A 144,179-nucleotide genomic window follows, 5' to 3' on the forward strand; every position below is an offset into this window, starting at 1 on the left:
TTCCTGCTCAGGTGACAAGAAACAGAGCATTAAGAAAATGCGTTGGTAGAGAAAACTGGAGAAAACATAAACATAAACTTTGGTTCTGGATATTCAAGAGGTATACAATGCTTATTCCTCAAATCTCTCTCTTTTAGTAACTATTTATACAGTAATAAAAAATTAGATCCTGAGACAAGGGCATGGTTAGAAAATAAAAGTTAATGAATACATGTTGTTCTTCTACGACAGATTGGAAGTTTGGAGGTCATAAAAGGAGAGTTAACACTAGATGGAACAACAAGAGTGACAAGGATAAAGAAAGAAGACAATTCTTGCCCGTCATTTGCTTATCCGTATAATCTAAGAAACAGAGGTGATCCAAGTTCTGGTGAATATAGAAGAAAGAAAATACTCAGACGTTTTGGTATGTTGATGCACATTAATGTTTTTTTGTTTTGTCAACTTGCATAGTAATTGAGTAGAAGAGAACAGGAAACTTGAAAGTATATATAGTAGTTAAGTAGGAGGGAATGCAAAATATGCAAGTGTATCAAAAGGTCATCTTTGCGGTTAACACAAAAGCAAGAATCCGTGATAGGTGTAACTATGTTTAAAAAAAATGTTAGTTTATATTTTACCAATTTTTTTTGGGAAAATTGCTAAAAGATAACAAAAAAACAAGATTGTTGTCTCCTTGATATAAAACCAACATGAAGTTGTCTCAATAGTATAATTTTTTTAAAAACTTAATGGAAAAAAGGAAAAAAAAAACATTTGAAATGCAATCGAAAAAAAAAAAGAAAAAGGATATAGATATGCATCATAGAGAACAAGAATTTGTAAGAAGAATCAAAAGAAACACTATAGAAAAGCCATAGATTGATGAAGAAGAGAAGGGAGAATCGTTTTTTTTAAAAAAAAATCAAGTAAAATCGACCATAACACATTTTAGGAAGTTAGAATATTTTTCGGAGATTTTTAGAATATTTTCTTAACTGAAAATTCATTAATTTTTGCAAAAATCATGTATTCTTTTCCGTAGAAGGTGACTTCTAAAAGTTTAGAAGAATGATAAAAATTCTGAATACACTTTCTACTTTGAGTAGACGTAAGAGTACATTGTAGAAAACACATTCCCCGAAATTTAGAATACTTTATAAAAGTAGAAGATGCATTCGGAAAGAAAGTGGATACCTTTACGATTAGTAGAATGCACATTCCTCTTTTTTAGAAATTTAGTAAATAGTAAAATGAGTGTTCTAAAAGAAGTAGATGAACGTGTTTATTTTAGAAATCGTTTTCTACTATACAATTTTTCGTAGAAGACGCATTCTACTTTTAGTAGAACGTATTTTAAAAATCTTATTTACCATGTTTTTGAACAAAAGAAAATTATCAGCTTGTGTATATGGATGTTTTATTAATTGTTTATATTTTTAATAATTTTTTTGATTCACAAAATTATTTATTTCATTAGCTTTCAGAAATACAAAGGGTAAAAAGAAGAAAAATGGACAGAATTAGTTTTATACCAAAAGGACAACAACCTGTTTTTTTTTTCTTTTTTGGCAATTTTTCCATAAAAAAATTTAGTTTATATCGGTGTGTACAAAAAATGTTGACTGCATGTCAATTTGTGTTGAAATAAATAAAGTGGATCAAATCTGTTACCATTAAAAATATGTCATAATGCAATGTTAACATAAATAGTTTTAAAAAGAAGAGATAATTACACTTAAAATGAAACTTAAACTAAGTTAATACAGCAAAATAAATTGGATATGAACAAATTGAAATTATATCCAATCTATTCACACGGTATTTTATTATGAATTATTTTATAGATTTACATCTAAGCAAACAAACATTAGAATGAAAATTGTAATGTAAAAAAGTTAGAGCAAACAAAACAGGGAAGTTTTTGTAAATATTCTGACAAAATTTGTAAACAATATATATACAGAAGATTTTAAGAATTTAATATCCGGGGGAGATTATTTTGATGGTTTGTTTAGTTCAACTAACCCGGGGGAGTTTGATAGTTTTTTGGAGGAGATAGGACCATCAATTTCCCCACAGATGAATCTTATGCTACTGCGAGTAGCAACGGAGGAAGAAGTCCGTCAAGCTTTATTCATGATGCATCCAGAGAAGGCGCCAGGCCCAGATGGAATGACGGCTCTCTTCTTTCAGCACTCCTGGAATGTCATTAAAAAGGATGTGGTTGAGTTGGTAAATAATTTCTTGGTTACAGGAAATATGGATTCACGGTTGAACATAACTAATATCTGCATGATACCAAAAATAGAAAGACCTACAAGGATGACGGAATTGAGACCGATAAGTCTATGTAACGTTGGTTATAAGATTATCTCGAAAGTGTTGTGCCAAAGGTTGAAGAATTGTCTTCCCCATCTAATTTCAGAAACACAATCGGCTTTTGTGGCAGGAAGGTTAATATCGGATAATATTCTTATTGCACAGGAAATGTTCCATGGTTTACGAACCAACAAATCCTGTCAAAATAAGTTTATGGCAATTAAAACGGATATGAGTAAGGCATATGATCGGGTAGAGTGGGATTTTATCGAGGCTCTTCTTCAAAAAATGGGATTTGATTCTCATTGGGTTAAATTAATGCGAGGGTGTATATCTTCAGTTCAATATAGAGTTCTTCTTAATGGGCAACCGAGAGGCCTTATAATACCTCAGCGGGGATTACGTCAAGGAGATCCATTATCTCCTTATTTATTTATTATGTGTACTGAGGCTTTAATCACGAATATAAAAAAGCGGAGCGGGAGAAACATTTAACTGGTATGAAGGTAGCAAGAGCGTGTCCACCAGTTTCTCATTTGCTATTTGCAGATGATAGTTTGTTCTTCTGTAAGGCAAACAAAGAAGAGTGTCAGACTATTCTTAGGATACTAAAGGAGTATGAGACTGTATCAGGACAACAAATCAACTTTCAGAAATCCTCAATTCAATTTGGACATAAAATTGAGGAATCCAATAGGCAAGAGTTGAGAGATATTTTGGGGATTCAGAACCTAGGAGGTATGGGTTCTTATTTAGGTTTGCCAGAAAGTTTAGGGGGATCTAAGGTTCAAGTGTTTGGTTTTGTACAAGATCGTCTGAATAATAGGGTGAATGGCTGGACTCTTCGATTTTTTACAAAAGGGGGAAAAGAGGTGATTATTAAGTCGGTTATCACGGCTCTGCCAAATCATGTGATGTCGGTGTATCGACTACCGAAAGCTATAGTGAAGAAGTTAACGAGTGCAGTAGCTCAGTTTTGGTGGAGCCCAGGAGGAAGTACAAGGGGTATGCATTGGAAATCATGGGATAAATTATGTGCCCATAAGGATCATGGTGGGCTAGGTTTCAAGGATTTGACGGATTTTAATACAGCAATGTTGGGAAAGCAGCTGTGGAGGCTGATTGAGAAGCCAAATTCTCTTTTCTCGCGAATCTTCAAAGGACGGTACTACAGGAATGCTTCACCCCTGGAACCGATTCGCTCATATTCCCCGTCGTATGGCTGGAGGAGTATTATCTCTGCTAGATCTCTGGTTTGTAAAGGACTAATTAAAAGGGTTGGAACAGGGTCATCTATCTCAGTATGGAATGATCCCTGGCTCCCATCCACTCGCCCGAGACCAGCAAACAAAAATTTTCACGATAGCTACCCGGACCTCACAGTGGATTCCCTCATTCATCAGGAATCCCGAACATGGAATTTACAGGCAATTAGGACTTTGGTGGAACCCAATGATGCAAAAATGATTGAAAGTCTTCCTCTGAGTAGAAATCTGTTGGATGATAGAAATGGATGGCATTTCACTGAAAATGGAAGATACACGGTACAATCAGGGTATCAAATTGAAAGGATATATCCTGATAAGGAGAAACAACCAGAATTTTATGGACCCAACGTGGATATTCTTAAGGCATTCTGCTGGAAAGTGAAGTGTCCTCTAAAGTTAAGGCATTTTCTATGGCAGTTGTTGACAGGTTGTATAGCAGTGACCAAAAATTTAAAATCACGTGGAATACAAGGAGATACAAGATGTGCAAGGTGTGGTGATCCGGAAGAATCAATAAATCATGTGTTTTTTGAATGTCCTCCGGCACGACAAGTGTGGGCACTATCTAAGATTCCATCGAACCCAAATATTTTCCCTTTGGGCTCGATATTTGCTAATATGGATCATCTGTTTTGGAGAGTTAATCCAAAAATGGAGGATCATCAGTTTGCATGGATTCTATGGTACATTTGGAAGGGTCGGAATAATAAAGTTTTTAGTAATATTGATGTTGACCCGAGAGAAACGCTAAACTTAGCTGAATTGGAATCAACACTTTGGGCGGAGGCACAAATTGTTAATGATTCCAGGATGGCCCCTGAAGCGCAGTTCAGAGTTAACTCACAGACTACAGGAAGATGGTGTTTCATTGACGGTTCTTGGAAAGACAAGGATTATTTCTCAGGACAAGGCTGGTTCAGCACGCTTCCGGAGTTTGAGGGTTTGTTAGGGGCAAGAAATGTAAGGGCAAGTCTTTCACCTCTTCATGCGGAGTTGGAGGCTCTAATTTGGGCAATGGAGTGTATGAAGAACTTACGACAGTACCGGGTCACGTTTGCAACGGATTGTTCTCAATTGGTGAAGATGGTTTCTGAACCAGAAGAATGGCCGGCATTTGAAAGCTACCTGGATGACATTAAGTTTTTGAGAAGAAGCTTTACCAACTCAGAGATTGTTCATGTTCCAAGGACGGAAAACATAAAGGCGGATCGCTTGGCACGTAGTGCTCGGACACAACCGTCTTTCGTCGTACACATGGATGCGGAGTTACCACATTGGTTTACAGAGTCTATATGAGTCTGTAAATTTTCTTGCTGTCAAAAAAAAAAAAAAAAAAAAAAAAAGAATTTAATAAAAAATGAAAAACACATTAGAAAAGAATATCCAAATATAGTGAGCAATTGCTTAAAATACCATAATTTAGATACATTTTAATATTACTTTCAAGGAAAAATATTATAGTATTTGAGATTCAGTTTAGTAATTATTATTTATTATTTAGTTTTTATTATTCATATGATGAGTTTATAAATTTGGGGGGGGGGGGGGGGGGGGGGGGGGTCAATTGGAGAATTCATGTATCAGCATACATAAATATACAACCAACGCTTAGTATCTAATATCTATAATGTCTTCTATCTTTGTTCTTGGAAAATCGATGATGAAAAACAGGAACCTCATGAAAACTAATAATATTTTAAAAATTATATCTAGCAGAGAACAATATTTAGTAGAGATATTTAGTCTTAGTAACATAAGAACCTCATGAAGCCTTTGATTGGTAGACGCCTTAAAATTTAATTATTTCGCTTTAGAATATAAGTTGCAAGTTTCTATGTTGTAGCTATAGAATCTATTGATGCAGATTTCAAAGTACTAAATATACAATTTTAAAAAATTTGATTTTCATAGCCAATCTATTTTTTTCAATTTAATTGTACCTTTAAATTGTTTTCTTAGAGCATGACTGGTAAATTAAAGTAGTTGTGGAAAAAAGTTTGGAAAGCATTTAGAGTACTTAATTACCAATCACCTTCGAAAACTATTGTATTTTTCTCAACATTTGTGAAATTTCAGAAAACAATACTCAATAAGCAATTAACTATTTACCTTTGATTAATATATTTACAAAAAAAACAATTTATAGTATCCAAAATTTTTGAAATTGGAAGAAAAGTTTTCAGCAACCCCGTTTTAGATTTCATGTATACTTCTAGAAAGATTAGTTTTCTTGGTAAGAACTTACCCTATTAGCCACTAATTATACAATATGAATCAGAAAGATAGAATGAACATAAGAATTAAAGGAAATCAAAATTTTAAATGACTTAAATTTTAACCTGTTTTTCTTTTGCTGTGATAATATTTTAAATAACTCTTTCTATCATTATTTACGTTTTGCATTCTAATAATCAAACTTTATAATTTACATCTATCATAGTTTCCAATACTATATATTTTTTATATAATAACATAACATTTTAAAATAAATTATAATTTATGAAAAAAAACCCGGACGTAGCCCAGAAAAAGCTCTAGTAAAACATAAAAGTTAGTCAATAAGCCCAATGAACAAAACACTACACGCAGAATCTTATACATAAAAGCCAAACACAATTTTTTTATTGGGTCCCATAATATGCCTACGTAGACATGCTTAGGAGAGAGCACAAACTTTTCTATTATTCTCTCCGTTTTTTAATATAACTCGTTTTAAAATTATGCACATAGATTAAGAAAATCATTAATTTTTTATATTTTCTAAACAAAAACATCATGAATTATTTACCTAACCACAAATAAACCAATAATAAAATAGAAGGTTATTATCATTGGTCATATAACATTAAGTGTTAATAAATTTTACATAGAAAACTGAAAACGTCATATAATTTGCAACACAAAAATTTCTCTAAAAGAACTGTATATTAAAAAATGGAGGGAGTATAATATACACTAGGTGTTTGTCCGCATTTCGCGGGTAGTTATATTATATAAAGAAATATATATTATCCTTACACTGTTATAATTTTTGAATAATAAATATAAATTTAAAATTTTAATTTTTAATTTCAAATATTTGGATAATCATATTTTTAGAAGATCATAAACCTTAGTCATTAAAAATCTTTTGTTAAAAAAAATATTATAATTAATTCAGATAATTGGTTGTAGAATTACTTTATATTTAGTTTAACACATAAAAAACCAAAAATACCCTAGCTCTCAAGATAAAAAAAAAGAGAGTGTGTGTTTTTTGTGTAACTCCAATGACCAATACAATGATCCGAAGCTTTTATCATGAAATATCTTTTGTAAACGGTTTTGTGTGGGCTTTAAAAATATAAAACTTATAATAATTCCTTACCTAAAAATATAATTATTTTATATAATAATATATAACCATTAAATTTATTTCTGTAAATAATGCAAAAGTATTTTATTTAATTATATATAACAAATTGATAAAAATAAAGAAATTGATAAAACATATATATTCTTTCTGTAATTCTACAATCCCTTATATATATTAAAATAGGAACATTATTAAGAATAAACCTTGTCTTCATGTGTGCTTTACAAGAGTAACATTTACACGTGGCAGTTCTACAATCACTCTCAGCCCTTTTATCTAATAAGGATTAGTTTACTAGATTAATTACATGAATTGCCATTGATCATATTAATTAGTTTCGAATATATTGTATACTATTGTATGTTACGAATCATTTATGGTATATTCATATATTTGCTAATAAATTACGTTTCACAATATAACAATTGTTTTCTTCAAATTTTAAATATATTTGCATTATAAATTCCAAATATACTAAGTTATGTATATACAATTTTCTTATTAAGAATAATATATGTCATCAAAAAGATAGTCAAACAACTTTTAAATGTTCGCAAAGTATACATTTTTATTAAGTCCATATATTTACGATTTTGATTATAGTTTTAATTTTATCAATACCCATGATGTATATAATCAACATTTCAAATAGTTTTTAAATTACAATAGTTTTATATGGGTACATGTTAGATAATATTTTATATGAATATATGAATAAGAAATCAATAATGAACGGAAACTAATATTAAAAAAACATTTTTAAACATTTTTAATAATCAATATTTCAAATATTCCATTAAAAAAAATCACTTTCAACATGGATGATTGGAAAGTGAATATTTGAAATTGTAATCACTAATTCTAATCACACATTTAACAAAGGCAATGCGCCAATCATAATATTAGGTAATCTTTGTTTTGTTTTTTTTTAATGGTTTTGGCAATGTTTTTTTCTATATGTTTTTAAAAATTGTTTATCTTTTCTATTATGAGTAACAGAAGACAAACTGATCTAAATTTGCTTTATTCATTACTCAAACAGTTATACTATTTAGTAAGTGTATAGCTAAAGATTGTGTGTGCAAGTATTGTTTGCTCTCTATTATAAAGTCCATTGATGTAAAATCGAGACTGATCTCCAATTTCATTCAAAAAAGAAATCCATATAGATGCTCAGTCAATCTCTTAATTTAAGCACCTTGACTTTGTAATTAGGAAATCATCATAAATGGTGATAGATAAATTAGAAGTCAATTTAAAATTTTGAAATGATTAAGTTTATGGTCAAATATCATGATTAATATATTGTTTCATATTTGTTTTCCTTGCATATAATACTTTCCAAAAATTGAAATTTGGAAAGGAGAAATCAAGGATTTTATGATTGAATTATGCTGAAAATATAATCATTTCACCAAAATAAAATGCGTTTAAACATCATATTTTGTGACTATATATATCATACTAAGCTAAGAGCTTAGGCATCACATGAACAATGTGTGTTAAACCACTTAGTTAAAGAGCTCGATATATTACCATTAGTTTAATTATTTACTTTTAACATGGATAGCTCACTTCATTTGAAAGTCAATATTCAATTTTTTAATCCATTTACTCTATGCAAAGGGTTTCAAATTGTCATTTCATAATTTATTTCATAATTTATTTTATATTAATATTTGCTTATTCTTATTGATTTACTTGCATGATAAAATATTTCAATTAAACAAAACAAATATACAAGTTAAAAAAAAACCAGAATTTATATTGACATACTAAATTTTGTTTAAACCCATATTTTATAACATGTAATATTTCGTTCTATAACTTTGATATCGACATATTCAAAGTGATTATATTTTTAAATCTATTCACCCTGCGCAAGGCGCAGGTTATCACCTAGTTAGTTATCATAAATCATTATTTATAATATCATTTGTGTTATTTGGTAATTTGTATTAATTAGTACTAGAATTACATTTATTTTTAGATCTGATTAAAATAAGAGTCATTTAGGTGAATAACCATAAAAGGAGTGGTAATTAAGTATTTGACCATGTTGTTTTGGAAAATTATAAGAAAGGTGAATATTCCATTTATACCCCTACACTTAGGTCGATAGTATTAGCTGACATTCTCTGTGCTAAACCTATGCTCCCCTATTGGCTACTAGAGAGTGACCTACTACACGCAAGTAATGATGTCTGAGATATTGTTATATTCTATACGGTTCTTCATCGGGAACTCAAAACGTTTCAATTGGTTATCGACATACTAAAAAAAAATTATAGCTGGGGTGGTCATCTTTAAACGAAAATGGCGTCGTCTCCCATAGTTGACATCGGAGATAACGTAATTCAAAATAATATGGGGTCGTTACCGGAAATGATGTTTGCTGCCGGAGAAGAGCCCGTCGGAGTCAGGGTTCTGACCTACCAATCATCTCGAGCGATAAAAAAAAATAATCAAAGGGCTTGATGAAGAAGAAATACTCTCTATACGGGCATCGTCTTTTGGGAAGATAATCGACATTGGAGATAAGCCATCGTTTTCGGGAAGATTCGCGAGGTACATGATGTCAAGGCAGCTGAAGGTAAAGAAGAAGCACGAGGTGTGGTTTAGGTTTGCCGGACAGCCGATTAGGTTCTCGCTGCGAGAGTTTGCAATAGTAACTGGGCTTCCATGTGGTACATTTCCACCTAAATCGAAGATGAAGATTAAAGAGACTATTACTGAGAAGCCATACTGGCCTTCGTTGTTTGGGAAAGTGGAGGTTGTGACTGTAGCTTCCGTAATCAAGATGCTCCACCGGAGAACAGTAAGGGATAGAGAAACCCGGATTAAGTTTGCATGTCTGGCTATTCTCTCTTCTGTCCTGCTGCCTACAAGCCTGAATATGAAGATCTCCAGAGAGCATGCTGAGGCCATTGAGGATCTGGATGACTTCTATTCATTCCCGTGGGGGAGATTGGCGTACGAGATGCTGATGAATAGTATAAAAGAAAGAGATGAGATCTCACTGTCGCAAAATACTATTGCCGTGAAGGGCTTCGCTCTAGCTCTTCAGCTAGTACTGGTAGAAGCTGTACCCTCTTTAACAGAAGTAGTCCAAGAAACATGTTCTTCTTCAGAATCAGAAAGCGCGGACGATGTTGAGGAAGGGTCTGAAAGGTCATCAAAAAAGCAAACGCTAAGCCCTGCTCACGCACGTAACCTCGACAAGAAAACTGAGGTTGTGTAATAAACAATTCTTATCGAAGAACAACCGAAAATATATATAAAGTGTTATTATTATGTTTCTCAGGTGGTGGTTTATGTTGCATTGCAGGTGTATGTGAAGAGCATAATTGATGAAGATCCAAGCCGACCATTGGATGAGAGTACGCTCGGGTGGTCTGATGATGTGGAAGATGTTGGGGTTGACAATCTAGTGAAGCTTATAAATGAAGGCTATAAGTTTAGTGCCTCTATGTTTAAAGGTGGAGCCACAAAGGCTGATGTGGAGAGGATGAGAGAGGATGCAAAAGTACGAGGTAAAGAGAAGAAAAGTAGAAAAGCACCAGTGAAACCAACCGGTGTAGATGGAGGAAATTGTGAAGTTGCTGCTGTTTTGATGGATATGATAAAGCCGGATCTGGATAGGATTGATGGGAATGTGTCATCTACAATGAGAGCCGTTGATGATATGATCACAAAGATAGGAGTGTGGCATGGGGCCATAAAAACAGAGGTGGGAGAATGGATGGGAAAAATAAAAGAGGATATTCAGGGGCAGATTAGCTTGGCTCTTAAAGAAGCAGTTGGACCATCAACACATCCTCCAGGAGTTCCTATAGTCACACCAACTGCCCCGATAAATCCAGTAGGTGGAGGAAGTGTAGAGGAAGCGTTTTATCGGGATACCATCCGAAACATTATGGGGAGCATCGAACAGTACAGGACGCCTCCGCGCCAGAACATCCAGGTTCAGGTGAGTATGAAACTAACTAATTTACTAATAATGTAGTTCCCGGGTAATGAGTTAATAGATTATTTGAAACACATAATTAGGAGGTCGGCGTTGTTGATGGACGTCAAGACGTTGGAGCCGAGGCCAGCGTCCCTATTGTTCCAGATAACGACGGGACTGCTCTATTAGCATCGAGCCACACTCATATGAGGAAGGATGTTGTCGATGAGATAAAGGTCAGTTTGTAAACTCATGGTGTCTTGCTACATATAGGAGATGGTGATTGAGAATGAATTTGTAAATAGAAGATGACATAATTATGGTTACTAGGTAACCGACAATGCGACAAAGGAACAAGCACCTGCCACTCCTAGTTTTTCACTCGGTCTCACTCAGCAGGAGATAAGTCCTTGTAATGAGCAGTTTGGGACAGTAAGGCTAGCTGCAGATCTAAATGTTGCGCATGACGAAGGGAAGGAGGATGTGGAGGCAAATAACGTGTGTAGGAAAAGCAAGAGACAAAAAATATTTCCCACCAATTTGATGGCCGATTACGAATGCGGACATAACATAGTGGGTCCTGGTCGTCAAGCCCCTGTGTTGCTGTTTGTGTCGTCAAACAGTGAAGATACTCTAACAAAGTACCAGCAATTAGGGGAGAAGCTTCTGACCTCATTGTAAGTAAATAACCGGATCAGACATTAATTATGTGTATCCAGCTTCTGTTGTATACAACCGGATTTAAAGGGCGGTTTTAACGCAATGCTTGGTTTTGTAGTGTTATCAATGTGGCCGGACTATCCGTATCGGATAAGGACATTAAGGACATTGCTGAAAGATCCCGTCCTCTCACCGCAAAGATTGTCGATCTACTCACCCGTATACTCCGTACAGTTCAAGACAAACATCTAATCAGTGAAAGGAGTACAAGAGATGAGTTCTTTGATACCAAATTTGCTGGATCTCTGGCAAGAAATTACTCCAAGTTCGCCAAGTGCAAGAACAAAGAAGGTCACGTGTTCCCAAAAGGTACATTGGATTTTCTATACAATACAAAGGATTCAATATGTATGATACGTCGGTTTTACCTGCCATTCAACTTTGACAAAAAACACTGGGTGGGAGTTTGTATTGACTGCGAGAAGTGGAAAATCTATGTCCTCGATTGCAACACGTCGATTAAGAGTGACAAGGATATTGTGAAAGACCTTACACCCATAGCGGAGGCTTTTCCGTATCTGCTCAAACAGGCGTGTGGGTCGGCCTACGAGGAGAATTTAGATCCAATGGTTATTGAGAGGGTAAAAGGAGTAGGACAAAACAAGGAAGAAAGCGTCTCCGGCATTACTGCAATGTTGCTAATATGGAATCATTCAATTGGAGGGTTGGAGGGTTGCCGATCAGTCAATGCTGATCATGTAATCTTAGAAGCAAAGGGGGCAGCTGTGATGGCATATGAGCTCCATGAGGAGCTGAAGTGATAAGATCAGTTAATGTGTAAACTTGTTTAATTGCCTCGTATTTTGAATTATGTTTGGATTTTCAGTGTGTTTTCGGTTAATGTGTATCTCTGACTTGATGAATACTTGGTTTATGTATGAAAATTGATGCATGTTATCGTGGTTTATGTATGCCTATTTAGTGTGTTGTGTTCAATAATGAATTTTAGAGATTGTGTATCAGAATGTGATCCGGATTTCCTAGGTTATATTCCGATTAATAATACATTAAATCCTTTAAGAAATTACAAGGACTGGATTTAGTGGGCATGTATGATCTCTATGATCCGGATTAAGTTTCTAAATGACTCTTTTCAGAATAGGAATGGTTCAAGCTTTAGGTGATATTAGTTGATCGAAGTGTGAAGGATATTGATCAAACATGGTGATATTTATAGTTGATATGCGTGATTGTATGAAAAGTAGAACCGTATTTGGTGGGTTGAGTTCTGATTAAAAATGAATTAAATGCTAAATGAGTCTACCTTCTAAAAATTATGAAAATGACTGTGTCATTTGTTAACCATGAATTGAAATCTGTGAATAGCAAACTAATACTTGTCGAAATTAATTAGATTTAAGTGAATTGAACCATGAATTGAACTCTGGATATAAAGGTTATACACCTAAATTACTCTTTCCCACGTATTGAGTGTTTTTTGTCATAACCAACTAAAAATGTATTCGACCAACTATACTCATTGAATAACTGGATTGCAATAAAATAACCGGAGTACCATCAAGGATATGTTTTGGTAGAACCAGATATGATACGTAAATATATGTACAATATCCGGACTTGTGACCTTGAGATTTAAAAAATTTGGATTTCGATAGTTTGTGTGGGTGTAATATGAGTGTTATAACATTCATCGAAGAAGAAGCTATGGGAAAATGGATGGATCTTTATTTATAATATAGTCTCGGGTAATAATACAATCCTGCCACTACCATAACTGGTTATTATATTTCACATAAATGATTAGGAATCATAATCCTAATGCTGCCCAGCAACAGCTACCACCGATCTTGCCTTACACCTTCATCATCCGAGTCGACCATCTTTCCCATAAACATACTCCGAAATAACTTATATTGGCATCTTGCAAGTAGCCTTGTTGTGACCACTTGCCTTACAGCGGCTGCATATGTGTTTCTTCCTCTGTGGCTTCATCTGCAATAAACAGTTATAGTTATGTAAGAGTTGTACAAGTTATTTAGAAGGGAATGATAATTGGAAGTCTTACCCTGATTTCTCCACGAGAGAGGATTCTGGATTTCCTTGGACGACAAGGAGGGCGTCTAGTAGTTGGCGGAATTAACTCGACATTAGCATCAGTAACAACATCATCAGTATGGATCTCAAGAGGCACTGGAGTGGGAGCTGAGTCCGTAACCGGTAGTATGTCCATATCATAAGCAACCAGTAGATTCTCTAGAGTATATATATATATAATACAGAAACTTTTGTCAATGCAAGGATTACTAATATTGAAACAGGATATTACGACATGAAAGATAAATGAGATCACGAACCTTCGCTATTGCGTAATAAATCGAAGAGTGGCGATCCGAGACAAATACCAAATCCTCAGACTGTGGTACGACCTCCAATAAGTTTTCAAGGAACCACTCTCATGCCTTGTCGTTCTCGCCATCGACGATCGCAATAGCTAATGGATAAACTTGGTAGTTTCCATCTTGAGCGCACGCGGACAAAAGGCATCCAGCGTATTTTCCCCGGAGATGTGATCCGTCAACGATTACAACTTTCCTTAGATACCTATACCCTTCAATGCATGCTCCAATCGAAATGAACAAGTACTTGAATCTTTGGCCAACTCCATCCTCAAATTCCGTATGTAAAGCTGTCTTCGTCCCTGGATTTGCTTGAACCAACTGCTTCAGGTAGTCTGGAATCAGGTTGAAAGAAGCGCCAGAATATCCTTTAGCAAAGTCCAGAGCAATTTGTCTAGATCTCCAAGCTTTCCAATATGAAATACGGACATTGTGGTCACCTTGCATGACCTGTCTTATTTCTTCAGGACGAGATCCAGCGCCACTACTGCCAAACATGGCTTTCATCATCTCCCCAATGACCGAATGTGTAGCTTGGCTTTGATACCCTACACGTATCACGTGTTTAGACAGTTTGTAATTTACTGTTTTTTGGATAATATGGAATTGTAGTAGTAAGGATAAGCAGTTGTGTAATACCAGCACGTGAATCAACAGAACACGTGTGTTGCAAGTCAACTCTTCGAATTTCGTAGGAAGTTACGTTTTTCATCCTTTTGGCGTATACACGCCAGTTACAAGTGCTACTAAAGCATCGTAAGACCATCCCATCTGGAGAAGACCTTGAGTTACGAAACCAGAATTTATTTTTGATCGCATACTTGGCCATGTGGTGTTTGAACTCTTCCCTGCTTTTGAAAATCATGCCGACTTATACAATGTCGTCTATTGGTTCCTTTGATCCTACAAATTTTCCATAACTGATGTTGATTAGAAATCAGTAGATGTTTGTAAATAAATCTAATTGACACTCATGTGGTTTGACTATGGTTTAATGATTTAGTAACATAGATTGCATTACGTAAACTGAAGACATGAAAAAGGTACAACATTGCTATCCAGTTTAAAAGACATCAATCCGGCTATGAAAGGACACATATTGAAACAAAATCCGGATTTACTCCGCCGCAAATATTAAAAGTAAACAAGCAAACATAGATATAAGACCCTAGCTTCATCATAGTAAAACATGCAATTAGCTCCAAATCTATTGAGTCGGACCAAACCCACCATCATTCTCGTCGGTGTTATAGGATGAGTCCCCCAAGTTGACGTAACTACTCCCCGATCCATTTTTGTTATCAGTATCGAGACCCAAACGCAGATCAAGTGAAGGACCACTGCCACTCCCACTTCCTTGCATGAAAGACTGAAGCAGGTTTCTGTTTGGTAGAGCGGGCGCATTGGACGTGCCACCTGTGGAAAAAATATTGAATGAGAAGGAACATTAATGCGTAATTATATATTGGAAAAATAGGATTTATTGGAAATGTGCAAACTACCTTGTTCAAATGTTCCTCCACCAACAGGTCGATGAGGTGAGTGAACCGGAATCCCTAACAGCAGGGGCGTCCTGATATGAGTGATATCAGCAATGAGTCCATCAGACGAGCCAGTTTGTGAACCGGAGCTGTCTCCGTCGCTAAGAAGCGTAACGGTTGCTCTAGCTGTCATCTGACATGGCTTTGCGGGCTGGGATAGTGATAAAAGACCTTGTGTTGGTCTCGGCTGGGGGGGAGGAGGAATTGGGTCATCATGCATACCATCCCAGAAATCGTCGTCGTCATCACTCGTTTCACCCCACGCATTTGGTAGACGTGGGAGACCCCTTCCTCTCTCGATGTCTAGACTGGCACCTCTAAATATATCAGAGGAATGGTCTGGAGAGATTGGGTTTAATGGCTGAGAATCAAAACCCGGAGGTTGAGTTGCGGTCACTACGTTACAAAGTATAAGGAAAAAAAGAATCGTTAGTTACATTGAATGTGATAATCTGGATATTGTATAATAATTTGATTACATAAGACCAAATGTGGATATTTGTTAAAATATTCAGATGTGGAGTGAAAATCCGGATTAGACAAAAAAGGGTTATGTGATATTAACAAAACGTACCGTTATTGAATGGATGAAGTGGCAATACTCGATGCGCATGATTGTTGGGGCCCTGAAGTGGTAACGTTTGGTACGGTAGTTGGGGAGGAGAATGTTGAATATCGTCATCACACGCGAGTGCGGCGTCTATCTCCATTGCCATACAATAAACAATTATCAGTTGCTGTTCATCGAATAGTAGCTCCAAGACACTCTTAGCGCATCTTATGGGATCGCCTCCGGCTAGATCTTAATCAAATAACACTGGCATGTTAGTATGTTTGCTATTTTTAAAAAGTCAATGAATTAATTGAATAAATAATCGCCACGGTTTAAAGAAGGAACGTTACCCCTAATAGCATGACGGTGTTGAACTTCCGTTGTCCCGTCGCCGAGGAAGGTCATAGAGCCAACTGTAAATGGAGATCTACAGTGGAACTGGTGTTTGGCAACATTCTGTGGACCGAATGTGACATTAAGTGTAGGGTCCGGGTCGTAAACCCTAACACTCGTCATCACCTCAACATCGTTGTTGGTACGAATGGTGAAGGGGGGGGGGGGGGGGGTTCTGTTGCCCTCAGGTACGAGCATCCATTAAGGGAGCTGATATGTTAGAACGAGAGGTGTGGTTTGATTCAACATAAGCCTCGCCCTAACCATGTTGGTCAGATCTTCACAGGTTTTGTTCTCTCTGACTAAGAGAGTTTCACCAAGGTAAACTGATGATGATTCAAAACGCCAGTCTCCGATTGCTGTTTTGGTCCACACACCTTGAAGGAGACGCAAAAGCATCACCATCTGAGACAAACATTTTTGAAATAACATAATCAGAAGTGAGACGTTGTCGCTATATAGAGGGAAGAGATAAGAAGTAAATCATGCAGAAGAGAAGAGAATATATTTGCGACCCCACAAACTATAAACGGACCGACATCATAATAAATGATAGAAGTAAAGATTCAATAAGACAAACCTCATCTTTAACTTCAAGTTCTCTACAATATTCGGAGGAAACAGAAGAAAACGGGTTTAAGGTTTCTTAATGGAAACAGTTGAAAACGGATTTAAGGTTTCTTAATGGAACTGGAGTAGATGCAGTGTGCATTTATAGCGAGATGCAGTGCCTATATCCAGACACAATAGCAGAGATAGAGATATGGACACTGACATAATCAAGCTCATGCATTGGGTTAATGCTTGCCGCCTACCAAAACATAGGTGTAATCATTATCTCTAGGAATAGCTTGCACTCTGACACGCCATCTTAATAACGTTTTGATTTCCATTTTTTTTTGAGTTGTAGTTTCCAAGCAAACCAGATTCGAAATTGAATCGACAACCAATTTTAAACCAAAACCCGGTTATTTTAACGGTATCAAGCAATTGAGCTGGATAGATTAGACGTGTATGGTTTCTACTAGAAGATAGTGGTGTAGTGCACGTGTCAATATTAGCAAACCCTGTGGCTTTCACGCGCCAACTCTCCTACTAGATATGTCCAAAACTCTGTCTTCACTTGTACTCTTCATTTCTCACTTTTACCTTTACTGAATCAAAATGGCAAACTGTAACTCATCTTCGTCAACTTCTGCTGTTTCGGTGCGTCAGTCTCATGGTCCGCCGTGTCATTGCGGAAGAGTTACTAATATGCTGATGTCATGGACTGATGCAAATCCTGGAAGACGATTTTACAAGTGTGAAGAACATGGATTTGTAATCTGGGCAGACGATGAGAAGCCAGGAGGTTGGCAGAAAGAAACTTGTTGGAGGCGCGAGATCAGATCCGACGATACCGATCGGACATCAACCGCCTCAACGTGTCTGTACGAGAAGCAAGAGAGCAACTGGTTCGTGAGCGTGCTCTTCGCGTGGCAGCTGAAACTGTATCTGATGTTGTTGATCACGAGATCTTCCAAGAAGAGCTTCTAAAGCGTGAAAAAATGGTTAGACAAATGTTCGCAATGTCCTGGGGTGGTTTTATTCTGATGACTGCTACAATAGTCTACATGCTCAAGAACTAGATCTACGCTTCTTGTTTAAGTCACGATAATAATGTTTTATCTTTCTCCCTATGTCATATCTTTCTCGATCCTTGTTTAAAGTATGTTAATCCTGTGTTTCCGGAATGGTAAGTGGAATATTATGTTTCTTGATCTAAACTATGGAGTTATGAACTTTGATTGTAATATTGCGATCTAATTATAAGAAACTTTTGTTATTCATTTCTATTCGAGTCTAAATTCTAATTTGTACACATATCGTCTATTAAAATTGTTAGTATACAATGTAGTCAGATAGTGTAAAGATACAAATTACATAACTGAATCACGATAATTAACATCAACGTACAGAATCTTGATCATGTCGACTTTACAATCGAATTATATCAGCTTTACAGTACAGTTATAACTAAAAAGGTGGACAGACCAATTTTCGAAAAGGTTTTGGGTTAATCATCATTGTTTAGCCGTTGTTCGTAAGCTACGCTCAGTTAATTAATATAATACTCAGATTTGTCGATAATGAAAAAACAGTGTTAAGCATGCGCTCCTTATGGCCACATATTAAAAATGTATACGCAAATCGAATCCACTTGAACACTACAAAAATCTGACACACTTTCTAGTTAGCAGACAAACCTAGATAGCTACAATACGACTTACGATGACGACTACGTATTAAGCTAAGCTTCGTCTAGGGTATTACGGTAATGTCATGTAGTCAATGTGACCATTGAGCTAATTATATAAAAACATTACATGGTCAGCTAATATATATCTCGTTCGTTACTACATAGTGCAAATACTCTTAAAATAATAACTAATAAATGTTAACAACCAATCAAATTATAACTATTTAAAAAAAAACTTAACCTATTAAAGACACATAATCAAAAGTCAATTAAGTGGCTTCTCAATTCATATATATTAGGATTTATCTCTTTATAACTAAGCATAAATTTAGTTAAGGTAAACAAACATAAAAACATGTATTAGGAAAATGGTAGTTTAAGCAATTTTTCTCATAATTTGTTCTAAATCACACTTTTTCACTCATTTTTTTTTAATTTATTGTTTAACATAAAACTCAAATGGGTTAAGGAAACAAATTCTTCCTTAAATTATCTCTGATCATCAAACTATTTTATCAAACACTAACTCATTCAACCAAATGTTTTTAATTAAAACAAATCATAATTTACAGATCTTTTAAAATTATTGTTTAATTTTTAAATTAAATTAAAACATACCTATATTAATTAAATCTGATTAACTAATAAGTAAAAATAACATTTCAATTTCTAAATAACTAAATGTCGTTATTTTAGGCATATATAATTAATATTAATGTGAGATCCAATATTATATGAAATAAAATGTGTTTTTGTATAAATTTGGGCTTTTTTTCAAATATGGCCTAAAATTTCAAGTCAAACACAAAAATAACCTATGCTGTTTTGAATTTTTTTCATATTCACCCTATAAATTTGAGTTATTCACAAAAATGCCATTACATTTTTTTTCTTTTTTTTCGGAGATGATTCTTTTACCATATCATCCTCATCTTTACCAAGTATTTACAATATTGTTATTGCCATCAATACACTAACCACCATGAATAATCAATTTGAAGCTCTTAATGCACCAACGTTTCGATATTTACTCTTCGTATCTCATTACTTATGTACACCAATCACATCTCTTTCACTCTCTTTTCAAATTCATCCAAAAAACTAAGATTTTGATTCCAAGCTTTGTTAGGTTCATAAAGACATTGAAGCTCCTGATACATGGTCATCAACGACTTGGTAGCTTTTGTTGTGAAGTTGTGGGTACTTGGAGAAACAAAACAAGTAATCTCAGAGGCTCAAGATATGAAATCATTTTTTTTCTCAGATCTGTTCGCGAAGACTTTCAGAATATTTTGATAAGACTTTCAGAAGACTTTGCTAGATGTGTTCTCCATCGCAAAGACTTCCCTAGAAGTCTTCTAACTTTCCTTTATTAAGAAAAAAAAACAAAATTCCAGAGAAGACTTCTCGGATAAATAGGCTAGTTTTGCAACTGGCCGAAGTTTGTTAGAAATTTGACTTTTTATAGAAGACTTCTAGAGAAGTCTTCTCTGGAAAAATCAGATATAGCCAATGCAAAAGTATTCCAGGTAGACTTCTTGCGACATTGAAAGACTTCTATAGAAGTCTTCTATAAAAAGTCAAGTTTCTGACAAACTTCAGTAAATTGCAAAACTAACATGTTTATCCGAGAAGACTTCTTCTCTGCATTTTCGAGAATTTTTCAAATTAAAAATTAAACCAATATTTACAAAGGAGAAATTCTCAAGATGTTTTCTGTAGAGTAGACTTCTTAAGATGTCTTCCTTCGTAAATTTGCAATTGCAAAAATGATCTAAATAGAAGACTTCTTAAGAAGTCTTCTCGGAGAAGACTTATAACGTCAATGTTTAATAAAATTTTATTTTCTCTACAATTAAAATGACTTTTTAATATTTTCTTATTAATTCATGTGTATTTGTCAATATTGGAGCTCTTGGATGAAATTCATAACTTATTTATTGATAATTATGAGATTTCAAATATTTATGTTTACTAATGTTTCTAGCTAATCCGAGAAGACTTCTGGAGAAGTCTTCTCTAGATGACTTATGGAGAAGTATTCTATGTAAGATTTTCAAGAGTGTTAAGTAACTTCAAGGTATGCTTTTAACTTTCGAAAGTGTTAAGTAACTTCAATAATATCAAATCATGTGGTTTAATCTGTCTCTTTAGATTATAAGATATAATTTTTAACTTACATGAGATTTAAAGTTTCAACTTTTACTTAAAATTCAAGTTTGATCTTTTGTGAATTTGATTAAGTTTTCTTGTGAAGTATTCTCTCTTAGTTTTAGTAAATTTGACTAAGTTTTTTTTGTTATTATGTTTTGTTATGAGTGGGTAAAATGGTTTAAAAAAAATTTGGTATGTTGTATCAATAACTTCAATAATGTCAAGTACTTTGGGCAAAACATGAAAATATATACTAAATTCTTTTGATTAACATCTTTTCAAGTTTATAAAATAATTCACAACTAAAATAATACACATACAAATCATAAAATAGACCACAAACAAAACCATTACACATGGAGCTAGATATAATTCCTCCACATAGATAAGCTTGGACTCCACTTGACATCATTCTTTTGTACCACCTTGGACAGAAGACTTCGGAAGACTTCCCGAATACTTCGCGGGAAGTCGTCTAGCACAAAATACATTAGAAGAGTTCCCAAGAAGTTTTCCAAGAGTCTTCTGAGAAGTTTTCCAAACTCTGACTCAGATATGAAAAATATGCATATTCAAAAACATTCAAATGGCTTCAAAACAGAGAAAGCTTCAAAAATAATTTTTTTATTTTTAATTAATAAACAAAAAAATTAAATTAGGTTGAATCTATAACTTTTTAGAATCTAGTATATAAACACACACAAAATACATATCCAAAATTTGTACCACTTTGGGCAGAAGACTTCGGAAGACTTCCTGAAGATTTTGTGGAAAGTCTCCTAGCATAAAATGCATTAGAAGACTTGCCTAATGTATTCTGAAAAGTCTTCCGAGAGTCTTCTGAGAAGTCTTTCAAAGTCTCTCTTAGATCTGAAAACCCTACAAATTCAAAAACTTTCAAATAGCTTCAAAACAGAGAAAAACTTCAAAAATATAGTTTTATGCTTAAATAATAAACGAAACAGTCACATTAAGTAGAATCTATAGCATTTTAGAATCTAATATATAAAACACACAATAATACATATCCAAAATTTATAGATCTACCTTTGAATAAGTGAAAGATGAGAACCATATAATGAAAAATCTGCAAAAAGAAGATAAATTAGTGAGAAGACATAAGAAAAAAATGAGAAATAGATTTAAAGTTTGGTGTTTTGATGTTCAAAGAGATTAGAAAGAGGTTAGAGAGTTTTAGAGTGAGAAACATTACATTTTTGTTGCAGCTATTTGAGAGCAAGAAAGAGAATGTGTAAATTTTCTTTATATATAGAGACAAAAGTTCCAATTAGGTTAAATATTTTCGATACAGAAGACTTCTTGGGAAGTCTTCTAAGAGAATTTACATGATAAGATTCTGGAAGACTTCGCTTCAGGCGGAAAACCTAAATTCTACTAAAATTTAGGCGGGAATATGTCAGAGGACTTTTTGGAAGTCTTCTAGAAGTTTTTCAGACCATAACCTAATAAAATAACTAACTAGATAGGAAAAACAATTCATTAAACTTAAAATCAACTTATAAAGCGTTTAATATACACAAAACTAAACACTTATATATCAATTTTTCTTAAAAAGAAATTAAGATTCTAAAATTAAACCCTAAATACAAACAATATTATAACATATGTTACTAAACCCTAAACCAAAGTCTAGGAGTCTTCCAAACTCTATAATCAAATAACTAAGCAAAAACACTTACTTAAACTTAAAAGAAACTAAGAAAGTGTTTAAATAAAGTACTTAGATAGTCACTGAATACATATATGTCAAACTAAAAAAAAATTAAAAAGATAATATTTCAAAATCTAACCCTAAAAATACCAACAATACTATAACATATGTTACCAAACCCTAAACCAAATGCTATCATGACTTAATCTACATCCATTCATCTATGTTAAAAATAATTTAATTTTAGTAAAACTAAATTTCCATCATTTAAAAATGTTTATTAATACATGATTTTGATTATTTTTTTTCTCTTTCAAAATATTTTTTTATAAAATTTATTAATTAGTTTTAAGATCTAATACAAGAGAAGACTTCTCCAAGAAGACTTCTGGAAGACTTTGATATAGGTGGGAAACCTAAATTCTTCTAAAATTTAGGCGGGAACCCAAAATTCTACTAAAATTTAGGTGGGATGTGTCAGAAGACTTCTTGGGAAGTCTTCTGTGAGTATTCCAGACTTTATAATCAAATAACTAAACAAAAAAGCATTTCCTTAAAGTTTTAAGATACTTAGAAAATGTTTAAGTCAAGTTATTAGATAATCACTAAACACATATAGGTCAAAACAAATTTAAAAATAAAAGATAAGATTTTAAAATATAACCCTAAATATACCAACAATATTATAACATATGTTACTAAACCCTAAACCAATGACTATCATGAGTTAATCTACTTTCACTCATCTATGTTGAAAATAATTCAATTTTAGTACAAATAAATTTACATCATTTAGAAATGTTTATTATTACTAGATTTTAATTTTTTTCCCATCAAAATATTTTTTATAAAAATTTTAAATTATTTTTAAAATCTACTGAAAGAGAAGACTTACAAAGAAGTCTTCTCTAAGAAGAATTATTTGTTAGTATTCTCATGTGAAGGGTTATAATGTTAAAACTCAATACATGTTTTTTGTTTAGTCATGAGGAGGTTGTTGTAATTTCACTAGCCTTTTGGGTTACGTTTGCATTTGATTAAATTTGGGGTATACTTTTGTATTCAAAATCAAGTTTTGAGTCATTTTTGGCAATTTCCCCTATAAATTTTGTTAATCTTTTATTATCGTACATTTTAAAAGTTTATTATAGCGTAAAAAATATATCTCATTAATTTTTAAATATTTTTTTCTTACTTTCAATATATATAATATTTTTCATCTTTGACTTTATGAATTGTAGAGATGGACATTTTTATTGAACTTTCTTACTAAATTTATCTTAACATTTTAAAAACACATAAAACAAATTAGTTCACATTTATAGTAACACAAAAAAGTGTATGTACCTCGACAAATAAATAAAAATTAAATACATAAGAATATAAAAATACCAAGAACACGACAAACATATTTTATTATTTTTCCCTCTTGTTCTTTTATTTATGTCTGTTTTTTTCCCATTAAAAATATGCATGTTAATTTTATTATAATTCAATGTATATGAATTATATTAATAGAGTATTAACTATAGAAAAATCTTGTGAAAAAATTCTTTGATTAATATAATTAAATTTCTTACTATATAATTAATTAAATGAATTACCAAATAATATAATTTTAAATTACTTACCATATAATAATGTTAATTCATCTGTTTATATTAATAGATGAATTAAACAAACTTTTTCTTGATTAATATACGTTTAAATAACTTACCACAAAATTTTTATTTTTTAAAATATAAAAATATTTTAATCATTTCTAAAGTGATAACGCATATATAATATCACATTGTCATTGGAAAATGATTAGGATTTTTAGAATTATATATTTGACTGTTTTGCATTCATTTGACACATTTTTATACTATATATAGTGAATGAGTGAATTTAATTAATATTATTAAGTTTAGTTAATTATTTTTCTTAAATATATGATTTATTTTATTCTCTACTAATATAAACATAATAAAAACCGTTTTTATAATTGATACTATACTATCATATGTATTTATATGTATCTTATCAATTTATATAATGTAATCTAGATATTTAATTATTTCTATAAACAAATTATGTTAATTCATCTATATTTAAGATGTTTAATTGTATGTTTGGAAACATATGTTAGATTAGATAATTCTATGAATTATTTCTTTTTAAAAACTTTAATTAAATAAATAAAAAATGAAAAACAATCAACAAATCAAATTATAATAATTAATTTGAGAGTTTTTTTTATGAGCGAAACATTAACATAAATCACAAAATAACTTTTCAATTAATATATAGGAGGATTTATAAGAAGTATAATAGAAATTATGTATGTTTGAAGACTTTTAAAAACAAAAAAAAATAACTTGGACTTTCAATTTATCAAAAATGTTAAAAGATATTACCAAAAATCTTGATTTATCAATCAATAAATTAACTAATATGTAAAATAAAATTTTCTAAATGAGGCAAGTAATTAATAATTGGGATATTTAGTTTCTAAACATTTATTTGTAAATACGTTATCAAACAAGATAAATGTATACATGATACTATTATAGTAGAACATCTATAAATTAATAAGCGATAAATTAATAATCTATATAAATTAATAAATTTCTATGATTCCGATTTGTGCGAGTTCAAAATTTGACAAAAATCGATAAAATAATAAGATAATATTTTTTAAAAAAATTCTATGTAAATATATGACCCCAGTAAAATTATAAATTAATAAATTATATGTATACATATTTTATATAAGTAAGAACCTATTATCATATTGTTTATTTATATTCACAATGGAATTATCTTTATATTTTCTTAACACTTAATATTTTTTGATGAGATTTAGTAAACCCACTTTTAAGTTCTATGCAATATATATTGTATACACCAAATAATATAATAAAATTAATATAAATTTTAAATTTTAAAAAATAACAATTAATGTCTATACACTAAAATCAAATATTTTTCTTAGAATAAATATATCTTAAAATAAAAACTCTAAACAAGGAAATTTTGCAAATTAATATCTCTACAAATTAATAAAATTTCAAAATCTCATTATTATTAATTTATAGAGATTCTACTGTATGTTATAACTGATATATGATTCTCAAGTTCTTTATACCTAAACAGAACGCCTTGTAATAAATAATAAAATATTATTTAATCTATAAATACTACTTTAATACTCTCCAACAAATATAATAGCACAAGAAAGAAAGAAAAGACCATGGCTTCGTCAAGAAATCAAAATTTTATTTTTATGCTAATTTCATTTCTGATCATTCTCGCAACTACGTCATTTGCCTCTGCGCTCTTCTCAGCAAAACATGTTGTGATTGTCAACAAACTTGTAACGCGTGCGACATTGATTGTGCATTGCATGAACAAAGAAGAAGATAAGGGAGTGATTTCACTTGGACCTGGAGATAGTTTTGATTTCAGATTTCGTGTTAACCTTCGTAAAACAACAGTATACACATGTAGCTTTGCTTGGCCTGGCAATACAGCAACATTCGATATTTTTAGAGCTGATAGAGATGATAATCCAGAAAGCAAAGTTGGTGTTTGCAGCGAATGTATTTGGAGCATCTACGAGCCAGCACCATGTAGGGATAGACGTGATGGAGGCCAACCTAATTGTTTTCCATGGGCTTCTTAAATTAGTTATTATTATTTTGAGGTTATTTGTACGACAATTTTAAATGAATAAATAAAAATATAGTGTTTTTGATATTATTTTGCATATTTTATCACTCTTTCTTGTGCATTTACCCCAACTAGAAATTATTATATTTTACTACCATGTCATTCTAGGTAGAACATGAATCATTCAAATCGCAAAGACCCTCTCAGAAAATGCAAAGTATCCATCCCGATATTAAAAATTAGATTTGAAAATAGGATATATAATCAGTTAGATGCAAAAATATGATTTAATGTTTGTATATTCAATATTGACAGTGCAAGCAAATTAATTGTTAGCAATGTAGCGTTCACCTCTATAAATCACTTGAGCATGGTCGTTTGGCTCCACATGTTTTTTTTTTTAAATTTTGAGGAGAGGCGTAACAGAAGTTGCAGTGAAAATAATGAAATTTGAGGAGCAGATTGTAAACATAGAGAAGGACTGTTTGGGTTACGAAAGCAAACGATAGGTGAGGTAACATTTAATAATGACGGAGGCCCTTTACGTCCCATTTTGAGCTTCTTATTTTGCGTAAACAAACAAAAATCTTCTTTTGGAGAGGTGACGTGGTAGAATATATATTTTATAACCGCAGAATTCCCAAAAACTAACTATTCGATCAATATGGCACGGTTAGGTGGCCAAAGAAAATTGAATTCAGGGCGGAAACTCAAAGAGGAGCCTCTTTACCAATTGACCAGTACCACTTGGTTATGTCTTAGCATTTGCTCTATCTTAAAATGATGTGGCAAATGATGTGGCAGCAGATTGAAAGAGCATTGTCTTATATATGTTAGGCTAATGTCTATTTTTAATGTAGGATTGTGGGATAATTTCAAATAAAGACAGAGATATGGATGCTGTGCCTGAGATTCAAATTCCTTAGTGTCGAGTTGCTAGTGAGCTGACATCAACCTTATCTCATCTTTTAGATTTGCAATCTATTCTTAGTTTACCCTCAATAGCATGTTCATTCTCTCAAAGTTATTTGGTGAAACGTCTTTAAGAATTTTTTTTTCTCTTTAAGAAGTTTCTGGAATTCGCATTCTGTCTTTCCCAAGCTTTCCAACAGCTGCGTTTATCCCTAGATTCTCATAACTTTGTCGCTCAGCTGCTTATGAGAACACTATCTTGTCCTTATATAATTCTGAAGACTATTAAGGTGGTGGCCAAAATGAGGTGCATAGTTTTCGTGCTCTTTTCGAAACAGAGCCGGGCTTGACCCCATGCTTGTGAAACATTTGAATAGAACCCCAATTTTGTGGAGTCCTTTAAAAAAAGTAATTTTCTTTTATATGCTAAATATATAAATGTTTAATGTAAAATAGAAAAAAATAATTAAAACAGATTTTAAAAATTATAATTATATACAAATTTTTTTTATAATAGACGAAAAATGTTCTTTTAAATTTTCAAGTAAAGAAAAAATATTTTATCTTAAAAAAATAATTTTAAATACTTTTTTTTCTCAAAAAATGTTATTAAAAATAAAAATTAAATATTTTTTTTCGTTTTGGATAGGATCCCCAAAATTTCAGGTCAGACTCTGCTTCGAAAACATGTTTCATCCAAGGGTGAAGCTAGTGTGAGGAGAGAGGGGGTTCCACATGCACCCATTTATGCTGTGTGTGCACCCAGTCAGAATTCATTTTGGATTCAGCATTCGTTTCATCATCAAGTTTGTCTACAAGCATTTTAAATTGAATATGTGCAGATTGAGCAGGAGCAGAGGAGCATATATGAAGTATGTCTTCCTTTTTTTTCATCAAAGTATGTCTTCCATCAAACTTACTTTTCATAACCCAGAAAATTTCCATAATTAACAAAAAAAAGTTTAAATCATTTTCTAATTAAACTGCTCGTACGAGCTTCTTTGGTGGTGAAAATGTTATGGTCAAAGTAAGGTGAAGACTGAAGAAATATGGTCAACGTAGGGTGTACAGTGAAGAGATAATTTTGAAATTTATTCTCAAATAAAAAATGATGTATGCACTAAGAGATTAGTGTTTTTCAGTTGACATGAAATTATTCTAGAGACTTAAAGATTTTAACGCTTTGCAATTTCATACACCCACTATATAAAATATCAAAACAAATAAATTAGCATGAAATTAACACATAAAACTGTCATATTTTGTTCACATATATGCAAAGCTTCTTGTTTGAATTTTGTCCCAAATCTATATGGCCTTACAATGTTTCAAAAAGTCAAATACTATATAATAAAATAATGCAAACAATAATTTATTAGATTTTAGTTTCTATCAAATTAAAATGCATATTATGATATTTATATCATTTTCAAATTATCTAATTTAAAATGAAAAGATCAGATTGAAGCGAATAAAAAATTTCAACACAGTTTTATTAAAACCAAATATTACAAAAACTTGTCAATTTAATCTAGTTGTCGCACCAGCTAAATATTTTAATATTTCAGCCAACTAAACATAATCATCAAAATTTTGAAAATCCACCATTATCCAATGCTAAAAATATCTATAAATCATATTTTGAAGTTTACCAATCTAACACATTTACATCTTCTTTTCTTACCAAAATTAAAACTTTATTGATAATATATACATATACATTATTTATGTTTTTGATAAAATTATTTGAAGAATATCACTGAAATATTCTAATTTTTGTTGTAACTAAAAAATTCAGACTTAAAAACTAAAAATAATTATATTTGTAGTTCTAGTAAAATCGAATGACAAAATTAACTTAGGCTTCTCCTGTTGATCAAGCAGGCTTCATTATTTCAGGTTTGATCTACTCTATTCGCGGAGCTTCTCCTTGTTTGTTAGCCGACTGATAACTTTTATGCATGCACCTCCGTATAAGTGCTGCGTACAAGATAGGACCAGTATAAGAAGAGAACTAAAACTTTTCAGAACATGAGGTTGGTATCCTCAGTAAATCAGTTTCTTCCCCAGGAAGCTGGGCCAACATATATAAAAATGAAGAGAAATAAAAATGCATTACCACTTCTGATTCTTTCTAATTTATTTTCTAAACAATGTTGACAGTTATTATTCGCCTCAACACTGGAACATTATTTTACTTCGACCTCAGAAAATATATGTTATAACTAGCTTCAAAGGGACACAATGAACCAAATTAAGCAGTTTTTTTTTTAACTTCAACCAAATTAAGCAGTTTATAAGTATACCAAAAACATTAAAATAACATCAAATTCAACAAGATAACAATATAAACAACAAATAATATCTATCTTCATCTGCTTTAATGTTTTAGACAATTTTGGTTTAGAAGCTCCAAAATATGTTGAACTCTTAAAATATATAGTGATCAAATAATTGAAGAAAAATTATAATATATAATCTGCACATAGCATGGACCAAAAAAACTAGTATAGTAAAATAAAAAGCTATGTGTGTTCTTTTATAAACGATTAATAAATTTTCATTCATATATTTTTCTTTGTTTTAATAATGTCAAATGAGTTAGGCTAAGAAAGAGTAAGGGCATCTCCAATGGTTTACATCATTTTTTCTCTCAAAATGAGTTTGCATTTTGCTCCAATGGTTTTTCTCATATTTTTTCTTCAGAAAACACAATTTATTATTAATTCTAAAATAATTATAAAACAATTTTATATATTATTTACTAAAGTATTAATAATTTCTCTAATGAATAAAACATAAATGTTGAATCTTTTAAATATAAAACAGAATTATATAAAATTTTAAGAACAAATTTATAAATAAAAGGCTTATTCATTTTGAAGGACATCATAAAAAATGACGGAAAACCTTTTCCAATGGTGCATCATTTTTAGGGGGAAAATGAGTTTGTAAACAGTAATGTATGTTCATATTTCCAATAAATATTTGATTATCTTGAATGTTTAAAAAGTTTTAAATTTCTACAATCATATAAAATAAAATAAATACTTAGAGACAACAGTATATTTAAATGATCATATCAAAAATAATATTAAAAAATTGTCATACGAAATAAACAAATATATTGGACATTAATTAAATAGACCATAATTACATAAATTTTTCGCTATAAATAAAAGAATTTGTGGAATATCTGTGGAAATGTAATTAAAACTGTACAAAATCAGGTAAAGTTTGGCCATAAATAAATTAAATATAGCAACAAATTTGTTTACTAATTCATGTAACGTTGAAAAAGTAAGTCTCATTAATGGCCAATTTGCAAAAAAAAAAAAAAATTTGGCTCAGTTGAAAACAATTTTTTTTCTTAACTAAGATTTTCGATAACAAATGACTTAATGGTATAATAGGCATAAAAATCAATAGTTAAAAAAAAATTAAAAAGAGATACTATATTAGTCAAATAATAAATTGATGGCACATATTGTTTGTTTCTAAAAATATTTGTATACTGCTTTAATATATCATTAGCAAGTACACAATTATGTAATATATTCTTAAGAAGTATAAAAGAAATTATATATGTTTTAATATTTTTAGAAACTATCAAATAACTTGGGCTTTAAATTTATCAAAAACGTCAAAATATATTCCAAAAATCTTTGTATAGAAATAAATTAACTAATATGTAAAATAAAATCTTCTTAATGAGGCAAGTAATTAATAATTGAGATATTTCTTTTCTACACATTTATTTGTAAATAAGTTACCAAACAAGATAATTGTATACACAATATATGTTATAACCGATATGATTTTCAAGTCTTTTCTCTCTAATCAAAACGCCTTGCAATAAATATCATTTATTCTATAAATACTATTTTACTCTCCAACAAATATAATAGCACAAGAAAGAAAAAAAAAATACAATGGCTTCCCCAAGGAATCAAAATTTTATTTCTATGCTAATTTCATTTATGATCATTCTCGCAACTACGTAATTTGCCTCTGCATTCTTCTCAGCAAAACATGTTGTGATTGTCAACAAACTTGTAACGCGTGCGACATTGATTGTGCATTGCATGAACAAAGAAGAAGATAAGGGAGTGATTTCACTTGGACCTGGAGATAGTTTTGATTTCCGATTTCGTGTTAACCTTCGCAAAACAACAGTATACACATGTAGCTTTGCTTGGCCTGGAAATACAGCAACATTCGATATTTTTAGAGCTGATAGAGATGATAATCCACAAAGCAAAGTTGGAGTCTGCAGTGAATGTATTTGGAGCATCTACGAGCCAGCACCATGCAGGGATAGACGGGATGGAGGCCAGCCTAACTGTTTTCCATGGGCTTCTTAAATTATGGTGTTCTTATCTTGAACTTTTTTGTACGACAATTTTAAATGAATAAATTAAAATATGTAGTGTTTTTATATCATTTTTCCATATTTAATCACTTTTTATTTTGTATTGACATATATAAAAACTTTTTGCCAAAAATAAATAAATATAAATATATATATATGATATACTCCAACTAGAAATTATAATCTTTTAGTTCCATGTCATTCTAGGTATAACATGAATCATTCAAATAGCGGTGAGACACTCAGAAAATGCCAAGTATTCGTCCATATTTAAAATTATATTTGAAAATAAGATATATTATCCTATATTAATTGAGAAGTTTAGAATTAATTCTCTTTAATTTGATTGGTTGTTGGTATTTGAATTTCCATTTATTTAATTTAATTTTTAAAAAGGAAACTAATCCTAGAACTACCTAATCTAATCTATATTACGAAAAAAACAATTAAATATTTAAAAGATAGATGAATTAACATAATTTGTTTATAGAAACAATTAAATATCATATATTACATTATATTAATATAGAATAGATACATATAAATACATATGATATTACTGAAATAATTTTATGAACGATTTAAAACATATTTCTATTAATAGTTGCCTATATATGAATTGAGAAGTCACTTAATTGGATTTTGCTTATGTGTCATTATTAATAGGTGAAGTTTAGAATTAATTCTCTTAATTTGATTGGTTGTTGGTATTTGAATTTTCATTTCTTTAATTTAAGTTTTAAAAAGGAAACTAATCCTAAAATTACCTAATATAATCTATATTACCAAACAAACAATTAAACATTTAAAAGATAGATGAATTAACCAAAAAAATGCTTTTTCTCTCTCTCGATAAGCGATGGAAAAGGCGATCGAGGTTTTTATGGCTTCGCGGTGGTGGGATCCCGGTGATCTCGGTGTTTGCGGAGAGTTTTCGTCTACGGAGGGGTTTGGCTTGGCGGGTTGGAAAGTCGTTTGGATTCTCCGATGGCTTAGATTGAGAAGGGATAAGGGAATAAGGAAGAGGTTAAGGAATCACGGGATCTTAGGAGATCTACTCGTGATTTTGATTCTAATCAAGACGGTATCGCAGAGAAGGGAAGGTAATATGTCTGGAGATTGTCAATCTACAGATCTTGGCTTTGTTATGGAGATCGGAGGAATCAATTACAGATTGGTTTCAATTAAAGTTTCTGGAATATTCGTTTGGGTTTTTGGGTTTTACCAATCTCTTCCCGGGATTGTGATGGTCAAATCTTTTCACAGATGCTACGCTCTTCCTTGGAACTACTATATACGGGTTATTGGGGTCTCTTATTACCTGTAAGTCTTCTATAGCCAGACTACTTACGGGTAAGTCTTCTACGCGAACACATCTGGAAAAAAATACAATTTCATACCTTAAACTAGTGAGATGACTTCCTTAGCATACAAAGTCTTCTCCAACCACCCAGAATCTCAAACGAAAGTAACCCACCAAGAATAGTATGCTTGAATGGCTCTATCAACCATAAAAAAAATTTTGAATCAAAAGCTTAAGTTTTTTGGATGAATATGGAGACAAAGTGAAAGAGATGTTGTTTTTAGTTCATAACAAGTGAGAAAGAGAGAGTGTAAATCGATTTTAGGTGCATTAAGAGCTTCAAATTGGTTGTTCATTGTGGTTGGGGTATTGATGGCAATGACAATCATGTAAATACTTGAAGATGATGAGATTAAGAGAGTAAAAAAATTATTTTCAAAAAAAAAGAAGAAATTTAATGGTATTTTTGTAAATATTGCGAACATGTGGGGTGAATAAAGCCAAAAAAAAAAAAAAAAGATGTTGGTTTTGTGCAGGGCCGGCTCAAACGTTTTACAGGCCCCGAGGCAAAACTAAAAAAATGACCCTTAACATGTGAAACTGTAATGTTGATATTGTAGCTACTAAGTAATATAAAACAATTTTTTTTTGGAAATATAAACATAACCATAAAGTAAAACAGTCTTGATTCTTTTATAGATTTTCTTGAGAATGAGATGATTTGCTTTCACAAAAATCTTCACAATATAACATGTTCTCCCGAATCTGAAAAAGAAAAAAAAGCAGCAGTCATCCTAAAAAGAAATGCAATCATAAGAAACGTTTTTTTCGAGCTTTACTCGATGCAAAGTCATGGATAACAGTTTCAAAATCAATGCTTTCTAGAATATTTTTTTCAATGCATAAAATAGCTAAACCATTCAATCTTTCTTGAGACATTGAAGATCTTAAGTAATTTTTCAACAACTTTAATTTTGAAAAACTCCTCTCAGCTGAGGCTACAGTCACTGGTATAGTCAAAAGAATTCTATAAGCAATTGAATTTCAAGTAGTGGTGGTTAGCATTAAGTAGTGGTTAGCCGTTAATGGTGAGTTTTTTTAGGCATAATTGTATTTATCAAATTTTTTCTTTCTCTTCTAAAAACTGTTCATATACCATTGACGATACAGTTTCAAAAGATCTCAAAATCGTTGATTCTTCAAGGATTCTTGCATCTTCGATTATTTTCTGTAAGTGATCCTTATGATTTTGTTTACTATCCTGTTTTTTGCTTTTCTCTACACTTGATCTTGTAGAAAAATTGTTGATTCTTTTTTTGTTTGCTTCTTTGATTCTTGCATAAGCAAGACGATTTTACATGTATAAACTATAAGAAAAGACATGTGCATAAAGAATTACGGACGAATCACTGATTTTGTTTTATTGTTTCAGGTATCCAGCTTTCACTTTTAGCTTCAGTCTTCAGCAATTTGATTCCTAAATCCAGGTGTACTCTTCCTCTTACTAAACTCTTAGCTTGCATCATGACTGGACAAAATTCTGGATGTAAAAAAAGGCAGAAAAAAAGAACCCGTGACTTGTTTATTCAGTCACAAAGAGGGTCTTTAGATAAATTTGTCATAAAAAAGAATGCTGCAGAAAATTTGAAATATGATTGTGTGGATAATATTCCTGAATCAAATGATCATTTTGGTGATACTATTGGTCAATTGAGTGAGCATGATAATGTGGTAAATGCATCTAATGTTGATAGTCAAAATTTTTTTGAACAACCAAGTTCTTGTGTTAACATATATGATCCTAGGTATTGGGAAAATCTTGACAACAAAATGAGAGATGTGTTAATTGAAAAAGGGCCCAAAAGAGAAATGAATCTTGTGTTTCCTTTAGATAAGTATTCTAGACATTTCTCATATACTTATTATATGAGAAAGATGAGCAATGGAGAAACTAGTGATAGAAATTGGTTGGTTTACTCAAAACATGTGGATAAAGTCTATTGCTTTTGTTGCAAATTGTTTAAATCTAAGAATTGCTCAAATATGTTTGCAAATGATGGATTTAATGATTGGAAACATCTTAGTGAGAGGCTTAAAGATCATGAGAGAAGTATAGAACACATGACTAATATGGAAACTTGGAATGAGCTGAAAGTAAGGTTTGAAAAGAATCTGACAATTGATAAAGAATTGCAAAAAGAAATTGCTAAGGAAAAAGAACGTTGGAGGCAGGTCTTAATTAGAATCATTGCTATTGTAAAATTTCTTTCTAAACGGTGCTTAGCTTTTAGAGGAAAAAAATGAGAAACTTTACCAAGATAGCAATGGTAATTTTTTAGGAGCTATTGAAATGGTTGCAGAATTTGATTTGATAATCCAAGATCATATTAGGCGCATTCAAAATCATGAAATTCATCATCATTATCTTGGTCATAATATTCAGAATGAGTTTATTTCGCTTTTGACTCATAATGTTCAGCATTCTATTATTGCAATTATCAAAGAGGCAAAATACTTTTCAGTGATTCTTGATTGTACACCAGATGTGAGTCACCAAGAACAAATGACTCTAATAATACGATGTGTGAACATGTCTGATAAAAAAGTTAAAGTAGAAGAGTATTTTTTGGAGTTTCTAAAGGTAGATGACACATCTGGTCTAGGGCTCTTTGAAAAATTATTAGATGTTCTAAAGTCTCTTACTCTTGATGTTGATAATGTGAGGGGTCAAAGTTACGACAATGGTTCTAATATGAAAGGAAAACATCAAGGTGTTCAAAGACGATTGCTTGACATAAATTCAAAAGCTTTGTATATGCCATGTGCTTGTCATAGTCTTAATCTTGTGGTTAGTGATATGGCTCATTCATGTTTGAAAGCTATTTCTTTCTTTGGAGTCGTGCAACGCATATATACCCTGTTTTCTGGTTCTACAAAGAGATGGAATATTTTGCTTGACCATGTTCCTTTTTTTACAGTGAAATCATTATCCAATACTCGCTGGGAAAGCCGAATTAACAGCGTGAAAGCTATCAGATTTCAAACTTTGCAAGTAAGGTCAGCTTTAATAGAATTGTATGAATCATGTGATGATGCTATGACAAAAAGTGATGCTGAAAGTTTAATTATGGCATTTGATAATTTTGAATTTTTACTTGGCATGGTCATTTGGTATGAAATTCTGTTTGCTATTAACTCGGTTAGTAAGAACTTACAGTCTAAATCTATGTGCATTGACAATGCTTTAAAACAACTCCAAGGTGTAATTCTGTTTTTTGAGAAGTATAGAGATGAAGGGTTCAATTCTAGTTTGAATGTAGCTAAAAATATTGCTCATGAGATGGATGTTGATCCTGTTTTCCCAAATAAGCGTAGTGTCTTTAGAAAAAAACAGTTTGATGAAACTGATTCAGGTGAACAAGTACTATCAGGTGAAGATGCTTTTAGAGTTGATTACTTTTTAGTTGTTGTGGACATGGCATTAACTTCAGTGAAGAGTAGGTTTGATCAAATGATGAAGTTTAAAAGTGTTTTTGGGTTTTTATTTGATTCTTTGAAATTAAAAATATTAGATGAAAGTGAGCTTCGAACTCATTGCACTAACTTTTACAATACTTTTTCTAATGGCGATTCTTCTGATGTTGATTTGAATGATCTTTATTCTGAACTGAGAATGCTGCAAACGACTCTACCTGATGTATCTATAGAACCTAGTGAAGATCTTGAGTTTGTTGAAAGTGTGGGTTGTTATCAGAACGTTTCAATTGCTTATAGAATTCTTTTGACTATACCAGTGACTGTAGCCTCAGCTGAGAGGAGTTTTTCAAAATTAAAGTTGTTGAAAAATTACTTAAGATCTTCAATGTCTCAAGAAAGATTGAATGGTTTAGCTATTTTATGCATTGAAAAAAATATTCTAGAAAGCATTGATTTTGAAACTGTTATCCATGACTTTGCATCGAGTAAAGCTCGAAAAAAACGTTTCTTATGATTGCATTTCTTTTTAGGATGACTGCTGCTTTTTTTTTTTTTCAGATTCGGGAGAACATGTTATATTGTGAAGATTTTTGTGAAAGCAAATCATCTCATTCTCAAGAAAATCTATAAAAGAATCAAGACTGTTTTACTTTATGGTTATGTTTATATTTCCAAAAAAAAATTGTTTTATATTACTTAGTAGCTACAATATCAACATTACAGTTTCACATGTTAAGGGTCATTTTTTTAGTTTTGCCCCGGGGCCTGTAAAACGTTTGAGCCGGCCCTGAATACAAAAGATAGGTTTTATTGTCCACCAAAATTGTCGCTTGTAAATATTTTCACATAAGAAAACCAAGGTCGTTCAGTCAAAAAAACAAAATAAAAACAAAGCCGTCACCAAAAATACAATATACACGAAATAAAGTAAGAAAGAGAAGAAAAGTGGAACATCATAAAGCAAATGATTGATGGCATATTATTCAACAACAAGGTAAATGATACGATTATAATTATCAAATCATCACTTTTTCTTATTCAAAGTTATTTTTTCTAGAACACTGTGCTTTGATAAGACAAAAAAGATATGTAGGAACCGATTCCTGTCTATAATTTTGCTTCTTCCCCTCTATAGTCTCTTGTCGTTCAACCCAACGAACGAAAAAGCTGATTCACATGTTTCTGATATAATTTATTTTATAGTGACAATTTCATATAAAGATAATTGGTCTTGTCACCCCTGTCTCGAATCGTATAGTCGGTTAGATGTGTAAAACTATTTGGTGATAACTGGAATGACCTATTTATCTTATATATTTAAGGATCCGTTCCAATATCCGATGTGAGACACTTTGTGTCTAATATGCTCATTCGAGATGATGATTCTTTGAACGTCAATCGCGGAATGCTCGGACAAGGATCGATGGGCCAACTTTTGACCATATCGATGTGGATCGGGTTGGACTGCGTGGATCAGGCTCAAATACCATGTTAAACTAGATGGACTTCTATTCTAAAATCAATTGGTGATAAGAGAAGTGGCTCATCTATCTTATATATTGCTAAAGATCCTTTCCAACATCCGATGCGGGACACTTTGTATCTAATATAGCCTACGGTTGGATATGAATACCTGATCAGGGTCTATAGTAACTTAAAGTATTTTCATATTTTCCACTAATGATTATTATTAAATTTTTCCCTGTAGTGAAGAAAATCGCTTTAGATAATTGATATCAGATATATTTTTAAAAAAATTTGATATCGGATATAGCTGATTTTCATAATATTTTCAGAATGATATTTAGAAAAGAGACCGTTTTGTATGGAGGAAAGTGAAGAAAAAAAAGAAAGAGATCTAACAATTATTTGGGAAATGCCTCGAGATATTCATTGTCATGCACTATTTACCAAATAGCTAGGGTCTTTCTGTTAATGCTCCAAGCTTTATAATAATTAAACTATTATTAAATATTAAATAAACCTAATGATCAAGGATCTATATGCTCCTACTAGTATGTGAAGGAAAAACATGTAGGATTGAAAATCACGAAACCGAAATTGATATAAACACTAAGATGAAGATAGAAAACGTTTTAAGAAAAGGAAATATACGAATTCACAGAGTCGAGATTTGATCTCTTTCCTTAACTCAATAAATCGCCCGTATTGGGTGACGGTTTGAATGTGATATATGAATCCCAGGATACAACCGTGACGAGGCTGTTTCGCAACACCTGAAACATAATCTAACGAACTGTAACTACTACGAATACTCTCGAGACACTTACTTTAACACTATAAAATTAAGAGAGATCATTTGCCGGAAGCTTTGGTGTTTTGCTTTTTCTGTGTATTCAGAATGAATAGACTAGATGTTTATTGATATGGTTATGAGTTACTTGATCACCAATAAATAATCTTGCGAAAAAGTAAAAAATATTCTTGAATAGAAGTATTCCATAATTATTATAAAAACATAACATAATTAATTGAGAAGTATTACATTATTATTTAGACGCAAAACATTATAGGAAGTATTCTACAAATAATTATGGTAGGTTTTCAACTCTTAAATAATATTGAAAACCTACCATAATTATTTCAGAGTAATTTTGTAAGATTTATCCTTTTTCCATAATTCAAACACCCATATCACTTCATCATAAACAGATTTTTACACATCCCTTTAAGCTTATAAAAATTCTATTCACACTTATCCAATTTCTTACTCAGCTCAAAAGCTTATAAAAATTGGGTTCCAACAAAAACATAGGTGGCTACATACACATGTAAACGATTAACGAATAATAGTATCTCTTCTTTACAACTCTAATCAAAACTTAAAACATGGCACCAAAGCAATATAATGGACAAAAGATTTAAGAAGGAAATGACGGTACCAAAATGATCCATAGATATATTCTAAATTCATAACAGTTAAGTTCTTCTCCAATCTCCATCGATGAGAAGCTTCACCCATATGTTTATATAGATCTATAACACTTATCCTTCAAACTCACTGTAAAACCAGATACTCCAACTCACCTAGTTAGAAATAGGGTTTGGACCACTAGGAACTTTATGAGCATCATTTGCAAACTCTCTCCTTCTAGAAGTATGGCTGCGACGTGTGCGAGCCTTTGGATGCAGATCCATTGTTGATGAAGCTGGAACAGAAGGTTCGAGAAGAACCCTCTTGAAGGGAGCAACCATAGATGTGGACCGATGATGAGTCACGGGGATTGCAAGGTTGATGAAGAGAATGAAAGATAAGAATATGATTAAAAGAAGAAGAGTATGAGAATGTGATGATATAGTTTTGGTTTGGTCATTTGATGTTGCCATGCAATTTAGAAAAATAAATAACCCACCCCCCAAGATCCCAAGAGGGTTCAATATCCATTAACCAGAAACGAACAACTCGGGAGCTGGTCAGAGACGCGAGATAGCAGAAAACACAGAATAAAATAAAGAAGATGAAGAAGAAGAAGAATGAGATGTTAAACAAAAGAGAGATCTACTAGTTAATAAGAAGAATGAGCCTGAGAAAAGGAAAAACAGGAAAATCAGAGTGAGATTTTCAAATTCACACACTCTTGCATTTCATTAATAAAGTAAAACCCAAAGTTGTATGCAGAACGGTCACGAGGTATGAGATTACCAAATCACCCTTTGTGCAAGCAGCGCAGGAAAGAATGGACATATAAGGTGAATTCAAACTAGGGTTTGAATAACGCGAGACAAGAGTTGTTCTGATTTCTCTCCCGCATATATATTACTATTAAGCCCCTGAAAAGACTTAAAATTGTCGGCAGGCATGCCACTGCAGAACGAGAAATCACATGAAAGAGGACAAAGCGTGTAATGGTAATTGAGTCATTAAGCGATTAGCAACGAATCTTAAAAGCTTAGGCAAAAGGGAAAGGTGATAACATATATGAAAGGAGAAGAGGTGGAAGGAAGCAAGGTTCTTGCTTACTTTTCTTCTAGTTTTTCCATTTCTTTCTACTGTCTATTTTTTAAGAAAATATTTTTCGACTAACTTGACCAAACACCAATTCTATTCCAACGTGTATCAGTACTAGTCAACGAGAAAATGCATATTTATGATTAAATTAAGCATTTTTCATAAATTATGCATTAATCATTTCCCCATTTTGTGTGGAAGTCAAATTATATATATAACCTAATATGATATCTATTTTCAAACTACGAATATGTCTTCTGTACAATAATATAATGTCAATGAAATCAACATACTGAAGTGAGGAAAGCGATATAGGAAAAATTGAACTTTTGGCTTAAATTTTTAAGAAAATTATGAAAATTTGAACGTAATCCCCGATATTACTTTGGTACAGCAGCATCACGATATAGATAATACAATTGTGTATAGACTAATAGACAGGTATGATCTAACGAACTGACACAATTAGAAGAAAACGAGAAAACAAATTTTGGAGAAAAACCTCCAAAATCTGGATTCAAATTATTATTGGTTTAAATGGCAAATTTGTAATATAGAAGTAACACCTAATATAATTTGGTACATCATGTAGTGAAAGATTATTGTTAGACGACAACAATTATCATGGAAGATAAAAAGCAGATCTAGCTAGAAGAGTATTTCTATTATGTAGGACATCTCTCACACACACACACACTATATATATATACTAGAGTCTATCCCGCACATCGTGCGGGTATATTTTCATTTTATAAATATTTAATTTTGATATTATAATATAAATTTAAATATACAATTTATATCTTAGTGTTATGTATTTTATAACTCTTTAATTTTATTGTTTATGTTTCTTATTACTTTATTAATATAGGGGTTTGTTTTATACATATTACCTTTTTTATTACGTTTTCGAGTTTTCATAATTTGAAATAATCAAATAAAAAATATTCTTCAACATATGATTTTGAAAATATATAGCTGCAGAAATAAATTTTTAACATATGTTAATAACTTCATTTGTATAAAAAAATCTGACATGATTAACAAATTTGAACTCGTTTTAGTGGAAGATGATAATTTATTTAAATGAAAGCATTATATTACTTAATTACGAAATTAATTAATTTAATATTTAATTAAAATTATTTAAAAATTTAGTTGGATTTTGTTAGATTTTTCTCAACAGATTTTGTTATAACTGAAAATAAAATTCAAATTTATAATTAAAATAAATTTATTATTAATATTCATATTAATTATTATGTCATATTATGTGATTAATGAAATGGTCTTAGTAAACTTCTAAATAGTAGATAAAAATGGTACTTCTTTTTTAATAGAGAAGATATATGTCAAAATTAAAGAAAGACACAAAAAAAATATTTTTTACTGAATGAAATTTTAAATGAGACCCACTTAAATATGTTAACTAAAATACTTTTAAATGAGCTTTCTAATAATTAAATGAGATACAGTATAACCTCTTTAAATTAATATTCTTTAAATTAATATACACTAAAAATTTCTATAAAATAATATAATTTTATAATTCTAAATTGAGTTTTTGGTTCAATTAGTATATCGATAAATTAATAATATCTCTAAATTAGTAAAAAAATTATAGTTTTGGTGTAATCTCAAAATTATTAATTTATAGGGGTTTCACTGTACATATTTGATAAAGTATTCCTTAGTTTTTTCATGAGAATCTCCCATGTACAGATTACCAATTAGCCAACGACTTCTTGCATGATCAATTTTTATGCCATTCAAATTTGACAAGATCTATACACCGCAGGTTTGTTAATTTTCAAAATGAAAAATAACAGTATTTGTAGAAATAGAAAACTAAAAGAAAATATATATTGAAGATAACAAAAGTCAAATTTTCAGGAAAGAATACATCACCTTCCCTAGATCAAAGCATTCCCTAATACTCGATCAATTTTTAGGTGATAATAGTTTTTACATGCAAAAATAACATTGATTTTGTTCACCATTTTTTTATTTAATCCAAAATATATGGCGATAGTTGCCATACTGTATAGTGAAATATTCAAAAATTAATAGATCTACTTTCACATTTGTTTTCTGTTTATATTTGGAATTGTTAAGAGTGGTTTGGATTTGATTCGGAACTTGGAAAAGACTCGGAACTCTTTTAACTGTAAAAACTAATTTTTATATTAAAAAGTCAAATGGTTTTATTGTATGTAGGAAACGCGAACACCAAAAGGTGAAATACGTTCACTGTACACAGATTTCGATCACATCGAGCAAAAAACACAGATTTTGATAAAAAATCAAGAGAGATAGAGAAAAACTTTTCTCTCTAGTGTCTCTCCTTCCCCCGGACCTTCCGAACCCTAGTTTCACAGCCGCCTTGCTCTCGATTCTGGTGACTGGAAGCTCTCCAGCTCCGGTCGCCACCCCTGTCCCTTCTGTTCTCTAGCCTTTCCCTTAACCCTCGTCTTACCCTCCTCTTCTTTGTGTGGTGTCTCTGGATTTTCACGGGAATACACTGAATCTAATCGAGGGCTGCATGAGTGTGTGGTCTTTCTGGGGCACCTGCGTGAGTAGAGTTCATCAAGGAGCTTAAGGAGCCTTCGATTTTCTGTCTCTGCTTTTCAATCGGAGCAGATCTGGGTCAGATCTGATCTCGCCTTTGCCAGAATGGATGGTGAAGCTTTGCTGCCTCCTCCTCCTCCTCTCAACGGCACCGGCTTGTACCTGTGCGTCTAGCTGGACTCGTTCTCAAGGTCTCGTCAGAGGTTCTCTTCTCCAGTTGGAGTAAAGGCGGTGCCAAGGCTCACTGTTCCGAGGACCTCTGTTTCTTAGTTCATGAGACGTCAACCACAGCATGCTTTCGGTGATTGATTGGCTTCAGCTTGCTGCTCTCGATGTCGACTCCTTGGGTTTTGAAGACAACCCATCTGACGATATCTCCTGCTCTCAAGGTGAAGCCTTCTCTTGTCGGTAATGCGCTTGTTTTCAAAGAGCTTCACTCTCCTTCCGTGCTTTATTTTCCATCTTCCAAGCTCCAGCAGATAACTTCCTTGTCTCCTTGATGTTTCTGCTGCATCCTTTGTGTCGCGTAGCTAGATGGGGAGCTGCATTGACCGTATGCGCTTGACCGTAACTTGTGCCTTTCATTTCCAGCGGCGTTTACTCAGGTTTTCAGTTTGGTCATCTGCTGTGTAAGCTTGGGCTCGTTTGTTAACTTCTTCCTCCTCATGTGGAGCTCCGGAGCGGAGCCAGCCGCCTCCGTCGATTCCTGCTTGAGCCAGAGTGCTTGACTGAACCTGCTTCTAGAAGTGCTTCGTATGGGAGTTAAATTTTGATGTCCCTTGTCTTATAATGTTTATTAACTTCATTGTTGGCAAGCTTGGAGTTTATTCCTTAGTGTCTTTAGGTTCTTTTTTATACTTTTTGCGGCTCCATAGATTTAAAATGGCTGTAAAGCAGAATCTGGTTGCATTTCAGTTGTAACCAAAATTTCATTATGATTAATGACATTTAAAATTTAGCAAAAAAAAAAAAAGTTCAGTGTACACAGACTTGGAAAAAAGGATGATCCTTTTGATGAGGGGCTCGAGTTTCGTGTTTTCAAATGGTTTTATTGTATCTTTTGGGGCTTGGTGTGTACCCACATCAGTCATGGGTTCGATTCCTCCTGGGAACTAGATAATCATTACTTGGCCAGTCTGGACTTGGACTTTGGTCCAAAGTGGTTTACATGGTTGATCGTAAAAGATGATGATCGGTTGACCCCCTGGTATTAGTCGGAAGGTATTACAAAATCGGATCATGCAGTGTGGTAACCAGTCCGCTTTGTAGCACTAAGTGTGTTCCTCCCGGGATCGACCGAATCAGCCGATAGGGTTTATCAAAAAAAAAGAGGTTAAGCTCTGAGAAAAGAACCCGGTGGTTGTTGACGCATGAGCCAGTTTCTGGTGAGAAAGTCCAAATCTTCATACTTTGGCTTCGAATGGTAAAATCACTTCAAGCGGGACAGATCAAGCAGGACAAGTGCAAATTAAGCGGATCATGCAGGAGAGAAGCAAATCAAACCGATCAAATAATTTATTATAACTTATGAATAACAAAATCAGTTCAAAACTATAAATCATATATTAAAACAATAAAAATTACATCTAGATATCTAAACAAATATCTTAGATGTTATAAGATCGGCCGAAATACCTGTAAATATTTTATAAGATACTTATACTTCTTTTATTTTCTTTTTAGGTGATCAAGATTTTCTTGAGAGAACCGGTAGGTTATACAAATATTGAACTTTAGGTTAAATTTACCACCGGGAAACTCTGTACCAGTGGGTGTAAGATATTTGAAACGGTAATTACTCATGAAAATTATTTGACCGTACAACTCAATAAATATACGTTCTCGGTTAAGATTTCATTTAAAATTGTCTTCTCTCAATAGATTTACAAAATTTCAATCATTTACCTATATATTAACTATTTTAAAACATAAGAAAAAATATTAACTACTTACTCATGTTGATATTTATGTAGGAAGATTTATATCTTCTTCCTTTGAAAATGTGTTTTGTCGGTGATTGAACGTCATGCTTATAATTTTAAAACAATACAAACATTATTAGTGTAAACTATATAGTTTGAGCTAATCATTGTACATTATTTAGAAAATCAGATAAATATATTTTAAAGTTAAGTGTTTGTAACAAAATTATTTATTATCAAAAAAAAAAAGCAGATCAACACCACCAAATGTTAGCGGATGAGATCTGCATGAAGATCTCTTGCTTTTTCCAAAAAAACAAAAATATTGAACTACATGTAGATCTCCCGCTTAAACTGTTTTTGCAAACAGAAAAATGTGAATGGTGAATGTAATGCAGGAGAAATGCACTTATCCTGCCCTTCCAATCATAACCTTTATTGAGAGTCAAAAGGAAGTATTTATAGACTAAAATAATCTAAATTCGTAGTTTAAGTAAATAATATACTAATACTATAACAATATACATAAAAGAAAAACACTATAATGGAGGAGGATAGCTGGATAGGTTCTTTTTTATTAGCACTGGTGTCCGGTCATACCCGAGTTTGTCCTTTGACAGGAGTTTTCTGCAAACCTATAGAACACTCAGGCCGAAGCCTAAAAGTGGAAAAAGCGATACGCACTTTGACTTTGTGCTGAGTAAAATCGAACACGAAATCGCACATTACCAACCGGCAACCACCCGTGTGTTGGTAACAAAAGATTTATCATTTACTAATTGTAAAGGATTGAACATAAGTATACGTTATAAAGTTAAACATTGCAGATTAGCAAGCGTGCGTGTAATGTATATATGTAAAGGTTGTTTTTATGGACACCACCATATGGGTGATATCGATATGTCATATTTTGCTTCAACATTTTGCGAAAAGCATGAGGAGCTGAAAGATTGGTCCCATATCGCCATTTCCCATTTTTAGACAAGCTTTTTTATCTTTACTTTATCATCTATTTTTATTTATTTTTTACTTTTACATTTTTATTTTCACAATGTAGCGTATCTTCCATTTATTGTAAAAGTTTTCCACTTTTCATGTACATCCATTCTTTTATTAAAACGGAAACATTTTTCATGGACCTAACTATTTTTTGTAGGATTTTAAACTAAATACATCTACTGTTATGACTTTATCCTCTTTAGCTAAATATATAAAAAATATTATTTGCATAGAAACTATTGACTTCATTACCTTATATGTACGTCTACAATGTAGTCCTAAGACTACAACTTCTCAAAACTTGTATCCTTTAAAAATTATTTTACTTGCTATTTGAATGGCTTACATACGAGGTGTAATTAAATGTATTAAAGATAAAAGTATATAACATAAGAATAAAAGTGTACATAACACAAATGTGTACACAAATACTAACACAAAAATGTTAGTACAGTTAAACCTCTATAAATTAATAATGTTGGGACTTTGAAATTTTATTAATTTATAGAGATATTAATTTATGAAGTTTCTTTATTTAGATTTCTTATTTAAGATATATTTATTCTAAGATAAGAAAAATATTTGATTTTAGTGTATATATATTAATTATTATTTTTTGAAATTTATATTATTTGGTGTGTATAAAATATAGTGTATAGAATTTAAATATGGTTTAAGATATAATATTACTAGATCTCATCAAAAAATATATTAAGTGTTAAGAAAATATAAAAATAATTCTATTGTGAATATAAAACAAACAATATAATGATAGGTTCTTACTTATATAAAATATGTATACATATAAATTATTAATTTATAATTTTAATGAGACCATATCTTTAGATAGAATTTTATAAAAAAATATTATCTTATTATTTTATCGATTTGTTTCAAATTTTGAACCAGCCCAAGTTGAGATAGGAGAAATTATTAATTTATAGAAATTATTAAATTATCAAATATGAATTTATAGATGTTCTACTGTATATTATATCTATAAGAACAATTCTCCTAAATAGACCATCTTCAAGTTTTGATCACAAAAATAGATCACAAGGAGGAAAATGACAAAAATGTTTCATTTAATAGGCAAAGTACCCTAATATCCCAAATATCTAAAAAATTAAAAAGAATTAAAAAAATTACAAAATATGTATTTTTTATAGTTTTAGATTATATGTTTTTAAATTCAAACTTTTTACATTTTTTTATTTTTATTTTTGTTTTTCAAATTTTCTTTTTGTAATTTGAAAATACTTTTTGAAACTATTTTTAAAATTTTTATTTTCAAATTTTTAATATTTATTTTTTATTTTATAAAATTTTAAATCTCAATCTCAAATCCTCACCCCTTAACTCTAAACCCTAAAGTTTGGATTAGTTAACCCTAAGGGTATAAATGTATATTTACCTCTTTAATGAAACATTTTGGTCATTTTGATCTTTGGAGTCTATATTTGTGACAAAAACTTTTTTAGTGCTATCTTAGGGTATTTCTCTATGTATAATCTCAAATAGTAAACATCATATCAAATAAGTTCTAAATTTTTAGAAATAGATTAATGAAAGACATCTGTGGGAACTCTTTTTTAGTTTTTTTTTTTATTAGTGATCTACTACCACGTATCCGATTCTAATTTTCATTATAATCATTAACAGAACCGTGAAGAATTAATAGTAAGGGGAATTTCCTTAATTATTTGAGCTATCAAGGAGGAGAAATAGGAGTTACACGAGAAAATATATATATTTATCTCTACAAAAGGATTATTTTCGTCGATAAAACGACAGATTTAATATGCTTTGTGGTGTAGCTTTCAGTTTTCACTAGTCAAATTGAAAAGAAAAAAATGTTAGGGAAATTATCGTAGGCCTCCACTAGATTCCAACCACAATAAACAAAAAAGATTTCATGACAATTATTTTACAATGATGGCATGTGATGCGAGACAGAAAGTAAAATAGTCGTGAAAATTATATAGAAGAGTTTACAGTGTGTTAAAGAAATAATTATAAAAAATGATTATCCAAAAAACACTTGTCCTCTCCTTCCCAAGTGGTCCTTGCATCATCACCACTAATATCTATTTATAATTTTGTCTTGTTGCTCATAGTCGGTTTATACACCGACTGTGTTTCACTATAAATACGTATACTCTCTCTTTTTAACAGGTATAGATCTGAGTACAAAAGTGATTCTCTCTCTCTTGAGTCGACATCACTCTCAACTTATCTCTCTCTTTCTCACGTGATTTCACCCAAAACACAATATAATATAATATTGTAATTATTAATACATATATAAGTCTCACCTCTTATTATACAACATTTTATCAGCACGAAGCACTAACCAACCGAAACTTATCAATCCGAAAGTTCTTACCGAAGCTTATCAATCCGAAAGTTCTTAAACCAGTCGAGGTAATGTTTAAACTTATGTATTTCAATATACTTAATTTATTTAAATTTTAATAATGTTATGGAGTGAGAGGCACTAGGCCTTCTCCGTTTGTTTTTCGGGATGATAGGCGCTGTCTTTCCCGACTGATCGTTATGGTAGTTATGCCTTCACGATCCGAGAAACACGTGGTAGGCTTTGCTTCCGTGAATAAAAAAAGAAAAAGTCAAAAATGGTACACTAAGTCTCCTCGGGCCTTGAAAAAAGAAAAAGTCAAAATGGTAGACCATGTCTCCTCGGACTTTGAAAATAATCAATATGGCAGTCTATGACTCCTCGGATCATGTGGTAGGCTGAGCCTCCTGATTTTATTTATGCTATTTAAATTCCTGCAATTTAAATTTCTGCAATTTAATTTTTGCTTTTATTTTAAGCCTTTAATTTCTGCATTTAAATTACACATTTAAATTCTCGTAATTATTATATTTATATAATTATTCTATGAATACAGTTATGATGTCGAATTTGACAAAGCTCGAAATTAATGCCCTGGATATAACGGAAAATAATTATATGACCTTGGCAGTGGGTGCAAAAATGCATCTGAGAGGAAACAGGCTTTTGGAAACCATCGATAGTTCAAAAATGGTGTCGGATGAGAAAAAGGCAAAAGCCATGATATTTTTACGACACCACATCCACGATGGTTTAAAGGATGAATATATTACAAAAGAGGATCCTTGTGACCTCTGGAAATCTTTAAAAGAGAGGTTCGATCATCAGAAATATGTGATCTTACCGGAAGCTAAACACGAGTGGATCCATCTCCGGTTCCAGGATTACAAAAGTGTTAGTGAGTTTAATTCCGCGATGTTAGGAATTACTTCGAGGATAATGTTATGTGCAGAGAAAATAATTGATTATGATATGATCGAAAAAATTCTCTCTACGTTCCATCCTGAAAATGTAATCATGCAGCAACAGTACCAGGTGAATGGATATACCCGTTACTCGGAGTTGATGCAAGTCCTCCTTGTTGCGGAGAAGAATAATCAACTCGTGACTTTAAACCATCAAGCTCGTTCCACTGGACGAGGTCATGGACGTGGTGAAAACCGTTATCATGGTCGTAGAAGAGGACGAGGAAGAAAATTTCGTCCCTATGATGAAAGAGATAACAAGAACTTCCACGAAAATGAAAAGAATGAAAAGGGCCAGGATGATAAAAGGCAAACGGGAAAGGTTTGCTACAGATGCGGCATGAAAGGTCATTGGGCACGTAATTGTCGTACACCAAAACATTTAGCCGATCTGTATAGAGAATCCCAAAAGGGAAAAGAGAAAGGAAGAGGTGAAACTAACTTCATCTCTGATGAACCTGGGCCATCCTTTCATGGTTTAAACGATGATACTCATCTCGACGTATCAGACTTTCTGGTTGAGCCAGAGAGTATCAATGAGTGATATAAATCGATGTGATATAAGTAGACTGTATTATAGTATTTATATCTTTTGTTGTAAGATATATGTTATATTTCTTTGATGTTTAATAATATATGTTTTATGAATATTTTATATTCAGAAAATGCCAAACTTTGAGACTATGGATGTAGATTTGTGTTTAGCAGATAGGGCGCAACGCACACGATAATTAAAGATAAGAAATATTTCTCCAGTCTCAAAATAAGAAATTACGCTGGAAGCGTAAGTACAATATCTGGTAATGCAAAGATTATTATGGGTTTTGGAAGAGCAAAATTTCAATGCCAGGGGGGACAATATTTGAAATAAGTAATGCATTGTAGTCCCTCAAGTCTCATAGAAACTTGTTAAGTTTTAAGGATATCCGAAGAAATGGATATCATATTGAGACTATGAGTAAAGATGGCATTGAATTTCTTTGCATTAAGTCCGAGAGGAAACATATATTGGAAGAGTTAAGAATGTTATCCTCAGGACTATATTGTACGAAAATAACCATGAATGAGTCCTATGCGGTGGTAAATATGAAGTTTAGTGATACATTTAAGATATGGCATGAAAAGTTAGGACATCCTGGTTCAGTCATGATGAGAAAGATAGTGCAAAACTCGAATGGCCCCGTTGAAAGACGGAAATTTTTTCAAACAGGCGAGTTTACATGTAATGCATGTTCTCAAGAAAAGCTTATAACTCGGCCATCACTAGCAAAAGTAGGCAATGAATCACCAATGTTTTTAGAAAGAATACATAGTGATATATGTGGGCCGATCCACCCACCGTGCGGGCGTTTAATTATTTCATGGTATTGATTGATGCATCTAGTAGATGGTCAAGTGTGTCTCTTTTGACGACACACAATACGGCTTTCGCAAAGTTCATTGCCCAGATAATAAAGTTGAGAACGCAGTTCTCAGAGTATGCTATTAAGAAAGCAAGGCTTGATAATGCTGGGGAGTTTACATCGCAAGCCTTTGATCATTATTGTATGTCAATGGAGATTGATATAGAGCATCCAGTTCTCCATGTGCATACACAAAATGGCATGGCCGAGTCATTGATAAAACGGTTGTAGTTGATTGAAAGACCGTTAGTCTTGAGAACAAAGCTCCCAATTTCTGTATGGGGACATGCTATATTGCATGCGGCTGCACTGGTTCGGTTAAGACGTAGTGCATATCATAAGTACTACCCATTACAATTGGCATCTGGGCAATAGCCAGATGTATCCCATCTCCGTGTCTTTGGGTGTGCAGTCTATGTTCCGATAGCCCCGCCACAAAGAACAAAAATGAACCCACAAAGGAGATTGGAAATATATGTGGGTTATACGTCACTAAGTATAATAAGATATCTGGAACCAGTAACTGGTGATATGTTTACGGCACGATTTGTCGATTGCCATTTTAATGAGGATGAATTTCCAGCGTTAGGGAGAGGAATTAGGAAAATTCCTCAAGAGATTACATGGTGTACACCGTCGTTGTTACACCTTGATCCTCCTATGAATCAAAGAGAACTGGAAGTTCACGAAAATTATGCATTTGCATAATTTGGCAAACCAGTTACCAGATGCGTTCACAGATACAAGAAGGGTGACAAAGTCATGTATACCCGCTGAAAATATTCCTTCAAGAGTTGATGTTCCTAAAGAACAAACTGATGGAAACATAATGAATGAACCTCGGGTTCAATTAAAGAGGGGGAGGCCAGCGGGTTCTAAAGATAAAAATTTCTGAAAGAAAAAAAAATTGGATGAGCAAAATAGTAAGGTTCGAGAAGAACCTGATACTGAAAAATGTCTGAAGGAAGGCATAGATAAAGATGGTCTAGATGACGGGAAGGAAACAAAAAGGTATGAGATTTCCATCAACTACGCCCGTGATGAAAAGATATAGATCAGAAATAAGATAAAAGATGTTGATGGAATGTTCTCCTTTTCTATGTCCAAAGAGATCGATCATGAAAATGATGATCCCGATCCAAGGTCCATTTTAGAATGTCAAAAAAAGACATGATTGGGAGGAGTGGAAGAAGGCAATTCAAATTGAATTACTCTCCCCGAATAAAAGAAATGTATTTGGACCTATAGTCATATCGCCTGAGGGTCCGAATGGTAACCTCGGTTTAGATAAATAAGCGGTGCGGAATTAAAGTGCGGTACGGTCCAACTGCAGTACAAGCGGTTTGCGGGACAAGTGCGGATTTGATAAAAAAAGGTAGTGCGGTTTTGGTAGAAAAGTAATGCAGTTTTCTTTTTTTTTTTTTTTTTAACGGCAAACGGCTATTCTATTACAGTAATGCAGTTTTCATAGAAAAGTAATGTAAAATAAATATGTTTAAGTCAATCTTATATATTAAAACAGAAGTCATTACTTCTTTTCATGTGTGATTTTTTTAGTTTGGACCATTCCTAGAAAATATCATATTTTACATAAGTTCATTATTATATCTTTTAATATATTTATCTTTTTATTTGAAATATAAATGAATATATTTAAAATGTTCTAACAAAATATTTTTAAAATCTTCTTAGAATCTTTTTAAATTTACTTTCAAAAATTAGTTAGTTTTAATTTAAGTTATCATAAAATATAATTAGAAATTAAAATTGAATATAGTTTTGGTTTATAAACGAAAATTTAAATAAAATGAAATTAATTAATTTTGCAAATACATTTACTAATAATTTTTAAAGATTTTGTTAGAAATAAATATTTATTTTTATTTTAATTTCTTTCAAATTTGTTTTCTAATAAAGTAAAAAACATGATTTTTTGATGAGTGATATTTTTATTTGGACCATCATTTAAATTTTATATTAAATGTATATCACTAATTCTAATATATATAATATTTTTAACTACTTTAATCATAATATCTTTTAAGTTTTTTTTAAAAAAAAAAAAAAAAATTCTAACAAATCTCTTGAAAAAGATTATAATAAGATCTTAATTGTCATAAATTGAATACAAATATTTTCAACTAATTTTGTAATTAGTAATGAAATGTTACTAAAAGAATAAAATTATACCTATTTTATCAATTTTATAATAATATCTATCATTTTAAAATAAAAATGTTATATTGAATAAAATATGATAAAATTATTTTAAATTGATAAGTTAACATATTTTATTTTCATAAATATAAAATATTTATGCTAAAAATATAATACGTTGGTAGAACGGGTTAATATTAGTAAACTATATAATACATGTATAAAAATTTAATTTATCTTAAACTTTTTAATATACAGTAATTTATTATATAAAATTAATAAACATTAAAAAATTACTAAAAAAATCTAGCGATTTGAATTACGGATCATGATTATAATAAATTAAATACAAAATTGTTTTCATATATGTTGTTTTATGCATTAAAAAATTTAGTTTAGTAATCTAACGCAAATTCAATAAGACAAATATATAATAAGAAACATATATATGTGATGATTTTAATTTACAGCATGAAAACTATAAAATTATTATATTTGGCATAATTATTCAAACATTTAAATATGTGAGTAACATTAAAAATATATAATAATTATATAAAACAAATATATATATATATAAATGTGAAAATATATACCCGCACGGTTGTGCGGGTGGAAATCTAGTTACAATTAAATTTGTTTGCTTAGGATAACTACAAAATTCTAAAAATAATTTTAATAAAAAAACTGACTGTGATGTATATATTTTATATAAACTATTTATAAAATAGTACTGTAATAAATTCTTTTTACTAATTATAAAAAGAAATTTTTATTTTATTTTATATGATGCATAATCATACTAAACAATAAGGAAGATTTCAATTTTACTAAAACTTTGATACTACCTTTCAAATTTATTTTTAAAAGATAACTATTTTCATAAATACCTTAATTTAAAAAAAAACTAAAAGAACATTCCTAAATCATTTATAAAACTAAATACCTTATTTTTTTGTTTAAAATATACTTACAATATACTTTTGCATTTACAATATACTCATGATTTTTGCATTTACAATTTACTTATTTGTTAAAATGTATGTTGGTTATTAAGTTTTCTTTTTAATATAATTAAAATAATGAAGCATTAAACAGTAACAATGGAATTGTGGGGAAATATATTTAATAAACACATTGTTACTGTTTAATTGTTACTGTTATATAAACATCGCATGAAACTCCATTATTTTACATATAGCTATTTCTTATTATTTTATTATTTTAAAATGTATATAAAACCTCAAATATCAAACGTCCCACATGCAAAACCATGCAGAATTACTGTAGCAAGAAAATATACACTTTTCTTCACCAAACTAATACTGCACTTGCATCGTTTTCCGTAAAAAAAAGAATTCCCAATAGCGCACCACTTTGGTTAATTGTTGTTGATTGGTGACGATGCATCAAAATTTACAATAACGCTTCCGTCACAGTGAAAACCACGGCTCCCAATCATAACCTGAGAATATAAATCATGTTGGGTTTAAGTGGGTATTCGTGAGAAAAGTAAATGAGAAAAATAAAGTAACACGATATAAAGCCCGATTATTGCCCAAGGTTTTTTTCAGAGACCGAGAATTGTTTTTGAGGAAACGTATTTTCCCGGTAATTGATGCAATTATGTTTAGATTTTTGATGAGCCTAGCGGCGTCTAAAAATCTTGAAATGCATCTCATGGACGTTGTGACTGCATATTTGTATGGATCGTTGGATAACGATATATATATGAAGCTCCTCGAGGGAATAAAAAAGCCTGAAGCATTGAAAGAAAAATCCAAGGAGATTTGTTCGGTCAAGTTACAGCAATCACTTTACGGATTAAAGCAATCTGGACGCATGTGGTACAATCGCTTAAGTGAATATCTTTTGAAAGGATATGTGAATAATGCGATATTTCCATGCGTTTTTATAAAGAAATCGTCATCTGGCTCTGTGATCATTGATGTATATGTAGATGACCTGAACATAATTGGAACTCAAAAGGAGGTTGATGATGCTCGAACTCATATGAAAGAGGAGTTTGAAATGAAAGATCTCGGCAAGAAAAAGTTTTGTCTTGGGCTCCTGATATAGCATCTCCGAGAATGAATATTTGTGCATCAATCAAACTATACGAAAATGTTATTGAAACGCTTTCGTATGGACAAAGCGACTCCTTTGAGTACTCCAATGATTGGTAGAACTCTCAATGTTGAGAGTGATCCTTTTAGGCCTTGCGAAGATAGCGGGAAGATATTAGGTCCAGAAATACCTTATATGAGTGCTATCGGTGGGTTGTTATATCTTGCAAATTGTACCAGACCAGATATAGCTTTTGCTACTAATATACTGGCGAGATATAGTTCTGCTCCTACTCGCAGGCATTGAGAAGGAATAAAACACTTATTTCGTTACCTCCAAGGTACAGTTGATTTAGAGTTAATGTTTTTTAGAAAACCCGAGTTTCGTATGGTTGGTTTTGCAGATGCAGGATATTTATCAGATCCTCATAAGGCTCGATCGCAAACCGGCTATATTTTTACAATTGGTGGAACCGCAATCTCTTGGCGTTGGCGGTCTCAGAAACAAATTCCGGTTGCGACATCTTCGAATCAAGCAGAAACTATCGCGCTTCACGAAGCATGTCGAGAATGTGTGTGGCTTTGGTCAATGAGTCACCACATTCAAGAATCAAGCGGAATAGTCAACGAGAAAGAGCCGACGAAAATATTTGAAGACAATTCGGCTTGTGTTGCTCAACTTAAAGAAGGCTATATCAAGAGTGACAGAACAAAGCACATCCCTCCAAGATTTTTCTCGTACATAAGGGAGCTCGAGAAAAATAAAGAAGTGGACATCAAGTATGTACGGTCATGCGAAAATCCGGCTGACTTGTTCACCAAAGCTCTTCCGACAACAACATTCCGAAAACACGTCTACGGTATCGGAATGCGGCATTTGCGTGATTTGTGAAGAGGAAGTTATGTCCAATATTTTTTCAGAGGGTGATTACGGCAGTGTACTCTTTTTTCCTTGTCATGGTTTTTGTCCAAATGAGATTTTCCATGACCATGTTTTTAACGAGGCACTACGTAATACAAATTTGGATAATCAAGGGAGAGTGTTAAAGAAATAATTATAAAAAGATGATTATCCAAAAAGACACTTGTCCTCTTCTCTCCAAGTGGTCCTTGCATCATCATCACTACAGATGTCCATTTGTAATTTTGTCTTGTTGCTCATAGTCGGTTTATACACCGACTTTGTTTCATTATAAATACATGTACTCTCCCTTTGTAACAGATATAGATCTCAGTACAAAATTGATTCTCTCTCTCTTGAGTCAACATCACTCTCAACTCATCTCTCTCTTTCTCACGTGATTCCACCCAAAACACAATAGAATATAATATTGTAATTATTAATACATATATAAGTCTCACCTCTTATAATACAACATAGCCATATTTCTTTAGATTATTGTCTTGACCTTATTCTTGAAAATGATGCTTTATCAAACTTGCAAGGGAGTTTTATAAGAGACCGTTATATACGGGGTCGCGTGAAGTTTTTAATTGTCGGAATGGGTCGGTCCAAGTTTTTATTGGGCATTTGCATACCTAGTGGAGAAATAAATAATTGATGACGCTTTTAGCCTTTTGACCCAAAAACGTAACGCGAGCAACCCACATAAATTAACCCACACGACTCATCAAATTCGACCCAAAGACTTTCTCACACGTGCGAAACTCGGTCCGACCCGGTAGTACAATTTGGATAGTTTACCGAGGTAAATTTGGATAGTTTTACCTCTTATTTTTTTTGCGCCGCAAATAGTAGCCGTACAATCCTTGGTGATAAATTTAATAAAATAATTAGTGGATGTGGTTAATTGATAATGGTGAGACATAATATGGTCTGGTGGATAATATAAAGAAACCCTCGTAGAAGAAGAGATGTTCGGCGAAATGCATCCACCAGATCTGAAAATGTTGGAAACCAATAGCGGTGTGCGTGGCTCCGGTGGAAGTTTTGGTGGTAAAGCTCAGGCGAGCAGTAGCAACACCACTGAATGTACACTGTTATGTCCCTTCGACATTGCCAAATCTTTATGTTTTTGTTAGTATAAATTTAATTGTAATTGTTCGTTGGAGGTATAGGAAACTCACGGTCACACGTTGTTGTTATGGCTGGTCGGTGGAAAATGTATGATAATGGTGGTTGGGATTTCAAGATAGATAATGAGATAATGGGTAGAGCAGTCGACTTCTCGCAAATCAAAGGCGTTAACGGTTTCAAAGATAGTATTCTTGCTGCTTATGGTTTGTTGGGAAGAGACATAGAGGTTGAAATGTGTTATTGGCTAATTGATGGAGAGAGTGAAATGGTTGGTAAAGGAGCCGCACCAGTGGAGATAGCAACCGACACTGGATATAAAATATTCAAGGTTCTTCATAGGACAGACAAGTCTTCTAATGTTTTCATGACATTTAAAGAGATTGTTGGAAAAAAAATGATCTTTTTAAGGTCCGACCGAGATATCTTGTCGCAAATGAATGCATCACTCGAAATGGATGATGATGAGTATTTAATTAGACAAGTAGAAGCAGTTGAAGCATCTTTTGGATTGAACTCACAGACAGCTGAACGGGTGCAAGGTTCCAAGGATAAAGATAGTGGAGCGGATGTAGATGCCGTATGCAGGGTTAATCCGGCTTCGGCTGAGAAGAAAAAGATCTGTGCACTAGGAACAGTAGTGGAGAATGGATGTAAAAAGTGGGCTCACGTTGAAGCAGCTGAAGATGTCGTTTGTCGGGTTAATCCGGATAATATGCATCAACAAAACTGTACGCTACAAGAGAAGGAAAAGAGCTGTGGAGAAGGAATAGTAGTGGAGAATGGAAGTAAATAGCGGGCTAACGTTGAAGCAGCGTCTGGAGAAAACAAAAGAGGTGACGTTGAAGATGAAGATGAAGATGAAGATGAAGATGATGAGGACTATGATTATAATGAAGATGAAGATGATGATGAAGATGAAGATGAAGATGACGGTGGAAATGAAGATAAAGATGACGTTGGAAATGAAGACACAAAAGAAGATGACGAAGACTATGATTATGATTATAATGGCTGGCATGAGTTTGTTGGAAATGGTTGTGAGAGAGACGAAGATGATGATTTTGATGGATGTCCACCAAAAGGAGGGCGTGGTGTACGGTCTAGTCGTAACGATTATGAGCGTTCTGGGGTCACCAAAGTTAGAAGTCAAGGGTCTGGAAGAGGCCAACTGTCAAGGGCTACAGGTAGATTTTCGTCAAGCAAACAGCATTGCAATATGAGACATTACGAAGACAACACAGATCAAGTAAGGGATTTCGTATGTACCTCACGAATGGTTGACTTTCCGTACACCAAAGATTCTGATATCGGCGGAAGTGTCGATGTTGTCCATGTAACTCCACCAAAAGATAGAAACTAACAAAACCACGACGATGATTCTGTTGATCGTCGTTTCACCAAATCGTCCTCTGAAACAGTAAGATGTGCACTGACCTTTGCAACCGGGAACTCTGATGTTGGCAATGTTGTTCTGGTTACACCACCACAACAAAACAAGAAACACAGACGCGTGACCGACGCTACACTTGTTCATGGTGGAGGAGCACCAAAGACAAGAACCCTTTCATGTGCTCACAATGATGAAACACCTACCGGCGAAAGTGATCATATTGTTCTTGTTACACCACATAAACAATACAACAAACTGAACCGAGTAATCGAAGCTGATGATGAGTTTGTTATTCCTCCTCTCACCCAAACTACACAATTTGATTATGGCGGAATGCATCCCACGAAAACAATTTCCATCTACCTCTGTAACCGTTAGTTGTACACAGGCGGATGAAACAGATACATGTGCAAGTGTTGATCTTGGTCAGGCTACCCCACCAAAAAAGCACAACACACACATCCATGTGATCGAAAATAAGGACCTGTTTATTGATCCTCCTGTAACCGAGAGTACACAAGTTCAGGGTGGAGAGGCTTTCATGAAAGGGATACAAGTTTGGGAAATGTATGGATATAATGATGTAGTTCATGTGTTTAATGATATGGAAGGAAACGGGTTCCATCCGCAGGAAATCGACTTCAGCAAGGAGGACTCGGATATTTTTGTTGGAAGGATGTTTGAGGACAAAGCGCAGTTCAAGTTAACGATGTTAATCTATGCACTCGCGGAGGTGTGCAGGTTCAAGTTCACGCATTACAAACGCTTCGTCACAGCTACATGCGTTGATAAACAGTGTACTTGGAGGGTGTGTGCTAAGCAACTGGGTGATTCTCCTACGTATGTTGTGAAGAAGGCAATTTTGGGACATCAATGCACATCTGATGTGCGAGGGCAGTAGAAAAAATATGGAACATCTAGAGTTCTTGCTGCTCTTCTGCGCTCAAAATACGAAAGACTCCACTGTGGACCTCGTGCTATGGAACTGCCGGAAGTACTTCGAACGGAATTCAACTATACATGCACATACTAGAAATCTTGGAAAGCTAAGGAAATAGCAATTGCGTCTGCCCAAGGAACAGATGAAATGTCTTACAAGATGTTACCACAGTACTTGCACGTACTGAAATTAGCAAATCCTGGAACAATCACGGATATTAAAACCGAACTTGATAAAGAAGGAAAATCGAGGTTCCTGTATGCATTCATGTCACTGAAGGCTTGTATCGATGGGTGGCAACATTTGCGTAAGGTCCTTGTGGTGGACGGAACCCACATGTTTGCGAAATACAAACGGGTATTGCTTAGTGGTAGCGGGCAAGACGCAGACCGCCGCATATTCCTTATTGCTTTCGCAGTAGTGGATAGCAAGAACTCAGATTCTTGGAAGTGGTTCTTCGAAAGGTTGTCAACAATCGTAGAAGATAGTTGTGAATTAACAATGATTTCTGACAGATGCGCTGCTATATTTGCAGCTAAAGATAAATGGTATCAATTTGCACACCATGGTATTTGTCTTGTACACCTTAAGCGTAACGTGGGCGATAAGTACAAAGGACTGCAGCAGAAGCAGATGGTGGGCAGAGCAGCAGATGGTGGGCAGAGCAGCATAAGCTTTCAAAGTTTTGGAATTTTAAAATATCTATGACCTTATAAAGCTTACGGATTGGAGATGTTGGGATTACTTGGAGAAAATCGATAAAAAGTTATGGACACGTTCACATTTCGAAGAAAATAGGTATAACTTGATGAGTTCAAATATAGCTGAATCGTTGAATAAAGCACTACTGCCAGCGCGTGATAGCCGTATCATGGCACTGCTGGAGTTTATAACGCGGATGTTGAGCAGATGATTCGAGTGCAGGTGCTGCGTATTAGTAAAATGCAGGGAATCGTTCCAAAGCTGATTAATCAAATAATGGTCGAACAGTTAGTGTTGTCAACTGGCCTTCTTGTTTTGCCCTGTTCCACTTGGGTATTTGAAGTTACACACAAGCCAACTAACTGGATACGGCTTTGCTTTTGATTTAGAAAAACGAACTTGCTCCTGCCTGGAATTCCAGATGCTTGGCTTGCCATGCCGACACGCTATTGCCTCTGCTTCTATTCGGAAACTGGAGTACTTTTTGTTTGTTTCACAATACCATGTCAAAGATACTTGGTCTGAAATAGTTAAGGGTATCATACTATCGGTTCCAGATCCAGCGTAAAAACCCTTCATTTATGCTTTTATGTATGACCCGGGTTTACACTTCATTTATGCTACATTAGGATGAAGATTTTATTAAAAACATGACAGATTGGTAACATTATCGGCGAGCCCTATATCATACTACAAACTGCATGTCCTATCCAGAATACATTGCACTCGTTGCAAAAACGATCAAATAATGGATCGTGATCGTAAGCGCAGTCTAGCTCCTTAATGACTTCACCATTTCGATATTTGAAACTGTTGGCGTAGGTGTCCATTTGTGTTGGATGGGACGATGATAGTTTCCACTCCAATGAATTACATATTTGTCTGACTCTCTCCGAATGAAGTTGGTCGTGATGCTGAATAAACTGTTGAAAAGCTTCTTTTACTACTTGGATTTAAATTTACCCCTTCGATATTTCTTTTACTTTTGAACAAGTTCATACGTTTTATTAAATGAATCAAACTTTTTGGTTGCCTTCTTGGGAAACTAAATCTCTTAAACTGTAGTGTGGGTTTAGTGGTTATGTCATGCCTATAGGATGCCATTAACTTTCATGTACAGGGGTTAGGTTTAAAATATTGGTTGCACAATTACTTTTGTATTAAAGTCACACAACTGCTAATAAAAATTCATCTATTTAAGTTATTCTTATAAATCTGCAATAACATATCTACTCCATCAATGAAATAGTATGCCTAAGTCACAAATTCCAAATCTTCCTAACGAACTGCTGTCTAATATTATTGAGCATCTTGGAGAGGAATCAGCATTGTACCTTGGATCCTTAATGCGGACCGGGAAACATGGATACGAACTTGTCCATAAACCATACATCTTAAAGAGGTGCAACGTGAGTCCTATTGTTGATGAAACGTCCTCTGGAATCCGAAATTTTGGTAATTTTCACAACTTCTTCCTAAAGTGCGTTGAGGTTGGCAACATAGAGGCCATATACCTTGAAGGTCTTCACCTATCAACAACTTTAGGGGTTGAGGAGGCAATTAAAGTATTGAAGTCAAATCTTCCTACGCAAAAATTATCAACCCTAGCTGTTGGCATATTCTACGTATGCCTTGGTAAAGAAATGGAAGCCACGTATACCCTTGAGCAGTTCGCAGCAGACCATTGTTCTGCCTTTAAACCAGACCCCATATTTGAGATGGGAGATGAGTTACAGTGGAGATTGTTGACGTTCCATGCCCCATATTCCAACACATACGACAAAACCTTCAAATTTCCAGAATATGACTTCCTCGCCTCTCCTTCATGTCTATTTCGCCATGCACACACCTTGGCGTTAGAAGGAACCTGCAAAAACTGCATGCTATTTAGGGTATGTCTAAAAATTGCGAGAATGTTGTAAAAGGAGCTATTCACAAGGATTCAGCACAACCGTTTCATGTTTATAAATGCTTCGGCTGGTTTTATGTTTTTTTGTTTACATTAAGTACTTGATATTTTTTGAAATGAATAAGTGTACACGAACTTCGATTTAAGGTAACTTTTACTCTTTAAGTAAGGGTGTTAGGTTTAAAATGAATTAATAACTTTGGAATTAAACTTAAATACAAAGAGTTTAGGTGGAACAATAACTTTGGAATTAAACTCCCACAATTTTTAAAAAGGGGTGTATGACCGTATACCGTGTACACCGTATATTCCGGAATATAGTTGTACACTATGTTAGAAATTAAGTTTAACCAGTTTTAAATTCCTGACTACTAATTCTTACAGGTCAAACGACAAGATATGATAGAGGTGTAAGGCCATATACGGTGTATACCGTATACTTGTACATATATAATCAATACGATAATATTGTAGCTAAAATAATATTAAACAGAAAATCAACAAAATACAGATGCATATAATTAAAACTGATCAGTTATTGCCGAGGTAGTACTTCAAACATAATAATCTAGAAGTTATGTTAAACACGTTTCATGTAAACTGCCTGTCCTATCCGAGACGGGCACAGCCTCTTCTTCTACCCCTTCGAATGTGAGTGTCTACTTCGGCTCCATTAATACACAGTGGATTTCCAATAAGGGGTTCATCACCCGGAAGAGCAGTAATGTTCCTCTGAAGAATGAGAGTTTGGTAGATGAGATTAGGGAGAGTAATTTTGGTGTCAGCATCAAAATATAGTTGCCTCCGAGAGATCATCACTCTTCCAAACGTGAGAGTGTTCGACATTTGGAGTCATAAATAGTTGATTTATCACGACAGGGTCGAATCAAACATGCAGCCCCTAATATAGACTCCGTCATTGGCACTGTATAGGTTCGAAATGCATTCCCTGACTACTCTTGGACAGAAAAGGGCGAACATGCAAAACAATGTAAATCCACCCAACAGTTTCTAATATTCGACGAGCTTCACAAACAGCGGGGTCATCTAACAGTAAGATTCCTTAGACTAAAAAACCCTATATGCATAGTTCTTGATACTTACTAAAGCTATCTTCACTTACATGACGAAGAGACCACGGGTTTGGTACTGGTGCGTTTGAGACCAAGAAGACCCGTGTTGCTTCGAGGCGAGATTCAAAACTCATATAAGGAGTTGCTTCGAGGCGATGAGGACTACCGCTGCGAGATTCACAGTTCCGGCAAAGGTTGGATCCAGATGATTCAGAGCTCATCTTTTGATTAGGGAATGAGATATTCGTAGATAAAATTAGGGAGAGTAATTTTGGATCTAAAAGATGATGGAGTGGTGAAAAGAAAATTCTTTGGTATTAACCATAGCAAGTCGATAAGAGGAAACTGAGAGACTTTGAAAATGGACAGTGATAATACCTAATAGCTCATAATATTAGCTCCAGCGTGACCTTGCATGACTCTCCTCCAGTGATCACCCAAATCTAATCCATGGTCTTTAGGTACAGAGCCAGTGACAGTGGGATAAAACAGTTAACCATCTCGAAGAATCATACCTCGAGTTTCCTCGGTAACCATTGATCCCAACGTATAGCTGAATAAGATAGTGCACCAATAATTCAGTTATGATTTTATCAACTTAAAAATCATTCTTTTCAAAAAAGAAAAATCATACGGAAAGGTACACAAGAAAATCTAAAGTAACTTACCTACTTGACTCCGGAGTGTGGATAGAGCATCATGTCAATACTTAAGGCAAGTGCTGACAATCTAAATCGAAACACTATACCAGATACAGAAAAAAATCTGAGAAACATTTAAAAGCAAGAAATGACCTGAATAAGAATTATCTTTGCTTCTCTGGCCAGAAACCAAAACCAAGAAACAAAATCTCCTCCTAATTCTCTCCATCGCTCGCACCAAGTAAGTCCTGGAGTGAGCTGCCGTAAATGTACACAAATAAATAGCTACGGAAATAAAGTAAGAAGCAATGTTTTAGAAAAAGGGAAAAACTTACCTGAGAAACGTATAACACTAAGCATCTTTGTGCTGTAAACTGACGCCGATTGATGTAGATGCTTCGTTTGCCATGGACTGCAGAGGATTACTTCGGCTACATAATTTCATGTGAGTAACCATTGATTTGTAAATTAATTAGAAGCTCTGGCTTAATCAAGCTACGTTAAAAGAAATGAATTAGTGTTATAGCTTCGACCATAATATAATTTGGTGAATGGGGTTACCCTTGAGATGTTTGACTTGCTGGCAATTATCTATGAAATACCATACAATAATAATTTTATAATGTTTACCTTGTCCTGGTTTCTTATGGCGGTCCTAGTGATCTTCATAAGATATTGTTCTTGATTCTTTCATTATCAAAGACAACATCGAGTCAAATCTGCATGGACACTCACCTATCAGTCAAGCTTCCATCAAGAGACCTGCTTAAATTTCGTGAACACAGCAATGAGCTTTGATCTTTAAAATGGTTCCACAAATAACAACAAAATTATATGAGATCAGAGAGATTCGTGCTAGTGAATGGGGCGAAAGAGAGATATAGTGCAAGAGGGTCAAACCATGTGATCATAAATTTACTGTTAAGCTATATATCCATTGTGATGCATATTAGTATTACACGCTGGCCAAACACCGTACAAATGTAACTCTGGAACGTCACTTTTCTTGAAACAGCTGATTCATAACTTCACATTACCAAGAGACATGATGGTAAAACATTAAACTATCCAAAATCTAACAAATGATTAGTTGTTTACCTTTTCTCTTCGCACTAACTGAAGTTGTTAACGAACCAGTGCTTCTCGTGTCCTATATTCCCACTTTATCCTTTCGTTCTTGTTCTAATCCAAAGAGCAAGATTGTCGTCAGTCACTTATTTTCGTGGTGACAGGAGAGGGAGAAGCGGTTCAGCACGCAGGGGGCTTTTGCGGAAACCATAGTGACATCAAAGTTTAGAATCTTTGATTTGAGATTGAAAGCAACAATTAAATCACCAACTTATTTGACGGACAATTATTCAAACCAAAACATACGGATGTTGAATGTATACATCATCAATCTGACAGCTTATGGAATAAAAATCACCAAAACAAGTTAAGATCTGTTGACCTTTAGCTACTATCGATCTTGATTCGTTTTCGAGTGTCTAACGGTTTTAGTTCAATTTTGAGATCTTCTTGGTACGTACGAGCTTAAACGTAAAGAAAACACAAGATTGTTTACCCAGACTTCGTTGCCTACTGTCTGGGGAGAGATCGAAACTCTCAAGCTTTCACTATATTCTTTAGATCGGTACAAAGTCTCGGTATTACCTCATACTCTCCGAAATACACCACAGGTAATCGGAATCTCTATAGAAGCAGCTGAGGAATCTTCTCCGCCGGTTCCTTGCTCTTCTATCACGAGATGAGACTCTCTTTCTCTTCGATCTCAACAACCTTCGTATCGCCTCTCTCTCTGATCTGTTTTCTCTGTTTTCAGATTATGATCGCACCAACGAGATGAAGCTGACTCACCAACCGTTATAACGGCCTCACCTAACTCTCTCAAAAGGTGACGCGGCTAACGGGCTGTTATAGGCCCAATAGGAAGAACTAAGCGCCGAGCATTGGGCTTGTGTGAAGTTGAAGCCCAAACAACAAAACTCCACCTCTTCGACTTCAGACAGCCCCTCAAACGCTTCGTGACTTCTCTCTCTGTCTGTCGCTGTTTAGTATTCTCCTTTTGACCTTCATGAATCCAGTGTTTCTCCTGATTACCTCGAAGATCAATCAAACACTCTTTCCTTTCAGCTTATCCCATTGTCCTGAATCAATTCACCTTCTTTCCCCTCTGACCTCTGAATCTCAAACTCTATATGTTGATTCAACATTGGTTGAACCCTGCAATTGAAGCCCCACCATTTGGTATGCTTCCCTTTCCTCTCAGGTAACTCCACCTCCTTAGTTATCTTAGTGTACTCTGCAAACCCTTTTAGAGATCACCTATGTGACACCAGCTAAAAACACAAGCTAATGCTCTCTAATTTTGCGAGGTATCACTTCCTTGGAGTTACCTGGACCTGTAGTCGCACTCAGGCGACATTCAATCCTTCACGGCATAGCTGGAACTTGGACCCAGGTACCGTTTTAGTCAAAAAATCTGCTAGGTTGATAGACGTGTGAATCTTAGTTATAGACACCCATCCTTTAGCAACAATGTCTCTGATGAAATGGAAGTCTCGGTCCATATGTTTAGTACGTTCATGATGTACTGAATTCTTCGATAATGCGATTGCACTTTGAGAGTCACAGTGTATCCTTACACTGTTCTGCTCAAATCCCATCTCTGTGCAAATGCCTCTCAACCAAATCGCTTCTTTCACAGCCAGGGTCAGAGCCATGTACTCTGCCTCTGTGGTTGAAAGAGCCACCACAGATTGTAAACCTGACTTCCAAGAGACTGTGTTTCCTCCAAACTTGAAGACAATTCCTGATACTGACCTTCGCTTATCCAAATCTGTAGAGTAGTCAGAATCTGAATAACCCTCAATGCTGAAATCTGAACTTCTCCTGAACGTCAAACACATATCATAAGCTCCTCTCACGTATCTTAGAACCCACTTAGCAGCCTCCCAATGCTCTCGACTAGGGTGTGACATAAACCGGCTGATCAAACCAACAGCAAACCCCAAATCTGGACGAGAGCCAATCATTGCATACATAAGACTTCCCACAACACTAGCGTATGGCAGATTCTTCATATATTCATATTCCTCAGCTCTCTCCTTAGGATGTAAGCTTTGTAGTTTGAAGTGGGACGCTGTGGGGGTAACGACAGACTTAGCTTCAAACATCCCGAATGTCCTAAGAACTTTCTCCAGGTACTTCTGTTGAGATAATATCAAAGTTCCCGCTTCCCTGTCCCAAACGATGTCCATCCCTAAAATTCTCGAAGCCTTCCCTAAATCTTTCATTTCGAACTCACAACTCAAACTGTTCTTTAAGTCTCGAATTACTTTCGGGTTTCCAGAGGCAATCAGCATGTCATCCACATATAACAACAAGTAGACCGCCTTACTTGTATTCACATCTTTCATGTAAACACACGAGTCAAATTGACTCTTCTGAAAATCCTGCTTCTTCATAAAACTGTCGAATTTCAAATTCCATTGCCTAGGCGACTGTTTCAGTCCATACAAGGATTTTTTCAACAAACAGACTTTGTTTTCATCCCCTTTCTTCACATATCCTTCAGGCTGCTCCATCAGTATTCTCTCCTCCAATTCACCATGCAAAAAAGCCGTTTTTACATCCATCTGTTCCAACTCGTAGTCCAGATTTACCACTATTGAGAGGAGAATCCGGATTGAAACATGTTTTACAACTGGAGAGAATATTTCATTGTAATCAATCCCCTCCTTCTGAGAGTAACCTTTAGCAACCACTCTACCCTTAAACCGTCTGTCTTCTACTCCAGGTATACCTGGCTTCAACTTGAAGATCCATTTGCATCCTACCATCTTCTGGTTCTTTGGTCTTTCAACAAGAACCCATGTGCCATTCTTCTCAAGTGAAAACATTTCTTCATTGGCTGCTTCTTTCTAAAAAATTTTCTCTTTACATTCCATTGCCTCCTTGTATGACTTAGGTTCCTCTATCTCGAGTTCATCAGCTACAATCAGCGCATAAGCAACTAGATTTGCATCATCAAATCTTGAAGGAGGTTTCACATTTTTCCTTCTTACCCTGTCTCTGGCGAGTACATATTCGTCTAGTGACTGAACGTTTTGATCAGACTTGTGTTCTCCATCCTGAGAATCGTCTGAATCCGAAACAGGCAAGTCAGTAGACTCTGGATCAAAATCTTCTGAGTTATCTGAGTCTGAGATATCTCCACCTTGACCCAAAGTCTCTCCAATCTCAAAACTGTTTTGAGATGGTCCTATTATCAGATCATTGCTGAATGTTACTCGCTTATTCGTCTTAACTTCTTTTGGTACTGATGCAGCCTTCTCTGTAGACTTAGCGTTCTTGGATTCCACGGTATCTTTGAACACTTCTTCCTCATGAAACACGACGTTTCTGCTGGTTACACACTTACCTTCTTCAGCAATCCACACACGATAGCCTTTTACCCCAAATGGGTATCCAACAAACGTTCCTTTAATAGCTCTAGGACTTGTCTTTTCTTGGATAGTATGAACATAGGCTGAGCAGCCAAACCTCCTCAGATGTGACAAGTCTGGCTTTTGACCTGACCATAGTTCCTCCGGTAGCTTAAAACCAATAGTGGAATTCGGAGTTCTATTTATCAGAGAGACCGCAGTAGATGTGGACTCTGCCCAAAATTCTGATCCCAGTCCAGTCTCAGCCAATATACTTCTTACCTTATCCATTATTGTTCGGTTCATCCTTTCCGACACACCATTTTGCTGTGGGGTGTAGATGCATGTACGATGACGTCGTAGTCCTGACTCTTTGCATAACCCATCAAACCTTGAGTTACAAAACTCCAAACCATTATCAGTGCGCAAGCATTTGATTTTCTTTCCTGTTTGGGTTTCCACAGCCTCTTTCCATTCCTTGAACTTCTCAAAAGCTTCGTCTTTTGTTCTTAAAAAATATACCCATACCTTTTTAGAGAAGTCGTCGATAAAGCTTACAAAGTATTTACAGCCTCCTAAGCTTTCTGGTGTAGTCGGAGAACCCCATAAGTCTGAGTGGACATAGTCCAGAATAGCCGTAGTCGTGTGCCTAGCAGTAGGGAAACTCAGTTTGTGTGATTTCCCCAATACACAGCTTTCGCAAAACTCCAGTTTATCCATCTCCTTCAGCTGAATGTATTTTTCTTTGCTTAGCACATTCATGTTTTTAACGCTCATATGTCCAAGTCTGGAATGCCACAGCTTTGTCATATCATGTTCTGCTTTAGTGATGTTAGCTTCACACATCGATACCTTTCCTTGAAGATAGTATAACCCGTCTCTGTAATTTCCTGTGATAACCGTTTGCCCATCTTTGAAGAACTCAATTCTGAAACCACCGCCTTCATATGTACACCCAGCCTTCTCTAGAAGTCCATATGATATCAGATTTCTACTAATACTTGGCATGTATCTCACATCTTTCAAAATTACTTCAACTCCATCCTCATTTGTTATTCGAATTTTCCCAATTCCCTTAACTTCACTTTGAGTATTGTTTGCCATGAGAACTTTTCCACCTTCTAGTTCTTTGAAGTCAAACAAGACTTTTCTCTGAGGTGTGATATGGAACGAACAGCCTGAGTCCAGTACCCATTCCTCCTTGGTATCGTGGACACTCACATTGAGTACAATAGGTTGCTTCGGTCCTGAAGCTACATTCACAGAACTTGAGGCTTCGTTCTTCTTAGCCTGATTGTTCCAATTTTGCGGACATTCCCTTTTCCAGTGTCCATCCTTTCCACAGATGAAGCATCCAGTTTTAGTTGAGTTTCTGTTTGATCTTGACCTGGACTTAGACCTGCCATCATGGGACTTGGACCTTCCTTTCGTGTAGTTTCCATTTCCTCTATTTCCCTTTTCCTTTTGTCTGCCTCGAGACTCAACATACAGTCCCTCTGAGTTAGACTTAGCTTTTCCCAAGAGACCTCGTTGTTTCAACTCTATCTCCTTTGCATATGCTGAAGTAGTCACATCTTGTACCGTTAATGTGTCTTTTCCAGTTCCATACTTCAACGTATGGACCAGTGCCTCATACTGCGGCGGTAGGCTTGTCAGTATTTGTATAGCCTGATCTTCATCACTGACTTGTATGTCGAGGCTTGCCAGGTCGCTTATCAGCTTCAAGAAACTGTCTAGGTTCTCTTCAATGCTCTTAGATTCCTCCATCTTGTAACTCGCAAACTGCTGCTTCAAGTAGATGCGATTTGGTAACGTCTTAGTTTGATAGTCACGTTCCAAAGCTTTCCACATTTCTAGAGCCGTAGGTTCTGTCATCACCTTCCTTAGAATCATGTCACTCAAACACGTTCCCATTAGATTCTTTGCTTTTGTATCCTTTGCAACCTTGACGGGATCAAGAACTGGTTCTGCACCTTCTTCAAGTTTCTCAGAACTCTTATAGAGAGTGGCATTTTCTTCCAGCGCAGATGCTAGCCCCTGAATCTCGAGCTGACCCAGCAGTTTGTATTTCCACAATCCAAAATCTCCCTTACCATCGAACTTCTCCATCTCGAAACGGCCTCGTGTAGGCTCCATCGAATACTGATCTGTTGCCATTGCTTCCGCTTCAAGAGATCAGATCCTCTAAACAACAACTCTCTCTGCAGTCACCTGCCACATTCACAGCTCACCATAGCAACACAACCAAGCAAACCAATAGCTCTGATACCACTTGTTGACCTTTAGCTACTATCGATCTTGATTCGTTTTCGAGTGTCTAACGGTTTTAGTTCAATTTCGAGATCTTCTTGGTACGTACGAGCTTAAACGTAAAGAAAACACAAGATTGTTTACCCAGACTTCGTTGCCTACTGTCTGGGGAGAGATCGAAACTCTCAAGCTTTCACTATATTCTTTAGATCGGTACAAAGTCTCAGTATTACCTCATACTCTCCGAAATACACCACAGGTAATCGGAATCTCTATAGAAGCAGCTGAAGAATCTTCTCCGCCGGTTCCTTGCTCTTCTATCACGAGATGAGACTCTCTTTCTCTTTGATCTCAACAACCTTCGTATCGCCTCTCTCTCTGATCTGTTTTCTCTGTTTTCAGATTATGATCACACCAAGGAGATGAAGCTGACTCACCAACCGTTATAACGGCCTCACCTAACTCTCTCAAAAGGTAACGCGGCTAACGGGCTGTTATAGGCCCAATAGGAAGAACTAAGTGCCGAGCATTGGGCTCGTGTGAAGTTGAAGCCCAAACAACAAGATCTATGATATACGTTTCTTAGAAGATGAAATCCATTGTCCAAAAGATGAACCCAAAAATTTTGATTGTCACCGCAGATGAAACTCCTAGAAACATTACGAACTTTCAGGGGAAGATTGGCTTACATGAACGTAGCTACCGTGTGAGATGGATAGTGTTGCCGATTGAGTTCTGTAAGGAAGGAAGACAATGATGAAGCCTTAATCGGATGTAGGAAGCACAAAAGGCAAGCATTTATGAAACCGGACATTAAATGGGACCCACAAACTTTAAGGATATGTCTACGTGGACATGCTTAGAGAGATCAAAAACTCTCCTGCTATAATATAGAAACAATACGCTGAAGACACAAATCAGACCAAATTACAATCATATTACCTAAAACTAAACCGGACCAAATTACAAACCATACGACCAAATAAAACCGGACAATAGGATATGTCAACGTGGACAGGCTTAGGAGAGATCAAAGACTCTCATATTATAATATAGATTTTTACTTTTATTAGATTTTAATACTTATAAGCGCTGAATGATCTCACTCAAATTACCCTAAGGAATGAATTACTCTCTCAAATAAGAGGTTTGTAATGCTAGGGACCGAATCCATAAGGAGCTAGGGAACCTAATAAATCTTATCAGAGTGATTAAGCTAGGTTGATTATGTTTAAATGTAAATAACAGGTTGTGAGCAAGGCAGTTGCTCGATTGGTTTGATTGGGGTTTTGGCACTTAAATGAAATAGTTAGACTTAGGATTTCTATTCAGGTAATCATGATTATAAACCTATAGATGCCTTAAAGTTGTATGCATGATATTATAGAGCTCAAACACTTATGAACAAACCGATCAGCGTTCGTTTTCTAGGTTTGTTTATTGACCAGATATAAGTGTCGATCGATGATTTTAGAGGAATATCAATCGATACACCTTTTGCACTGTCGATCGATAATTCTATAGGAATTTCGATCGACATGTTCTTAGTCAAGCTTTACGAGCGGGTTGAATAATGCTCACTAGGCTTACTAGATCAGCTTTCGCCTTATTCTAACAATCTTATCTCAATTAGGACAGATTCAGGGTGAGATTCAAGTGTTAACTTGTGCCTACAACTCCTAAGTCAAGGTTCTAGCTAGCTAAAGTAGAAACATGCATTAATGACAATCCTGATGATGAATATCACAACTTAGAAATCTATGGTTGCGGCTAATCCTTCATAACCTATTTAAACCCTAAACCTAACAATAGAACTACTCATACATAGGTAAGAAATTTTTAACAACAATAAGGTATAAAAACTGCATAGATAGATAGATAATAATGGAGTTCCAATCACAAATCTCTTTAGATCTTCTCTCCAACTCTACTAAAATCCTAGAAAACCTTTTACTGTGAAAATAAGAAAACAAGAAAGTACATTTTGCCTCTAACATTTTGGCAAACTATAAACATTAGGTTAAAACTCGTCAGGGGTAATCTTGTAAATTGGTGAAGTCTTAGGCTCTAAGTCGGCTGGAACCAAATGGGCTTATGCGCGCTTCGCTGTTGATCGATGTCACAAGATGTGCGTCGATCGATTATTGTCTCTGAATGTCGACCATTGGTCTTGCTTGATGGTCAGCTCGGATGCTCTCTCCAATTATCTCTAAAATGCTCCAAAATCATCACTTTCTTCCAAATCACTCATAATCCTATAAATATATTAAATAGACTCTAAAACATAATAATTAGTTATCAAAACACTTATAAACCATAGCAAAAAGTGGGTAAAATCCATTGCCTATCACTGAAGCAAAATTTTTTTTGTGTGATGTCAAATATATCAATTGTTGAATATATGAAGAGTAAATTCAATACAAACTGCAATAATTTATTATAGCACATTTTATGTTCTGTAACATGAAATAATAATTTTAATAAGATGGGATAATATAGTTTTGTTATTGTGATTCATCAGTCACATTTTGGTTATGGGATTCATAATACACGTTTTGATAAGATGATAGTTTATTCTAGGATTTTTAACGTAAAACTCCCTCAATTAAGTTTATTTTGGGTAAAAACCCCTAAATTAAAAATTTAATGGAAAAACCCCCAACCTAAATAATTGTAATGAATTGGCCCCTCCGTTATTCGTCACGTTAAACCAAACACATCGTTTTGGGAATGTCTTAAAACAATAGGATTTGTTAATAAAACAGTATGATGTTTAAGTAAAATGTCATGTTGTTTATGATTTAATTTTAAATTCTTAAATGTCTTAAAAATTCCCACAAGAGATTAGGGATAAACCCTAATTTTTAAAGGAGAAGGGTTCTGAGTTTTATTTGGTGATTGTGAAAGTTTGAGAAACGCTAAGTTTGGGAGAGGGTGAGTTATAGTCTGGTGACCGAGTTGAAACCGAGAGCTGAGTCGACTCTTCTCACGGCCGGCCTCTCTTTCTTCTCTTGTTCATACTTGGTGAGCTTCTCTCACCTTCACTCTATTTTACTTCAAGAGCTTCTCTCACCTTCACTCTATTTTACTTCACTCACCTTCACTCTATTTTACTTCACTCACACTCTCTGTTTTTGTTTACTTGTGTTTCATCTTAACACAACCTTGCTCTTTCTCTTCACTCTTCCTTGATAGCTTCTTTGTGACGAAAGTCACATCTCAACTTCTCGTTGGACTTCTTGTTTTTAGTTGGCTTTTGCTTCTTCTTCTTTCTATGGGTGGTAAGCAATTTCTTGCTTCCACTTCTTCATTCTTCTTCTACGTGACTCCTTGGTCACTTCTTCTTCTTGTTCTTTTTCTTATGTGGTAAGCTTCCTTGCTTCACTTTTTCTCTTCGAGGATTTAATCAAGGTTCAATCTCAAGAGCTACAACCACAATGACAGTCTTTGAACCACAATGATATTCAAAGACACAAGCTACAATATACAGTATCACTTCTAAAAATTGGCTCTAAAACTCTCAAGCAACATCAACTTTTCGAGAATCAAACACCATACGTTTTCAATTACGTAAACTAAAACTTAACTGGGAGAGAAAAACGAAAGCTTTAACTTGAGGAACAAATATAAACTCAAAAATTTGAAGAACCCTAATTTATATTTGGGTATTTTCGAGTCTCAGATATGAAGAAGAAGAAGAAGAAGAAAACCAGGTCGTTTTTCTGTTGATAGTAAACGCTGTGTTTCAACTAAACGGGGTTTTCAAAATTTTAACGTGACAAGTAACGGAGGGGCCAATTCACTACGATTACTTAGGTTGGGGGTTTTTTCATTGAATCTTTAGTTCAGGGGTTTTTATCCAAAATAAACTTAATTGAGGGGGTTTTACAATAAAAATCCTTTATTCTATTAAAATATAGTAGGGTCAAGCCCAATGTTTATAATTATATAATACATGTGTTGGGCTAACTACATAATACAAAACCTACGAAACTGACTAATCTAGGGGTGGATAAAAAATCCAAATTCAAAAATCCGGACCGATGAATCCGATTCGAACTGAGCTTAACGTAAATATCGAATATGATTTGTTTTATTGTATTTTTGTTTATGGGTGTTATATGAATCGAATTCGAACTCGAATGAATATCCAAAAAACTCAGAAAATTCAAAGAAATACGTACAAAAAATCCCAAATAAATATCTTACATAAATAATCAACTCAGATACTTAGTTTAATATCTTTTGGTATTACTTTTCTTCTATATAGTCGAGTTTATCGGACTCATGTGTTTTCACTTAGGATTTATAAGATATGATATGTTTATACATATTTTTGAATTTTGTTTTCTAATTTCATTATCTAAAATTTTTTATTTAATTTGTCAAAAATTAAACTAGAAACTACAAGAATTGTGACAATTAAATTTCTCGTTTCAATTTTTTTTTATCATTATTTCACTGGATCGTTTTTAGGTTTTGGGTTTAACTAAGTCCAAAAAGTATTTTGGAACCAAAACCCCGATTAAGATTTGTTCAATGGATCAGTTACGTGAATTCTGAACCCTAAGACAACCCAAAATTATATTAGATTTAACAGGTTTTTAAAAATGTTACTAATCCGGAACCAAACTCAGAACCAAACTTTTATAATACCTCAATAGGGCTGAAATTCATAAACCCGAAAATTCAATTAAACCCAAACCAAAATCTTATTGATCCCAAACCAAGACATGATAGGTTTTCCAAATACCCACCTTAGACAAATCTATAGAGTGATTTTTAAAAAAAAAAATCTGATGTGTCTAACCCGGTGAAGGAGTTGCTGAAATGACTCATATAAAAACGACATCTTTCTACTATATCTATCTGTTGCTTGATTGATTGAATAAGAGAAGGACTTCTTATTATTGCTTTGAGTTTCTATATTGCTTTGTGATTCTATATTTGGTATCAGAGCCAGCAAGAATCAATTCAAAGCTTGAAACAAACAATGGTGGAAGTAAAGGAAGAAACTGCAGCGAGCAAAGAGTCTGGCCGAACCTCCATCAAATTCCCAATGCTAACTACATCAAACTATACTGTCTGGTGTATGAGGATGAAGATAGCACTAAAAGTCAGCGAGGTTTGGGAGGCAATTGAACCTGGAATCAAAGATGAGAAGAAAAATAATATGGCAATAGCGTTTTTGTTCCAATCTATACCAGAGGCACTAATCCTCCAAGTTGGCGACTTGGACACAGCTAAAAGTGTATGGGACGCAATAAAAGCGCGTAATCTTGGAGCTGAGAGGGTCAGAGAAGCGAGACAACAAACTTTAATGGCAGAGTTTGATAGACTTAAGATGAAAGATGGAGATACGATCGATACCTTCGTGGGCAAGTTATCTGAGATTTCCTCAAAATCTACAGCGTTGGGTGAGGTGATAGAAGAATCAAAGATTGTTAAGAAGTTCCTAAAGAGTTTACCAAGAAAGAAATACATCCAGATAGTTGCTTCCATTGAACAACTTCTTGACCTTAACACGACGAGTTTTGAGGACATTGTTGGAAGGTTGAAAGCTTATGAAGAAAGAATCACTGAAGATGAAGAGGAGGAACAAGAGGAACAAACGAAACTGATGTATGCAGACTCTGGACAAGATAACTCTGTAGGATATGGAAGAGGTCGAGGACGAAGCGGTAGATCATCCTGGACAGGAAGAGGACGTGGACGTCAAGGAACGTTTCAAAGTCAGAAAGAGGCTTATAAGCGGCGATTATCGGGAGATATCTCTCATATCACTTGCTTCTGTTGTGATAAACTTGGTCACTATGCTTCGGATTGTCCGGACAAACACCTCAAGCTCCAGGAAGTTGTAGAAAAGAAGGAGGAAGATACCCATGAAGCTGATGAACTGATGATGAACGAGGTGGTCTACCTCAATGAAAGAAAAGTAAATCCAAACGTGTTTGAAGCCGATTCAGATACGATGAACGTATGGTATCTCGACAATGGTGCGAGTAACCACATGAGTGGAAATAGATTATTCTTCTATGAACTCGATGAAACCATCTTAGGAAAGGTAAGATTTGGAGATGACTCACGGATTGATATAAAAGGAAATGGGTCAGTGCGTTTCATCTTCAAAGATGGCGAAATGAAAGTATTGAACAATGTGTATTACATACCTGGCCTAAGAAGCAACATAATTAGCCTAGGACAAGCTACTGAGGTTGGATGCGAAGTGCGAATGAAGGATGAAACATTGACCCTCTATGATCGCAATGGAAAACTAATGGTGAGGACCACACGGTCGAGGAACAGATTATACAAGGTGGTTCTGCAAGCTGATCAAGATCACTGCTTACAAATAGCATCAGCGAGTGGAACGTCAATATGGCACGCCCGTTTGGGTCACATAAACTCCGAGAAGCTAAAGAGGATGATTAACAAAGAGCTTATTGTTGGCGTGCCTAAACTCTCATCTGGAGGAGAAGAAACTTGCGTACCATGTCTACTTGGGAAGCAAACAAGGAGATCGTTCCCTCAAGAGACCCAATATAGAGCATCGAAGCCTCTCGAGCTTGTTCACGGCGATCTCTGTGGACCAATTTCACCACAGACACCTGCACAAAAAGGATATATATTTGTGCTCATTGATGACCACACAAGATATATGTGGACAATTTTGTTGAAAGAGAAAAGCGAGGCGTTTGAGAAGTTTATAAAGTTCAAAGCTCATGTGGAAAAGGAAACGCAAAGTAAGGTCGTAACTTTTCGAACTGATAGAGGTGGAGAATTCTTGTCCTTAGAATTTCAAGAGTACTGTGAAAAGCATGGCATTAAGCGACATCTGACAGCTCCTTACACTCCACAACAGAATGGAGTGGTAGAACGACGCAACCGGACCCTCTTGGAGATGACGAGGAGCATCTTAAAGGCCATGCACGTACCAAACATCCTTTGGGGAGAGGCAGTGAGGCACTCCACATACCTCATTAACCGTGTCTCGACTCGAGCACTAGATGAGAGAACACCGTATGAGGTTCTACGAGCAACCAAGCCAAACCTCACTCATCTACGGGTCTTCGGTTGTGTGTGTTACGCACGGACTAAGAGCGATGGAAGAAGGAAACTCAATGACAGATCAAAGGTGCTTGTACATTTAGGTGTGGAACCGGGGTCAAAGGCTTATCGCCTACTTGATCCATCGAGCAAGAGAATCATGGTTAGTCGAGATGTTGTTTTTGATGAAAATAAAGAATGGAACTGGAGTAAAACAGAGGAAACAGAGTTCAACGGCGAAGAAGAACTCATTGTCTCGATAAAACCAGTGAGAACTTATGACGATCGAGAGGTGATTACAGTCGAGGAAGGAGAAGAGAATGAAGAGGGCACCGAAGAGGAACAGGTTGGTGAGGAAGATGACGGAGTGCAACCTCGACGATCACAACGAGTTACTACAAAACCCTCATACCTTGATGACTACATTATCTTAGCCGAAGTCGAATGCGAGCGTCTACTGATGATTATAAATGAGGAGCCGTGGGATTTCAAGGAGGCAAAAGATGTGAAAGTGTGGGTAGATGCGTGTAAGGATGAGATTTTCTCTATAGAAAAGAATGATACATGGGACCTTGTTGAACTTCCGGATGGAGTAAAACCAATAGGACTTAAATGGGTGTTTAAAATAAAACGAAACGCTGACGGGAGTATCAGTAAGTATAAAGCGCGACTGGTGGCAAAGGGTTATGTTCAGAAACATGGAGTTGATTTTGACGAAGTATTCGCACCAGTAGCTCGTGTTGAGACCATTCGGTTGATTATTGCACTAGCAGCCTCAAATGGTTGGGAAGTTCACCACCTAGACGTAAAAACAGCGTTTCTCCATGGAGAACTAAAGGAAGACGTGTTTGTAGTGCAGCCAGAAGGGTTTATCGTTGAGGGACAAGAACACAAAGTGTATAAACTCAAGAAAGCTCTCTACGGTCTACGTCAAGCACCAAGGGCATGGAACATTAAGTTGAACCAGATCCTTCGACGATTAAAATTTGTAAGATGCTCGAAAGAGCCATCTCTGTACCGAAGGGAAGAGTATGGAGAGCTTCTTGTGGTGGTCGTATACGTAGATGATCTACTTGTCACTGGGTCATCACTTGAGCTTATACTAAGCTTCAAGCGTGGAATGGCAAATCAATTTGAGATGAGTGACCTCGGGTTATTAACATACTATTTGGGCATTGAGGTTCATCAACGATCGGATGGGATTACTCTAGTGCAAGACAGATACGCGCGAAAGATCCTTGAAGATACTGGTATGAGTACATGTAATCTTACGCATGTACCATTGGAAATAAATGCAAAGATGTCAAAAGCACCGAGTGAAAAACATATCGATGAAACTATGTATCGTCGAAGTGTTGGCTGTCTGCGCTACCTGTTGCATACCTGTCCCGACTTGTCGTTCTCGGTTGGCTTGCTCAGTCGTTACATGCAAGAGCCCAAGGAATCTCACGGAGCTGCATTAAAGCAGGTCTTACGGTATCTACGAGGAACATGCTCTCTTGGCTTATACTTCGCGCGTGGAAAAGGCTTAAAACTTGAAGGATATAGTGATGCTTCTCACAATGTAGACGATGACGATGGAAAGAGCACAACGGGTCATATATTCTATCTTGGTGAGAGTCCTATAACTTGGTGTTCGACTAAGCAAGAGATAGTTGCTTTGTCAAGCTGTGAGGCAGAGTTTATGGCCGCGACCGAGGCTGCGAAACAGGCTATTTGGCTCCAAGAACTACTAGGTGAAGTTCTTGGTGAGGTATGCAAACGTGTGATCATTCGTGTTGACAATAAATCTGCAATTGCTCTTACAAGAAATCTTGTGTTCCATGGCCGAAGTAAGCATATACATCGGAAGTTCCATTTTATTCGAGAATGTGTTGAAAACGAGCAAGTTGAAGTTGAGCATATCCCGGGGAATGAACAGAAGGCGGACATCCTTACAAAATCACTTGGAAGGATTAAATTCAAAGAAATGAGAAGTCTGATTGGAGTACAAGATATGTGTGAAGAGAAGTTCAAGTTTAAGGGGGAGAATGTTGAGTTAAGCTTTAAGAAAAATGAAACTTAAGAAACAAGCTATTTACCTAATCCTATCATGTTGAGGAATTGGAAAGTATAATGTATTTAGGAAGCCTTCTAGATATGTTAACTAATAGGATTAGGAAATAGAAGCTCTCTATATATTGATAAACGATGATAATGATGAATATGTGCGTTAAGTGATTCTTAGAGAGCTTGATTGAATTGTTGCTTGATTGATTGAATAAGAGAAGGACTTCTTATTATTGCTTTGAGTTTCTATATTGCTTTGTGATTCTATACTATCTATCTATCTATCTTCTATATATATAAAGTAGGCTTGTGCTCTGTGCACAACCTTCCACGTCAGCAAGAAAATATGGGCAAATCGTGCCACATCAGCATATCTTTTTTAAAGTTTTCTGCTGTGTGTTTTGTTATTATCAGTCGAGAGTAAAGATAATGGGCTTTGCGTAAATATTTAACGGCCCAAATAGAACTAACCTAATTCACCGATTCTCTCCTTTCTGCAGAAGCTTCTCCGTTCCACTTCCTCTTCCCATTGATGTCTCTAAGAAACGTATGTAGTTATGCCTTTCAATCCATGATGTCTAATATATGCTCATCAAAATCTCTTAAATTTCTCTTCATGCTCTCTTTTAGGGTTTGTATCTGATGCGACCACACCTGCACACTGTAACAACATTCGAGTAGTGTAGTCTCCGATTGTATTTATGTGCTACGTTGGTGGTGGGTTTATCAAAGGGAACATCACTTTTCCACTTATTCATCGTTTACGGCACAACTCCACAGTAACGTCTCCCTTCTCCTCTACAGCACAACTCACTGTAACGTCTCCCTTCTCCTCTGTTTCTGGGAAGCTAGGAATGCCAAGAAAGGTGGAAAGTTTATAGGGATCGATGTAGTTCTAGTAGATGAGAAGGTAAATCGCCTCTTTGGAAATGTTTAATTATTGAGTTTTGCTTCCAACGTCATATTCTTTTCCTTATAGATTGAGAAATCACTGAGTCTTTTGTTACTCTCTCTTATTGTAATAGATAACTATGTTTATAATGTCTTCTCTTTTTTTTCTAAAGGATGCAGTCTACGATGAGTGATCAATTAGCGTCCACCGTGTTGAACACGTTCCAACGCCTACTCAGAGAGGGAGGTAGTTATGAGCTGAGTTCATTTGATGTAACAAAGAGCAATCCGTATTCTCATAGAGGTATGTAGTCATTGTTATATCCACCCTTTGATTTGTGTCTCTCAATTTCTATTCTGGTATTTTTCGTATCTTTCTTAGTACTCATTCAGCATAAAGTTTTGGATGAATTTCTAATGTTTTCTTTACAGCCAGAAAATCATGGCAAACTCAAGCTCGACTCTTACGAGGTACTATATTTCTTGGTGCGTGCTTATATTGGTTATTTTTCTTCATGATCAGTTGTGGTTTCAAATATAGATGAGTGTTGCCTAAAGTTTTTGTTTTGCACTTCTGTTGTGCAGATTAGTTAGAGGGACTTAGCTGAAGCTATTGGTGCTTCCCTCCTTCAGTCAATGGTGGTTACATATCTGACTTTGATATCTTTATGATCGGTACATCTTCTAGAAATTACGGACTTTCTCTTTATGTTTTCCTACGAAACCATCTCTTTTTACATGGTTGATTGGGCAAGTAAAATGTCGAATAGTTGAGAAAGAATAGGAAAATATGAACAATATTTTAGTGATTGTAAATCCCCTTCTTCTTCTTTTTTTTTCTGTATCTGCTTTCCAGCTTATAACCGAGAGATTAAAGCCGGTGCATGTCTTAGGATTACCAAGCGCAGAGAGTTCGAGTATTGCCAAACTCTAATGGAACATGGATAGTAGTACATGGTAGTTTCACCTTGCAATATTCACTCTTATCTCTCAGTTTCCTTAGCCAGTTAGTACAAATGATTACCATCATGGCTATAGACATGTCCGGTGAAGCTAACGTAAGTGTGATCAGTAAAAATCAGATCTTTTCTTTCCGTCTCTTTGTTATCATTTTTGTCATTATTTGGTTGATTTTACTGCTGATCACTTCTATTTTGGGCTCTAGATGTATTACCAGTGTGTTTACAATCTATTACGTACACTTAATATTTTCCATGTATTACTCATTCGTAAAGTCATTATTATTACAATCTATTACGTACAAAATTTTATTGGTGTTAAATATATGAGTTTGCATCCCTATCTTCCCACTTCCAGGGATACCACGGTCTGTGTGACTATCTTTGATGGCTTAACTATGCAGCTTAATTAGAAAATGGTTTGCAATGGTGTAGAGCCAACGTTTGTAGCAAAAAAACACAAACCCAAAAACGGTTAGAGGTTTTGTTGTAGAAACAAAGTTTCATGTATTTTTTTTGCAGACATTAACATATATGTATACTAACAACCACTTCTTAACAGGTCTCCTTAACGCTAGCTCAGGAACCCATTTTTATTTTGAAAGTGAGAGCACTGCCGCCGACGGTTACCTGAAAGGGTCAGGCTCTATACATCAGCTTTGTGTGAGTCATGTGTTTAAGCTAAAACTTTTCAGTACTGTTACATTAAGTTTCTCGGAGGGTTCTAAGGAGCGATGACAGTTCCTCCTCAGCTACTCTCAATTATGACGGCATGAAGAAGATTGACTCAGTGACACTATCTGAGTTGAATTTTCATGATCTTAGTTCACCACCCAAGGTTAGACTCTATCTTAACAACATGCTCATGTTGTATTAAATATGCCTTTATCTAACTTAAACAAATATAGACTGTCGAGTTCCTATGTACTAGGGATGTTGGCAGTATTGAAACAGCAAATGGATGGTGCTGTGTCTCATGCTCCAAGTTCTCATCCTGCACGTGTGCGCCCTGCCATGGTGAAAATGCGGTTGGAGTTGCAAGGTAAGCGGAGCTGCACTATTTACATCATTCTTTTGCAAATTGTTCTAATACAACTCTCATTACCTTCACATCTAACAAATGGTCTCTGATTTCCACTTCTAGGTACCGGGTAGAGATGTTAGTTACTGATGTATTTGACACTGCCATGTTCGTAGCTTTTGATGGTGAGATGAACAAGTTGACCAGTGGTCCTGCTGTAGCAGCATCCATGATAACATAGCTGAAACCTGAACAAGTTGACCAGTGGTCTTGCTGCAGCAGTTTCAGCGTCCATGGTAACATAGCTGATACCGTAAGTGTTGAGTTATTGTTTCTTAATTTAAAACCTCCTCCTCTGTAATGTCTTTCATCATATAAAGTCCTGAGAGCCTAGGAGGGCAGACCCACATAACTAGCCCCTTCCACAATGCTTCATAGATATTGTGGGGAGGACCATTACATTCCAGCTTAAGCTTTCACATTAAAAATTCACATCAAGGCATCAGTCTTTCACCATAGCTCGCATATTTGATCGTAAGTTGTAACCAACGTCCCTCCCCCCCCCCGCCCCGCCCCCCCCCCCCCCCTCCTAATTTTACTGTCTAGGTTTGCTGTCTCACTTTAAAAGCTATCTTACTCTATTACATTTCTAATTGCTCTATTCACTAACACCTCCACATGGTGTTGATGACAATCTGTGATGAGAGGAGTTGTGAAAACATGTCTCGCAGCAGGTGGACAGATTGGTGTTCCTGTTAATAGCCCAGAAGTGCGTAACAATGACATTGTTGTAGGCCATCGTGGAGAGGTTCCACAACTGAGTGATCTCCCGGTTGTGACTGACCCAACTTCTGAGGAGTCTCAAGCTGATGAAGATGGACGTTGTGCATGCATTGTTAAACGTGCGAGCTGACGTGTACATGTCATTGTTGTCTACTTCAGACGTATCTCTACTATCAAGTTTTTCTTAAATTTCATTTTCGACATTAATAAGTCATACTTGAATGCATTGTCCTGTTTTAAAAGATGATTTTGTTTGTTTAAAATTTACTTACCCAGCAAGTAGTCTATGCATATTTACTTTTAAAATGTTTCTGAATGGAATAAAATTAGTGCTTATCATATCTGAGATTAGCTCAAGAAATTTTTTAAAAATTAAAATTAAAATTTTACATTATTTTCATTTGCTATTCTTTCATCTTATTGTTCTTATTTTGATAGTTTTATTATACAGACTATAGAGTTTAGAAACTAAATATACAAATAAAACAAAGAGAAAAAGAGACCACAAGGTTTGAAACCAAGAAAAAATATTTTTTTTTAATGTGTGGAGTTTTTTAGTTTAAGTGTTAAAGTAAGTATCATCAACAAAATATTACATTAATCATAAATATTTAACTAAAGAGCCGCTATCCAACAGCCTGTAAATATTTTTTTATTAACATAAACCAAATCGCAACCACTAAACCCCACGACCAAAATATTAATAGTATCGTAAGCAACGACAAGAACAATGATATTCAAAACTCAGTTGTACAATAAGTTCCGCACTAACTACACTGTTTGATAAAAAGTACATACATGGTGGTATAATAACAGTTTCAGGATGGTCACATCAAATGCAAGCCAAACGAACTAGGGAGTAGGCCTCCACGTTAAAAACACTCGGATACCCAAAACTCACTGCTATTCGTAACGTAAGCATGCCCCTACACTTCTTTCACTCTCGCACGTACCATTACTCATTAAAAGTTAAAAAAAAAAGAGTTTCCATCAAGTTAAAGCTCCTCCTCCAGCAATGGTGAAGAAGACACCCGATGAAAACAAGAACACAATAGCGAAGAATAAGTAACCAATGAATAGAGTGAAACGGTCGTTCCTTAACAACTACTCTCTATCACGCATCGGTAAAGAATGCATCTGTCAATCCAAAATTCATATCCCATTCATCCTTAACAACTACTCTCTATCATTCTCTTTCAACATATGTGCATCTTCATTTATTTGAAAATATTTTATTTACTAAAATCATAAAATTGATTCAAAATTCATCAAAAAATAAAATATACAAATCCGGCGCGTAGCGCCGGAATACCACTAGTATATGAATATTTTATCTATATTATTAAAATAGAACTACAAAACAGATTTTCTCTATTTTAAATATTTTACTACAACTTTTCCATTCCTTTTTGAACTAATTCTAACAACTTCATTTATTATCTTCACCATAATAATAAACAGATTTTCTCTTTTGTTGATATATAAAATTAACATTTCAACAAAAATAAATATGATCTCTCTTTTCATATGTTTTATTAACCGTCTTTACATCACAATACAATTACTTTGTAAATTATGTGTCTCATTTTCAATAATTTTTTTTTTAAAATGTATATATTTTTTTATATAAATACATATAAATATTAAAGTTATAATAAAATTTGTGAAAATATATATAACTATAATAAGACATTTTTGGGCTATTCTCTCAAATCTACTAAATTAATTGGTTAACCTACTTTATTTTAAGAAATATAAAGTTTTATTCATTTAAACTGTAAAATATAAATAATAAATTTATATAATATATAAATAAAATATAAATTAATCTGTTAATATATTATTTTACATACATTTTCATATTAATCCAATACGATAAATATATGATAAGAAATGTATGTGATACAATTGACGGGTCAAAAAATAAAAATTACTAATATATCTTATAAACTTATCGTGTTTAGAAATATCATATTTAAAACTATTTAATAAGGATAAATGTTAAAATACCTACCGCCATTTATACAAAGCAAATATTTATTTATACAAAAAAAAACACCCGAATAGATATGTAAGTCATGCACTAGTTAATTTTAAAAAATTAGACTATGGCCGTTTGACGTAAAAAAAAAAAATAATTAAACTATTAGAAGCTTGATGACTAATCAATTCTTCCATCTCTCCTCGTTTGCCCTTAACTTTTATTTCATTTCTTTATGTTAGTTCATGAGATACTCATAAAAATCCAGCCAATGGACATGCCGTTAGAGTATTCTCCTCCATTTATCTTATTTTTACCAGACTCTTTAACTTCACCACTTCTGACTTTTCGGTTTTAGAGATCTAAGATCAGTACGAATATTTTAAAAAAACATTGATTTTGGTTTAGTTCTTTTCTTTTGGTACGGTTCGGTTCTTCGATATCAGGTAAATGTACTTACGCTTAATTATAACATTAATAGAATAATCAAAATAAATTTGATTTGGTCCCTTAAAGTTCTTAAATGACTGAGATTCTTTATCTATTTCATAGGATAAGTTTTAAACATTTGGTAGAGCATAATATTTTCATCTGCTTTTTATTTATGATTATATTAAAAAGTTGTTGGGAAAAATCCTAAGTTTTCTAATTTATCTTTGATATATCTATTATTTTTTAAACTATATTTATTATTTTATTCAATATTGTTCAGCGAGACCTAGATAGTGTCTTCAAGCAAGTCATCATGATTATATTCCAGCATTTGTATCGGGAAAGACCTTTAGAAGTCAAACTCTCTAGATAAATTTGACGTCTCAAAAACTTAGTTTTTCTCTACAAATTTACTAAAACTAGAAAATGGTATTTGTAACATATTATTTAATTTAATTTTTGTATTTGCACTAAAATTTTACGAGCATGATACGGATTAAAGTCTAGTAATACATAAATGGTATTATAAGCAAAAAATATGTATTAATTAATAAGTAGATAACCTTTTATTTTCACTTTTTAAAATATCATAAAAATAAAATACTCAAAAACTTCAATGTAAATTGGACTTTGTGCAAAGAGACTTTAACAGAAAACGAACGTAAGGCTGGTTTGGGAAGAGGATTGGCCAACATAAATCTGTAACATTAATAACGGTTCCACAACATGCTTTCTTGAGCCCACCGAATCCGAAATGAAAATGAAAAATATCGCGTAGATATTGGCGGCATCCTTCTGTAGTGTTCCTAAATGCGTTTTTACACCCTTCAGGATCTGTCGGCTGAGCATTCGGATATGACAAAGTCATTGCGAAAACAAGAACCGTAATCAAAAAAGCAGTTCTCATCATCTTAAATTCCTTTTAATTAAGCAAATTAGAAATCAAAAGAATTTAGTTGATAGTGCTTGTGTGTTGATGATGATGATAGAGCCAATTTATACTTGTTTTATACAATCTTTTTAGTTAGAAAGTCTAGATATGGGTTTAGCCAAATAGGTATGTCTTTTCTTTGTAGATTGAGTACATTTGACCTGTTCATGTAAAGAAATAAATATGACCACGTTAGAGTTATTATTCATCTTACCCAGCCACTTAATTAATATTCTTTCTTACTAATCTTTTTGACCAGATTATTACACTTCATTAGAGGTGTTATTGGTTTATATATTTTGATTGATTTAGAAATCCATATAGTATTTATAAATCCAAGCAAAATATACAAATCCGAAGGTTTTCCCTCGGATTTGAGTCTTTGTATTTTTAACAGAAAAATCCAAGCAAATCCATTCAAATCTATTATAAAATCAAATATGTTAGTAAATCAGTGCGATTGAATAACACTTGATTTGATATAGAATTTATGAATCAGTAAACCAATAACACATGATTTTAATACAGATTTTAAAATCATAGAACCAATAACACTAGATTTAGTTCAGATTTTCAAATCCATAAAAATACAACAACCATTAACTCCTACTAATATATAATAGAGAAAAATGACCTTTTAGTCCTAAACTTTCAAAAAAAAAAATTCAGAAAAAACTTTGAACTCGAAAACAGACGATTTAATTCCTGAACTCTTAGTCAAATAAGAAAAAACCTGAAACAATTGTTGACCAAGCCTTTTTAACACTCTAATTAATCTTCCATTAATTTGTTTGACAGAAGTTAAATCACCAATCAATGTCGTTTTGATAAAACGAAAAACCTAATCTAAACACGAAAAGTTCCAGTTCATCTTTCTTAAATTCCTAATTTTCATCTCTCTATTCACAAACATCTCTCAAGATCATTACCAAACATTACCAAACAATCAACGTAAACCATCTTAAAATTAATTACCATAGCTAGCCGTCGGCATTCAGTTCTTGGTTCAGTTCCATTTTGGTTCTCCGGTTCCATTTTGGTTCTCCGGTTTGGTTCAGTTCGGATATCAAAGTCGAGCAGACTTATACCCAAAGTAATATCGGATCCTATTCAGTTTTGGTTTGGTTTTGATTTTTGGTTAATTTGGGTTAAAAAATAAAAAAATGGGTTTCACATTAAATATAAAAAAAATGGGTTTTCAGATAAAAAAATTGTATAAGTCAGATAATTTTATTATTTTGGATAAAAAATATTCTATTAATTCATTTTTGGGTACTTTGACTTGTAAATATTATTTTTATCCAAGAGGAAATAAAAAGGCCCGCGTTTTCTTTTTACGAGTATTTTACGACGAAGTGTTTTTGAATATACAAATAAAAACCTGAAGGAAGACACCGGCACCGGAACAGTCAATATCAATTCCAAATAACATTTGAAACTGATCACTGTTCTAGTGAGCGTGCACTCCCTTCAGGTTTTCTTAAACTATTGATTAGTTTTTTTTTGTGCAAGTTTAGAATGGGAGGGGGAGGGTGCTTACTTATAGAAGTAGTTGCAGACGTAAAATCCTCGTTAATTATTGAGGAAATAACAAGGCCTGCATTTTTGTTACGAAGAAATAACAAGGTCCGTGTTCTTGTTACGGGGAAATAACAAGGCCCGCGTTTTCTTTTTACGAGTATTTTACGACGAAGTGTTATTCAATTTCGTCGTAAAGTCCTCGTTATTTTACGAGGAAATAACAAGGCCCATGTTTTTTTACGAGGGTTTTACGAGGAAGATATGCAAATCCCTATAACCCGAAACCCCCAAACCCCAAGTTCCTTAACTTCATCACTCAATCTCTTCTTTCTAAACCCCAAACCCCCAATTGCCTGACACAAAATAAAATTATATAATTTAATTTTCATGATTAAACAAACTAAACACTTGCATTATGTCTCAAAGTAAATCATATTAAAGAAAATTACATCATCATTCGGATACATCATTGACATTCTCGTCATCACTAGAAACATCATCATTTTATTTAAACTCGTCTTAAACAGCTTCGTTCGTCGTATCGTCGGGAAGATCTTCATACTCACGATTAATCAGATCAATAAGAAGGATGTCATCAGTTTGTTGTTCAGGTTCCTTGACTTCATTGATGTGTTCTTCTTGCAATGGTTGATCTTCTCCACTATTATTTGTCCACGAGGTGTAACTTTGATAACGGCAAACCAATTGATTCCTGATTCTCTCATCCGAGGGTATGGAAGGAAGTTGACTTGGCCTGCTTGCGAAACTAATATGAAAGGGTCGAATTTGTTGTACTGTTGTCCACCATTGATATCAACTACACCGAATTTGTTAAATCGAACACCTTTGTTGACGACGGGGTCAAACTAGTCACATTTGAAGATGACAGATTTCAGCTTCAATAACCCTGAGAATTCCACTTTAATAATCTCCTGCAAGATCCCGTAGAAATCTGTTTCGCCTTTCACACATTTTCCATAATTACTTGTCGCCTCCTGTCTACCATACTCATATATATGAAAAGTAAAACCTCGAATGAAATACATCGGTGATGTGGTGACCTTTACAACTGGACCTTGAACTAATTCATGAAACCATGTGGTGTAATCTGGATCGTCATAATCAACCAAAATAAAGCGAACGTTGAAATTAATTAATCATACTAACGGCGAATACATATCATGTATGTGAACTTACAAAATTGGGTTAATACCTGACTTTTTCAACCACTTAATAAAGTGTTGATTTTTCCTTCTGTCTATCTCAATTTTGGATATACCTGGGATTATTTCTTCAACTTGAAAAGCAAATAGACTGTGAATTCATATTTTCTTTTAATTAATCATTTGAAATTTATATAATTTACACATATATATTTTTAGAAGTTTCAATATATGTTACCTTTCAAAACAATGCATCAATGGATCCTCGCAATTGAGTAGAATATAAGTGGGTTCACTATGATCGTCTTTATCATTCGACCACAAAACCTCTTTCAATTTCCTACCGAATCGCCCAATCGGGCAAAAGATGTCTGGAACACCAACAACTGCATATGTTGGTGCGACACCACCATCATCATATCTTCTTGGAGCTCTTTTCCGGGTACGTACTTTTGGTGTAAAGTAGTACGATGTGAAGAGTGAGATATTTTTCCCGTCAAACTTCCATCAATTATAGAACCTTCAACTTTGGCGAGGTTTTTTGCATTTCCTTTCAAATATTTTATAGCCCGCTCATACTGATACTGTGACACCCGTCACCTCCAATCCAGAGAAAGCAGACCACCAAATATATCCCATATAATAAAATCCCATATACCCAATTACACTCACCCAAAGCCCAAATAAAAATCCGAATAAAAAGTCCAGTAGCACCAATCCGTCCAAATATCATATTCTCGTCAGTCTCACCTGAAATGGGAAGAAAGAGGGGTGAGTAACGGGGAAGTCACTCAATGAGGTATGGGATACTAAATCCGAAGTCCATGGACCCGGACAGAGCACTCCGAATAAATATAATTTAATCCTAACACGTTGCAAACACGGTACCTAAAGTACCCAAAGATCAAACAAAGTGCCCACTATCAGGCCAAAACACCACCGAATATGTGCTCGGTAACACACGCCCGTAGACGATTTATCGACCTCCACGCCTTGGCACAACAGGTCGACTACGCTGTGCCGCAGCAAACACCACACCCAATGTACTGTCTCCAGCCGATACCCCCATGGTCGGCTATCATCCAAATCACATCAACATACTATATATATATTATCAATTATAAATGAACAAACATTGCTGAACCTTCTAACACCCTAGTTCCGGTTAAGCAAAGAACCTAAAACTAAACAAACAATGACAGACTCAATTTCACGCAGACGGAAACACATTAGAAATAAATTATATTTATTCGAGGTCCTAAGCCGTGTAAGAGAAACTCGGGAAAAGACCCTCACCTTAGCAAATATTGGATATAGCTCATGAAAAGCTCGGGAACGATCTCGCCTAACATCACTTTAAAAGATTCCTTCCTAATCATGGTGTTGAGCGAAACATGTTCCATAAATCTTTGTACGCCTTATTTTAAAATGATGGGCAAGTAACTCCAGGTTGGCATAAGATTCACTACACCTAAACACATGCAAAGACACGTTTAAGGTTTGTGGTATATACGTTACTTGTGGCACAAGTAACAAAGGAGGCAACACTTAGCTAGATAACGGTTGATGACGGTGGCTGGTACGATCTCCGGCTATCACGACTCTCCGGTGACATGACTGCCTCCTCCAATGGCTTGCGACTAACAACAGTGTGGATCTGATCGGTGCGGTGGTGGTGAGACGGTGGCTCCGTCTTTGTGCGCCTCCTCCTCACATCATATATACATCTCTCGAGTTCGGTGCGAGACAACAACACGTGAGACGTTTGACCAGTGATGACGAGGCTCTCTCTCTGACATGGCGTGATGGCTCCAAGACAACGGGAAGAGCCGGTGGTGGCATCGCGGTGCATCAGATTTTGGAGGTGAACAATGGTTTAATTGGAGGTGTGCGGCTAGGTTTCGTCAAAGATGGAGATGTATACGACATATATCTCTTTGGTTTATTTCAAATGGTTTGGTTTAGAGAATAATTAATCAAAAAAATTTCTAAATCTGGTTTAGAGAAACCGGGTCGTTATAATTCTTCCCCACTAACAAGGAATTCGTCCTCGAATTCAAGTCTCTATACTTGCCAGCTAGTTTTATTCTCCAAAATAAAATTTCAATATTCAATCTTCATCTTCGACTCGGTCTCTCAGATTTCCTCCTGGATCTTATTTCTTTCTTATTGAACTTTGATCAATAAGGTCATCATTTTCTTAACTGCTTCGACTTGTCGATTTGTAATCTCCACAGACCCGATGAGTGCATACAATTTTTTTTTTTGTTGCCGTATGCTTCCTTTAGTTCTTGAGCATTTCTATTTGCTTCAACGTCCTTTAAACGATTGGTTGCTATACGTTAGAGTGCTTTCCCACTTTGGTCCATCATAGTATGTGTGCAAATTATCTTCCATAAAGAGCTTCGTAAGGTGATATCTGAATGTTCGAGTAATAACTTTTACTGTACATGAACTATTTCGGCGGTACATAATTTACTCAAAAAAAAAAATATTATTTTTCCTCGCGAGCTAAGCACTAAGTCAAGGGTATGTCCTCTAGATTTTAACTTAGTGATACGGTCCATGATCGCTCATATATTATTCTTCATGAAACTTGACTCCGGTACTCCAGTTAGTAAGCCCATAATCAACATATCTCATTTCCAATCTGGAAGAAGTAGATTGTGTAATAATCCCATAAATAATTTTGATGTTCTGTTTTAACCATTTGATAAGTCTGACATGGAGACACAATGTAGCTACATCTTTTTCTCTTTCTTTTTTTTTTTTTCACTCTAGACCAATAGTAGTAACACTTCAGATCTATGCACCTCTTAGGTGTCGGCCATTCTGAACTTGTAATAAATTTTTTCTGAATAAACAGCAACTCCTGCTTCTGAAACACGTGATCTAAAAATTCAATTTTCTTTTTCCTTTTCCAGAAATTACACCTACTCCGTTAGCAACCAATTTATGCTCTCCAAGCTAATCTAACACGATCCGTAACTGCTCAACATGCTCCTCTTTGCTCCAAGAATAAATCAGGATGTCGGCGATGAATACAATTGCGCACTTATCCAAGTGTTCATGAAAACATCATTCATAAGCTTCACGAATGCTAACGGTGCATTCATCAAACTAAATAGTATCACCACAACTCATAATATCCATAACATATACAAAAACCCACATCCATATAAACTCCTCAGTTATAACAATCTGATGGTATCCTGATGCCAAGTCAATCTACAAGAACTATGAACCTCTTGTAGGTAATCCAACAACCATCAATACGCGGAAGAGATACTTATCCTTAAGGATCCCTTTGTTCAGATCTCTGTAGTCATAAAATTTTGAAACGTCCATCTTTCTTCTTTACAAAAATAATGATGCTCCCCACGGTGAAGTACTCGGTCTGATAAAACCCATGTCTGGTGAATCTTCCATATGCTCTTTCAGCTCGATCATCTCAGCTGCTGCTAATTGGTGTAGAACTCGTAAAACAAGTGTTGTCCTTGGTTTCAACTCAATAGTAAGAACGTCTCATGTGTCTGGTGGTGGTCGTTCCAAAGACCACAATTACATCCTCATAGTCTGCAATAATTGGAAGATCCTGCAGCTCATGCTGTCCATCATTTTAACTATCAAAATGTTTGATGAAAATCCATATGATCTTATATCCATTAACTCCTCAGCATGTAGCATACATGCAATAAAAATTCTCATCAGCTCCAGCAATATCAGCTCTTGTCTTCGGGCAATCCAACTCTACTCGATATCGTGGTAGCCAATCCATCCCATGGGTGACATCGTAAAAACGTAGCTCCATCTCTGAAGAGTCTCCGAACAAGTCAGTCCTCCGAGCATAACTGGTACATTGCGATGAATATAAATAGCTCCCACATCCCATGTCAGCTGTTTGAACTAACACATTTCTGAAACAATCAGCAATGCCAAAAACTGGCAAACAAAACCAAGTGTAACTCCAATATCAACACAACGCAAGCTGCTACACCCCGATTCAAAAGAGATCCCCACGAGTTTACAAACTGAACATACCTCCAAAATAGTCAACATACTCGTACACAAAAACAACACCTGCCAACCAATGGCTCACACCTCATATCAAGTAATCTCCAGTAACAATAACTCGTGGAATGATTGGTTGAAATAGGGTGGAAGCGGAAACGTCACATATCCACTCCTGGATAATCTCAGAATCATGACCAAAGAAACTGATAACTCCTGAGAAAACTGACGAACTGAGACATCACACATCTATTACTGAACATCTCGCTAGAATCTTGTTAGTCGAAGAATGAATGACGATGATTTTACTCATCGTCATATAAAGAGACAATTGAGTTAATAATTACTGGACAGAATGATGCTAAAGAACTTCGCAAACATTTTTTTTATTATATATATATTATTTTATACTAAAAAAACGTAGAAAACCGAATCTCCTAATCGCCATCCCGGGACGGAACCGGGACGGAACTCCGCTCTGATACCAAATTGTGACACCCGTCACCTCCAATCCAGAGAAAGTGGGCCACCAAATATATATCATATAATAAAATCCCATATACCCAATTACACTCACCCAAAGCCCAAATAAAAATCTGAATAAAAAGTCCAGTAGCACCAATCCGTCCAAATATCATATACTCGTCAGTCTCACCTGAAATGGGAAGAAAGAGGGGTGAGTAACGGGAAAGTCACTCAATGAGGTATGGGATACTAAACCCGAAGTCCATGGACCCGGACAGAGCACTCCGAATAAATATAATTTAATCTTAACACGTTGCAAACACGGTACCTAAAGTACCCAGAGATCAAACAAAGTGCCCACTAACAGGCCAAAACACCACCGAATATGTGCTCGGTAACACACGCCCGTAGATGATTTATCGACCTCCACGCCTTGGCACAACAGGTCGACTACGCTGTGCCGCAGCAAACACCACACCCAATGTACTGTCTCCAGCCGATACCCCCATGGTCGGCTATCATCCAAATCACATCAATATACTATATATATATATATATATATATATATTATCAATTATAAATGAACAAACATTGTTGAACCCTCTAACACCCTAGTTTCGGTTAAGCAAAGAACCTAAAACTAAGCAAACAATGACAGACTCAATTTCACGCAGACGGAAACACATTAGAAATAAATTATACTTATTCGAGGTCCTAAGCCGTGTAAGAGAAGCTCGGGAAAAGACCCTCACCTTAGCAAATATTGGATATAGCTCATGAAAAGCTCGGGAACGATCTCGCCTAACATCACTTTAAAAGATTCCTTCCTAATCATGGTGTTGAGCGAAACGTGTTCCATAAATCTTTGTACGCCTTATTTTAAAATGATGGGCAAGTAACTCCAGGTTGGCATAAGATTCACTACACCTAAACACATGCAAAGACACGTTTAAGGTTTGTGGTATATACGTTACTTGTGGCACAAGTAACAAAGGAGGCAACACTTAGCTAGATAACGGTTGATGACGGTGGCTGGTACGATCTCCGGCTATCACGACTCTCCGGTGACATGACTGCCTCCTCCAATGGCTTGCGACTAACAACAGTGTGGATCTGATCGGTGCGGCGGTGGTGAGACGGTGGCTCCGTCTTTGTTCGCCTCCTCCTCACATCATATATACATCTCTCGAGTTCGGTGCGAGACAACAACACGTGAGACGTTTGACTAGTGATGACGAGGCTCTCTCTCTGACATGGCGTGATGGCTCCAAGACAACGGGAAGAGCCGGTGGTGGCATCGCGGTGAACAATGGTTTAATTGGAGGTGTGCGGCTAGGTTTCGCCAAAGATGGAGATGTATACGACTTATAAATCTCTTTGGTTTATTTCAAATGGTTTGGTTTAGAGAATAATTAATCAAACAAATTTCTAAATCTGGTTTAAAGAAACCGCATCGTTACAGATACATTCATCTGTATTGTACAGGTCCACGAAGCATTGCCTCATACTGGAGGTGGACAGCTAGATGCTCCATGACATCAAAATATGTTGGAGGAAATATCTTCTCCAAGTTGCACAGTAAGATGAGAATGTTCTCATGAAGTTGTTCTACGCATCCTCTTTAAGAGTGCGTGTGCTCAGATCCCTGAAAAATGCTTCAATACCTTGTATATTCCAATTAAACACATTTAGTCATATTATTTATTTTTGCATCTTATAGAGCAATAAAGAAATTAATGCGTAATATATTACCTGCAAGTGGCTTCATGTACATTTGTTGGAAGTAGCTCCGCAAATGCAAAGGGAAGTAGTCGTTGCATAAAAACATGACAATCATGACTCTTCATCCCGGAGAACTTTTGACCCTTTCAACACATCTAGAGATATTTGACACATACCCATCGGGGGACTTCACTTCTGATGCCACCCAGTTGAACAACACCGAATTTTGTTTGGAAGAAAATTTGAATATCGGAACGGGAACTTGTCCATTGTTTTTTATATGTAACTCGCTTCTTGAGCAAATAGCAGGAAAGTCCAACCTCGTTTTTTTGATGTCTTTTGTCTTCCCTGGGACATTTAATATTGTATTCACATCGAGGTTGTGGCGCAAAAGAAGATCCTTCCAATATGGCAACTCCCAAGATATACCCTTTTTGTGCCAGTTGTGCTGAACTCCGTCAAAATCAGGCATATTACCAGGAACATGCCAATTACCACCACATCGAATTGTTTCTTTAGCTCCGTAGTAATCGATTCGCGCTTCAATTTCTTCTCCAGTTAAATATGGAGGAGGAGTGTCTCTCACAATCCTTTTTTGCCTGAACAATTTCTTGTTTATTCGGTACGGATGGCAAACGGGAAGAAATTGACGGTGACAATTGAACCAACTTGTCTTCTTACCATTCTTCAGTTGAAACGCATCTGTCATTTAATTACAATATAGACAAGATAATCTATCATGTGTAGTCCATCCAGACAACATCACATAGGCAGGAAAGTCACTTATGGTCCACAAAAGCATCGTACACATCGTAAAATTTGTCTTCGTTGAGAAATCATACGTCTTCACCCCTGTTGACCACAAATCTTTCAACTCTTTTATCAGTGGTTGTAGAACAACATAAGAGACGTTTTTGGATGTTTCAGACCAGGTATTAATATGGTCAAGAATAAAAACTCCTCTTGCATACACATCTCCGGTGGCAGGTTGTATGGCGTAAGAAAAACTGGTCACAATGAATATTGTTTCCTTGACATTCCAAATGGACTAAATCCATCTGTGCATAATCCAAGACACATTTCGGCTATTGCTAGCGAATTTTGGATGTACTTTGTTAAAATGTTTCCAGGCTCTTGCATCTGGTGGATGAGTCATCTCACCATCCGTCTGAGTATGCTCGGCATGCTATCTCATCCCTCCAGCAGTCTGCTCAGATTGGTACAAACTTTTCAATCTGTCTGTAATTGGTATTTACCACATCCTTTGGTACGGTACCGTATTACGCCCTCGTCATGAATCGTGGCTTCTTGCAGAATCGACATTCTTCTAACTTCTCATCACCTCCCAGTAGATCATGCAATTGTCGACGCAAACATCTATCATCTATGAAGGCAACCCAAGACTATAAACTAGTTTCTGAATCTCATAATAAGAATCAGCAGACACATTTTCTTCTGGCAATACTCTTTAAACAAGTCTGCTCATGAATCCATTCAACTTTCAAGTAGATTGTGATCAGTTTTAATATTCATCATTCGAGCAGCCAACGATAATTTAGAGAGATCTTCTCTACAACCACTGTAAATTGGCTGATTCGCAGCATCTAACATTTCATAAAACCTTTTTGCATCTATGTTAGGTTCTTCAACTTCATCATGAGCTACAAATGCATCAGCTACCATATCATGAACCTTATCATAATCTATCATATGCTCCTCATGATGGTAACTATGTTCGTTATGCAAATGATCAACCGGTTCATCTTGAAAATTGCTATTATTACTACTAGCTTCATTCCCATAATTATAACCTTCTCCATGTTGAAACCAGATATAGTAATGTTACGTGAAACTTCTATTTATTAAATGCTTCCATACATTTTCACGAGTTGCTAATTTTGAATTGTTGCATTTCCGACAAGGACATAACATCTTACTCTTTTCATGGGCGAGCGGTGTAGAATATGCTTGATGCATAAATGTCTCTAGCCCTTCGAGATATTCTTTCGTCACTCTCCGGTTAGTATCTCTCAGCATATATATTCACCTCCGCAACTCAATATATTCCCATCACCCGACATTTTTTTTCTTTCACGTTTTTAGTTTTTTTCTTCTTTTTGGTGTGTTTCAAATGAAATACAAACCCCATATTTATAGAAAATTTTCGAAACTGGTAGGTGAACTTTTCCTAGGAATTTACGAGGAAATATAGTTAGCTAGCCGAAACAAAAAAATGTGTTTAAAACTAAAAAATTGGTGCACTCGAGATATCGACGCTAAATAGATGTAAAATATTTCGTCGTAAAGTCCTCGTTGTATTTACGTCTACTCTACGACGAATCCTTGTTTCCTCGTAAAAACCACGTTAAGTTGTGTCGGTTTTATAACGAAATTTTATTGTCGTTAATTTACGACGATATTACGTTGGTTTATTTTTTCCTCGTAAGGTACTCGAAAATAGGACGTAAATTTACGAGGACTTTTTTCCTCGTTATTTTTCGTCGTTAAAATTGTGTTTTCTTGTAGTGACTAGCTTAGACGCGGGAAGGAAATTTTTTCACAATATACAGCCCTTCACAAACCCACTTGATTCAACTGAACAGCCTCTGGTATGATGGACAGTCTATTCTTTAGGATCCGAGCTGAAACTTTGTAGACCGCAATACAAAGAGATATTAGTCCTAATTATCCAAGTGAATCTGCTCATGTGATCTTGGGAATCAGACAAATTGCAGTGACATTAAATATGCGTAACATTCTGCCATTCGAAAAAAAGTTCTTTGATTGCTGCAATTGTTGAATAACCACGCTTCCCAGAAGAATTCAGCAGAAACCCCGTCAGGTCCAGGGGCTTTACTCTTAGGGAAACTGAAAGTGACTGTTCTAATCTCTTCATTTGTTGGAACTGAGGTTAGAGTGGCAGCAACACTGTCTGAACATTGAAATGGAATATTTTACGAAGCACCTAAACCGAAAGTGACACTACTTCATTGTTCTCTTCTCCCAAGAGTTTTTGATAATAGCTTATCGCCAACCCTTTGATTTCAATGCCTTTATGTACTTGATTTTCTTGGTCGTCAATAAGGTATGTAACAGCATTGCGAGCTTGATAGGAAATGACTGAGTTGTGATAGAACTTTGTATTTTCATATCTCTTATATAACAATGGATTTTCTATTTCGGATTCTCAATTTCCTTTTGCAGAATATCGCTTAAGCTCTGGAAAATAGTCTCTAATTTCTTTTTAGGAACAAATTATACTTTAAATAGTGCAACAAAAGTTGTAATGAGCAGCTCGTCCTGAATCTCGTGTAACGAAGCCATATCACCTTTGAACTTCTGTTGAATATTGACAAAACCTTCCGGTTCAGTTTCTTGCAGGCTGACTTCGCATTGTTTAGTTTCTGTTCAAGCGAGAATATATAGAACCCACAAATATATCCTTATCCTATGCTTCCTTAATATCTGAAGAAAACCAGGAATGCATAGATAAATGAGATATACTAAAAGCTGACTTTCCGTCTTTCATAATCTGATTCTAGATCAATGAGGCATGATGCATGGTCTGAATCACTTGGTGGCTCAAAGTTAGCTAAAACATCATCATAGTAGGCTCTCTAGATTTCATTCCCCAAAGCTCTACCCAACTTTTTCAGAAGTGGATCTTGATATACCTTGGTTTATGTATTCTAACCACGGTATAAGTTCAATTTTAGAGTCTTTATATTAATTTTTAAGCCTATTATAGGATCTTTACAGGTTCTTGTACATTTTGGAAATTATGAAGCTATTTGGAGCATTTAAAGAACTCAAGCTGAGAAGTTGAAGTCGGAGTCGTTTTATGGAGAGTGTGTCACTTGACATCATCCTTGGTGTCGCTTGACACCCATGATGTTCAAGAAATTTGACACAAGTCTCGTGAATTACACTTTGGCCTAGAAGTTTTCAGTATTTGTAAAGAAACCTATAACGTATTTTAACCTATATTTAGCATTTTTTTAAGCACTGTTTAGGCTACACTTTATTTTGTTCTTAGAAGTTTTGGAGAGAAAATCAGAGAACTCCTTTAGAGATCAATTGAAACTCCAGTATTACTTACTCTATCTATGAAATTTATTCAGATTATCGTTATGCCTAGCATGATTATGTCTGAGTAGTTTTCTTATTAGATTTATGGATTTTCTAGGGTTTATGACGAATTGAGAGATTGCTAGTGTAGTCTTACTATATCCTTCACCAGGATTGATCTTAATGTTTGTTTCTAGAGTAATTAACTAGAAACCTGATCTTAGGATAGTTGTAAGGCACGAGAGTGTAATAAATACCTGAACCTAATCATGTCGAGCTAAATTCTTAGTCGCAACGAGAGTTCGTCTAGGAATTTAATGAACATATCGAATTGGTACTTAATGCTTGCTATATTCATCAAATTCGCAATGAAAATTGGTTTTGATAGAGTTATCTGATATATTATCTCACCGAGAGTTGAGTAACTTACCAACGAATTTGATCTCAAACCGATTTATTTACTTTGTGCTTACTTTATTGTTTCCATATCTCTGAATTAGCTTAGTTCGAAATCTAAAGTCTATTGTGTGATCTTCAGTCCATGTGAATTTCATCCTCAAATACTACACGGATCCTCTTATTTGAGAGAATTGACTTGAGGTTAATTTGAACTTATCAGATCTTATACACATCTATTAGTCTAGGTGAATAAAACACCACGAGACCAAATCCTCAAAGAGCCGCATTCCAACAAAAACTCGTGAAATTCCTCCATGCCATGAATAGGTAATGTATAAGGATTGATGGAGAAATACTTACTGGAGGCTAAAATTTGATTAAAATTGCCAAGCACCAACAAATGACGACTCTTAACAAACGGCATGTTTGTTATAGTCTTGAGATCATCCCAAAGATCTTGTCTCTAAGTTTCTATGTTGCATACATAAAGAAAGATGATTGTGAATGTGGTGTTGGTTTTTGGATCCAGGATGCCACATACCATATAATGCTGAGTTTTCTTGAAAATAATTACTGAAATTTTGCGGATCCAAACAGTCTATATACACCTCCTTCGTAAGAGATATTATCAAACCCCTAACCCGGAGAAAACACTTGAATCACAGTAGTTGCATTCTCCTTTCTGATTCGAGTCTCCAGAAAACTTCAATTTTTTACTTAAATTTTCTTAGTCAATTCCTTACTATATGATGTCTATATAAATTGTTGATACCTATAATATGCTAATTAAACACCTTCAAAATTATGACAAAAAAAAATTGAAGGGGGAAGACATTGCTTCTAGAGGAGTTAGAGTTTTCCACCCAAATGGGGACTTTAGAAGCGGATATCATAGCCTAACATCTTCTTCTTTGTTGAGGAGAAAGAATTCTACAACTCACTTTGGTTTTGGGCTCTCTTTTCCCTCTTTGAGATTTCTGTGAACTAAAAGGATTTTTCATCATCTGGCAGATAACATTCATAAGATCCGAAATCCAAGCTCGACTCATAAATGTCGGGACTCTCCGAGATAGTCTTCTCTTTCTGATCTTTGGTCTGCTGAATAATTGCAACCGTAGAGATGTTATCTTCACCAGCCAAGCATTTAAATTCTAACAAACCTAACACCGAAATAATCGTATTCCCTTCAACTTCTTTGAACTGATGAATCCTTATCTACTTCTGTAGTAGGACGGGAACTAGAACTTCTAGCTTGGGGCTGAGATCACGCCCTTCTCACAATATTTTTATTAGGGCCAGATGTTTTTTTTTTGAAGAAGCAATAGTCTTTGATGGTTCTCCCACAGTTTTTTTCGGAGAGCTTAGAACATTTTGATTGCCTAAGGAAAATTTTGTAGAGACTTGAGCAGTGTACTCTTCCTTTGATATTGTTGCTGATTGAAGTTTCTTCTTCACTTACAGCTTTAAACATTTGTTAAGGAAATGTCCAAACTTACCTCAATTACAACATTTGGACGGGAGCCTTGGGTACACAACCTTAATTCTAACTGAGTACCCGACCGGATCACAAACTTCAACTAATTCCGAAGGAGAGACTTCCAAATCAATTTCAATCTTGACCTTTGTATCGCCATATTTATAAGAATTGAGCCTTGATTAATAGCTTAACTGTTCCCGATGCCACTGGCTACGACACTTATACCATTGAGCTAATATAACTATGGATGTACATTCTTAAAAACGACTATAAATTACTAAAAATGGTAAAAGTTCCACATAAAAAAATTTGTGATCAATAGTTTAACTTTTTTTGGTTCAAGCAAGATGCAAATGATCATATATCATAGGGGTGGGCGTTGGGATACATATTTGGGTTTGTATCGTATATTTCAGTATAAAGGTATATAACCCATTCGGGTATTACTACACTTCGAGTCGGGTTCTGGTATTTTATGTTCGGATTCAAATATTTTGGGCCGGGTTCGGATATTCAAATTATGAAGAAAAATAAATAAATTATTCATTGTTTAAGTTTTTTGTATTTAAAATATATTTTAACTTAACTGTTTTTTTTAATTTTTAAAAGATTAAACTATTAATAGGTTTGGAGATAAAACTTAAAAATAGAAAGACACTAATTTAATTGTTGTTTTGAAATTTTAGATGAAACTTTTGTTAATGTAAGAAACAAGAAATTGATATGTATTTTAAGTGAGTAGCAAATGATTTTGTCCATAATTCTATGTATATTATCTAATTTTGAGGAATAAGAATCATTAATATAAGTATTTTGAATAAAATGAGAGAAATAAACTAGAAATATATAGTTAAGTATACTTATGTTTGGTTATCTTCGGATATCCATTCTGGTTCAGATATTACCCGTTCGGATTCAGATAATACTCGAACTGGTGAAATAAGTAATTTGTTTTCTTGTTCTAAATATATGATTTTTAGACCGAGCTGGTGAATATATACTAGACAAATATTTATATTTCGAATGTGTACTTATATTCTATAACAGCTTGATATATTAGATATGAACATTAACCTGTTAATATAGTTTGCCAGTGATTTTTTTTCAAAATTTTATTCTTAGATATATATATGGAGTGAAACTAATTTTTACAGATGTCCATTTTTTAATTGACACTTAAGTAATTCACTGAATTCATAAAAAAAGTTTTTAAAAAAAAGAAACGTAACTCATATCAATGAAACAAAGACGAGAATGAAAGCACAATTTTATAGAGGTAGAAAATAAAATCATTTATGCAGAGTCAATAGTAAACAAATCGAGAGCAGAAAATCTAATCATCTTTCGTCATTATACAATCGATGTTGCCTATTGGTTTTGGTAATTTGTGTCATCCACAAAACTTAATTTTTTTTGTACATATGAAGTCTTAAAAATAATTAAAATGAAATGTAATACATTTACTCTTAAACAGCGATGATATATTTAAGAGACCAATATTTGTATTCATCATTTTATAATCGATAAAAATTGTAGTGTTTCAGAATGTTAAAATTATTTCATAAACAAACATTATTATAAGAACTCGCTCCGGGTATGCGCACGGATTATGATCTAGTTTATAATAAATCACTAATCTTAGAAAACCTAATCTATTTTAATATAGGAAAACCATTAAAACCTTAAAACAATAAAAATAATTATTCTATTAATAAATAATAATAATATTTGGAATATATCCAAATTTTCTCTGCATCAATCTCCATGAAAATTTTCGATTCGTTGACATCAATTTCGTTGGATCCATCTTCAACACTTTGCCACTCTTTGTCTGAGTTTAGCAATTAGTGTTGTGATCACACTTTAAAACATTGAGATTACTGACTTGACCGAAAAGGTCTTACGAAGAAACAATGGAATAAACAAATATACACTATATGTAATCGTACAAAAGAGTTAACATAGCAACAACATATTAACGAAGAATTACAAAATCAGTTTTCACCTAATTACATATATGAATGATTACCATAATAAATGGATACCCATCTTTATACACTTTCCATTATTTATCTTCTCTGTTCATCTCCACTTTACATTGTAACTGGCAATTCACAAGACTATTAGTCATTAGTAATCAGAGAAGCAATATCAATACATCAATGGATGAAGAATCCAAGTTAAATCGTACCCCATGGATGGTAAGATAGGTACTTGGACTATAAATAGCTTACCTGCAGCACGAAGATTGAGATGTAATCAGTTCTTAATCTCTTTCTGACCGTAGAGAATCTAAACTATAATGTTTTCTAAAGTTTTACCACACCAAACCAGCAAAGCCTACACAACACCAAATGTCAATACTAGTGTTGGATCAAATGATGTAGTAAGAGGACAGATCATCATCATTACCATTGGCATAAGTAAAAGGAACTCAAGCACCAATCTGAGCCTCATCGGAGTGGAAGACGTCGGTAATGGATAGAGTGGAGCAGAAAGTAACAAGCTTATGAAACTTATTAACAGGAGAGGGCAAATTGGGCAGACTCCTCCAGGTACACTTGCCATTCTCCACACCAATGTCACAAACACAAGCAGGATACTTCTTATGAGCATCTTGGTTAAACACATAAACAAGATTCCCAGAGCCAAGGCATTTCAAAGTCGTGAAGCGGTGAGCATCATCCTCATCCTCGGAATCAACCAACAAGCCAAACAACAAAGCGTCAGGCATAATGGCGATCTCGCTGAACTCCATGGAGCCTTGGTCGACTCTCCAGAGGTTAAAGGAGAAGCCGCGATCCGAATAACACATTCCGCCGAGGACAAGGGCGTCGTTACAGGAGTTGAGGAAGGCGAAGAGGAGGCCGGGGGGTCTAAGCGTCTGAACGTCGCTCCACGTGTAAGTATCCAAGGAGAAGGAGGAGATGAAGCACGAGGTGACATCGAAGACGTAGAAGCTGCGTTTGCAGAGGGCCGAGCTGAGGGTTTCGTGGGCGTTTGATCGGAAAGCGTCGGGGAGGGGAGGACAGAGCTCCCAGGAGTCGAGAGCGGAGTCGTAGATTTGAACGGGAGAGCGATCGTCGATGTTGACTAAGCCGCCGATGGATCCGACACCGCCGACGAGGATGAGCTTGGAGGAGGAGGGGAAGACGCCGAGGAGGGGGTTGATTCGGGGGAAACGGAGAGGGGAGGTGGGACGCCAGTGAGGGTTGAGGATGGGGGAGAAGGAGAATCTGGGAGCGGTGGAGAAGAGGAAGCGATCGGAGCCGACGAGGTGGAGGGAAGGGAGGGAGGGGAAGGGGAGGCGGAGCCAGGAGTGGGAGAGGGGGTCGAAGGCGAAGGATTGGTTGTGGAAGGAGGAGGTGTTGTGGATGCCGAAGAGGAAGAGCCATGGGGAAGAGGAAGGGGAAGGAGGGAGGGAGGTGATGATTGAGCGCCAGAGCTTGGAGACGGTGGAGAAGCGGACGAGCGATGGGATCGGGAGGAGGGACAGGATTGATTCCGTGACGTCCGTGTTTAGCGCGTTCAAGTTTGAGGATTCCGGATTCCTGTCTGACATTTTTTTTTATTTCTGTTTATCTCATTCTGTTGATTTCTCTTAGAAGAAGAGACTTTTGAGGGGTGATGAGTGAAAAGTGCAACGATGGAGAACGTGTGACCCGAAATTCCCCACATTTTTGGAGATTATTCAAAATTATATACTACTCCAAACTAAGATTTTCTAAAGTTTTCAAATTTATTAAAAACATAAAATATTTATAATTTATTTTTCAATACACTTTCCAATGATTATCCACTAATAAAATTAATTCATTTCAAATTTTGCAATTAATGTTTTTTTAAAATATAAAAAAATATCTTAAAAATATAGAAAATCTATTTTTATAAAACAAGAATAAACTCTATAAAAATTTACTTTCGGGAACGGAGAGAGTACTTATTTTCAAGAAAATGCAATAACAGTAGTATTGTTTTATTCAAGTAACAGTAATATAAAAATATTTAAAATACACATTCTGCGTTTTGCCTATTTTTCTAAAATATGTAGAACCAACAATCTACAAATTACTCAAAATTGAAAACCTGTAGAAACTAATTTCAAACAGGTTAACTATATTCAACACATAGTATAATGCATATTTTACGGATGAGTATGAACAGTTCCGGAACTATGGAAAATGCATTTATGAAAATATTTAGAAATATTATGTTATCTTTTTTGAAAAAATTGAATTTTTTGCACCAATGAAAAACAAAATTGTTATTTGGGAATTTGCACACAAAAATTTGTCAAACAAAAATAGGTTTAAAATTTGGGAATTTTCCCCCTTTCCTATTTAATTTCTTTATTTTTTAACATATATAATTAACTAAATTATTTTTTTAAAAAATTAGTAAGTTAATTAAGGGATATAATAGGCAATTATGAAAGTATTAGCCTAATGAGACAATTACACTTTGGGATTAGTCTAATGGGACAAAGTATCTTTTTTTGTCTAAAAAACAATTTTCCCAATATTTTTTTGTTTGACTGCAATGTACTGATGGGCAAAAGTAACAATTTAATACTTTTGTATTAATTATTTTGTAATACAATATTTAATGTATAAACTATTATAATGAAACTGGAAATTTTAGAAAAATGAACTCCTTATTTTTTATAAAATTGCGAAGAGCATATGTTTGTGCCGTAGATGGATCTAAGTTATCTCTTGTTCTTCAATTCGTAGGGGGTTTATATTTATCTCGTAGAGGCTTAGTTATAGACTTAACTTTGTTACAATTAACACTTTTAAACCCATATATATTAATTGAGAAACATTTGAAAATATGTAATCTCAATTTTGTAATAATTAAAAAAAAAACTCTTAGCTTATGTGTCAATCAATTAGGTAGTTAATTATTCATACGTGTCAACCTCACATTGAAATTGAAAAACATGTTGGTCAAATTCGATTTTTATATCTCAATAGAAACATTTAATACCAATTATATGATATCACATGATATTAACTAAAACAATGTGTATATTTACTATATATTATTTTCTTAAATAAAACCTACGGAATTACCTAATGTGATTATGATATATATAGTAATTAATGATTTTAAATAATAAAGATTTGCTAATAATATGTATGCTTTCTATCATTTTTGTTTAATTATTTACCATTAAAATAAATTACAAAATTACATTAATCATATATTAAAAATTAGATTTATTTGCATATTTTGTATTTTGAATTTTTAAAACGAGTAAAAATTACTAAACTGTTAAAAGTCTCACATAAACTTTTGTGATCAATGTTTAAATTTTTTTCTATAAAATATACAATGATAATAAAATCATATAAATAAATAATTTATTTTAATAGGTATTTATGTTAATATATATATATACTTCATATCGTTTAAATATATCATATACGATAGATAAGATTGATTGTTTTGATTTATTTATTCTAAAATGATTGTGAATAAACATGAACAATCATTTGATTTATATGTGCAAGCCAATTTATTACATAATAGTAACTGATTTCTTAGTTATTTAATACAAAATTATTATTTTAATATTTCATAATATGCAGAAAAATATAAAATAAGTATTTATTCTGCACAAGACGCATATCTTAACCTAAGTATGTATCCCTTTAATAATTTTAAATCTTAAACATTTTCTAAATTTCAGGCCAAAATAAAAGAAAAAAATTAGACTAAACTCAAAAATCAATATTTATATCGAGCAATAACCAAAATGGCACAAAAAGAAGAAAAATATCGAAGATAGATAGGATTGGCACCTTAACGTAAACTTCTCATAACCATAATTAACATTTAAATTGCTAAATCATAATATAAAACCGACCTGGCATAGTTTCATTGTAACCAAATAGTAGGCAGGAGATGCTTCGGCCTAAACGTAAGGTTTTTTGCGATAAATAAATTTTTTGACCTAAAATATTTTTAAAAATGGGATCAGTTCAATAGTAAACAAATTATGTAATTAAAAAAAAAACTTTTTTAAGAGCCAAATATATTAATTCGATCAATAATATAAATTTTTTCTATACGATATTTCTTAAATAAGTTTCATATAAACTTATCATGCGCAAAGCGCAAGTCTTATCTTAGTCATACTAGGTAACTCGTGACTTGCGCGGAATGTGATTATTAGTTTCGTTATTTTTAATAAAAAGACATTAAATCTGTCTAATCTGGATATTAGGTCGGTTTTAATTTTTTTTTTTTAATCTTCTAAAATATAACTATTATTTTAAATTAATATTCATTTTAGTTTATTCGGTTAAAATGTTTGATTTTTTGGTTTTTGTTTTCCGGTAAAAACAAAAAATTAATATTATTTGTTTATTTTCATGTTCTGAATTTTAAATAGTCGTCATGCCGAACCAATAGTTTCATATTATAGTTTCTAAGCAGATGATAGTTTAAGAAATATAAAAGAAAATTATTAAGACAAATCATTTCACTACAATTTGGTCGGTAGTAAAAGAAGCATTAAGAAAAAATATTTCAACTTTAAAAAAAATTAGATACTTCAATTGTGGTGAATACTTAGTTACAAGGTGCTCACATCAAGGCGCACATGTATGTGTATATAAAAAGTATATAAAAATAGTTGACAAATATATAAAGATATTGTTAACTAATATTAAATGACATTTTTGTTCAAAATAATACATGAAAGATAAAACTAAAATTACTTTAAAATAAAAAGGCTTTGACATTAGTCATTTTCTCATATAAAGAAAAAAAAATTTTACCCGTAAATAGAAGTGGGTACATATCGAATATCAGGGTATTTGGAAGTATTCGTGTCGAATCTTTAACCACCTAGATATTCGGTGACTCGGATATCCGAAATGTTTTAGAATTTTAAAGAATATCTGATTTGATCCGTAAATAAAATAAAATTTTAAAAATAATTGAAAATTTTAATAATAACATTTTATTTAAAAATAAAACAATATTTAACTTTTTAAATTCTTGTACCTAATATAATAAATTTAATCCATAAAAATATTGTAAAACTGATATAAAGTATAATATATATAACGTATAAATGTATTTTTTTACATATATGTATATATGCATATAACAGATTGAATTAGATAATCTGTTCCTAAAAAATATTGGTATTTGTGATTTGCTTCTTTTTTGGATATTGTATTTTAGGTGGGGGTATTGGATTTAGAAGTTTGATGGAATTTAGAGGAATTATAGTTTCCATTAAATTCTACTGTTATTCAATTATGGATTTCATCAATTCTTTTAAATTCTTGTGTTATTGGTTTAAAGATTTGTAATCAAATTTCTAATTACTTTAAATTCTAGTGTTATTCAATATTTGATAGATTTTGTAGTAATAGCATTTCAAAAGAATTTAATGGAAAATATATAGTAAAAATGTGAAGAACCAATTCCCTACTCTTATGATGAGATTTGTAATCATCGTAAGAAAACACAACATATTGTTGGACATGAAGTAGTTGACGATCAGTCTGGACCTCCACTTGTTCCAGGAGTTTTTGTTGATCATTATCCCACCATATTTGTATCTTATCACACTATCGTAAGAAAACGCAACAACTACATCATCTCTATTTCTATGCTTTTCATTTGTTTCAAGAGTGTGGAAAAGAATGGCGACGATCAGTTTGGACCTCCTTCACAGAGTTGTATCTCGTGCGTCTTTACGGTCGTTGTAGTAACACAAATGTTTCCCATCGTATTGTGAATTTTAATTATGCAACGTCTACAAATAATATACCTGTATTTGAAATCCCTACAAAATAGTACCTTATCAAAAATACTAATTACAAAATTTCAAATTGTCGTTGATAATATATTTTAAAAAATAATATATCATAAAATCTTAATAAAATGGTACCTATCATTTTTTGAATGAGTTTTTGTTAGACCCTCTTCTATATATTCTAAGCAACCCTATATCAAAAAATCCCATATCTCTATAAAATAATGTTCTTTTTCTTTTCAATATACAAAAAAGATTCAAAAGTTTCATAGATTTTAGAGAAATTGATATTCTATCAAATTTATGTACATTCCATTAAAATCCATAAGAAAAAGTAAACAAAAGAAAATTATAAATGCATTAAAGTCTCATCAAATCGTTTAAACTACTGTAAAAAATATATTTATGAATTCAATCAAATTCTATTAAATTCCTAGATCCAATACCACCCCCTTAGTATTTGATTTGTTTCGTAGAGTTACAGATATCCAAATTTTTTGGTTCAGATCAAAACGGATAACGAATCGAATCAAAATATATAAATATTTTGCTCAATTTTATCCATTAACAATAAAAATAATATATATAGTTTGGCTTTTGATTCGTTATCTATTTTTATTCAAACAGAAAAATCTAGAGTTTTATTGGAATCATGCATGTGAGTTTTATATTTAAAAAAAACGCAAAGTACATAGTGTAAACACATTTATGAATATAGTGTGAATGTGTTAACATACTTATTATCAAATCATTGTGAGACTGCCACATATCTACTATAATATGAATGCATTTATTACAATGTTTATCTTTTAATATATAAGAGATTATATTATCCACATCATGCATATTGTATCAAAACTGATAATAGTTGCCAATACTGATACTAGAATTTAAAAACAATTAATTACTTTCTCATGTCGAAGCATCACATACACCGATCATCTATTATGAATTATATAAAATAAAACTGAAATTTCAGAAAAATAATAATTATAAATTAATCGCAAATGGTCCGGAGACGACGGAATTAATTGGTTGTACTCGCCATTGTCGCCATCCACATCTATCTTCTCGTCATAATTCTAACACCACAACTGCAGAATCAAAAATAATAAAGAGACATTAGAACAATAAACACAGTAACAAAAAGCATATATTTTATATATCAACTTTTATTTAAAAGTATTCAATATTAGCGGCCAGATTTTGGAGTTAGTTTTCGTATTTTAAAACTATATATATATATAAAACTTTTAAAAGAAAGTTTAGGTATATAAGAAATAAGAAAATTCCAAAATATTTAATTTTTATGTTAATGATGGTCTTACATTCAGAATCAGTGGTGATCCAGTTGCCTTTCCTGGATCGACATTGATAAGGTGGCTTAGGACCCAAGGAATCGAAGTTTGCTGGTGCAGAAACAATGGAGATGTGATCAGAGGAAGAGGATGTTGTGCAACTCTCACAACTCTCCCATCTCAAACTTATACTTGCACTACTCATTCTTTTTGATTCTTCATTCGCCTCTCTCATTGTCTTCAACTTTCTTCCGTTTCTTAACTCCATTATCTGCAAAACTATGCTTCATCAAGAACAGAAGTTACTAATCAATTTGAGTTCTTGTGAGATTGATATTCATACCTTAGGGGTAAAGAATTTGGCAGCCTTGTCGGATTTGGCTGCTGCAGCCCATTTAATAAGCTCCTTCATCCTTGAAAGCGTGGCCTTAGTTTTAGCTTTGGTCTTCTCGCTGTTCACCTTCTCTTTTTTGTTTTCTTCATGTTTCTCCGGTTCCAATGCTTTGATAGCCTTTTTCGGATCAAACCTTGTCAGTGGCACTTCCTTTTCTTCTCCTACTTGTGCCTTCATTTTTGCCATGGCACGAAGCAAATGTTCTCTCTTCAAGCTGCCAAGTCTTCTTAAATTCAGTGTGCTATAGAAACAAGCGCCAGCTACATCTTTTTGACACCATAACCATATTCTTCTGTAATTCCTCTGGTTTTTATGTTTAGGCCCTCTTGTTGATGACTTTCTTGTTCTCCGATCTGCGCAACCTTACATGTTAACTTGCAAAGCACAATAAAGAAACATATCCAAGCCAACCTGGTAACCTTCAACATCTTCTAATTAATTAACAATCTAGTGCTCTATACAATGTGATCTAACTTCGAAGGATCAAGAAATGTTTTGTCACTTACTTGTTAGAGTTGTAGCGGCTTCATGAGCAGTACCATTGGATGAAAATGACTCTGATTTGCCTATTTCCCTTCCTAACTTGAAGAGCCATTGAAAGACCTGGTCAAAAACTCAAAAGTTTAGACGCTTATAAATACAGTGATTTGTGTTATGGACACATGTGACCGATACATAACGCATGTGACTATGACTAACCTCCATGTTCTGGCTGAAGATGCTGTTTGTATAATATAGTATAGAGCTTTTGTGATTATTCGCGTTTGAATAATGCTGGTGGGTCAAATACAGATCTGTCCCCCAAATGTGTTAAACATATTCTCCCTCACATATGATTAGAGACCTTGGAACAGAAGATGAAGACAAGACCTAGATGACTTGGAAAACAAAAAAAAAAGATAAGTGTTTTGACTAATTTGTTTGACTCAATCTAATTTGGGGTGTAAAAGCAAACACAACGTGGGATTGTATCAAAGTGGGGTTTTTATACATGTACATGCATGGTTCTTGTGGCTGTGGATGTTCGCTACTATATGTCGTAAAGGATGTCACTTAGTTTTAAAGCTTTGTTGCCATTATTTGTTGCCACACACTTGCAAGTCATGTCATTAAATTTCATGGGGTATCTCAACTAAATTTTCTGGAAGTTCGAATATTCTAGACCGTTCAAAGCATGAGTACATGTGTATGTAAGTTTACCTTTCTACTTGTTACTGGCGTTACATATTCAATAGTGAAGAATGTATATTATGATTCAAGGTTGTTTGATGATCATGAATAAACCTTACTTGTAAATTTTAATTTCTAAACACATACTTTAATTAGTCACTACAAGAAATCGATCAAATAGCCATAGAATTTTTCATAGCTAAAGAGGATCTATCGCTAAATGTAGCATGCGACAGATGGCTACGGACGAAAATCGTGGCATCAGCACCAACACTACCTCCGACCCCTTGCTATGTCGTAGCTTGCGCACAATGGATGACCGAGAGCACAGACCGTAGCTATTAGCTATAACGTAGCTACTCTGTTCCACATTGACAAATGACAATGCTTTCAGCAATAGATTAGCACTAAATAGCTACAAAGCTTAGCTACGACTTTTCTTTAGCAAAGTTATAGCAAATTCAGCTACGAATTTGGCTACAAGTGTTTTGTATCTAAAATATTGGATTCAGAGTTGCAGTAGCCAATTTTGTGGCTATTAGTAACGAAAAAAAATTAAAATCCTTACATAAAATTAGTAACGCCACCTCGGTAATAGCTGAGAGCTGACGGGATACAATCATAAAAGCATGTTCATCACAAAATAACCTAAACCAAGAAATAAGAATTAACAACATTAACAAGTTAAGAACTTGGCCGCAAAATGACCGGAACGCTGTCTGCATTCTGCTTAATCAAGAATTATTAAAACTAGATTTTTTAACCGCGTTACGCGCGGATAAGATATTATATGTATTTTTTAATTCTAAAAAGTAATGTATAATATTGTATTATATTATTTAAAGAATATAAATAAGACTACATAACATAAATATTTTTTTTTATATTTTCTTTGTGGAAATCATTATGTTGTTTGATTGTTGTACTTGATTCACATATTTACATAGGTATTTGTGATAGATGAATAACTATATTTTTTATTATCAGTAAATAATATATATATTTATTATATAATATAAGAAAAATGAAATTATTTACTTTTTAACAAACTTGTCTCATGTTGAGGACTCGGTTATAGACATATCATATTCGAAGGAAACATTTTTACACTTATCAATCTTCTTAACAATCAAGAAACAAATCTGAATATCAAAACAATATCTCATACGATCTCTTTATGGAATAACTGCTCTGAAAAAATTGAATTTGTGCATCAAAAAGGACTGGAAATGGATGTGCATATGTGTTATCTAAGTCAGCTTTACAAAAAACTATTTATAGTTCATATATCATTTATGTCAATCCTATTTTTTTGTCCATCATTTCTTAAACATCTTGAAATAAGTAATGTTAATTAATAATAAACTTTTGGCTCACAAAATAAAAATCAAATTTGTCTAATTATCTCTTAACTTGTCTAACTGATATATGTATTTCTCAATTCTAAAAAAATAATGTAGAATATTGTATTACATTATTTAAAGAATATAAAATATGACTACATAACATAAATATATTTTTTAAATTTTCTTTGTGGAAGTCATTATGTTGTTTGATTGTTGTACTTGATTCACATATTTGCATAGATATTTGTGATAGATGAATAACTATATTTTTATTATCAGTAAATAATATATATTGATTATATAATATAAGAAAAATAAAATTATTTACTTTTTAAACAAACTTGTCTCATGTTGGGGACTCGGTTATAGACATATCATATTCGAAAGATACATTTTTACAATTATCAATCTTATTAACATTGAAAAAACAAATCTACATATCAAAACAATATCTCATACGATCTATTTGTGGAATAACTACTCTGAAGAAATTGAATTTAGGCATCAAAAAGGACTGAAAATAGATGTGCAGATATGTTATCTAAGCCAGCTTCACAAAGTACTATTCATAGTTCATATATCATTAATGTCCATCCTATTTTTTTGTCCACCATTTCTTAAAAATCTTGAAATAACTAATATATACTAATTAATAATAAAATTTTTGCTGGAAAAAAAAATCAAATTTGTCTAATTATCGCTTAAATATTTTATTAATATGGTCTAAGAAGCTTTCAAGTGATATCATAGTTTAATTTATTAGTTTTTTTTGTTAATTTTAATTAATAATCAAATTTTTTGCTGGAAATTTTTTTGCTGATATCATAGTTTAATTTATTAGTTTTTTTTTTGTTAATTTTTAGAGTTTTTTGTATTTAAGATTTTTTTCTATATTAAGCTTCTATTTCTTTCACTAAATTGATATATATATATATATATATATATATATATATATATGTCATAAAAATTACCATCAAATCAGTTTTACTTATTTATTATTTTGTTTTAACGAAAATACACTTTTTAAATAATTTAATTTAAAGTAAAATTATAAATTAATTTGCTGTATTCTAACAATTTAATTGATTTAATTAATTTGCTTTGGTGGATAAATTAAAAAGTTTTCATATGAATCAGGGAAAGCAAGCTTATGTTGTTATATTATATTTATTTTGTGTATATAGAATCTATATATAATGCTAGTGTAATAAAGAAAGAATATTATTTTTTGGTAACTTCAAAAAGATACATTATTACAATTTGAAATGAATCAAAATTGAATAAAATGGTAATTAAATATTTGTAAATCTAATTGTTTAGTTGGATTCTCATGAAAAAAAATCGATTGGTTAAACAAATGTTTCAAAATTTGTTGTGGTATTGTTTTGTCTATAAATTATAAAATTTATTGAATTAATATATTTAATTATTGCATCCTTAAATAATATTTTATTAAGACATTAAGGAAATATGTTTTGAGTTGATTTGTCAAAATTGTACAAAAATCTATGCTTTTTCATATTTGTAACTTCAAAAAGATACATTATGACAATTTGAAATTAATCAAAATTGAATAAAATGGTAATTAAATATTTGTAAATCTAATTGTTTTTTTATCTTGTTTAGTTGGATTCTCATGAAAAAAAATCGATAGGTTAAACAAATGTTTCAAAATTTGTTGTGTTATTGTTTTGTCTATAAATTACAAAATTTATTGAATTAATATATTTAATTATTGCACCCTTAAATAATATTTTATTAAGACATTAGAGAAGTAGGTTTTGAGTTGTTTTGTCAAAATTGTACAAAAATTTATGCTTTTTTATATTTGTCACGAAAATTTATATGTTAAACTTACTTTTACAAAATTCTTAACTTTGTCACGAAAACAAAAATGTATGCTTTTTTATATTTGTCAACGTTCTCACACTTTCAAAGAATATATTAGCTTAGTCACTTACTTATTTTTTTTTTACAAAACAAAGTAACGGAGTCTTGAAAGTTGAATTCATATTATTCTAAATGTACATAAGAGTTTGTGATTACATACTTAGTGGTTCTTGTATATGTGTCCAAGAAAGTTTCAATGGCTTAGTGGTAACTGTCCTATATATATATCATACTAACCCGGGTTCGATCCTCACTTTTGCATTTTTTACGAAAAATAAATGAGATGACATGGCAATTTCGGGCTTTCTGATTGGTTGATTTTTTTATCCTATGTGGACACCCTCTCTATGGCTTATATCCCCCTTTTAGTATAGTATAGATATATAAGCATATTAAATTGTGAAAGGTATAGGAGAACATGCAAGAGTCGCATGGAACATTTTGAGTACGAAGTTATTACCCATGTTACATGAAAATGGAAGAGGATGCTTAGCATATGAAAGGGTAGAAATGAGATTTATTTTTAAAAAGTTAGGAAGTGAATATGTATTGGAAGCGTATATCCATTTATATATATATATATATATATATATATATTGAAATATAAGAATTTTATAAAATTTAGGAATAAAAAGTATATGTTTAAACTTAATATTAAGCATTTATTCATTTATTCATTTATAATAATTTTGAAGTGAGTCGGTGGTTATTACTAATTAATCCATTAAAGTGACAAATATGTAGAAATAAAGTAACTCAGAAAGTAAAAAACATAAAAAAATAAATTACAACAAAATAATCCACGAAACAGAAATATGATGAGTATTATCTAAAACAGACACTTTGAAATACCATATTCAATTAGAATAATTTTAAGAGAGACCCACCCAATATTATACAGTTATTCTGTTTCTCTGCTTAAGAGCTCCGCTCAGCCTCTAAATTCCAGCCTCCTACTCTTCTTTTGGTTGAAGATTTAAAGATTATCGCAGATTGAAATCAAGATTTAAACATGTTTCTTTGTCCTTTTCAAAAAAAAAAAACTATGTTTCTTTGTTTAAGAGCTCCGCTCAGATATAGGAGACTAGAAATCCTTCTGAACATGTTTTTGGTGTGCCATTTGATCTCATACCTGATGAAAATATTGATGCGGCAAAGTTCGAGTTCTAGTATGGGTCAGATAATTGGAATGGTCAACGCAGTGTGGGCTAAAAATCAGGTCCGAAGTCTTTTGTCCACAACATTGGTCATGGATGTTTCCTTCTCCGAGTTACGGATGCTCGAACAAGAGAGATTCTTTTCTCGACATAGCTGGAATATTGCAGGCTCACCTATGTTTGTGGGTTCCATGGTCTTCTGATTTCTCACCTGATGAAGCCCCACTTACTAATGTTGTCGTTCCAGTGGAGATGCAAAATGTTCCTTATCTACTTTCCAACAACAGAAGCTTGATTAGAATTGCAATGGCCATTGGCAAAACTATCTCAATGTCTCTAGAAACAAAGAGAAAATATAAATTTCAAGAGGTAAAGATGTATGTCAAAGTTGATCTCCCTAAAAGACTTCCTCATGCCGTTGTTTTGGTTTCTCCAATGGGAGGGAGGTTCTTATAGAGGTTTCATACCCATGGTTCCTTGTTAATTGCGTGTCATTTTTGAAGTACGACCACAAAAGGAGGAATGTTGGGCGGGTGTTCTCAAGGATCTCTTGAGAAAATAATCAATCTATTACGGAAACATCTAGGAGGCGTTCTAAGTTATCAACATAGCAACTCAGTACTTGAAGAAGAGGCATTAGGAGTGTTTCAAAAAAAAAAAAGAAGAGGCATTAGGTGGAGGGAAAGACGTTCAGGTCTACGAAGAAGCTGAAGTAGGCATAGTTGATGTGGTAAAGATAGATTATATTACGGAGAGAATACAATATATGTGTGTAATGGGGGCTGTGATTTGAAAGACTTTGTTTGTGCTAAAACTAAGTAAATAATTATTGTACACGGTTGAAACTGTAACCTACTAATAATTAATGTATTTTCAGTTGAGCTGCTTTATTTATTTTTTTATTTTTTTGGGTGGCTTGGAGGTTTCAATATTTTTGTAAAATTATGCGTGGCTTTGGTCTTTTTTTTTACAAAAATAAAATAAAAATTGTTGTGTGGGGTGGTACGTATCGATTTAAATTCCATTCCCGGCACAAAATCTGCGAGATCGAACGTGTTACGGTTCATACCCGCATGTGATATTTACGTGTGACGTGCCCATATCTCAACCTGTGAGGTACATCAACTCTTCAACTTCAAGTACAGCACCCCAGTTTGGTCCCAAATTTCAGTTATGATAACTGAACTGAGTCTGCCCTAACGTGTCCGAAATGTGTTCTTTACGTCAAATTCTAAGAGAAAAAAGCTCCAAATTTATTTTAAATAATTTCACTAATAAGTATTACTATAAAACTCATTGAGATAGTTTCTAAAATCACTCAAAACAATTTTTTTTAATTATATTTTGTCAATGCAATTTTGCTATATAGTATGCCGTAATTTCGTAATTTACAATATAGTATTACATTTTACCATATAGATGAGAAACTTCATGTCAACATCAACCAAAAACAATTTTTTAATGTGTTATTATTTATGTTTCTACAGATTAAATATATCATTCATAATTTTTATTTAAAAATGAATATATATACTAAAAAACTTTACATTAACTAAATATAAAAATAAAGGTAGAGTTTTTAATCCTACAAACCTATATAAATGTGGAGCTGGCCATGATTGCAAGAACTTAAGAGGAAATCACCTAGTCAACAGAAAAAAACACCTACATTTTATCATATACTACTAGATAAGAAGCTTCCATGTCAATAACAATAAAACACAAAAGCAAACATGTTTTCAATGTTTAACAATAAATAAAAAAAGACATTGCATAAAACCATACTTCAGCATACAATGAGCGACTTGACGAAGCTCAGAAAATGACATTTACATAAAAACACCAAACAAATCCTACGGCTCTCGGGGGATTTCAGCAAAACCTTTCCCTTTGCATCGGTCTGGTTCTGACCCGAGAGATAGCACCTAGACACAAAACCAGTTTCAGTTATTGCAAAGGCTTTTTCTAATACCCTAATGATTCATATCAAATTTTACCAAGACAATGGCTTTATCGCGGATGGTTTCCGCTTGATCTTGGACGACCAAACCTTCGTCTTCTTCTTGGAACATGATTGGAACCATCACCTGTTTCGTTTTGTAAACGCAACCCTTCACCATCATCATCATCATCATTGTCTTCATCTTGTAGACCCAATAGATTCTCCCCCCAAAGATATCGCCTATCTGAAGAAGAACGACGATGAGTGTTCCTCCACGCCCTCGACCTGTGAGATCTTGATGCACCACCGCCACTGCCACTACCACTAGACCCTCCGTTGTTTTCAAGCGACCCAATCATCTGAAACAATACGAAAGTAGTCCAAATGTCGCTGCTGCTGTTGCCGCCGCCTCCATTTCCGGCTTCCCTCTCACCTGGGAACCTATCTCCGTTTTCTATAACGTAGTCTCCTACAACCACAGCACCGGGCATGGCAGAACGTATTGCACTGACTATATCTCCATACTCCCTCTGGTTCTCGAGGCGTCTCCAAGCTCTCTCTCTCGTCGGATCAGTGTCTGAAGGACGAGACGTTGGGTGGATCCTTCTTGCATGTCGGCGCAGATCCTGGTAGTTACCCGTGAATGAGCAAGACTCTCGTGAACAGCTTCTGTTCTTCATGTCGAGATAGCTTCTCACTTCTTCTACCACCTTAAATCCTAAAACAGTACCACGGCAAAGAGGACATTTCAAATTCGTGGTTTCCTCTCCCACTCCACTCCTCCTCAGGGACTCAGAATCCCTAACAGCGACTTGGTTTCCAGGCACGCGGTGGAAAGTGGTTTGAGGTTCGTTAATGTTTGCCCTTGAAGCAGAGTTTGGCTCGGGATTGGGATCAGTTGGGGGTTCGGAGTGCAGTTTCTTGAACCTGTCGAGGCAATTGGAGTGACGGTAACTGGTGTCACAGATGTAAGACCTGCAACCTTTGTCGTGAGAGGTGCAGAGCAGGAGAACAGCATTGTGAGGGTGATCCATGCAGACAGGACATGAAACCTCATCCAGTACTTTGTGAAGAGCATTAGGATCTGACTCGGGACTTAATTTTCGCTTTACCCCAGCCATCTTGTTCTAAACACTGTGTAAAGCTACTCACGCATACAGTTAGAAAAACTTATTGACTTTGTCAATTAAAAGGCAAAATTTACAAGAGAAAAAAGACATTGATTTACATGAATCAAAAAAAACAAATCAAGATTCAAGAACCAAGTGAAAAACATAAGAAACATATACATGGTGTTGAACTTATAATAAATGAGCTTGGACAAAGAGAGAGATAATTAGCTGAAAATAAACTTACCGAAAGAGATCAATCAATCTTTATTAGGAGGCTGTTGAAAATCTACTTTGTTACTATTTGAGGGGCTGAACTTTTAACTTGAAGATCACTTTTTCTGAACAAAACCACAAATACAGCATATATATAAATTAAGTAAAGCACAATAAGCAGTTGGGAAACCAAAGTGTCCTAAAACCTGCATCCTCAAACAAAAAAAGAGAAACTTATAGCATGATTGTTCATTAACACACAACTAGGTAGGTCCACACATATACATATTCATAGAAACCACTGTCAAGTTAGTAGCATCATCATTGGAAGATAATAAACAATAGAATCCTACAACTTGTTTGCTCCTTGAGACATTAGGGATTTACTAAGAGAGTTTGGCTTGAATTAGAAGAAACCAAGAGAAGGCACTCAAATCACAAGTTTAAATCATTAGAAATAAGATTCCTTATTCCTAAACATGATTATAATATCCAAATCTCTCTGACAAATTCACAAACTTTCAACAAAGAGTTAACACAAGAAAGCACTCAAATCCCAAGTTTAAAACCTTTGGAATCTTTAGTCAATTTCACAAACTTTCAACGACGCGACCAAATATACTCACAATCCATACATATTTCAACAAAAATAAAATCAATGGATCTACCAAGAACTAGATCCCGATCAATACGACATAACGTGGATTAAAAATCAAATAAAAATCGGGTGAGGAATTTACAAATCGAAGGTTTTTCCGTCTGCAGAGGATTCGATTCTGATGGTAACCTCTCTCTCTCTCTCGATCCTCTCCCTCTCTCTCTATCTATATGAGAAGATTGGAAGATGCTGAGATTTAGGAGGAAATTGGGTTCGGCGTAACAATGGAAGGACAATCGATGATTTCACTCTTATTTACGGTTATTTTTATCACGCCAAACAAACAAACATCGCACTCGCACCCCCTTTTTTTTTATTTTTCTACAATTTTTCCCAACATTATTTTTTAAAGTTTAATTAATTGAAAACTAAAAAGAAAATGGACATTTAAAAATCAATAAAAGTTGTCATACTCTTCATTAATCTCAAAAATATACATGCTCTTCATTAATCTCAAAATATCACTCTTTTATTGACCAAACCATTCTATATTAGATTATATAGTCAACATAAGTTGTCATCTATTTATTTGTTGTTTTGTTATTCTCATTTAATTTCGTTTAGAAACTAAAATAATCAATAAAATATTTTAATTTAAACGCTTAAAACCTTAACTGATTTCATCTCTCTGTTTTTTAAACTCGAAAACATCTCTTCCAAATTAACACAGTGAAATGGTGAGAAGAAAATGTTTTATGCAACATTGAGAAAGATAATGGAGGTGAGCATATGAACCTATAGTGATGAATGAACCAAATAAATTTGAAAGCAATTATGAAGATGAGTGCAAACCTATAACTAGTGATAAATTTATACTGTTTGGTTGAGGTTACAAATGAGGTTTAAGCATGGTTTTGAAAACCGGTCCGACCATGACTCGTTGAAGAACCAGAGTCGGGTTCGGTTTAAAATCCGGATTTGAACAAAACCGTTAAAACCGGCTAAAAATTGGTAAAAACCGGTGATCCAGGTCAACTTCAAACATGGTTCTAAAAATCAACATATAATTAATGTGTTTTCAGTTGTTATTCAAATTTAGTATTTCTTAATCAATGTTTGACTATCATTATTTAATTTGTTTTTTTATCTATTTTTGTTTCATAAGAAACAATGTAAAAAAAATATTTTTAGCTATCATATACTATTCTTTTTTTTTCCATATTTATAAAAAAAATATAATTTTAGTTGTAAGAATAAATAAATACGGTAATATGAACAGTCAATCATTTGGTTTTTATCAATTTCAGTTTACATAATATTCACTTGTTTATAGTATATATATAGCTAGATTTATGTTTATTGTTTATTTTCTACTTAATAAAGGAGAACATATAACATATTATATGTATAACTACTTTGTCTTAGGTCCATATAGTGTAAATATATAATTATATATATTTAATTTTTAAAAACAGAAAACCCGGTTTGACCGGTTGAACCGATCCAACCAGTCAAACTAGTAGCTATACCGAGTCGGTATCAACTTCCTATGTGTGGAGCTACTTGTTCTTTCTCTATATCCACTTGGTCTACATTTTGATCACGACAATTGAATGCCAAATACTGCAACTCCATCCAAAGGATACACTTGGTTCAAAATGTCTAGGGGATCTCAATCTATATTGTTTCACAAAATATCGTTTCTTTCTTTACAAATGTACCATGGTATCCATGGAAATTTATAATTTGTCATATTTGTTGAGTTTTGTCAGAAAATAGTCCATATTAAGAAATATTGAAAGCATTTGGAATCTTCTCGGTTTGTTGGAATACTAGAAAGTGTCCATGTTTGTTGTGCGGGTGGGCATTAAAAATGAGATAATTGATAGTCTCCTCTTCTGCTCCATTTATGTTGCATCTTATCCCTCGTGTTGTTATTTTTTATGAGATATGTGAGATTATCAAGATGTTGGTGTGAGAGTGATGAAAAATCAAAGATGAGTTCGACTTGAGTCTTGTAATGGTGAGATAGATGAAAGAATGAGTGTAAGCAGATGAGAGTATGTGTTGTGAGAGATTGAGAGAGATTGAGAGATTAGAGAGACTTGAGGATGCAAACATAGAGATTAGAGAGAGTATAGAGAGATTCATTAACAGAAAATAGTAAAGAACAAAGGAGGGGAAACCCACATTCAGCTTGGATTACAAAATTCATCTTATATAAGCTTTACAACTCTTAAAAACTAAATCTAAGATACTAACATAATCAACATACGCACTAATATTTAGCCTTATTTGAGCAAGATCTTTAGTTTTGATTGATTAGTTTGACCAAACTTCATTTTGCATATCCATAATCTGTGTTATATATCTTGAACGGTCGTGCACACAAAGTTTCCCATTATAATAAACGACCCATATTTGATTTCTTAATATACACAGAAAATAAAGACCATAATAATGATATGCATTAATCCAATATTGAGGAGAGATTCACTCTGAACACAATTTAATAGTCTCACTAACATCGTAAAGCCAATTTCATATATTTCATAGTCTATTCCAAAACTAAAACTAATTTGGTCGCTTCAATACTATTAAGCCGGTTAGATCCTATATATAACAACACATAAACACAATTTTAATGTTGTACGTATATATAATAACACATAAAACAATTTTAATTTTAATATACTAACCTAATAAAGTAATAATACATGACTCACTTCTCTTTCTAATGCGTACTGTATGAGTTCAACTCATTAGAATTGTTAGCGTGTTCACAAGGAGCAAATATGCCATTGTACGTCTGGTAGCAAGATTTTAAGTTAAATTATGGGAGCTAAAACAATTATGTCATATTGGCTTCGGTTGATGATTTTAGAAGATGTTAGAGGATGTATCGTGTGGCTACACGTAGTAGCAAGATTTTTGAAGATGTATTTTTAGTTTTACAGATTTAGTTTAGGAAAAGAGATCCGTAAACTAAACTATAGACGCAGACCATTTGTTAAGTTATTTAATTTTTTAAGAGAATAAATTGTTATTTTAAGATTTGTCCAAATTATTTTAAAGTTCCTACGTAAATAATTAAAAAAATGTTTTTTTTTGACGTCAAACGTCCATTCTATTTCTCAAACTTGAGATGGTCTGCATAACCAGACCGGAATATAACAACCAATAAAAAGTAACTCCTTACGAAAAGTTCTTGCAGTCTTAGCTAAAAAATCAAAGGACTGGTTTTGCGCTCGTGGCACATGGATGATCTTGAAGTCCGGGAAACAAATCTGCAGCGTCTCTATCTTCTCCAATTCTGTCGCGAAGCTTGGCCACTCTTGAGGTTCCTTTATCATTGTGATCAGCTCTTTGCAGTCTGTTCCAAAGCTCTGGCACGGCGAGTGTTGAAGCATATTCTCCATCGCCCATCGCAGTGCTTCTACCTCCGAGTGCAGTGCTGATTCACAACGAGTGAAATTCCGTATTCCCATAAGTTGCACGTTTTCCGCGCTGTCAATCCAGACTCATCCACATCCACGATCCATCTAGCAGGCAAATACTACCCAAACATTAAGGCTTGGTTCACCTCATTATTGTTGGCCTATCCTACTGGTGCAATCATCTCATTTGCATTAAACCATGCTTGACACTCACTTTCTGCATGTCGAACTAGCTCCAAAGGATCTCTATCTATACCCCTGAAAAGTTTATCATTACGAGCCTTTCAAATATACCATATTATCCAAGGATAAGGATCCCTATCTTGGTCTGGCTCTATGATAACATTCTTCCTCCAGAATAGATAGTCCATGTTTGTGTAGACGCTCGGCAGTGGAAATATCCCTGGACTTGTAGGAGTTGCTGATAAGGACCATACTTGGAGAGCTGGTGGACATTCAAATATTGCATGAGTTACAGATTCTTTTGTTTCTCCACACCTCGGGCAATAATTATCACACATCATATTCCGCCTTACTAGGTTCCTCGTCACTGCCACCTGACCCGTTATCAATTGCCAAATAAGATGACACATCTTCCTTGGCGCTTTCAGCTTCCAAGCAAAGGCTTGAAGCTTGGTGATACTTGGTTCCAGCACTTTCTTTTCCTCTTCTGACTTCAATAGATTTTGAGCAACCCAGTATCCATATTTAACCGTATATTGTCCATTTCTCGTGTAACTCCAGCAGAATGTATCACGGCGATGACTAGAACTTGTGTCCATACTGCGAATGAGTGGTATGTCTTCAGGATGAACATAATCCTCTAGTAACCTTACATCCCATTCCTTCATTTCCTGGTTAATGAGGTCACTAAGTCTCATATTCGGGTGCATCACTAGCGCTACAGGTGTAGCTGGTCTAGCAGGCGTAGTTGGAATCCACGGATCCTCCCACACATTGACTTCATAACCAGAATGAATCTTCTGTCTAATCCCCAGACTCAAAAGTTTCCTTGCGGCGTAAATGCTTGTCCACACATATGATGGGCTACTTGCCGAGATTGCCCTTAACGGCGAGGTCATCCTATAATATCTGCCTTTCAGCACTCGGGCAACCATCGAATCAGGGTACCGAACCAATCTCCATAATTGCTTTGCCAATAGTGCTAGATTAAACTCATGAATTAAACGGAATCCAATCCCGCCCTCTTCTTTAGGTAAACAAACCTTTTCCCATTTTGCCAAGTGTATACCTCTTTTTGGTGGGTTCGAGCTCCATCAAAATTGTGCAATGGCACTAGTAAGGTTTTCACAAATCTCCAACGGGAGCAGAAATTAAAAAAAATGTTATGTGTTGACACTTTAACAAGTTTATATTGTAATCTGTGCCAAATTGAAGTTACAATTTTTTACTAAACCCTAATCAAGGAAGCATAAACCCAAATAGAATGTATATAATATAGTTTACTATACACAAACTTCTACTTAGTAAATCTAAACCCTAAGCAGTAAGCTATAAACCTCTATTCTATCCATATGTGGTCCACAATTTAATCAGTGGTGTGTCTTGTATAATTTCCAGTAGAGGTTTAAGTGAGATACAATAGTACATGTGTAACCGAGATAGAGTAGTATACACGCAATCCGGTAAACATTAACTTCTTCATGCATTCATCTTCTTTTATCTATGTTTATTTATATGATAAAACAATTAAAGTGATGTGGTTCCTTTTCTTTCGCAAGTTATGCGAAAATCACATAAATTATAGACCACATATGTTGGTGTCAACATCACTCTTTATTATTTGTAACCGATAAATATATATATTTTACATGGTCGATGTGAACTTACCTTCTTCCCTTCACCTGCTACTTGTATGACAAAAGATTATAACCGGATGAAAGGAGACATATTTATTACTTCCTTAATTATGTCAAAATCATTGACCTGCTTTTAATTAAACTACCAAACTTAGATATCTCGTAAATTCTCTCTTAAAAAAGTTATGTGTTGACACTTTAACAAGTTTATATTGTAATCTGTGCAAAACTGAAGTTGCAATTTCTTAAAAAAATTTCAAATACTCCTTCTGTTTTTTAATGTTACATATTTTACTTTTTTCACACATTTTAATAAAACATATTAAATTTGCATAATTTTTTGTTTTTATTTTTGTTCTATAATTTTAAGCCAATAAAAACTCAGTAAATGCAATTAAGTTTTTTGAACTTTGCAATTAGTTAATAAAACATGTCTTGAAAATGTAAAAAATAGATCTTTTTAAAACAAATTTTTTTTCTAGAATATATAATATTGAGGAACAGAAGGAGTAGTATACAAAAATGTTTTTATGGTCATATATTCTTTCAGATCCCATAAAAATACATCTGTTACAAGAATGTTGTAGGAGATCAATTTATATGCCATAAACTTTGATTGTGTTTCCAATTTTAAAGCAGATTACGATCGGATTCTATCTCGAAGGTGAGAGAGAAGTAGAGAACTAAAAAAAAAAAAAGATGATAAAAGTAACGAATTTTTTTGTTTTTTTTAACCACTACTGAAATATTTAATTATTTTGTATAAAATAATTATTTAAATTAAATAAATTTAATACAATAAAAACCGCAAGATGCCAGACGACGACGTACACATATTGCGCCTGCTTCATTCATCTTATTTTTTATCATCATCATTCATCGTCGCTCAAACACACAGAGGAGAGAGAGAGAGAAAAAGTAGAGAGAAAAATGGAGATTGGTTTTCTGGGCTTGGGTATCATGGGAAAGGCCATGGCAATGAATCTGTTGAAACATGGATTCAAAGTTACCGTCTGGAACAGGACACTCTCCAAGGTAAGAAAAAAAAAACATTTTTTCTTTCAGATCTGATTTAAAGTTTTGAGGATTATTTTGATTGATTCACGGAACAGTGTGATGAACTTGTGGAGCATGGAGCTTCAATGGGTGAGACTCCAGCTCAAGTAATCAAGAAATGCAAATACACTATCGCTATGCTATCTGACCCTTGTGCTGCTCTCTCGGTATATATTTCGAATCTGCTTCTTTTAAGCTTTGATGATAAAATTTACAATTATTGTTGTGGTGTCTGGTTTATTACTACAAGGTTGTTTTCGATAAAGATGGTGTTTTAGAGCAAATCTGTGAAGGAAAAGGGTATATCGATATGTCAACAGTTGATGCAGAGACTTCCTTAAAGATCAACCAGGTTTTAAAATCTTTTCGGATTATGATGAATCAATGATTAGACAAAAGAACCATCGATAAGTTTGTATAAATGGCAGGCAATCACTGGGAAAGGCGGTCGGTTTGTAGAAGGTCCTGTTTCAGGTAGCAAGAAGCCGGCAGAAGATGGCCAGCTCATCATACTTGCTGCTGGTGACAAGGTAACATTACATCTCAAAAACAGAACCTTTCTAGTTTTGACTTTTTAGTAAGAGGTTGGTACGTATTTCAATCAATATGCTGCTGCTTTGCTAGTCCCTTTTCGATGAAACGGTCCCAGCTTTTGACGTATTGGGGAAGAAGTCTTTTTACTTGGGACAAGTCGGGAACGGAGCTAAGATGAAACTTGTAGTCAACATGGTCATGGGAAGGTGAACATCTCTGTCTCTCTTTCTTGACTATTTAAAGTAATACGAATGGAAGAACTTGGCTTCATGACATGTTATTTTACACAGCATGATGAACGCGTTTTCTGAGGGGCTTGTATTAGCTGACAAGAGTGGACTTAGCTCTGACACTCTTCTTGATATTCTGGTGAGATATGTTTAGAACTTGACTAGTGAGAGATATGGCTGTTAATTGGTTGTAATGTTTTTGGGGCAGGATCTTGGTGCAATGACAAACCCGATGTTCAAAGGGAAAGGACCTTCGATGAATAAGAGTAGTTACCCACCTGCGTTCCCGTTGAAACATCAGCAGAAGGACATGAGGCTAGCTCTTGCTCTTGGCGATGAAAACGCTGTCTCCATGCCTGTAGCTGCAGCTGCAAATGAGGTCAGTTACTCGTAAACACCAAGAATATTATTGAGTGTTGGCATCATAAATCTTTTTTTCTTAAAACATGCATCTTTCTGTTTTATTTCGAACAGGCTTTTAAGAAGGCGAGAAGCATGGGACTTGGAGATCTGGACTTCTCTGCTGTGATTGAGGCTGTGAAATTCTCCAGGGAATAGTAGTTAAACTATTGGAAAAAAAACCTGAAATGATTGTTGTCTTCCCAAAGACAGAGTATTACTCTACTCATGATTTGGCCAAGAACACATTTTAATCCTTCACCAAATAAGACGTCTTTTAAAACGCAGTCCGTATCTTACCTCTTTTGGTTTGTGTAACAAATGCAAGAGCTTGATAATTAGTGAGATATAAGATTTCTAATCCAAAAATTCCATAACGTTCATAATAGATTTAAACACAGCACCTGACATTTCAAAAAAATATACTGTATGTGGTGTTTTGACTGATTCGGTTTTGATCAAAAATTTTAAGGTTAATCTGTTCGGCTTAGAAAAATACCTTATACATTACTTAGGAAGTGATTTTTTTTTTAATGTTTGGTTAAAAATGATAATATGGGTTAGTCAAAAAAATGATATGGCTTCACTATAACATGTACAAATTTAATGGAAAAGACTTTGATTTTTGATAAGATTAATAAAATAAAAAGTTACAGAAACTGTCTATATAACACATAAATTATATTTATAATTTTTATTAAAATTCTATAAATAATTCAAACTGTAAACATAAGTTTTTTCATTAAAATGAACTTGTGATAAAAGAAGTAAGAATTTCGTATAATTTTTCATATTTTCATCAAATTAGTTAAAAAAAGTATTTTAACCAATAAACTGTGACAATTTTTGATATTTGTTTTATGAACAGTTGAGTATTTAAGTTATACTTGGATCCAAAGGTATATAGATGATTAATCGAGATTTTAATTTATTGAATTTATTTGGATGTAAATTTATACAATAACTTTTGTGTGATGATTATTGATTTAATGAGATAAATAAAATAAATAAATTTTATTATGTAATAAAATTTTAAAAATCTACCCGAAACTTAATTTTAATTAACTTGACTAAACAGAAATAAATTTAAATAATAAATAATTATTTATGATTTTATTTGTATTTTTAAACCAATAAAATGAAATTTATATTTCTATTTCTATTTATATATATATATATATATTTTGAAAATTTTATTTCTATGCATGGCACAAGAAACCAACTAGTAAACAAGTATAGTTCGGCTATTTATATATATATATATATATTGTAATTTCAAATATTTCGTTTGGTTTAGGGAAAACCAGAACAAAAATCCGGTTTGGTTCCATCTGCTTCGTAGTTTATGCATAGCCCTGCCCCCTCTCTATCTATGCGAAGAGAAAAAATTTGGAATAAGATATGTGGAGAGATGGTTTCCAACGCTAACGAAGAAGGAAATCGACCGGATGATCAGAGACACGATCAATATAGTGCTTATGTTGCGATTTGGCCGTAGCTCCGACAAAGATTTTCCTCACCTTGATGACATTTTATACCTTCACTTTGATTTCTCTCTCTCTGAATCAATTTTTTTTTTCTTTTTGTTTTCACGTCTCTATTCACCCAAAATCCCTAATTTCAAAAAATTTCAGCTTGGCAAATCGGTGAGAGATGTCTCGAATTTGCTACGATAGCTTTGTTGATGCCGATTCGGATCAAGTTGAAGTTTATGTCAAGTACTTCGATATCGCTCTATTGTCTTCCACGATCTTATTCTTTAATGCATATCACATGAAATTGGATTCTGGCTAGGTTCTTGTTTCACATGAAAATTTACAAAACTTTAATTTTTCAAGTTAATTCTGATTTTGTAATGTTTTACAGTATTGCGGTTCATACTATGGATTGGTAAGTTTCACCAAAAACAAGACTTTATTAATGTTGTTGAGGTAAAACATTTCAATATATCCTATGAGATTTTAGGAGATATAAACAATTTTTTAAAAAATTAACATATATTTTCCATAATTTTGGAGTCCAAAATCAATCTTCCATTAAGTTTTGTACAGATCCGACCATGTACAAAGGAACGATGAAAGTGGAGGTGATTGTTCATTGCCAGAAAATACCAAATTACCAACTCTTATACAAGAATGTGTAGAGCACACTGATTTTATTCTTCTTTTAATATAAGTATGTTTCTCATCTCGTGTTGGAATAATAGTATTTGACATTTTGTATATTTATATGTATTTTTCACATAAGTAGAAAAATGAGATAAATAATGGTGAAATTGATAAACATGTTTCTTGATTCTTCTGATGTTTGTAAGAATCAGGGTTTGTTTTTCTTTTCTTACTTGTAGTACAAATTATATTGAGATGGGGGCCGTTTTTATTTAAGTGAATTGAGGAGAGAAGCCGGTTCTACATCTCGGCACTGTTCCATCATTTTAGGAGAACATAATTTTGGTATGGGAGGGTGAGTGTGTTCTTCACAGTCCCCACCTTTTAAAGAGGAAATAGATGCACAAATAGTGGCTATTGTTTTGAGATAAATGAAAAAAAAACATTGACTGTCTCACCAATGATTCCCCCACGTTGCATATCTGAATAAGGTTCCCTTCCTGTTAAAATTTCCTATAGCAAAATGTGAGATTCCGTATGAAAATACATCGATCTGTTCAGACCGAGAAACATGAATTGTGTTCTAATGAAAGATAAAAATCAGGGTTGTAGAACTAAAAAAAACATTGTTTAGATTAGTTTTTACATACTTTCTCGAAAACACATGTGCTGCTCCCGCTAAATAGTCTTGGAATCGGAAATTTCAAATTTGTACAATCTAATTTGCAAAAACACTCGAATGAATTTTGTAGTGCGGTGCTTTAGATATCATGTATTATCCGAATCCAAATGAATATCCTAAAAATCTGAATAATCTAAAAAATGAATTTGAAAAGTGTATGAGTATTCAAAACCTAAATAAATATTTTCATATTCAGTTTTGTGATTATTTTGATTATTATAAAATATATAGTCAAACTATTATTAACCAAATCCAAATAACTTTAGATCCAAAATAGTATAACATATAATAAAATATATGTACCCTAAGTATTATTAACCAAAGCTGACTCGAACATATGTAAATTCTGATCTGTTTAGATGGCTTCATCTTAAATCCCAAAAATGCAAAAAAAAATTGACATGAACAAAAACGTCTAAGCCTATGTACAAAAGTCCTTTCAGTGTTCATCTGGTTCCTCCAGACACCAAAGTGTTAAGTTTTATCCTAGACAATTCAAGATCTCTACCTGCTTAAATCACAATTTCATGCATTAGATTCTTGGAGAAACAACGGGAATGAGATCTCCATCAATATGTTTCCTTGAATATAGCCTGTTGTGGCTCTCCTAAGTTGACGAGTAAATTCTACAAGTGTAAATATTCCATACCATTCTCAGCATCTATTGCAAATTATTATTTTTTTCGATCGTACAATCTAGTGTTAATATTTTTCTGATACCATGTGTTTTAAATGGTGAAAATATATCATTATTGTTACAAATATTATGCTTAGTATTAGTTAAGTATTCTAGATATCATTAGTTAACTAACATAGTCTAATAACTTCATACAAATAGGGAGTTACCTAAGCTGTAGATAAAACAATTTAAAAATTGAGTTCTGATTTTTTCTATGTTGAGACCAAATTGAGAAAGAAAAATAATTTTTCTTAAAGATAATATGCATAGAAAGTTGTCGAAACTATTACATATTATGGTGAAGAAAAATGATTGCCAGCTACCCGAAGTATATACCACCATATGGTGAAACATCTAGACTAATACAATGTTACAAGAACTACACGTAGTATATATTTTCCATACAATGTGGAGGCTAATAAACAAGCCACACACCCTCTTTTCTAGAGTTTTTAAAGGACGGTATTATAGGAATGCTTCACCTCTTGAACCGATCCGTTCTTACTCCCCGTCATATAGCTGGCGGAGTATTATATCTGCTAGATCTTTGGTTTGTAAAGGACTAATTAAAAGGGTGGGAACAGGTTCATCTATTTCGGTATGGAATGATCCTTGGATCCCAGCCACTCGCCCGAGACCAGCAAACAAAAAATTTCAAAATAGTTACCCGGACCTCACAGTGGATTCTCTCATTAATTCGGAATCCCGAACTTGGAACCTTCAGGCAATTAGGGCTGTGGTAGATCCTCATGATGCAAATATCATTGAGAGTATTCCATTAAGCAGAAATCTGATAGAAGATAGAAATGGATGGCATTTTACTAATAATGGAAAATATTCGGTAAAATCAGGATATCAAGTGGAGCGGGTTTATCCTGACAGAGAGAAACCACCAGAAGTTTATGGGCCCACAGTAAATGACCTTAAAGCCTTCTGTTGGGAAGTACGGTGTCCGCCAAAGATACAACATTTTCTATGGCAAATCCTCTCTGGGTGTATAGCAGTTTTGAAAAATCTAAAGGCGAGAGGCATACAGGGGGTTATATGCTGTGCTCGATGCGGGGAGCCGGAAGAAACAATAAACCATGTATTTTTTGAATGCCCACCAGCACGTCAGGTATGGGCTTTATCTAAAATCCCATCGAACCCCAATGTATTTCCTACTGAATTTGTTTTTGGTAATATGGATCATATTTTCTGGCGAGTTACTCCAAAAATGGATGATCATCAATTTGCTTGGATCTTATGGTATATCTGGAAAGGTAGAAATAATAAAGTGTTCAGTAATCTGGATGTTGACCCAAGGAAAACACTAAGATTGGCAGAATTGGAGTCTACACTTTGGGATGTGGCACAGGTGAAAAAGAACCAAACGCCGGAAATTCAGGCACACACCAGAACCCCATTGGTAACGTCAGGACGCTGGTCCTTTATAGACGGGTCATGGAAAGATAAGGATATATTTTCAAGACAAGGGTGGTATAGTACCCTACCGGGTTTCGATGGTTTATCAGGGGCACGGAATGTAAGGGCATGTCTTTCACCTCTACATTCAGAGATAGAAGCGCTGATTTGGGCAATGGAAAGTAAGAGGAACTTAAGACAGTTTCAGGTTACGTTTGCAACGGATTGTTCTCAATTGGTGAAGATGGTTTCGGAACCAGAAGAATGACCAGCATTTGAAAGTTATCTGAAAGATATAACAGTCCTACAAAGGAGTTTTTACAACTCAGAGATTGTTCATGTACCTCGGACGGAGAATAAAAGGGCGGATAGCTTAGCACGCAGTGCTAGAAAACAACCGTCTTTCGTCGTTCACATGGATGCAGAGTTGCCAGTTTGGTTTACAGAGTCAAGTTGAGTCTGTGAATGTCTTGTTGTCAAAAAAAAAAAAAGTATATATTTTCCATGATAATATCCTTCAAATAAATCATGTTATGCAATTAACATCCTTAGTATAAATTATGTAGAGCATATGTATAGTTAGGGTATATTAGTCAATATGTACGAGCTAGGTTAATCATGTAATCACTATAAATACTGTACCTAATGTTATCTAATAAATCATTCAGCTCACAATATTATATGGTATCAGAGCACATCCCTAGGGATCTGAAATTTTAAGCTGCCATCATCTCTTTTCAAACTTTTCTTCACAACTTCATCTCTCTCGATCTTCATGTCGACATCACCGGCTTCCTCACACGAAACCATCATGGTTTCCGGTACAACAAGTCTTCTCAACCTCAACATGACCAATGTTACGAAGCTTACGGCTACAAACTTCCTGATGTGGTCGAGACAAGTCCTAGCCTTGCTCGACGGCTACGACCTTGCGGGATATGTTGATGGCTCCGCCATCATACCACCAGCAACCAACGACACCGACAGTGTTCTCACGGCGAATCCGGCTTATACGATCTGGAAACGCCAAGATAAACTAATCTACAGTGCATTACTTGGTGCCATTACAGTATCGATCCAGCCGATACTCTCCACTGCTGCAACCTCAGCTCAGATCTGGGAGATTCTGTCGGCTACTTATGCGAAACCCAGCAGAGGACACATCAAACAGCTCCGGGAGAAAATCAAAACATGGGAGAAGGGTACAAAGACCATCGACGTGTATGTTCAAGGGCTTACTACCCGATTCGATCAAGTGGCGTTACTTGGTAAGCCATACGATCTCAAAGATCAGATTGAACATATCTTGGAGGGCTTACAAGAGGAATACAAGAAGCTCGTTGATCAAATTGAGAGTCGTGATTCAACTCCAACTGTGGCTGAGCTTCATGAGAAGCTTTTGAACCATGAGGCCAAGCTTCAAAGCAAAACATCGACGATCATTCCGATCACTGCCAATGCCATCTCACACCGTTCCTCCTCTGGCTCGATTAACAATCGCAACAACTACAATGGCAACCGTAACAACACCAACAACAACCGCAACCCTCAGCCATGGCAGCAAAACAACAACACCTACTCGCGCTCCGATCAGCCATCTCGTGGCTATCAAGGTCGTTGTCAGATTTGCGGTGTGCATGGCCACAATACCCGTAGATGTCCTCAACTGCAGTCTGGAAACATGCAAAACAACTCATCTATGCGCAGCTCCTCTCCTCCGCCTAACTTCTGGCAGCCGAGAGCCAACTTTGTTGCGTCTCAATCATACAATCCAAACAATTGGATCATGGACAGTGGGGCTACGCATCATCTCACCACTGATCTCAACAACTTGGCGCTGCATCAGCCCTACACTGGAGGAGAAGAGGTCACCATAGCAGACGGTTCTGCTCTCCCCATCTCGCATACTGGTACTACTTATCTCAAAACTCCCTCAACTTCCTTTACCTGGAATGATGTTTTATATGTTCCCAATTTACATAAAAACCTTATCTCTGTTTACTGTTTGTGTAATACTAATAATGTGTCCGTTGAATTCTTTCCTGCCCACTTTCAGGTGAAGGATCTCAGCACGGGGGACAGATTACTCCAAGGCAGAACTAGAGATGAGTTGTACGAGTGGCCAGTCACAAACCAGAATACCATTTCCCTCTTTGCTTCACCATCACCAAAAACAACATATTCTTCTTGGCACTCACGTTTGGACAACCCTTCTTTACCTATTTTGCAAACACTTGTTTCTCAATTTTCATTACCTTTGTCTTCTTCAGAAAAACAAAATCCTTGTTCTCATTGCTTTATTAATAAGAGTCATAAGCTTCCTTTTTATACAAACTCTATTACTTCCACACAACCACTCCAATACATTTATACCGACGTCTGGAGTTCTCCCATTACCTCAGTTGATCAGTACAAATACTACTTGGTACTGGTCGACCATTACACTCGCTATACGTGGTGCTATCCGTTGAAACAGAAGTCGCAAGTCCAAGAAACATTTATCGCCTTCAAGTCCTTAGTTGAAGTGCATTTTGCCGCCAAAATACGGAATCTATTCTCTGATAATGGTGGCGAGTTCGTGGCACTACGTAGCTTTCTTGCGGAACACGGCATCTCCCATTTCACATCACCACCGCATACACCAGAACACAATGGGATTGCCGAGCGCAAACTTCATCACATAGTGGAGACTGGCTTATCGCTGCTTCATCAGGCGTCACTCCCGACTACATTTTGGACTTATGCTTTTGCTACGGCGGTTTATCTCATCAACCGTCTACCCTCAAAAGTTACGAATGCGATCTCTCCATATCAGAAGCTTTTTGGCCGTTCACCAAACTATCTCAAGCTGCGAGTGTTCGGTTCTCTTTGCTTTCCCTGGCTCCGACCCTACACCAAACATAAGCTCGAATCTCGTTCTCTGCCGTGTATCTTCTTGGGGTATTCACTCACTCAGAGTGCGTACTTGTGTCTTCATCGTGCTACTGGTCGACTTTATGTCTCGGGACATGTTCAGTTTGTCGAGACCCAATTCCCTTACTCCGACGATGTGATCGCTCCACCTTCTCAACCCGAAACAACACCACCATCTTTTCCTCCACACACTCAAGTTCCTCTCCGGCCGACCCCACTCGTACAACACAACTCAGTGCCTCCCCCGAGCGGAGAACCTCACCTGCAAGAAACATCAGCTTCGTTGTCTACTAACTCTGTTTCGGCAGAGAACAATAACGAACTTGGTGCAGGAACTAATTCAACGGCAACATCATCAAGTACTTCTCAGCGGTCTTCAGCAGGTAATACTCCATCTCTTATACCCACTGAACTCGCACCACAACCCATAAACACTGCTTCCTCTGTTTCTCAAAATCCCGACCCTGCATTTGTTGCACCACCACCTCAGAATCATCATCCCATGCAAACCAGAGGCAAAAAAAAAATCTCTAAACCCACTAAAAAGCTTACCCTTGTCGCCACCACCTTATCTCTTAAACCAACCATTTCCACTACCCTGAATCAAGCTATGCGAGATGAAAACTGGAGACGCTCCATGAGTGCTGAGTATGATGCTCAGCTTGCAAACAATACGTTTGATCTTGTTCCGCCAGAACGTGGTCAACACGTCATTGATACCAGATGGGTTCATACTGTTAAATTTTTGCCTAACGGTTCTGTTGATAGGTACAAATCGCGTTGGGTTGCTCGCGGTTATACTCAAGAATATGGCATTGATTATGCAGAGACGTTTAGTCTGGTGGTCAAGTCTCTCACGATTCGTCTTGTTCTTCACCTTGCGGTCACAAATTCATGGGAACTCAAGCAACTAGGTGTGAATAATGCCTTCCTCCAGGGCACACTCTCAGATGAGGTCTATGTAACCCAACCGCCTGGCTTTGTAGATCCAGATCGCCCTCATCATGTTTGCCGACTACGGAAAGCCTTGTATGGTCTTAAACAAGAACCCCGGGCTTGGTATCATGAACTCAAGAACTTTCTTTGTCAGATGGGATGCACAAACTCTACCGCTGACACCTCTGTCTTCATCTACATCGACGGCTCTAACATCATTTACATCCTTGTCTACGTAGACGACATCATTGTTACCGGAAGTAGCTCTCACTTGGTCTCTGCGTGCATTCATGCTCTCTCTCAGCGCTTCTCTCTCAAGAAGCCCACGGACTTGACCTACTTCTTAGGAATCGAGGTCACGCGAACAAAGAATGGGCTTCACTTGATGCAACGGAAGTATATCATTGATCTCCTGGCTAAAGTAAACATGCAGGAAGCGACTCATGTCTCGACTCCTATGGCGACATCTCCCAAGCTGACGCTTACTTCGGGTCACGGTTTGGACAGTCCAAAAGAGTACATGCAAGTAATTGGGAGCCTTCACTATTTGGCTTTCACTCGACCGGACATCGCCTACAGTGTTAATCGTCTCTCCCAGTTCATGCACTCTCCAACCGATGAACACTGGAAGGCTGCGAAACGCATCCTTAGATATCTAGCTGCCACACTATCGCATGGTATCTACATCAGCAAACACTCTCCAACTACTCTTCACGCGTATTCGGACGCTGATTGGGCCGGCGACAGTGATGACTACGTCTCCACTAATGCTTACATCGTGTATATGGGCTCGACTCCGATCGCCTGGTCCTCTCGTAAACAGACTGGTGTTGCTCGCTCCTCCACAGAAGCAGAATACCGGTCCGTAGCCAATACCGCAGCCGAGTTGCGTTGGGTTTGCTCTCTTCTTACTGAGTTGGGTGTTACACTTCGCCATACTCCAACCATATACTGCGATAATGTAGGAGCAACGTACCTTCGCGCCAACCCGGTTTTTCATTCCAGAATGAAGCATCTAGCCCTTGACTTTCATTTTGTTCGTGATAACGTTCAGACCGGTGCTCTCCGTGTCTCTCACGTCTCCACCAAGGATCAACTTGCAGACGCTCTTACGAAACCTTTGTCTCGATCAAGATTTAATGAACTCATGGACAAGATTGGTGTGAGAAAACTACCTCCATCTTGAGGGGGTGTGTAGAGCATATGTTTAGTTAGGGTATACTAGTCAATATGTACGAGCTAGGTTAATCATGTAATCACTATAAATACTGTACCTAATGTTATCTAATAAATCATTCAGCTCACAATATTATAAATTACACAGCTGGAAAACTGACATGTACGTCGGAGTCACTAACTCCCGTTTCTTCTCTGTTAATTGACTCAACCCACCCGCCCAAAACATAAACTCAACCAAATACTTAGCCTACCCGACCTAATAAGAAATGAAGATAATTGGGCCTAAATTAATTATTTTACCTAACAAGAAAGATAGACATTGAAGTGTCCTCTCCTCTGTTGTGATAAAGGGAAAACACAGAGTTTCCAGGGTTTCAATAAAAAACATGAGAGAGTAAGTTGGTGAAATCGAGTGTGGTTATTGACTGAATACGACATAGAAGAGTGAATCAAGGTCGGAATCTTGTTAAAATGAGTTATTTTAGTCATATTCCTTGGAAAAAAAGTTATTTTCAGTTTGTGAGGTTCGGCATGTGGTTTCACTTTTGAGTGAGAATAAATATTGTATGGTTACTGTCTTCTCAGGCTAATGTATGTATTATATGGTTGCTTTATTGAGTACTGAAAATTATTTAATGTGTAGTTAAGGCCTATTGTCGGGTAATATAGTTTATTATGTTTTTAATGTAATTTGTTTTAAAATTTATACAGTAACAAGAGTTCAGTAACAATGAATTGTTATCATTCTGGCCAACTCAAAAGTAAAAAAAAAGGTTTTGGATTTTGTAGATGGAGTGGTCGATGTTTTAAAGGTGGACTCTGCTTGTATTTTCACCTCTTTATTGTTGAAGATGTTTGAGAAAACAATTGTTATTGAGAAAATGTGGTTCAAACTTTTATTTCACGATACTGAAAACGCGACGCTATTGCGGGAAGTAGAGGACAAAAAAAAAAAATTAAATGCAACAAATCGATGGTGTAAGAGTTGGAAATATACATTAAAAAGAGATGACGTTATTGAGGAGAATGAAGAGAATGCCACAACTGAAAAACCGAGTGAGACACCAATGGAAGAACATGATAATAGAGAAATTGTGATAGGTGGACAATGTTAATGAAGAGGAAGAAGATGATGCAATAGAGAGTGATAATCATGGTAAAGATGAAACATATGGTTCTAAAACTAAAGATGATTAAAGTGTAAATTGTGAGGCATGCTTGTTTTATAAATCAGATATTGATGATGAGGTTGAAATACTTGAAGAGGAGATAGATGTATTCGTCAATGTGAAGTACAATGAAAAAATTCATCATCAAGATGACTTCTACCTGCCATTGATGACTCATCCAGTGACAAAGAAGAAAACACAAAGTGGTTGGTTAAAAGGAATTTAACTGATGGTATTTTCTAGGGCTGGAACTTTTAACCGGAACCATTTACCCGAACCGGACCGATCCGAAATGGACCAGTTTAGTTAGGTTTCGGATATGGCCATATTACCTGATGGATCCTTACTTCTAATACCTGTGGGTATTGGTTCTGATGCGCCTCAGTACATGGACGACGATCAGAACGTTCTGCATGTTCTAACCGAGGTTCTTCAGTCCGTTCGTGCCGATCAGTCCGACCGAGCTGTCTACCGACTGGATCCGGGTACGTCCGGAATGGATCTTAGGCGAAACCCACGACCTGATGATGGAACTGACCGTACTGCATGAGCTATTCCCTGTCCAACTCGACAAGCTAAGACTGATGGTCGAGCCAGGATCAACTTAGAACGTGAGGAATCCGAAGACGACCAAAACTTCTCTCTTTTGGTCCATTTGGCTCGTACCGCGTGTACCGGCGACCGTACAGATGACCTTGCCTCTTTGTTCGACCCAATGATGGACTTCTCTCTCGGATATTTCTCTAAGGCAAGGATTCTTAAGCTTTCTGAAGACTTAGGCCATGTTGGACACAACTCGTCCGTGAAGGACACACGACTGGCCGTCCGGATCATCCTTCGTCCGTCCTTCTCCTTAACACCATGGACCCATCCAGTTCGGATGAACCTGGACAGTAGGCGAATGGTCACCTTGACCAGATCGTGAACCGAAGAGTTACTTTGACTCATTTATTATTTTCTAGTCAATTTTTGTTTTCCCTAGGTGTGTTTTTCCGCATTTCTTTGTCTTTCTTTGACCACAAGTACTATAAATATGTAATCTCTTTCATTAAGTAAGACAATCAATTTTATTTCAAGTTTATGAGTTTATCTCTTTGTTCTTCACTTTGAACACTTCTTGTTTCTTGGTGCGTAATATCCAAGTAAATCGTGAACCGAAGAGTTACTTTGACTCATTTATTATTTTCTAGTCAATTTTTGTTTTCCCTAGGTGTGTTTTTCCGCATTTCTTTGTCTTTCTTTGACCACAAGTACTATAAATATGTAATCTCTTTCATTAAGTAAGACAATCGATTTTATTTCAAGTTTATGAGTTCATCTCTTTGTTCTTCACTTAGAACACTTCTTGTTTCTTGGTGCGTAATATCCAAGTAAACAAATCATCCTTTGTTGGATGTGTGCGTTATATCAAGCAACAATCAAAATTCGGTAGTATCAAGAGACTCTCTGCCCCTCTTGTGTCAACATTCAGTTCATCCGTTCTCATTCAAACCGTCTGAATCCAAGTCCGCCTGAGTGATCCTGTCCGGAATAGGACATATCAAAGTGGTATCAGAGCCACTCAACCAGTACTCTCTTTTCATCTTCTCATCTTCCATCTTCTAAAATACTTCTTCTTCATCTTTCTATCTCAAATTCGGGCCATCTCTTTACCAGCTATATAAAAAAAAGATCTATTTATAAAAAAAACAAAAGAAAAGATTTGATTTTGGCTTGATGGTGGAGGAGAAATCCTGCTGGCTGAGGAGAAATCTAGCCTTAGAGTGGTTAATACGGATTTCAAAACATAAATCTCTTATCTTTCTATCTAGTTCTACCTTTGTTTGCTTGGAGATTCCATTGGGATACTTGATTTGTTCTCTTAGAATTTTGAGAGAAGACTTTTGAATGACTAGTAGAATTCCGAGTGAAATACTTGTATGGATGAGATAAACACTTGAGAGTGTGAGGATTTTTGTCTACTAATCTTTTGGGTTTAAAGCTTTTCAGGAAATTATGGACAGTGAAGAAGAAATAAATTAAACTGGAAATTCTTTTGCTGGTTTATCTAACTTGCAGATGAGAGCTCTTAATTATTCTATGACTAAACTTATGAATGCATGTTTAGAACCAGGAGAGATCGCCCAAGGAGGAACAACCGGTCCGGTGATGAAATCGAAGAAGAGGAGTTCCTTGATGATTGTTCCATCAACCGACCTAGGAGAGGTCCACGAAACCGTGATCAATGTGATGTCAATCATTTTGCTAGAAATGAACGGACTGATGATGTCAATCCTTTTGCTAGAAATGAACGGAAAGTAGAAAGACATTCAGGGTTTTAGATATCAGGGTCTTGGCCACAATGCGAGCAAGTGTCCTAACTAGAAAGTAATGATCCTCTTGAAGAATGGAGAAGTTGAGTCCGAGGACGACAAGGATGATACGGAAGACAAGGAAGATCTTGGTCTTATCTTTGATGTGGAGGATGATTCTTTCGATTATCCACATCAAGGACCATTCCTTGTTGCCAGGAGACTCGTGGACGACGACTTCGGTCTGATCTTTGACGAAGAAGACGAACGCTTGGACATTGATCTAGGTCCGATCTTTGATGAAGAGGACGAACACCTCGACTATCCAGCTCATGGCCCACTTCTTGTCACTAGGAGAACATTAAGTGTTCAACCCAAAACCAACAAACGAGAACAAAGGGAGAATCTTTTTCACTCTAGATTTGATTTCCGACAAAGTTTGTTCTGTTATTATTGATGGTGGTAGTTGTACTAACGTTGCTACTGACACTCTTGTCAGGAAACTTGGGTTTGAGACCAAACCACTTTCTCGACCTTTCAGGTTGGAATGGTTGAACGAAGCTGGTGAACAGTATGTGAAGGAGCAACTCACAGTTCCTCTTACCATTGGTCGATATGAGGACGAGGTCCTTTGCAATGTCCTTCCCATGGACGCATGCCACATCCTTTTGGGATGACCATGGCAGTTTGATAAGAGAGTCGTGCATGATGGCTACACAAACCGACATTCCTTTGATCATAAAGGAAAGAAGATCACGTTGGTACCTTTGACTCCGTTGGAGGTTCACCAAGACCAGGTCCAGTTGAAGAAGACTCGTGACAAAGAGCCAAAGACGGATGGACCTGAAGCATCTCATTGAAATTCCAACATCTTAATTAAGGAAAGTCAGGTCAGAAAATCCTTGTACTCTCAACAGCCATTTCTTTTGCTTGTTTATAAAGAAACACTAATGGCTTCTTCTGACCTTGCACCGGAGCTTCCGAGTGAGTTGATAGATATTTTTCAGGAGTTTTCAGATGTCTTCCCAGATGAGAATCCCAAGGGATTGCCACCAATAAGAGGCATTGAGCACCAGATCGACTTTGTCTCGGGTGCGTCTCTTTCAAACCGTCCAGCTTACTGAGCCAACACAGAGAAGCCAAAGGAACTTCAAAGACAGATTGGGGAGCTTCTTGAGAAAGGCTACATCAGGGAGAGCCTTAGCCCTTGCAACGTACATGTTCTCCTTGTGCCCAAAAAGGATAGTTCTTGGCACATGTGTGTTGACTGCCGTGCCATCAACAACATTATGGTAAAATATATGCATCCAATTCTAGGCTGGATGACATGCTTGATGAGTTGCATGGTTTCTATGTTTTCTATAAGATAGATTTGAAAATTGGCTATCACCAAATTCGCATGAAAGAAGGTGATGAGTGGAAAACTGCATTTAAGACTAAGCTAGGATTGTATGAGTGGCTTGTCATGCCATTTGGTCTTACTAATGCACCTAGAACATTCATGTGTTTGATGAATCATATCTTACGGTCCTTTATTGGTCATTTTGTTGTTGTCTACTTTGATGACATTCTCATTTACAGCAAAATTCTTGATGATCACAAATTGCATTTGAAATCTGTTCTTGAAGTTTTTAGGAAAGAAAGGCTTTTTGCAAATCTTGGTAAATGCTCTTTGGAACAGATCACGTGGTGTTCTTAGGCTTTGTTGATGGAGTCAGAGTGGACGAGAAAAAGATCAAAACCATACTATTGGAGAAGTGTTGAGCTTTCATGGTCTTGCTGGGTTCTACCGAAGGTTTGTGCAGAATTTCAGTACTATAGCAGCCCCACTCACGGAAGTAATCAAGAAGAGGCATTTCAGATTCTTAAAGGGAATTTGACTCAAGCTCCTTTACTTGTTATTCCTGATTTCTCTAAGAATTTTGAGATCAAATGTGATGCCTCGGGTGTTGGTATTGGCGATGTTTTGATGCAGAGAAAGAAGCCCATTGCTTACTTCAGTGAGAAACTTGGAGGAGCCACCCTCAAATACTCCACTTACGACCAGGAGCTGTATGCTTTGGTGAGGGCTCTTCAAACGTGGCAGCACTATCTTTGGCCGAAGGAGTTTGCGATTCACACGGATCACCAATCTTTGAAGCATCTTAAGGGCCAACATAAGTTGAACAAGAGACATGCACGTTGGGTCGAGTTCATTGAGAACTTTCCTTATGTAATCAAGCATAAAAAGGGTAAGGAAAACGTGGTGGCTGATGCCTTGTCTCAGAGGTATGTACTTCTTTCAGCTCTTGAAACTAAGTTGCTCGGTTTTGAATTTATTAAGGATTTGTATGCAACTGATCAGAATTTTAAAGAGGTTTTTAGAAAGTGTTCCAAAATGGCTTATGGAAAATATTATCAAATGTCTGGATTTTTATTCTTTGATAATCGTTTGTGTGTGGGGTGTTCTTTGAGGGAGTTTTTTGTCAGGAGAGCACATGGAGGAGGCTTTATGGGACATTTCGGAATCAAAAAGACACACAAGGTGGTTCATGAACACTTTCACTGGCCGAGTTTGATGAGGGACGTGGAACAGATATGTGGCCGATGTGTGATCTGCAAGAAAGCCAAATCCAAGGTGAAAAATCAAGGTTTGCACTCAACCTTACCCATTCCATTTCTTCCTTGGGTCGATATTTCCATAGATTTTGTGCTTGGGTTGCCTAGATCTAAGGCCGGATGAGATTATATCTTTGCACAGGTTGATAGATTCTATAAGATGGTTCATTTCATACCTTGTCATAAAACTGATGAGGCTGTGCATGTTGCTGAACTGTTCTTTAGAGATAATTTTAGATTGAATGACATGCCTAGAACAACTGTTTCAGATCGAGATGCTAAGTTCCTTAGCTACTTTCGGAAAACATTGTGGTTTAAATTGGGAACTGATTGTTGTTTTCGACCACTTGTCATCCCCAAACTGATGGACAAACTGAAGTTCTAAACCGGACTTTGTCAGCCTTGCTTAGGTCATTGGTTACTAAAAATCTTAGACTTTCGGAAGAATGTTTGCCTCATGTTGAATTCCCATATAATCATTCCATGCATTCTTTTACTAAGTTTTCTCCATTTGAGGTTGTTTATGGTTTCAATCCATTGTCTCCACTTGATCTTTTGCCTTTGCCTTTAAGTGAAGAGTTAGTACAGATGGCAAAAGGAAGGCGGACACAATTCAGAAGTTGCATGAGCAGGTTCATGCAAATATTGAAGCCAAAACAAAGGTTTACACAAGAAAAGCCAACAAGAAAAGGAACAAGGTCGTTTTCGAGGAAGGAGATCTTGTTTGGGTTCACCTACGGAAGGAACGGTTTCTAGAAAAAAGAAAGTTCAAACTTATGCCTCGGGTCGATGGCCCATTTCAGATTGGGTCGATGCCCATTTCAGATCCTTAGAAAAATCAATGATAATGCTTATCAGCTTATTTTACAAGGTAAGTATGATATTCTTCAAGTTTCAATGTTTCTGATCTGTCTCATTTTGTTGCAGA

The 144,179-nt window shown here is 34.6% G+C and overlaps 10 protein-coding genes, 2 long non-coding RNA genes and 1 pseudogene across 51 annotated transcripts; 7 read left to right on the forward strand and 6 right to left on the reverse strand.

The window, feature by feature from the left end:
- The first annotated feature begins 9,240 nt into the window (after positions 1–9,240).
- LOC106435363 lies at positions 9,241–12,354 on the forward strand. Its single transcript, XM_013876233.2, has 6 exons — positions 9,241–9,348; positions 9,446–10,156; positions 10,253–10,894; positions 10,975–11,109; positions 11,204–11,550; positions 11,652–12,354. Exons 1-6 carry the CDS (start codon positions 9,241–9,243, stop codon positions 12,352–12,354), a joined length of 2,646 nt encoding a protein of 881 aa, XP_013731687.2.
- Positions 12,355–14,007: 1,653 nt separating this feature from the next.
- Positions 14,008–14,815, reverse strand: LOC106430297. Its single transcript, XM_048735474.1, has 2 exons — positions 14,590–14,815; positions 14,008–14,498 (listed from the first exon to the last, which is right to left on the reverse strand). The coding sequence occupies exons 1-2, from the start codon at positions 14,813–14,815 to the stop codon at positions 14,008–14,010; spliced, it is 717 nt and encodes a 238-aa protein (XP_048591431.1).
- Positions 14,816–25,327: 10,512 nt separating this feature from the next.
- LOC125576719 (S-protein homolog 5-like) lies at positions 25,328–26,490 on the forward strand. The gene has a single exon (XM_048737338.1). It carries the CDS (start codon positions 25,738–25,740, stop codon positions 26,167–26,169), a length of 432 nt encoding a protein of 143 aa, XP_048593295.1. The 5' UTR covers positions 25,328–25,737; the 3' UTR covers positions 26,170–26,490.
- A 4,510-nt stretch (positions 26,491–31,000) lies between these two features.
- LOC106430298 lies at positions 31,001–32,094 on the forward strand (annotated as a pseudogene).
- A 6,814-nt stretch (positions 32,095–38,908) lies between these two features.
- LOC106430310 (CLAVATA3/ESR (CLE)-related protein 41-like) lies at positions 38,909–40,095 on the reverse strand. The gene has a single exon (XM_013871097.3). It carries the CDS (start codon positions 39,566–39,568, stop codon positions 39,269–39,271), a length of 300 nt encoding a protein of 99 aa, XP_013726551.1. The 5' UTR covers positions 39,569–40,095; the 3' UTR covers positions 38,909–39,268.
- Positions 40,096–48,677: 8,582 nt separating this feature from the next.
- LOC106430299 lies at positions 48,678–49,544 on the forward strand. The gene has a single exon (XM_013871087.2). It carries the CDS (start codon positions 48,678–48,680, stop codon positions 49,542–49,544), a length of 867 nt encoding a protein of 288 aa, XP_013726541.2.
- A 9,597-nt stretch (positions 49,545–59,141) lies between these two features.
- LOC111200747 lies at positions 59,142–59,907 on the forward strand. The gene is made up of 3 exons (XM_022692066.1): positions 59,142–59,458; positions 59,510–59,630; positions 59,713–59,907. The coding sequence occupies exons 1-3, from the start codon at positions 59,142–59,144 to the stop codon at positions 59,905–59,907; spliced, it is 633 nt and encodes a 210-aa protein (XP_022547787.1).
- A 2,103-nt stretch (positions 59,908–62,010) lies between these two features.
- LOC106430315 lies at positions 62,011–65,484 on the reverse strand. 2 transcript variants are annotated; one of them, XR_007315161.1, is made up of 5 exons: positions 64,418–65,484; positions 63,950–64,334; positions 63,655–63,750; positions 63,347–63,577; positions 62,011–63,231 (listed from the first exon to the last, which is right to left on the reverse strand). It is a non-coding gene; the product is annotated as an uncharacterized LOC106430315 (long non-coding RNA). The 2 variants fall into 2 exon arrangements; XR_002653941.2 differs by having other exon boundaries at positions 63,950–64,081; positions 64,418–64,748.
- A 13,853-nt stretch (positions 65,485–79,337) lies between these two features.
- LOC106430306 lies at positions 79,338–83,089 on the forward strand. 31 transcript variants are annotated; one of them, XR_007315126.1, is made up of 11 exons: positions 79,350–79,639; positions 79,723–80,002; positions 80,157–80,287; positions 80,416–80,454; positions 80,569–80,658; positions 80,840–81,041; positions 81,347–81,416; positions 81,505–81,605; positions 81,684–81,780; positions 81,851–81,984; positions 82,087–83,089. It is a non-coding gene; the product is annotated as an uncharacterized LOC106430306 (long non-coding RNA). The 31 variants fall into 31 exon arrangements; XR_007315129.1 differs by having other exon boundaries at positions 79,342–79,639; positions 80,840–81,416; positions 81,874–81,984; XR_002653940.2 differs by having other exon boundaries at positions 79,345–79,639; positions 80,840–81,416; positions 81,695–81,780.
- Positions 83,090–102,830: 19,741 nt separating this feature from the next.
- On the reverse strand, positions 102,831–104,616 carry LOC106430288 (F-box/kelch-repeat protein At3g24760-like). Of its 6 annotated transcripts, none has more exons than XM_013871071.3 (4): positions 103,329–104,587; positions 103,238–103,256; positions 103,108–103,150; positions 102,831–103,020 (listed from the first exon to the last, which is right to left on the reverse strand). In XM_013871071.3, the coding sequence occupies exon 1, from the start codon at positions 104,476–104,478 to the stop codon at positions 103,351–103,353; it is 1,128 nt and encodes a 375-aa protein (XP_013726525.1). In that variant the 5' UTR covers positions 104,479–104,587; the 3' UTR covers positions 102,831–103,020; positions 103,108–103,150; positions 103,238–103,256; positions 103,329–103,350. The 6 variants fall into 6 exon arrangements, with proteins under 6 accessions (XP_013726525.1, XP_048593061.1, XP_013726522.1 ...); XM_048737104.1 differs by having other exon boundaries at positions 102,831–103,036; XM_013871068.3 differs by lacking the exon at positions 103,238–103,256 and having other exon boundaries at positions 103,329–104,616.
- Positions 104,617–109,580: 4,964 nt separating this feature from the next.
- LOC106430313 lies at positions 109,581–111,401 on the reverse strand. Its single transcript, XM_013871099.3, has 5 exons — positions 111,088–111,401; positions 110,895–110,991; positions 110,338–110,741; positions 110,025–110,265; positions 109,581–109,790 (listed from the first exon to the last, which is right to left on the reverse strand). Exons 1-5 carry the CDS (start codon positions 111,091–111,093, stop codon positions 109,771–109,773), a joined length of 768 nt encoding a protein of 255 aa, XP_013726553.1. The 5' UTR covers positions 111,094–111,401; the 3' UTR covers positions 109,581–109,770.
- Positions 111,402–117,599: 6,198 nt separating this feature from the next.
- LOC106430322 lies at positions 117,600–120,168 on the reverse strand. Of its 4 annotated transcripts, none has more exons than XM_013871112.3 (4): positions 119,959–120,168; positions 119,250–119,343; positions 117,949–119,027; positions 117,600–117,876 (listed from the first exon to the last, which is right to left on the reverse strand). In XM_013871112.3, exon 3 carries the CDS (start codon positions 119,012–119,014, stop codon positions 117,962–117,964), a length of 1,053 nt encoding a protein of 350 aa, XP_013726566.1. In that variant the 5' UTR covers positions 119,015–119,027; positions 119,250–119,343; positions 119,959–120,168; the 3' UTR covers positions 117,600–117,876; positions 117,949–117,961. The 4 variants fall into 4 exon arrangements, with proteins under 4 accessions (XP_013726566.1, XP_013726563.1, XP_022560531.1 ...); XM_013871109.3 differs by having other exon boundaries at positions 117,949–119,037; XM_022704810.2 differs by lacking the exon at positions 119,959–120,168 and having other exon boundaries at positions 117,949–119,037; positions 119,250–119,948.
- Positions 120,169–125,900: 5,732 nt separating this feature from the next.
- Positions 125,901–127,579, forward strand: LOC106367684 (glyoxylate/succinic semialdehyde reductase 1). Its single transcript, XM_013807515.3, has 8 exons — positions 125,901–126,108; positions 126,186–126,296; positions 126,380–126,481; positions 126,558–126,659; positions 126,754–126,869; positions 126,954–127,032; positions 127,102–127,272; positions 127,368–127,579. The coding sequence occupies exons 1-8, from the start codon at positions 126,004–126,006 to the stop codon at positions 127,449–127,451; spliced, it is 870 nt and encodes a 289-aa protein (XP_013662969.1). The 5' UTR covers positions 125,901–126,003; the 3' UTR covers positions 127,452–127,579.
- The last annotated feature ends 16,600 nt before the right edge of the window (positions 127,580–144,179 follow it).

Source organism: Brassica napus, chromosome A7 (genome assembly GCF_020379485.1).
Source record: "Brassica napus cultivar Da-Ae chromosome A7, Da-Ae, whole genome shotgun sequence".
Classification (NCBI taxonomy): Eukaryota; Viridiplantae; Streptophyta; class Magnoliopsida; order Brassicales; family Brassicaceae; genus Brassica; species Brassica napus.

What these genes read in the sequence shown, in the direction of transcription:
- LOC106430297 (XM_048735474.1), bottom strand. Translation starts at nt 14,815, where the DNA reads ATGATTTTCAAAAGCAGGGAAGAGTTCAAACACCACATGGCCAAGTAT. An exon ending in TTCTGTTGATTCACGTGCTG is followed by an intron (nt 14,499 to 14,589) that starts GTATTACACAAC and finishes TGATACGTGTAG; the next exon opens with GGTATCAAAGCCAAGCTACA.
- LOC111200747 (XM_022692066.1), top strand. Translation starts at nt 59,142, where the DNA reads ATGTCTTACAAGATGTTACCACAGTACTTGCACGTACTGAAATTAGCA. An exon ending in TGGAAGTGGTTCTTCGAAAG is followed by an intron (nt 59,459 to 59,509) that starts GTTGTCAACAAT and finishes GATTTCTGACAG; the next exon opens with ATGCGCTGCTATATTTGCAG. An exon ending in GACTGCAGCAGAAGCAGATG is followed by an intron (nt 59,631 to 59,712) that starts GTGGGCAGAGCA and finishes GACCTTATAAAG; the next exon opens with CTTACGGATTGGAGATGTTG.
- LOC106367684 (XM_013807515.3), top strand. Translation starts at nt 126,004, where the DNA reads ATGGAGATTGGTTTTCTGGGCTTGGGTATCATGGGAAAGGCCATGGCA. An exon ending in ACCCTTGTGCTGCTCTCTCG is followed by an intron (nt 126,297 to 126,379) that starts GTATATATTTCG and finishes TATTACTACAAG; the next exon opens with GTTGTTTTCGATAAAGATGG. An exon ending in TACTTGCTGCTGGTGACAAG is followed by an intron (nt 126,660 to 126,753) that starts GTAACATTACAT and finishes CTGCTTTGCTAG; the next exon opens with TCCCTTTTCGATGAAACGGT.
- LOC125576719 (XM_048737338.1), top strand. Translation starts at nt 25,738, where the DNA reads ATGGCTTCGTCAAGAAATCAAAATTTTATTTTTATGCTAATTTCATTT.
- LOC106430310 (XM_013871097.3), bottom strand. Translation starts at nt 39,568, where the DNA reads ATGGCAACATCAAATGACCAAACCAAAACTATATCATCACATTCTCAT.
- LOC106430288 (XM_013871068.3), bottom strand. Translation starts at nt 104,478, where the DNA reads ATGTCAGACAGGAATCCGGAATCCTCAAACTTGAACGCGCTAAACACG.
- LOC106430313 (XM_013871099.3), bottom strand. An exon ending in AGCCGCTACAACTCTAACAA is followed by an intron (nt 110,742 to 110,894) that starts GTAAGTGACAAA and finishes AAGGTTGCGCAG; the next exon opens with ATCGGAGAACAAGAAAGTCA. An exon ending in CCAAATTCTTTACCCCTAAG is followed by an intron (nt 110,266 to 110,337) that starts GTATGAATATCA and finishes ATAGTTTTGCAG; the next exon opens with ATAATGGAGTTAAGAAACGG.
- LOC106430322 (XM_013871112.3), bottom strand. Translation starts at nt 119,014, where the DNA reads ATGGCTGGGGTAAAGCGAAAATTAAGTCCCGAGTCAGATCCTAATGCT.
- LOC106435363 (XM_013876233.2), top strand. Translation starts at nt 9,241, where the DNA reads ATGGCGTCGTCTCCCATAGTTGACATCGGAGATAACGTAATTCAAAAT. An exon ending in ACCTCGACAAGAAAACTGAG is followed by an intron (nt 10,157 to 10,252) that starts GTTGTGTAATAA and finishes GTTGCATTGCAG; the next exon opens with GTGTATGTGAAGAGCATAAT. An exon ending in ATGTTGTCGATGAGATAAAG is followed by an intron (nt 11,110 to 11,203) that starts GTCAGTTTGTAA and finishes TATGGTTACTAG; the next exon opens with GTAACCGACAATGCGACAAA.
- LOC106430299 (XM_013871087.2), top strand. Translation starts at nt 48,678, where the DNA reads ATGCATCTGAGAGGAAACAGGCTTTTGGAAACCATCGATAGTTCAAAA.